Below are 144,179 nucleotides of genomic sequence, written 5' to 3'. Positions count from 1 at the left end.
TTCCGATGCCTCTGTTCTGGGGGACATAGCCCAGATTGGTTGGGTGAACCACGTTAAATCTGTGTGTTATGATTTTGTGTTTTTTAATGTGCTGTGTATGTTTTGTTTAAGTTAATTTCCGTTGCGCATTGTTTAGTCTAACAAACATCTCAATTTTGACCCCAAAATATGATATGTAATAATTATGCATTATTATGTGAATTGTCTTATGTGATAAAATCTAAAATCAAGCCGAGAGGGTTGAGATTTAATGATATTATGTTGTAAATATATAAAATGCAATGTAAATATTCAAAATATAAAGCTCATGGCCCAACTAGTGAATACATCAAACTTTGATGTGGTCCATATACTTTCCTTGATATGCCCATAAATATGCTATCATAAATGTGTCAAAACAAAAAACAAAAAGGAAAATATATAAAACAAAAAGGAAAATATATAATAAAATTATTGTTATTACCTACAAATCACTCATAAAACTAGTGATTATTGGAATTGTCATCAAAATAACATATTAAAGTGCTATCACCCACATATTAAAGTGCTATTACATAGCTATATGCCACCACTTTTCACTGAGCAACCAAATCTATGCAAAAAAAGATTTTAAAGCATTCATACAACCTACCAATTATATCTCTACATGATTCACATGGATTTTTATTTAATAGTTGTGTGGATCCTCAAAAAGCAAACTTGTGTACATGTCTAACTATGAATTAATGAAGAATCATGTGAGAGGTACTCCTAAGGTGCCCAACCAAGCTGTGAGGGAGTGCCAAATCTCCTCACACATGGATTTTTTCTTAAATACAGAATTTAAGAAAATTATTTATAAGAACTTAGTTGATTTGTGTTAGATTTCGTTTTTATTGAAATTTGGTTTAAAATTTAAGAAGAATTAAGAGTGGAGCTTAGTTGATCGAGTTTCACATAATTTGAGTGATACTCTCTCACAATTGAGTAGATTTTTTTTTCATAATTGATTTTGACATAATGTTGATAACAATATACCACATTTTATATAACACCTCGCTAAACTTAACTTTTATATCTATATATAAAATTTTGTTCGTTTATAGAATTGGATATATATAAGTTTGTGTGTTTATAGAATTGAATACTTATTTTAAAAATAGAATACAAGCAATATTAGAAAACTAAAATTTATTTTACATATTTAAAAAATGTATATATAATTTAGAATATTATAAATGATATTGGTTTGGAAATTAAAATTTATTTTACATATTTAAAAAATTATATATAATTTAGAATATTATAAATGATATTTGTTTGGAATTTGTTTAAGTGATAAAATTTATCATAAATTAGTATTTAATTGTGTTGAAAGGTTTTTTTTATAGTTAGATATTAGGGAGATATTGTCATTTAACATTATTTTTAAAAATAATAAAATAATGTTTATATTAACAAATTAAAAAATAGTAATAATCAAAAAATCAATATTAACTATAAATAAAATGCTTCAATTTTCACCTTAATTTTACGTGGAAAAACAAGTAATTGAAAGTATATTTTATTTTACTTTTTAAAATAAGAGAGATATGTAATTCTTTTACTATTTAATACATTTAATATGGAGTTGACAATAGCATGTAAAAAATAATATTACCTGAAAAAAAATAAAGTAATTTAAATATTAAATTTCTTAATATATATTATATTTGCAATATATTAATAACAAAAAAAATTATATGGGCTATAAATTAAATATTTCAATATACATGTTGAGTAAAAGATTTTAACATCAAATATATAAAAAGAGAAAAATCAAAAGAGTTCTTATTCCATTAATAGGTTACTGAAGGTATGAAGGAGATTTGTAATTCTTTCAATGTTTAATATGAGTTGATATTTAACATTTTAAAATATATTAATAATAAAAATAATTCAACATCTCTCTCTTTCTCTCTCTTAGAGAGAGATTATATATGTTCTTTAATATTAACATTTTAATGTGGAGTATGTGAAAAAAATTCTTACAATTAAAACATTTTATCACTATGTTACCCAAAATTAGCATAGAGCCACCTTAACTCCAAATCTACTAAGAGTTTAGAAGAATCAAAATTCTTTAGATGCAATTTTTTTCTCAAATTTTACACTCAAAAAAAATTTGCATCCAGAAAAATTTAATCCCACTCAACAATTCATAAATCCAAATTTAAAATGATCTATGCTCATTAATATTAAAAATAATTATGAATTACAAATATTTAATTATTCATTAATATTATTGAAAAATTCATTAATAAATCTTTAAAAACATAAGTTTTAAAAGTAAATACACCATCAAAATAATATTTTTAATACATTCCATCAATCCATCTCTTTCGGACTTTATTTCTATTTTCCTTAATACGTGCGGAATCCGGATAAACATCAATGGCATTAAAACATACTTTATCTTTTTCTATTATTGTGTATAAACATTAAAAGCATTAAATCTGTAAAGTATTTTTGATAGCAAAAAAAAAAAAAAAGTTGTTTTTATTCTGATTTTTTAAAAGTTTAATTTCTCTAAAAATTGATAAGAATGTTTTGAAATATAAATTTGATGAGTAATTCTTGCACAATGCAAGTGCTTTACGGATTTTTCAGGGTGTTGAATCCATATATACAATCAAAAAACCAATTTAAATAACACAAATCAAAATTTTACCTCAAAATTTTTCGGGCACCAGAAAATCTAAAAAATCCCATTAAAAACGACTAAAAAATATAGAAAAACATATATTATAATTAATTAAATTAAATGCCGTCCTCTCCAGAGAAACTTGTTCAGTTATACGGAGATTCCTCACTTTTCCCACCATTTTTCAGTTAATGCGTTCAATTATTACAAATTTGTAAATAGTATTTTGCCTTCAGATGTGTTGCCTTTTACCAACATTAGGAATGTGTGAGCATAGAATGTTAAGTTGTACTCCTTACGGCAGTTGTCTATAATGAGACTTTTTGGAAGCCTTTCTGGTGGGTTTTTTCGGTCAAAATCCGGCAGCAATTTATTGGAATAGCTAGTTTGATAGCTAGTTTCTGCACAATCAAAGCGTCCCAGGGGTTTTTCAGGGTGCTGAATCCAAATCTGCAGTTAAAAAACCATTTTAGCTGCAACAAATCAAGATTTAACCTCAATTTTTTCCGCCGGATTCCGTCACCGGAATCTCCAAAAAATCACAATATAAACAACTCCCTCCTTACGAGTAACATATCTCATATAATGTTAAGATGTACTCGTAATAATGCCCTGTAAACTTCACAGTTTTTAATACTACAAAGTTTGGAGTGCTGGTATAATGTCAAATACTTGGTGGACGAGTGTATGTTCTTCCTCTTTGAAGTTAACAATATCTGTGGAGTTATCACTTTATTAATGTGCGCGTAGTGTATGCCATTTGTTTGATTTAACCAAATATATTATTGGATGAGTGACATGTATTACTTTGCTAATTAATATATTGATAATTTCACATATATGGTTTGTCTTTGTTTTGAAGGATGAAAAGTAGTTTCATCCTAATATGTTCTAAGTAATTTGTGTAATTATTAAATAAATGTAATGTAATATGTATCTAGATAGTGTCCATAGGTAAAAGATAAATAGATAAAGATATTATGGATGTATTTTTTTTGGAGTATAATGGTAGATTATGATAATTAAAATTAGATTTATAATGTTAAGATTTAAATTAGTTTAGATTTATCTTAATTTTGGATTTATCAAGTGTGGAGAGGGATCAAATTTCTTTTTACTGTAAAAGAGGTTTGCATCTCAAGAGATTTGATCCATGTAAGTGGTTAGATGGATCTGGGGTGGTTTAATTCCCCCCTTTAAATAAGCTATGTTCCACATAAATACCACAGGTCATTTTTTTTTTGTTGGACTAAGTTAAAAGGTTTACATTACATTACATTAATCTTTTTATATTTGTTTTATTCTATTTATGTAATTTGACTGAGTCAAAATGTTAAACATTGCATTGCAGCATCTCTACCATATTGGGCCGGAGAGTGCCTCTGGGCACAATGATTGATTTGGTTGATTTAATTTTATTTGGTCCCAATGATAGTTTTCAACACTAACTTTATTTTCAATCATTTGCTTATTTATCTTGTGATTTTAACCAAGTTTGTTATATATCTTATTAGATTCTCTCAATTATTGATTCTCTATCTATAATACACACATTTGGTTTTTTTTAATATGTGTGAATATGATACTTATTGTACAAGAAAGTGTTGCTTAGTTTTTACTACCGCGTTCCAATATTACTAGGCATAACCTTTTTCCCATGATTTATTTGATTGTTTTTGCTTTCTAATTTCACATCTTAACCTATGTGAGTTGGATTTTAGTTGTGTTATTAATTGTTTTTCACACCATGGGATGTTAAGCTTAGGTAGTTTTGCACTTTCATCTTATTCTATTTATAAGTTGTTTATGTAGTATATGTTCCAATATTACTAGGCACAATTTTTTTTCCATGATTTATTTGATTGTTTTCATTTTCTAATTTCACATCTTAACCTATGTGAGTTGACTTTTAGTTGTGTTATTACTTTTTTTTCACACCATGGGATGTTAAGCTTAAGTAGTTTTGCACTTTCATCTTCTTCTATTTGTAAGTTGTTTATGTAGTACTAATGTTTTCTTTTTGTGTGTGCACCCTTTTTCCCCTTCTTATATCATTCCTACACATCACTTCTTGATCTCACTTTCTCTAGGGCACCTTTCGTCTTCTCTATCCTTCTCTTTCAACCATTTTGTACACTATCAATTTTATGTTGTCTTCCTCCTTTCTAATCCATATTTGTTTATTTTAACTTGATTTTCTCATAATCGGCCAGTGTATGTTTGTAGGAATTTACAGGCCCGGTAAGTTCCTCAGCAAGAACACCAAAAGGACACCGCTCACAACCAGATCACAGATCAATACACCAGTATTTTTGACGTGGTTAAAACCCTCAAAGAGGGAAACAGTCCACGGCCTGAGCCAACACGGCCACTTCAGGCAATTTATTAATCAAAGAATGAAAATTTACATAAGCTTCTCTCATGCATGGATTACCCTACAAATGACCCTCCATGCGCTTTAAATAGAATTCATGGACCAATCGGGTGTCAAGCCACGGATCAAGTGTCGGTAATACCGAGGAGAGAATGAACCGTCGGATCACTACATATCGTGACCGTCGGATTGTAAGTTACAAAATGTACAACGGTAAAGAAACACACTTTACCTAACTCTATACCTAACTCTATACTAGACCAAGTTGTACTTAACTATTTCCTATGTGTCGGAATATCCTAACATCCCCCCTTAAGAACAACTTGGGATAGGATTGAAGGATTTACAAATATGACACAATAGGAGAAGGAAGGAGGCACTAGAGCCTATCGCCCCTTAGTGACAACTTCCTGAACTCCAACCATAAATCGAAGTTTAGTGAACTTCGCCTCTGTGAGAGCCTTTGTGAAGATGTCTGCAACTTGATCATCTGTTGAACAATATTGCACTTCAAGAACATGGTCGTGAATGAGCTTTCCGATGAAGTGCATGTGCAGTTCAATGTGTTTGTTGCGCTGATGTTGAACTGGATCTTTGCATAGCTGAATGGCACTTTGATTATCACACCAAAGTGTAGTCGAATGCTGCTGCTGAAAGCCAAATTCTGACAGGATCTGACGAAGCCACAAGGCTTCCTTACTAGCTTCTACGGCACCACGATACTCTGCTTCTGCTGATGAAAGAGAAATGGCACCCTGTTTCTTGCAAGCCCATGTAATAGGTCCTGAACCAAGAGTGAACACATAACCGGCAGTAGACTTCCGATCATCAGGGTCACCAGCCCAATCGGAATCAGTGAAACCAACCAATAGAGGAAATGCTTTGGCACTGTAATGAATCCCAAACTGAACTGTACCTCAAACATAATGAAGTATTCTTTTACCTGCTTTCCAATGACTTTCACGGGGGTTTTGCATGAACCGAGCAACAAGGCCAACAGCAAAGGAAAGGTCAGGACGAGTATGGGTTAGATACAAAAGTTTTCCTACAAGTTGACGGTATAAGGTAGCATCAACTTCAGGAGAAGTACAAGTGACTGAGAGTTTGACTCCAGACTGAAAGGGAGAAGGGGCTGGCTTACAGTCTTCCATGTGAAAATGACGTAGAATATCACAAGCATACTTGGACTGGGAAAGGGAAATACCCTCCTTGGATTGCAAGACTTGAAGACTGAGAAAATAGTGTAAGTGTCCTAAGTCTATCATTTCAAATTTCCTTTTGAGGCTAGACTTCACATGGTTTATAAGGTTGGGATCACTACCAGTAAGGATAAGATCATCAACATAAAGAACAAGGATAATAAGAGAGTTGCCCACTTTCTTGGTGTAGACAGTATTGTCAGAATGACACCTAGAAAAGCCAGATTCTAAAAGAAAGCTATCCATTTTGGCATACCAAGCCCGAGGAGCTTGCTTGAGACCATAAAGGGATTTCTTAAGTCGACAAACAAGGCTGGTGTCTGTTTGTATGAAGCCAATGGGTTTTTCCATATAGATTTCTTCATGCAAGTCCCCATGCAAGAAGGCAGATTTAAAATCCATCTGATGGACTTCCCATTTGAAAGAGGCAGCAAGGGAAAGAACAAGGCGGATAGAGTTCATTTTGGCAATAGGGGAGAAGGTTTCAGTGTAGTCAATGCCTTCAACCTGTGAAAAGCCCTTAGCAACAAGACGAGCTTTATGTTTATCAACTTTCCCATCTGGTCCATACTTGGTTTTGTAAACCCATTTGCATCTAACAAGTTTTCGTCCCTTTGGTAAAGGAACAAGATCCCATGTATCATTTGCCAATAATGAATGATATTCTTCATTCATAGCTACTTCCCAATCTGGATGGCCTGAAGCTTCTGCAAAGGTGTCAGGATCATAATTTACTGGAGCTTGAGCCAGTAAAGAAGAGGCTCTCTCGAACTGAGAACGTGTGCGTCGCTGATCTGTAGGATCACCAGCAAGATCACCTGCTGCATCTCGAGTAGCACGAACCCATTTGGAAGCTCAGGAGCTGAAGGAGGATCCTGAGATGGTGGGGGAGGATTGTCATCCTCACTTTCATCATCTGAAGAAGAAATGTTTTCAAAGGTAGAAGAGATAGGGAGAGGTGGCACATCCGCCGGACTAGGCTCGCAGGCCGATATATTTTCATCAAATTTTACATCTCTTCTAATGATAACAATTTTGGACTTAAATGGAATAATTCTATAGCCTTTGACATCTTCAGAATATCCAACAAAAGTACATTTTTCACTCTTAGGTTCTAAAGCTTTATGCTTTTCATCTGGAATATGGGCCCACGCTTCACTTCCAAAAACACGAAAGTGACTTACATCTGGTTTGATTGAGCTCCATGCTTCTTCTGGAGTGATATTCTTTAAAGCCTTAGTAGGAGTGCGATTTATTATGTAATTTTCACAGTTAATTGCTTCTGCCCAAAAACTAAGACCAAGTCCTTTAGATTGTAGCATACAATTAGCCATTTCCTTTAAGGTGCAATTCTTCCTTTCAGCTACACCATTTTGTTGTGGAGTATATGGAACAGTATGTTGCATTTGATTTCCATTCTCAGTGCAATAGTTGATGAATGTGTTTTTAACATATTCTCCGCCATTATCAGATCTTAACTTAAGAATTTGATGTCCAGATTGTTTTTCAACAAAGGCCTTGAAGGCCAAAAAGGTGTTAAATACTTCACTCTTGAGTTTTAAGAAGTATACCCAAGTGCGTCTGGAGAAATCATCAATGAAAGTTAAGAAATACTTGCAACCAGAGAATGACACAACTGGAAGTGGACCACATAAATCACTATGCACAAGCTGTAAAGGGGCTGAGGCGTGCCAAGAGGCACGTTTTTCAAAACTGTCCCGATGATGTTTTCCGAGTACACATCCGGAACAAACACCATCTCTACAAGATACCATAGGAAGACCTGTCACCATATTTTATTTACATAGATGCTGAAGGGAGCGATAGTTTAAGTGACCAAATCGCTCATGCCAAAGTTTGCTCACTTCATCGTTATGAGCAACAAATACTGAAGGAAGATTTGATGACCCAAAGTTGTGAAACTTATACAACCTTGTAGAATCATCAGCAATGTCAGTAGCCAAAATCTGTTTAGGATCTTTTAAGTCCTTGATTACAACATCATGAGGTGAAAATTCAACGATTTTACCTTCACCTGAATGAGTTATCTGATATACAGATAGAAGGTTGCAGGATAAGGTTGGAACACATAATACGTCATTAAACTGACCATTGTCTAGATGAACAGTTCCAGTCCCTACAACATTAAGAGATCTATCATCACCAACATATATATTTTTGGTGTTACAATCATTTAAAGAAGAAAACATGGCTTTGTTTTTGGCCATGTGATAAGAAGCTCCAGAATCAATGAGCCACTCATGAGAATGAGAAGAAGAAGATACATTTAATGCATAGCCAGACCGAGATGCTTGACAACCACATGCAGAAAGTGCCATTCCTGAAGATGAAGTTGAAGTTGAAGATTGCCCCAAATGGATGTTATGCTTCTTCATTGCTGCTTCCAAGGCTTCCATCTTTTTAAAGCATTTTGATTCTAAGTGGCCATCTCGATTACAAAAATTGCAATGTCTATCAGTCTTCTTCCCTTTGTTTTTATTTGTCTTATCATTTTGTTGAAATGATTTTTCATTTTGGGGCTGAAATTGCTTAGGACCCTTGTTTGGTTTAGGACCATTCTTTTTAGGATATGACTTCTTAGGATTCTTTGAATTTGGTTGCTGCTGGGCGGCTAACGCTTTCTTGGAAGAGTTTCCAAGATTAAGAAGACCAAGGTGTAAGAGTTTTTCTTGTTCTCTTATTAAAGAATCACAAAAAGAGTCAAAGGAAGGGGGCTTGTAGTCTTTTCCTTGAGAAATGAAGGCTTCTCTTGTAGAATGGAAGGTGGAAACAAATACAGAGTAGGCTGGTCCCAACTTAGTAAGGATGGAATAAATAAGGTTACTATCTTCTTTCTTAACCTTAACACTTTCCAAGAGATATCTAAGGGTCTTGAACTTGGACAAGAAATCTTCAATGCAAGAAAAATTATTAGGGTCCAATGTAAGAAACTCATTTTCAAGTTGATGGGCTCTAATTTCATTTTTAATCCCAAAAACTTTAGTGATTTGTTCCAATGCTTCATTAGGAGTATCAAGTTCTGCAATATGGAATCTAAGATCAGGAGAGATAGACATCCCTATCAAACCACGTGCTTGATCTTGTCTATTTTCCCATTTAGCAACCTTATCTTCATCCTTCAGTTTCTTCTCTTGGCCTGTGGCTATTCTGTAGAGACCTTTACTTCTAAGTAAATCCTCAATGTAGGACAACCATTGGAAGTAGTTGGTGCTCTCAAGGGTAACTTGGTATTGACTTTCCATTTCAACAGAAACTGAAGCTAAAGATGCTGAAAGTAAGTGTTCCAATGGATAGATCTCGAAAAATTAGGCTGGTTTAAAAAAAACGGCTCTGAAAAAGGCTTCCGGATGAAGAAGTTATGGCTTTTTGAAAAAAAAGTTGTTGAAGTTGCCGACGAAGTGCGGGAATGTGCGGAAATGAAAAAATCTGCCCCCACAAAATGGAGACTTGAACCCAAGACCTCTACTCTCTTAAAATAGCTTTGAACCAATTGATCTATACAAAAAATTTGAGAGAGAGAGAGAGAAGAGAGAGAGGGGGGGGGGCTTTGGGTTGCGTGCTTGCTTTGAGAAAGCTCATTTTCCCTACAAAAAAAAAAACACAAAACCCAACACGGACATGCAAAGAAAACGAACCTTATGGCTCAAAGTTAGCTTTAGCCGAAAAACTAAATATTTTCAAAAATGAACCTTGCGGCTCAAAGTTAGCTTTGGCCAGAAACTAAATATTTTCCTCAATGTTTCTGATTTTCCGAGATCACCCTAAGGCGTAGGGAAAAGAGCATATGCATGAGAAAAATCCTTCCTTTCTGTTTCTGATTTGCCTAGATCGCACAGAGTCGCAGGGCAAAGAGCATACGCAGAAATGAAAGGTATAGATCCGGTAATAAAAAGGCTAAATAAACTAAAACCGAAATAAACAGAGAGAAAATAACAGTAAACTACAAATAAACACTGTATACCTCCAGATCTTAAAAATGACGCAGCTAGGGCTACCGGAAACCTTTTCGCGTGAAACGAAAGGGGTTCCTCACTGGAACAGATGCTCCGAACACAACAGAGCAGTCCTCTCAGACCGAAAGCAGTCAGAAACAACAGATCTAGGAAATGACAGTCGGATGCAGTTCTACCGGCTTCAGATTTGGATCACCAACAGATGCGACCCTCAAATAGCTCTGATACCATGTAGGAATTTACAGGGTAAGTTCCTCAGAAAGAACACCAAAAGGACACCGCTCACAAGCAGATCACAGATCAATACACCAGTATTTTTGACATGGTTAAAACCCTCAAAGAGGGAAACAGTCCACGGCCTGAGCCAACGCGGCCACTTCAGACAATTTATTAATCAAAGAATGAAAATTTACATAAGCTTCTCTCATGCATGGATTACCCTACAAATGACCCTCCATGCGCTTTAAATAGAATTCATGGACCAATCGGGTGTCAAGCCACGGATCAAGTGTCGGTAATACCGAGGAGAGAATGAACCGTCGGATCACTACATATCGTGACCGTCGGATTGTAAGTTACAAAATGTACAACGGTAAAGAAACACACTTTACCTAACTCTATACCTAACTCTATACTAGACCAAGTTGTACTTAACTATTTCCTATGTGTCGGAATATCCTAACAATGTTGACACCTCAATACTCCCCAACCCTAGGGGATTAAATGTTGTCTTCCTGCTTTCTAATTCATATTTGTTTATTTTAACTTGATTTTTCCCATAATCAGTCATTGATTTTTTTTTTCTTTATACATAATTAGTTTTCTTAGTTCTTCCAAATTTATTCAATGTATCTTAACACCTCAATACTCCCCAACCCTAGGGATTGAGTACCCTACTCCCCCCAAAGTGTGATCATTTGAAAAGGAACCCCAAGGGTGCCTGCTACTGACATACTTGAGCTCTTTTGCCCACACATGATCTTCACTCATCTAGGGACAACCTACTCATGTTCTCATTCAAACACTTGCGCCTAACTCAACCATGAGGTGCCCAATGTCTTCCTCACCTCTTAAATGGTAGAATGTAACTAATTGATGATGTACCATGATTGTATTGGTATAATTGGATAGTGTAATTTATGGCTTTTAGTGGGTGGTGATAATGATGCTTACCAAAGTAGGACCAAACATCACTTCATGATTTTATAATTTATTATTTGTCTCATTATACTTTGTGAGGACACAATTTTCTCATAGAAGTGTGCCATCTCTTATGGTTTGGTTGTGCTCTACATGACCTACTAAGGTAGTGCTCCATTTCTGATCCACATATAACACTCTGTATCTCATCCCCTTCATCTACATTCTATTCATAAAAAAAAAGTTGTAACCCTTCATTTTTGGGTTTTCAAGTCCATGATTAAAAGGTATATATGAAAATGAAAACATAAATGAATTAAAAACCTAATTGAATAAAATGATATCCGGTCGTTTTCTACAAAATATCTAAAGGGGAAAATAGGTGAAATTCAACGTAAAAAAAATGAACCTTGAGCCAATTCCACCTCATTATGAGCTTCCCCCAAATATTTAAATAAAAGGGATTTTCGAGATGAATTGATGATTGAATAAATGGAAATCAGTTCCAAGTTATCTCTTAAAAGGATATTGAAAAGGAAGTCCTAGCCCTAAAATATAGACATTGAAACATTAAAATACCTATGCATTTAGTGATCTTGAGTGTCATACCATGAAGGATCCCCCTTTCACTACCTACCCATAAGTATTTACCATATAGCATAACTTTGTCTAACCTCCTAGAAAACCTATTTTGTCCTAAGAGTTGCTTACATGTATATGGGTTTATGATTGTCTCTCATAGTATACTTAGGTAAACTCATAAATTAACCTTTATTGTCTTTTGTCCTTGGGGAATATTAAGTTTGCATCACCAAAGGATAGGTTTACATCCACCTTTCTAAAGGAAGACTCAAATGTTAAATTGCAAAGAAGAATGCCACATTAACCATTTACCTTGGACACTTTGGCTTAAATCACTAACATTGAAGGAGATTGTCGAAGAAATTTTACAAAGTTTGAGAATTTGACCTAGCATTGAGTCATACACATCACTATTGAATCCATGATTTTAGGAAGGAAACACTAATAAAACCCCATCTGTTTTGTAATGTAAACCCATTTCAAAGGATATTTTTTATTGTTGTATTGTAAATATCCTCTAGTTGAGAATTTCGAGGGTGATGTATTCATTATTGTAATATTCTTCACAGTTTTGAGCAACTTGTTTAAGTGCTCATGGTTATGAGTCAATATTATGTAATTCATGTAGCAATGTGAACTCCATTATATATAAGGAGGTACTCTCCTCATTCGCAAGAGAATAATGAAGAGCTCATAAGGGAATTGCAAGCAACGATGTTTTTGTTTAATTATAAATATTTTTTTTCAACCATAGATTAGGTCTTTTTTACAAGTTTGTTGGAGGACAGAGCTATAATTACGGTTGAAGAAGGGAATCTTTCTTCACTGCAAGGACATTCAAAGTGGGGATTTCACTTGTTTCTCCTTTGACAGTCTAAGGAAATGGTAGTATTGGATTGAGGTCACATCTAAGGACTCTTTCCTCTTGTCTTGCACCTCCTTTGAGATCACCCAATTACACTTGATTTGATCATAAACAATACCAATCTCCCAACAAAATCCTAACAACCCTATCCTCCTTGGGTAATGTTTGAAGGGAAATCATCCTAATGTCATAAAAATAACCCTATCCTAAACCCTAAAATCACTCTCAAAAGAGAAGAGACCCCATAACCCTAGGAACTAGTTTCTCTAATCTCCTACCCCATTTATAACATCTCTTTCTCTCTTATTAGTATTTTCATTATGATCTAGGGTTTTGAATTCCTTATATATATAATAGATCACTAGAGCTTAGATCTAAATCATAAGTTCTAAAATTAATGATCACATTTCAATCAGTATTATATTTTTTTATTTAAGAGTCTTGTCATTATATAATGCATCTTATAACTTAATTCATTTGAGTGTTAGTCTTAAGTCTTAACAGTAATGATCACATTTGAATTAATATTAGATTATTTTATTTAAGAGCCATGTTATTGTTAAATATATCTTTTACCTTAATTCATTTCAATGTTAATTGAGATAAGAGGCTCATTCTACAGCCCAGTATGAGGTAGATGTATAATTTCGTCCATGCTCAACCTCAAGTTGACACATGTCTCTTATATATATATATATATATATATATATATATATATATATATATATATATATATATAATTTAAATAAAAAGATGAAAACAAAGATCCATGTTTTACTCTCACTCTCAACAATAAATAAAGTATTTCAATTTCTATATGAAATATCATAATTTTATATCAACTTTATAAAGAATAAAGTAATGAAAAACAACTTATATTTTTTCTTTTGAGTATGAGAAAGTTGTAAAAAAAATATTCCACTACATGACTTAAATAAACTTTTTAAAAATGAGTAAATGAATAAAGTTTTTAAATATGCGTGTTGACTAATTTATTTCAATCTCAAATTGATGAATATGTATATGGGGAAAGGGGTAAATGAAAACAAATTTGAGTATTAATCATAATAAAATATTTTAATGAGAAGTGATTAAAAGTAAAAAAAAAATCAACTAGGAGGAGATATGTAATTCATTTATTTCATTTTATTTGTAGCATTTAAAATATATTTATTAATAATAAAAAAATTAATGTGAAGCATAAATAAAATATTTTAATATGGAAGGTTAATTAATATTAAAGTATATTTAAAAATATTTTAATAACAAAAAATCATTTTAATGCAACAATATAATACATAAATAAAATATTTTAGGTAAAATATTTAAATGTGTATATGTTATATAGGATTAAAGAAAACTATGTATGGATTATATAAAATAATTAAAAAAATTTATGGTAAAATAATTTTAAGTAGTGTCCCTATTTTACATGGTGACTTTTTTGTGTATATATTTTGGTCATTTTTTTTTGGAAATTGTGTTCAAATTGCAAGTTTAAGGTATGCAGTGTACATCATCCAAGCTTCCAAGTAAGTTTTCATACATTCAATCAATTTTATAAATTCAAAAATACAATTTAAACAATGAAAAATTACACATGATATATATATTACAAATCTAATTATATTTTGTAAAGTGTAAACTTTTTATTAGATTTTTTCTCTAAAAATAAATTTAAAACTCTTGTTTAATCTGTATTTAAAATAAACCTATGCTTATTATTATTATTTCATTTGAATGTTAATTATTGTTATAATATTCATAATATTGACTCTACATATTCTATTTATCGATGTACTTATTTTTTTAAAATCATCTGTGTGAAAACCCGAACTAGCAAGGTCAAGCCTCTATTGTATTAACTGATTGATTTCAATGCATGCCTTGATGACTCATCTGAAGGGTCGTTCGTTTAATTATCAATTATCCCTAACAAATCCTAGAGCCTTTCTAAGGGTTGAGTTGTGCTTGAGGCACATAGAACTTGTCTAATGTCTCACCATCATTAAAATGTCATTCATATCAAGCACTTGAGATTCTAATATATCCTGAAAATTATCATCATAAGTCTAAGGTTGAGCTAGGGTTTGGAAGCAACCTTCCTCAAGATCACAGTCCTTATCCATCACTACAGTGCACAAAAACACCCTATCGAAATTTAATTGTCTCTCGTCAAGAGCATCACTAGATTTTGGTTCATTGGTGCCCACCATGCCAATCTTTTAGTTTCCCATAATCGTGGCTGCACGACATCAGGGCCAAGCTTCTGACTATTGGATCGTTTCCTTGATCGACTTATTACCCCCAATGACTCAAGGGTTGACTCTTGGTTTTTATTTCGAAATATTTTATGGAATCGAACTCCTAGGGCACAAAACCCTAGTCTTGTCATTCTTGCATTTTCCTTAGTCCACCTTGGGCATTCCCCGGCCTCATCATGCACGCCTCTTCGGTCCATTTCCAATCACAAATTTTTAATTGCAACGTACACATCATGGATTGGTGAGGGTTTTTTCCCATTGTGGTCTCTCTCACTGCCTTAACAGCGAGACCATCCTTAGTTGCACTCGCCACCGAATTAAGAATTCTGATAAGCATTGCATCATCAGACTATCCTTAATTGTACTAGCCTCTTAAGCAATGTATCATTATAGCTAGATTGGTTTACCTAAACTTAACTTAATTGTAAATTTTGGGAATATTACTCATTTTTCCATTTCTTTTCATCAAATTTCTAAATATTTCGAAAATCTACAATCAAATAAAAATAATAAAAATAATGAGAAAATGTTCATTTTGCCATCAAATTGGCAGAATGGTCGTTCAATGATCATAGCTTTTCTTGAGATCACTATGGACTCATGGTTTCGATCCCTAATTACGATAAAAATAATGCCCTTCAAATCACCCCAAGGACAAGTTGGTAGTGATAATACTTATGATAGTCAGGTCTTCTCCTATGTGTATTGTAGTTTGTTTCATCAACATTATGGCTTGGGATTATTGTGATTGTCTCTCATTTGTCATGACATGAGTTACAACCCTTTCCTATTGTTTCTATCTCTCAAATAAAGCTTGTCATTGTGAAAGTAATTTTAGTATTCCATAATTGGTTGGAAATTGGAATACTATTTCATTCCATATATTAGTCCACATGTGTGGATTTTATTGTTAATAATATTGATTGCACTTATGCCTCTAACTTTCTTTGTGATGCGTGAGAGGAATATAACATTACTTATACACTAAGCCTATTTCACATGTATGTATTTCCTCATTAGGTCTTTGATTTTTATTACTCGGGGATTTTCCATTTAGGTTTAGGAATATTTTCTTTAACCTTAAAGTGAGATGCAAGATCATCAAGGTGAAGGTGAGAATGAGTGGCTTGTGTAGTTCTTCTTTGGCTCTAGCTAATAAGACCAAGCTTTCCCTATACAGAGAGTTTGAGGAGCAACACCCTCCTTTATTTTTTTATTCAACTTACCATTATCTTACCTATATGATGTGCATTAAAGTTGGCAAGTGATCGTTCAGTGTAATATTCCAAACTTGAACCCAGAATACGATATGTAATAATCATGTATTATTGTATGAATTATCTTATATGATGGGGATCAAGCCCTATGGGTTGAGATATAATGGTACAATGTTGTAAATGTATGAAATGCAATGTAAATATTCAAAATATGAAGCTCAAGCCCAACACCTAACTAGTGAATGCATAAAAGTTTGATGTGGTTGGTATACTTTCCCTAATATATCCATAGATATGTCAAAACATGTAAAAATAAAACATATACGACAATTATTGTTATTACCTAAAAATCACTCATGGAGCTAATTATTTTTGGAATTATGATCAAAACCACATATTAAAGTGTTATTACATAGCTATCTGCAACCACTTTTGACTAATCAACCAAAACTATGCAAAAAATGATTTTAAAGAATTCATGCAACCTAGAAATTCCATTTTTGCAAGATTCACGTGGAATTTTCTTTAATAGTTTTGTGGATCCTTAAAAAGAAAAATTTCATACAATTCTAGTGAAATTAATGAATAATCATGTCAGATGCACTCATGAGTTGGCTAACCAAGTTAGGTTCGAGCTTCATTTCCATTACTGTTGAACTTTTGGGAGTGCCAAATCTCCTCACACATGTGGAACCAAAACAAAAATTTGATCTATTCACATTGTAAACCAGTCTTTATGAAGCTTGAACTATTCCTATATGAAGAGGCCATGGGAAAAAATTTGAAGCAAGAGAAGAAAAGCAAAGTTATAATATTGGGATGACCATTGAAGTCCCTTTTTCTTTGAGATATCATTTTTAATGATCATAACTACAAACTAGGTGTTTGGTTTCTTCATTTGCACGCTTTTTGGTTTAGAGAGAGGAGGAGACCTAAGAAAGCACAAGAGAACCCTCCCAATAAGGATAGGAGAGGGATAATTTATTTAACCTCATCCTTTGCAGTGTATCTCCAAGACCACAGTCTTGTCCATTGTTAATAATAGAGTAAAACATTACTTCTATATCTTATTTCTTTTTTGTTTTGCTTATTTCTTGTTTCTCATATTCTTGTTCCTTTATTTTCTAAGCTACAATTTTATTTCTCTAAGGGACTAACTCTAATAATTAGTTTTTTGTAATATAGTAGTCTAAACAAGGATGTGTTTCTCCACCCAAGTGACAAAAATAACCAAATAGATTGCCCACTTCACCAATTTTATTAATTATAGTTCTCCTTCCTTAGTTGTTTGGAACTTCCTCTCTCACATTCTCTATCTTATAAGTGATCAAACTAGCGTACTTACAACACAAAGCCACTACTTCAACTTTCTATTTGAGTGGGAGTCTTTCTCCCATCATATTGAAGACCTACTCAACCATAAAAAAAATCACTACATAAATAGGCCATGTCACTCACTAGTGATATATGCATGATTATTTACACACTACCTACACAAATCCTCTTTCTTTGTAATTTTTTATTTTTTTATTTTATTTTTTTTCCATTTTTAGTTCTAGTAGGTGATAAGTCTAAATTTCATGCACTATGTGGCCTACAATATCAAGCTTTCATAAAATTCTTCCAACTTAGTTAGAAAACCTAAATTGGTATGGGGTTAGAAAGAGTCAAGCTTATTTTCCTTACCATGTGTGTGGCTATTTGAAAGCACATAAATTTGTAGCTATATTTTTATCAGTAACCATTCTCATTTTTGGGACTAAAACTAAACCTTTGTTATCTTAGTATGCTCTCTACCTTACATGTCAAGTGATCTTGGTAGAAAGGTGTGAAGGTCCCTTGATCTCCCTTGATAAATGCAAAAAAATAGTTAGGTATTTAATTAGTTGGAAAGTAATGCACCCATGCATGTGCACTTGATTTTTATTTTTCAATGTTGCAACATACATCTAGAGCTTAATTAGGAGAAAGGAATAGACCATGTGACATTCTATAACGTCCTTAGTGAAAATTCCATGTAATAATAGTAAATAAAGGCAAAATAATAACCACGATTGAGGGGACACTTATTCCAAGCTAAATGTTGGGAAAAACATCCTACAGTGGGTGTTCATTTGGTTTATTATGGCTAAGGAAATTGACAAAGGAAATGACAAAGGATTTGGAAAGGAAAAATGGCATTTTTGGCACATTTATTTATGAAAATAATGGAAATTAGGAGAAAAGTAAGGTGAAAGGTCATAGGTTGTATGTGAGGAGGAAATTGAAGGAAAATAATGAAAAATGAAGGAAATAGAGGCCTAATTGATAAAAAGGCTTCTAAGGATCAGTTGGTACCTTTTGTTATATTAGTTTTCGAGCTCTCTCTCTCTCTCTCTCTCTCTTACTCTTGGACACTTAGAGCTTTCTTGGATCACTTTGGCATTGGATCAAGAAAGGAAAAGAAGGCAAGAGGAAGGAAGGAGCAAGCAAGGAAGAGTAGGATCAAGCAACTACAACAATATTCTTTGTAGGTATCGATTTGCATGTGTGTTTTCCTTACTAGATTTGGAATGCATGGTATTGCATGTGTTGGCATTATGATACAAGTGTCGTCCTTGATGGAAACTCACTCACAGGTCAATTCAGTTTTGGTAAAAGGAAACTCATAGTACAACAGGTATATTCAGAGGTAACAGGGTAGTGGTACAGCAGAACAAGAAGATGGAACTAAGGTTTACTGATCAGAATAAAGAAGGTAAAGGAAAACATTTATGAAAAGAAATTTAAGAAGTATACACATGTCCAATTAGTCAAAACAACGTATACACACTGCCCATAGAACAAAAAGAGCGTATACGTATACACGCACTCCCACAGGAAGAAAAGCACATACATGTTGGAAAACCAAGGTTTTGGTCCGAGTTATTTGGTCCAAGGTATTTGGTTCGAGGTATTGACCCTAGGTATTTGGTCCAAGGTATTGGTCCTAAGTGGTTTTGGTTCGAGGTATTGACAAAGGATCTAACTATATATGGAGGAAAAGATCATTAGGATAATGTGAGCAAGCAATGAATATCTGATGAAGAATGAGATTAAAAGTAAATATGCATGTTATGGGTTTCTGGTGCTTTGCTTGATCTGAACTAAGGATCAACCTTGGTAGTTGATGAGGGATGAGACCTAATGATGGATTGGGATCATAAGACATTAAATGAATTATTATTATGTGGTCTGATCATAGATAGTCTAGATCTGAATACTAACACGTGTTATTTTGTAAATGTTATGATCTAGGTATGACTAAAGTCTGGAATAGATGTGAAGTTTTTAAGTTAGTATTTGCAGATCTATACACTGGTTCACTTTGGTAAAAGAGCATATACATGCTGTTAGGCACATCGAAGTAGCGTATACATTATGAAATATGATGTTTGAAGTTGCAGTTGGTTCTGGTTGTTGATGCAAATTTGATATAAAGGGTGAATGAATACCATGGGTGGATGTCACTTACAATACCATGGGTGGATAAATACCATGGGTAGATGCCACTTACAATACCATGGCTAAATTACATGGTTGGATGAATACCATGGGTTGATGCCATTTTCCATTTGGATCAAGAGTTCTGGGTTCTACTTTGTGTTCTAGTGACTGTGTTCTGGTGACAGTGGTCTGAATGTTCAGATTGATGTATTGTGATTTGCTTCAGTGATGATGGGTTTTCAATGATTGATTCAGTTGTGGTTGATTCAGAGATTGATGATTGAGTTTCAGTGATTGGTTGATGCAGATGTATTTGATGGTTGTATTGTAGTGGTGATTGATTTTAAGCTTCAATGTTGTTGATGGGTCTAATACGAAAATTTGATGAAACATGGCCTTCAAATTGTGGTGTTGTGTTCCAAGAGTATCCAGTTTGAAAATTTATGAAACATGGTCCTTAGAGGAAGAGAGAAGGTTGTAGCCTTCTGTAGGCCGGCGCCTACGTACTGGTAAACATATCGACCAGTACAAGAGCTAGGGGGTTGGAGCTCCCTTCCAGTAGCAACTGTAAAACGAGTGAAGGTTGGAGCCTTCTGTAGGCTGGCACCTACGTACTAGTAAATGGATCAGCTAGTACAAGATCCAGGGGGTTGGAGCTCCCTTCCAGTAGCAGTTGGAAAACGAGTGAAGGTTGGAGCCTTCTGTAGGTTGGCGCCTATGTACTAGTAAACGGATCGACCAGTACAAACACTAGGGGGTTGTAGCTCCCTTCCAGTAGAAGCTGGAGAACGACTGAAGGTTGTAGCCTTCTGCAGGTGGGTGCTTGCGTACTGGTATGAGTCTGCACTAGTACAAGCTTGTAAATAGGTTTTTCTTATATTAAAAGAAGACAACAACAGGTGGTTTTTGTCCCGCATTAGATTTCCACCTTAAATATTGGTGTTCATGTGTGTTTCTTATGTGTGATGGTTTGTTCTGTTATTATTGCACATGGTTACTATTTATATGGTTAATGAAGTACTGATGCACTGATTAAATGATCTGGAATTGATCCAAGACAAAACAATTAAGGTATTACAGACTCATGTGCATGGATGTGGCTATGTTATTTTATGCAACGGATCGATAAGATTGTGAAATACACAGACACTGAAGTAGTTAGAGAAAACACAATAGACAAAACGTATAAACACAACAAGTTTAATAAGGAGTTCACCCAACATTCCTGGGCTATGTCTTCTAGTCCAACCTTTAGTGGTGGCCTCTCTATTATGTTTTCAAGAAAAGTTTTTACAACAGTGAGCTCAATTTGAGTCTCACCCAATAGATATAAATCAATATGACTGTACTTGGATCCCCCAAGTCTCTGGAGTACACAGACTCTCCTTACTGAGACTTGACCTCTATTGGTCATAGCAGTATGAGCCCAATTTGAGACTCATACATGACAGACATATACAGAGGAGTTCACTTGAACCTCTCAAGCATTCTCTAGAGTACACAAACTCTCTCTAACTCTCTCTGGCTCTGTCTGGCTCGATGCTGCTTTTTGCTTCTACAGGTCAGCTCGACTCCTTCTTTCTTCTCTTAGCTTTCTGTGTCTAACTAACTCACCAGCTGCTTCCTTCTTTCTCTGTCAGCTTGTGGCTTTAAAGTCAATCTACTTTCTAACTGTTCGTTTCTGCTTCCAGGCTTTCTGGTTCCCTTGCCTCTGTCCGTTTGAATCCCTCTGTTTTGTGTAATCATCACTGTATAACACCTCACAGGGAAGTGGCCACCTATTTCATAACAAACTGAGTGTCAGTTCTCTTGGAAATGTTTGAACGATCGCTATTTCCATTTGCTCCAAGATAGCCCACGAAACATGAATCTTTGCCAACTCATCGTCCATGTCGGACTTCAAATCCCATGTGATCTTACTCTATAATCCTCTCAAATCCAGTCATTTGTCGAGATGCATCTCCGCCGTTGATCTGGGGCCCCCAAATCCTACGGTTGTTTTGCATATCAGGCAGTTAAGTAGCTCAATGGTTACTCGTTTGATGTGCGCGGTTCTCTCTCTTCCATTGGACGCATGTCACTCGTTGTGTGGCATCAGGTGGGACTTGGTTGAAACCGCTTACTGCCTCGAAGCCCTTCCGATATCCTGCTGATTTTGGGGGACCCCGCTTCTGACGGAATGAGCACGATATCCGTTATGTTTTATAACTTTTCAGGTCCAAGTTGCTCGAGGCTTTTCCTTCTTTGAGGGGTGTTACACAGTAATTTGTCACTGCCTTCATCCCAGTCTTCCTACTGTGTCATGAGTCCAATTCATTCATGCTCATGCTCTCTGATGTTGCCAAATGACCCACTTTGCCAAAGTTTCTGCATTCGTGACTGTTGTCAAAATAAATGCACTGATGAGCACTCCAAAACAGATCATACGGGCTGCCATTGCGGAAGTACATGTGATTCCCATGATGGTCGGATTTCAAGAGACAGCGCGACTGTTTCTTATATTTAATCGCGATGACATGACCTTCTCCGTTATGCACTAGTGATGTCAGCGCTTCAGTACAGTTATGTACCCGCGATGATCTAGTCTGGGCGAGCTTGTTCTAACAGCCGGCCTTCCAGATGACTCCAGACCTGGTTGTTGGCCTTGTATATGTCGCCCTTCCTTCTCTGGCATGTCTGTTTCGTCATTTGAGCCACCTTCCTTGGATATAAGCTCATCTTCCCACCATTCATGGAGACTCCTTCTCCTATTTAAGCCTCCACCATTGCTATGAGCTGCTAGTTTGGAATTCTTAGTCTTTGGAGTGTTGTTGATAGTGTTGTGAGCTTGATAGGTAGCTGGTGTGACAAGTGTGGGATTGTTAGAGAACTTAAGGAAGGTTGTGAAGTGTTTTGATCTTGTGTGAACCTGTGAGCGAGAGAGTTTTGTTTTGGGAGATCTATCTTCAAGGGTGAATGCTTGAGGAACTTGCTGGCTGAACCCTCTTGAGAAGGATTTGGTGTCAGAACTATGGTTGTATTCTTCTTTGTTTATCAATAATATACGACTATCATTATGGTTCCACTCTTATTGTCTTTATAATGGTGATTGAGTTATATCCTTTCTGACTGATATATAGTTGCATCTATTGGATTTTATGCTTGTGTTTGTATCGTTCTTTGCATGTGCAGGTGTTGGTTCACGAGGATCGTGGGGATTGTGACCAGCTGGAGTAAAGGAATGGGAGCGACGACTCTTCTACAAGTACTAGCGTTGGAATCCAGGTAGGCCCTCATCATCGGTCTTTAATTTGCAATTAGGAACCTGTGTGTTAGCGTTGTTTCATTGTTGCTAGACCCCATTTGGGCTAGTAGGGATCGCCTCTGTCCGCAGAGGGGATAAACCGCTTACTGCCTCGAAGCCCTTCCGATATCCTGCCGGTTTTGGGGGACCCCGCCTTTGACAGAATCAGCACAACATCCGTTATGTTTTATAACTTTTCGGGTCCATGTTGCTCGAGGCTTTTCCTTCTTTGAGGGGTTTTCCCGGAAATATGCAATTAGCGACTTGTCGCTAATCGCATATCAGAAACCACCCCCATTTCTCAAAAAGACCTCCCATTTTGCCAATTCGTGATAGTGCGCGTTACCATGGGCCAATGGTCTGCGTGCTTGACCGAGGGTCCTCATTGCTCCGCGCTATTCACAAATTACAACTGTTTCGAGGATATTTCTGATAGCTCGTTCTTTGTAAGACTTTGAAACTTTGGCATGAATTTTATAGAGTTCATGAAAACTTAAAGAGTGTTTTAGGATCCAATTCGAATCACGACCTTCCCACTGAAAAAGCTTTTGGACCACCAAAAGTTGGATTTTAGGCATCAATCAAGTGAGGGTATAGATTCCTTGCTACCAATTTCTATTCATTTCGCACTGCTTGGTTTTGAACCTTTGAGCCCAATCCTAAGGTACTCAACATCCCCTTTGTGCGTAGTTCTCACCTTCCTGTCTAGAACTGTATCTTCGTACAATTCATTAAGATATTCAGGCAACAGATCATCAATAGAAGGTAATTGACTCTGCTCTTCGAGATCTTCAATCAATGAAGGTTCAAATAGTCTCAAGCTGTTTGCATTAACAACTGAGTAGATATGCATGTAAGCTGGCAAATCAAGGCGAAAAAAATTCTCACCAATTTTCTCAAGTATCTTGAAAGGTCCATACCTTATTGGCTTCAGTTTCTTACCTTCACCTTGAATTTTGTCTTTGCTGATATACAGCCAGATTTGATCACCAACTTGGAAACTATGCTCAATCCGATGCTTATCATGCCTTGCCTTGTACTTGGCTTGGCTCTTTTCTAGCTGTTCCTGTACTGCCTGGTGAATCTCTTGGATTTGTTCAATGAACTTGGTTGCCTTGTCCACATCACTGTGTCCATCAACCACTATGTCTTTACCAAAGACAAAATCCAAGGGAGACCTTGGTGTGAAACCAAAACAGGTCTCGAAAGGAGATCTCTGTGTAGAAGAATGTTTAGCTCGGTTGTAAGCATGCTACACATAACATAAATATTCATCCCAAAGCTTGGGATGCTTGCTGCAATAGCCTCTGAGCAACTGGATTACTGTCCTGTTGACCACTTCTGTTTGGCCATCTGTTTGCGGATGAAAAGTTGTGCTCTTCTTCAGTCTGGTGTCCATGAATTCCCACAAACTGAACCAAAATTTCCCGATAAATCGAGAGTCTCGATCAGATATAATGGAAGTGGGTAATCTAGAATGAACCTATACATGCTGAAAGAACAAATTTTCAGTTTGTTCAGAGGTAATCTGTTTGTTACAAGGTATTAAAATACACATTTTGCTGAAACTATCGACAATAACATATAAATAGTCATGACCTTTTCTAGATTTAGGCAGTCCCCCAACAAAGTCCATGCAAACACTTTCCCAAGGATGAGAAGGAACTGGTAGTGGAGTGTAAAATTCTAGTTTTCTATTGCTGGGCTTGCTTTTAGCACACATAGTACATCCTCTTACATATCTAGAAACTGTCTCATTCATTTTTGGCCAATAACAAAATATTTGCAGCTATGCAACCATTTTACTTACACCAAAGTGACCTTATATTAGAGAAGTGTGTGCTTCTCGAATTATCTTTACTCTTTCAGTTTGTGGAATGCATAACTTTCCAAAATGATACAAGAGTTGGTCCTTAACATGATAATCCAATTCTTCTACTTGTTTGCCGTGACTTAAAGTTGCATATACATCTTTAAAATCTATATCTTGAGCATACTATTTAATGTAGCTTTCATGCAATATTGAATGATGCTTAAGTATAGTAGATGCATTTATGATTGGTTTGGACAACATATCTGCAACTTTATTGTGTATTCCATTTTTATATCTGATGTGTTAGTTCCAATCTTCGCAGCCTGCCACCAGGGATCAACATGAGCTCTTACTATGTCTAGTTTTGTTAGATGTTTTGCACATGATGTTCAGCACAAAACATGTCACAAGTGTGTTCATCAGAAGAAGCTCAGAAAAATATTTCCAACAGTATATCATACTCCCATAACTAGCTCCCATAATAGAAGATATGATCGAAATGAATGAGTGATTCTTGGTTATGCATGTTTTGAGGTCAGTTGCTGCACATAATGACAAGTCTAGTACAAAATCAGTTTCTGAAATAACGGTAAGGAATTTTTCAAAAGTGAAAGAGGTTTTTGTTCATCACATTCCAAATAACAAAAAAGTCCTTCAGTTTATTCATAGGTTCTACTATGTGGGAGATATACAGTAATATTTGGAGCTTACACTAAAACAAAGAAAAAATTTCATATTTTTTATTGTTTTAGTAATTTTAGTGCAGGGCCATTTTACAATAGATAGAAAGTAATTTTGAGAAACCCAAAGAGTATTTTGTTAAGAAAGAGCCATATAACAAAAAAATCTTTCATTTTATTCACATGTGTCATGGATTGGGATATGTGACTGGATCTTTACAGCCCATTTTCACAGATTTAAATTTTTAATGATTTTCTGTTTTAGAGATGATTTTGTGGAATAGATTGCGAGAAACTGGAAATGCATTTCCAAAATTTGAGAGAGGTTTTTCTCTAACATGACCTTATATACAAAAACCTCTTTAATTTTTGTAACAAGTGCTATGGTTTAGGAGATACGATTTCATCGTCAACATCTATTTTCAGAAATTCAGCCCAAGTTTAATGTAACTGATTCTATTTTGAAGAAAATGGTTGAGCTCAATCCCTTAGTACAAGGATGAAAAAATGTATATATTTTATGAATTTCATAGTGTAGGGGTTGTATTTTGGTAGAATGTTGGACTTTTGAGAAATCCTTGAGCTTCATTGTACATTCATATCAACATTTTGGCTAAGGAATTTAGACCAAAGTTTGCAGCACTCTTTGGGATCCATGTGGAAATTTTTCTTGGTACAGTGCTTTCTTTTGTAATTGTGAATTTTCTTATGTGTTATGTATTCCATTATCTATCTTGTTTCTTCTTAACTAAACAAACAAGAGTGTAAGTAGAATCCATTGAAATTGCAGTGCTCTACTTGAGGTTTGCTTTAGTTTTTTGATGTTTTCAGCTGTTTGGAGAGGATCCATGGTTTCTCTTGCCCTCTTCAACTCCTCACCTATCTAATCCCTCCATCTCATTCAAATTGAAGTGCCAAAAACAATTGCCTACCTTGCCCCATTGAGATCTTTGCAAGATTGAACCTTAATCCTCGCACCCAAAATCAACCTTTCCATCTGAGCCAACAAAAACATCATTTTATTCAATCAAACTTTATCACACATATACCTAGCCTAAGATCAGTATTTCTATCAGTCATCTCAAGCCCTCATCGATTATAATTTGCTGAGATTGACTCGGAGAGAGCCCTCTCCCGACCTGGTAGGGCTAGCTACCAGGTTAAGCATGGTTTGATGTTGGCCCTGGATCCTACCTTCCTCAGCCTAAGGTAGATTTAGGCTCTAACATAGTGGCGACCATACTGGGGAAGAAAATTTTATTTGTTTGTTAGTTTTCTTTGTTTTATAGACTATAGACGGAGCCTGAAGTTAGCCAGGTAGCCTTCGATGCTTTTGCTTTGCATTAGCGCAAGTAGATAAAAGTTGCTTCAGTCAATCTCCAGTCTAGTTTATAAACTGAACATCTGACTTGCAAATTGCCCCAGTAAAATTTTGTAATCAAGTTCATATCTGATTGTTGATGGTGGTCAAAAGTTAGACACATATGAAGGCTGAAATCATCTACCTGGCGACACCACTGTTTGAAGTCCCAAGTTTCAAAGTATTGATGGTGGCTCCACTGGCTAAGTGGACTCAAATGTTGCTTCTATTTGTTCAAGGTATTCATGTATTGATTTTTCTAATCTTCCTAGTTTTCCTAATCAATTACCAAAGGATGCATACATTTTGAGTAATGGCCCTAAATTCAATGGGGAAGATCAGAATTTGACTCTAGAACATATAGAAAATTTTAAAACATTTGTGGACATTCTTAGAGTTAAAAAGGAAGATGTCTTCATCAGATTGTTCTTTGATTCATTTCAAGGCAAATGTAGAAAATGGATTGAAGGTTTTCCTATTAGATCTATTAAGTCCTTTGCAGATTTTTGGCATATCTTTCTTGAAACATGGATGGAGAAAGAGGAAGAATTCAAAATAAAGGTGCCCTCTATTCAAGGTTTTAGAGAATGGGAAGATATGTGCACGGATGATGAGGTAGATGAAAACTTTGTTTCATCTCTTTCTTCTTATTTGAAATCCTATCGATGCAGCCATGAAGTTAAGCTCAATTTTTTACAAGAGTTTGCCATCAAAATTGAAGGAGATCTAACTGAATTGGAGACCCAAATACAGTCCCAGGATCTGGATTGTGGAGTCCCATTCTTTGGGGACCTTTTTTCAGCAGAAGGAACAGAAGGTAAGGCTACCCGTGGATATTTGCATTGATAGTTTGCAGCTGGAAGCATGTATTGAGGAGTTGGGGCAGAAAACAGAGTTTGGTTTCTTTGATCCTATTGTAGTGTACATGGAATTTTTTTTTCAGTTTGAATGATAGATTAGATTGCCTTTTACACAACCAAATTCATTATGTGCATGTATGGCTACTGGCCTTTCCAGTTGTGTCCTGGTTCGAGCACTTCCAAGCAGCATCCTTGTCATAGCTACTTGATTGGTTGATATGGCATTACAACATTACTTGATCTATAAATTTTGCAGCAAAGTGGGTTATATTTGTACATAAATAAGTTTCCTGAGGCAGCATTTTAGTTTCCGGTATTTGTTTATGTACATGTTGTAATATGTATATGTTTTTGGATTGGTATGAGTTGTTTTGGGTTTGCAGTTGTTTGATTATCCATGCCCAATGGAAGAGTCATTGTCTTCTTTCCAGAGATTTTTAGTTCTTGGCACCTCTAAGGAGCTGCCCTCCCCAATGGAGCTGGTGTTAGTTCCAGTCTTCGCAGCCTGTCACCAGGGATCAACATGAGCTCTTACTATGTCTGGTTTTGTTAGATGTTTTGCACATGATGTTCAGGACAAAACATGTCACAAGTGTGTCCATCAGAAGAAGCTCGGAAAAATATTTCCAACGGTATATCACACTCCTGTAACCCGCTCCCGGATTAGAAGATATGATCGAAATGAATGAGTGATTCTTGGTTATGCATGTTCTGAGGTCAGTTGGTAAACATAATGACAAGTTTAGTACAAAATCAGTTTCTGAAATAATGGTAAGGAATTTTTTAAAAGTGAAAGAGGTTTTTGTTCATCACATGCCAAATAACAAAAACCTCCTTGAGTTTATGCACAGGTGCTACTATGTGGGAGATATACAATGATATTTGGAGCTTACATTAAAACAAAGCAAAATTTTCATATTTTTTACTGTTTTAGTAATTTTAGTGCGGGGCCATTTTACAACAGATTGAAAGTAATTTTGAGAAACCAAAAGAGGATTTTGTTAAGCATGAGCCATATAACAAAAAATCTTTAATTTTATTCACAGGTGTCATGGATTGGGATATGTGACTGGATCTTTACAACTCATTTTCACAGATTTAAATTTTTAATGATTTTCTGTTTTAGAAATGATTTTGTGGAACAGATTGCGAGCAGCTGGAAACGAATTTCCGAAATTAGAGAGAGTTTTTTTCTCCAAAATGACCTTATATAAAAAAACCTCTTTCAGTTTTGTAACAGGTGCTATGGTTTAGGAGATACGAGTTCATATTCAACACCTATTTTCAGAAATTCGGCCCAAGTTTAATGTAACTGATTCTATTTTGAAGAAAATGGTTGAGCTCAATCCCTTAGTAAAAGGATGAAAAAATGTATATATTTTATGAATTTCATAGTGTAGGGGTTGGATTTTGGTAGAAGTTTTGACTTTTGAGAAAGCCTTGAGCTTCATTGTACATTCGTATCAGCATTTTGGCTAAGGAATTTAGACCATGGTTTGTAGCACTCTTTGGGATCCATGTGGCAATTTGTCTTGGTACAGTGCTTTCTTTTGTAATTGTGAATTTTCTTATGTGTTATGTATGCCATTCTCTATCTTTTTTCTCCTTAACTAAATAAACAAGAGTGTAAGTAGAATCCATTGAAATTGCAGTGCTCTACTTGAGGTTTGCTTTAGTTTTTTGATGTTTTCAGCTGTTTGGAGAGGATCCATGGTTGCTCTTGCCCTCTTCAACTCCTCACCTATCTAATCCCTCCATATCATTCACATTTAAGTGCCAAAAACAATTACCTACCTTGCCCCATTGACATCTCTACAAGACTGAACCTCAATCCCCGCACCCAAAATCGACCTTTCCATCTGAGCCAACAAAAACATCATTTTATTCAATCAAACTTTATCACACATATACCTAGCCTAAGATTAGTATTTATATCAGTTATCTCAAGCCCTCATCGATTATAATTTGCTGAGATTGACCCGGAGAGAGCTCTCTCCCAACCTGGTAGGGCTAGCTACCAGGTTAAGTGTGGTTTGATGTTGGCCTTGGATGCTACCTTTCTCAACCTAAGGTAAATCTAGGCACTAACATGATGACAAGATGAAACTGTTGTAGAAAACCCATCCACCTATAGTGTCTTGATTGTTTCAACTTAGTTAATAATGTTTCCACTTTTTCACACTCTGTACTAATGCATACAATTCCTTATCATATGTGGGATAATTAACTACTGCAGAATTAAATGTCTCAGCATGATAACATATGGGTTTATCGTGTTGCATCAACACTACTCCCATGGCATAGTCACTAGCATCTGTTTCAATCTCAAATGGTCTTTGAAGATTGGGTAGTGCTAGTGCTGGTGTTGTACTAATCTTTTCTTTCAAGGTGTCAAAGGCTTTTTGCTGTTTGCCTCCCCACTGAAACACCTTGTTCAATCCTATTAAAGCATGTAAGGGAACTGCGATCAAGGAAAAGTTAGAAATAAACTTTCTCCAATACTGTGCTGCTCCTAACAAGCTTTTAACTTCTGTAGCAGATTTGGGTTTAGGCTAGTTTACAATGACTGTAATCTTAGAGGGATCTATCTTCAATTCACCACCCCCTACAATATGACCCAAATAATTCAAAGATGTTTTGCCAAATTCAAATTTTGAGAGCTTAACATAAAGATTTTCTCTTTTCAAAACATCTAGAGTTTGCTTTACATGCTTCGAATGTTCTTCCCATGTTTTACTAAATGTAAGAATGTCATCCAAATATACAATGACAAAATCATCAATAAAAGGTCTAAGTACATCATTCATTACTCATGAAAGTAGCAGGAGAATTAGTTAAGCCAAAATGCATAACCAACCACTCATACAATGCCTGCTTTGTTTTGAAGCAGTCTTCCATGCATCTTGCTCTGCAACTCTGACCTGATGATAGCCACTATGCAAGTCCAACTTGGAAAAATAAACAGCTTCTTTCAACTGATCTAATAGATCATTTATGCGAGGAAGGGGATAACGATTTTTTATTGTTATCTTATTCAGTGCTCAGTAATCAATGCACATTCTCCATGAGCCATATTTCTTTCTAACCAAGACAATTGGAGACCCACATGGCGATGTGCTAGGTATTATGAACCCTTTTTCGAGTAGCTCCTGTACCTGCTTCTTGATTTCTGCATTCTCTAAAGCGGACAACCTATACATTCTGATGTTAGGCAATGGAGCATCTTGCTGCAAATTAATATCATGTACTATTTCCTTTTGGGGTGGCAGACTTTTAGGTTCTTGAAATAGTATATCATATTCTAAAACAACTTTTTCTAAATTAGCTTGCTCTTTAGCATTACAGCCCTCAAATATACTAGTTTTATCAGGTTTCTTTTCCTTTGCAACCATCAGTAAAAATTGTTTGCATGAATTTACAATTCTTTTCATCTGCCCTGATTTTATGAGAGTATAATTATTCTTGAGTTTATGAGCTCTTACAATATATTCGATTCCATCTTTAATGAGTTGATACTTGTTTTAAGCTCTATAGAAAATAGCTTTCCTATCATACAAGTAAGGACTTCCTAAAACAATTCCACATATATCCAAGGGAACAATATCTAACTCAACCTCATCTACAAATGCTGACCCAAAAGAAACCTAAGTTTACATTATCTAGTCACTTGTAGCTTTGCTTTATCACATAACCAACCTAATGGATATGGCTTCTTGTGAGGTGTAGTTAGTAATCCCAACTTCTTTACAATTGCTCCAGAAATTAAATTTACTAGTGAGCCACTATCAAACAAGTATCAATCTTTTGATGCTTGGAAATAACTCTAAATGAAAAAGCTCATGCCTTTTCCTCTCATTTTCTTCATTATCAGTATATTGTGTAGAATTACTAGTAGATGCTTCAGAATTTTTACCTTTAATACCCATGGCTGCGATCGTTGTTTCATCTCCTGAGTTTGACCCCAAATATTTTTTAATAGCTGCAACAGTCTTCTTCTTCTTGCCATCATACTTCTTGGGTTTTAGCTTCGGATACAGAATCCAGCAATGTTCATCATCATGCCCATCCTTCTTACAGTGAGTGCATGAAGATTTGGTCTTTTTTACAGAATTTGTCTTCCTCTCTTTCCATTTATGTTTTCTCTTTTCTTGCTTGCAGTGGGTTTTAATCCCCCAACTTCTGGGTTCATATTCTTGCCTCTAGCCTCTAGATGTGTAGCCTGAACAGATACATCATTTATGCTAGTGGGATTAAACATGAGAATGGTGTGCTTTAAATAACTGTGTAGACCACCTATATACTTCAGCAAAGTTTTAGGTGAGTCTAAAGAAATTCCTAGAATCAAAGCTCTTTTTCTTAATTCTTGAGTGTAGCCTTGTACACTTTGCCCTTTTAATTGGCGAAGATCTTGCCATCTCATCATGGCCTGCTACATATAAGCTAGTGGATAGAATTGATTTTTAATTGCAGAAACAAATGCACTCCAGACAGAAATAATTTTACCATGCTTCTTCATGTCAGCTTATGTCCTGCCTTCCCACCATACCAAGGCAGTGCCTCCAAGGCATAGGCTGGCTAGCTGAATCTTACTTTTATCTGAATCAATGCTCTACACCTTGCAATACACATCAATCTGTCTAATCCAATTATCCAACTTCTCTACATTCAATTCTCCATCATATATCGGCAAATCAAATTTAACATCTAATTTAATCAAAGATGTTTTCTTTTTATTTTCAGGGCTACTAGGAGGTGCAGGAAACTTCTATTCTTTCTTTTTGCTTTTAGAGTGGCCATGGAGGAGAGATTATTTTTCTCCTTTATCTTATTTGGAGTTTGATGAATCTTCATCTCTACCTTTCTTAAATTCTCTATACATTTCTTCTACCATGGATTTCATTGTCAAGAAACTGTCCATGAACTGGGAGTCTAATTCCAAGGGACTTTCTTCTGACATTTTCCTCTTAGGATAGACTCTTCCAATTTTAGGGTTAGCTTCAACCAATTCTCCTTCTCCTAATTTAAGCTTTGATCTAGTTAGCATTCAACAACAAAATCCAGCACAAGCTTGTCTAACCTTAGTAACCTAGAACTTTGATACCACTTGATTTGGAATTGATCCAAGACAAAACAATTAAGGTATTACAGACTCATGTGCATGGATGTGCCTATGTTATTTTATGCAACGGATCGATAAGATTATGAAATACACAGACACTGAAGTAGTTATAGAAAACACAATAGACAAAACGTATAAACACAAGTTTAATAAGGAGTTCACCCAACACTCCTGGGCTACGTCTCCTGGTCCAGCCTTCAGTGGTGGCCTCTCTATTATGTTTTCAAGCAGAGTTTTTACAATAGTGAGCTCAATTTGAGTCTCACCCAACAGATATAAATCAACAAGACTGTACTTGTATCCCCCAAGTCTCTGGAGTACATAGACTCTCCTTACTGAGACTCGACCTCTATTGGTCACAGCAGTATGAGCCCAATTTGAGTCTCATACATGATAGGCATATACAAAGGAGTTCGCTTGAACCTCACTCCTTCTCTGGAGTACACAGACTCTCTCTAACTCTCTCTGGCTTTTTCTGGCTCGATGCTGCCTTTTGCTTCTGTAGGTCAGCTCATCTCCTTCTTTCTGCTCTTAGCTTTCTGCGTCTAACTAACTCTCCAATTGCTTCCTTCTTTCTTTGTCAACTTGTGGCTTTAAAGCCAATCTGCTTTCTGACTATTCGTTTCCGCTTCCTGGCTTTCTGGTTCCCCTGACTCTGTCTGTTTGAATCCCTCTGTTCTGCGTAATCATCACTGTGTAATGCATCATAGGGAGGTGGCCACCTATTTTGTAACAAACTGAGTGTCAGTTCTCTTGGAATGTTTGAACGACTGTTATTTCTATTTGCTCCAAGATTTCCCTCGAAACACGAATCTTTGCCAACTCATCGTCCATGTCGAACTTCAAATCCCATGTGATCTTGCTCTATAATCCTGTCAAATCCGGTCATTTATCAGGTTGTGTCTCTGCCATTGATCTGGGGCCCCCAAATCCTACGTTTGTCGTGCATATCGGGCGGTTAAGTAGCTCGATGGTTACTCATCCGATGTGCGCAGTTTTCTCTCTCTTTCGCTGGATGCGTGTCACTCGCTGTGTGGCATCAGGTGGGACTTTGTTGAAACTGCTTACCGCCTCGAATCCCTTCCGATATCTTGCCGGTTTTGGGGGACCCCGCCTCTTACGGAATCAACACGATATTCGTTATGTTTTATAACTTTTCGGGTCCGGGTCGCTCGGGGCTTTTCCTTCTTTGAGGGGTTTGCTTGGCGATATGCGATTAGAGACTTATCAGAAACCACTCTTGTTTTTCCAATTCATGACAGCATGCATTACCATGGGCCAATGGTCTACGCGCTTGACCGAGGGTCCTCGTTGCTCTGCACTGTTCACAAATTACAACTTTTTTGAGGTTATTTCTGATAGCTCGTTCTTTGTAAGGCTTTGAAACTTTTGCATGAATTTTACAGAGTTCATGAAAACTTAGAGAGTGTTTTATGATCCAATTCAGATCATTAAAGATCAACATATGATGAATTAACTGAATGATAAGTTTGTTGGATATACACTGGTTACCTTAAATATAGTTGCGTGTACACGCAAGTAACCTTCATTGAAGTAGCGTATATAAATCAGAGTATGAAGAGAAAAAGTTATTGATTTGACTAATATTGATTCACCCCCCCTCTCAGTATTATTTCCAACAATTGGTATCAGAGCCAGGTCCTTTGGCAGAAGCTTGATCGCTTGAAGGAGATCCGTAGAAACAATGGGAAAGAAGCTAAAGAAGAAAGCACCTAAAAGAAAAGAAGACATCTCAAAGAAATAGTGACATCAGAAGAGACAATTGGCCATTAGGTGGAAGCAAGTATTCAGATTCAGAATCACCTCATATTGAAGATGAACAAGTAAATGAAGTGTCAGGTACAAAGTTTTGGTCTTCTAGTGATACTTTTCTTTGTTCATGCAATATTGAAGATATTGGAAGTGATCGTGAAAGAAACATAGAGGAAGAAGTTAAAAGAATCATAGATAAAATCAAAGATCAACAAGATATATTTAAAAAAAGCGAGTGTGCCTTAAAAGAAGAAGTTACTAGATTAAAAGCTCAGATGGAGGAAGGAAATAAAGTAAGGAAGTAGTACAAGGAAAAGGAAGATCAATGTCAAAATCTACAATATGAAGTGACATCATTAAGGAATGAAGTAAATGAAAAGTGTACAACCATCAAGAGACTTAAAGATAGATCTAGTTACTATGAAAATATTGAAGCTAAGATCTTCTCTCTAAAAGAAGATCTTGAAAATAAGCTGAATGAAAATGGAGAAGTTATTAGAAACAAGGCAAGACTTGTTTGCAAAGGGTATGCCCAACAAGAAGGTATAGATTTTGAAGAAACTTTTGCACCTGTTGCCAGAATTGAAGCCATAAGGATGTTTCTTGCTCTTTCTAGTTTTCGAAAATTCAAAGTATATCAAATGGATGTAAAATCAACCTTTCTTAATGGATATTTAGAAGAAGAAGTTTATATTGAACAACTAGAAGGATTTATTCTTGGAAATGATGCAAAACTTGTATACAAACTCAAAAAGGCTCTCTATCATCTGAAACAAGCTCCAAGGGATTGGTATTACCACCTTGACAAATATCTACAACAACAAGGCCTTACAAAAGGTTCTGCAAATAAAAATTTATACACAAAGATTGAAAATGATAAATTGCTAATTATTGTTGTTTATGTTGATGATATCATTTTTTGTAGCAATGAAGAATCTATGAGTCATAATTTTGCTTCAGTAATGCAACAAGAATTTGAAATGTCCTTACTTGGTGAAATTACTTATTTTCATGGTCTACAAGTTCAGCAAACAGAAGATGGCATCTTTCTTTCACAAACCAAATATCTCAAGCAGATCTTGAAAAAGTACAAAATGGAAGATTCTAAACCAGTATGTACTCCAATGGTAATAGGATGCAGTCTCAGCTCTAATGATGAATCACTAGCAGGAAACCAACCAACTTACAGATCTATGATTGGAAGTTTTCTTTATCTAACAGGTACCAGACCTGACATAATGCATGCAGTAAGAATTGTTGGAAGGTTCCAAGAAAATCCAAAGGAATCACATCTCCAGGCAGTCAAAAGAATTTTCAAATATCTTCAAGGAACTCAGGACTTTGGACTATGGTATCCTAAAGATACAAACCTTACTCTTCATGCATATACAGATGCAGATTGGGTAGGAAGTGTTGATGATTGAAAGAGCACTAGTGGTGGTGCATTCTATATGGGTTCCCGGTTAGTATCTTGGTTCAACAAGAAACAAAGTTCGATTGCTTTATCTACAACTGAAGCATAATATGTGGTTGCTGCATCTTGCTGCACACAACTACTTTGGATGATGCAAACTTTGCAAGACATTTAGATCACATATACTCCACCCATATCCATTCTATGTGATAATACAAGTGCCATCAGCATTTCAAAAAATCAAGTCATGCACTCCAAGACCAAGCACATACCCATCAAGTACCATTTTCTATGAGAACAAGTGCTTGAACAAAAGTTCAAATTGGAGTATGTTCCCTCCAAAGAATAGGTTGTTGATATATTCACTAAACCACTACCCAAAGAAACATTTGAATATCTCAGACAAAAGCTAGGAGTAGTTGCTGCATCATCCTACTGTTAAATCCAGTTTTTCAGAGGAAGGGTATTATACGTGGGTTTCATGAAGTATAGTCACATATACACGCAGGTTGTTGTGACTGAAGAAGCGTATATGTTTTTCTAACAGGAAAACCAGTGGGTTAGACTCTGATATCGGTGCTCTATCTGATTTTGATAATTACAGTCTGACGATATGCTTTGTTCATTAATTTTTATCTGAATGACAAAGATGCCTTGATGAATGACTTGTTAACAATGCACAGGTAGCACAAGTTTAGGGGGAGCTTTAGCCTTCACATGCATTCTACATTGTTGGAATTATGGGTGCTAATTCCAGCTATGGCTTCAGATATTTATACCATTTGTTTCTTAAGTCATTTAAAAGTCTAGGGTGTGATATGATTTTTCATACATTTGAATGAGTCCTATTGGACAAATGATGTAATTTGCATCCCCACTTTGCATGGGATGGATGATGTAATATTTATTGTATTTCTGTCATGTATAAATAATTGGTATCCCCACTTGGTTGGGTGGATGAGTCAAATTTTGTATATTCCCATTTGATTTGGAGATTGATTTATGTATGAGTCATTGGTGATAGGAAGGTCAAACTCACATAGTTGAGTTATAGAGTCATGTTATTATTTTGGAAATTTTTTTGTAGACTTTGCATGTGCTCAGGGGGAGCATGGACGGTTAGTGCATCACAACATGTACAATGATATTAGAACATGTACAAAGAGGGAGTTTAATCAGAGAATTCAGCATGTGCCTAGGGAGAGCATGATCATATTCAGTTGTTCAGATATGAAGGGTATCCTAGTTTTTCCTTTGCCCTTGATGTCAAAGGGGGAGAGAATTTTGGTGTTGCTTAATAGTTTCTACAAATTACAGTAATCAAGACCATCATGGTTGCCATCAAGTCCAAAGGGGGAGATTGTTGGCATTATGATACAAGTGTTGTCCTTGATGGCAACTCACTCACAGGTCAATTCAGTTTTGGTAAAAGGCAACTCACAATACAACAGGTATATTTAGAGGTAACAGGGTAGTGGTATAGTAGAACAGGAAGATGGAACTAAGGTATACTGATCAAAATAAAGAAGGTAAAGAAAAAGGTTGATGAAAATCATTTAAGAAGTATACGCAGGTCCACTTAGTCAAAACATCGTATACACGCTGGTCCAGAGAACAAAAAGAGCGTATACGTATACATGCACTCCCACAGGAAGAAAAGAACGCACATGTTGGAAAACCAATGTTTTAGTCTGAGGTATTTGGTCCAAGGTATTTGGTTTGAAGTATTGACCCTAGGTATTTGGTCCAAGGTATTGGTCGTAAGTGGTTGGTCCAAGGTATTGACAAAGGATCTAACTATCTAAGGAGGAAAAGATCATTAAGATAATGTGAGCAAGCAATGAATATCTAATGAAAAGTGAGATCAAAAACAAATATGCATGTTATGGGTTTTTGGTGCTTTTCTTGATTTGAACTAAGGATGAACCGTAGTGGTTGATGATGGATGAGACCTAATGATGGATTAGGATCATAAGACTTGAAATGAATTATTATTATGTGGTCTGATCATGGATAGTCTAGATCTAAATACTGATGCATGTGTTATTTTGTAAATGTTATGATTTGGGTATGACTAAAGTCTAGAATAGTTGTGAAGTTTTTAAGTTAGTATTTGCAGATCTGTATGTTGGTTCGCTTTAGTAAAAACACGTATACACGCTGGTTAGGCACATCGAAGTAGCATATACATTATGAAATATGATGTTTGAAGTTGCAGTTGGTTTTGGTTGTTGATGCAGAGTTCTGCGTTCTACTTTGTGTTCTGGTGACTGTGGTTTGAATGTTCAGGTTGATTGATTATGATTTGCTTCAGTGATGATGGGTTTTCAATGATTGATTCAGTTGTGGTTGATTTAGAGATTGATGATTGAGTTTCAGTGATTGGTTGATGCAGATGTATTTGATGGTTGTATTACAGTGGTGATTGATTCTAAGCTTCAATGTTTTTGATGGGTCCAGTATGAAATTTTGATAAAACGTGGCCTTTAGATTGTGGTGTTGTGTTCTAGGAGTATCCAGTCTGAAAATTTATGAAACGTGGTCCTTGGAGGAAGAGAGAAGGTTGTAGCCTTCTATAGGCTGGCGCTTGCATACTGGTAAACATATCAGCTAGTGCAAGAGCAAGGGGGTTGGAGATCCCTTCCAGTAGTAGTGGGAAAACGAGTGAAGGTTGGAGCCTTCTGTAGGCTGGCGCCTACGTACTAGTAAATGGATCGGCTAGTACAAGAGCCAGGGAGTTGGATCTCCCTTCCAGTAGCAGTTGGAAAACGAGTGAAAGTTGGAGCCTTCTATAGGTTGGCACTTACATACTAGTAAACGGATTGGCTAGTACAAACGTTAGGGGGTTGTAGCTCCCTTCTAGTAGAAGCTGGAGAACGAGTGAAGGTTGTAGCTTTCTGTAGGTGGGTGCTTGTGTACTGGTATGAGTCTGCACTTGTACAAGATTGTAAACAGTTTTTTCTTATATTAAAAGAAGACAACAACAAGTGGTTTTTGTCTCGCATTGGGTTTCCACCTTAAATATTGGTGTTCATGTGTGTTTCTTATGTGTCATGAGTTGTTTTTTTATTACTGCACATGGTTACTGTTTATATGGTTAATGAAGTACTTATGCACTAATTAAAGATCAACATATGATGAATTAACTGAATGACAAGTTTGCTGGATATACGCTGGTTGCCTTAAATACAGTTGTGTGTACACGCGAGTTACCTTCATTGAAGTAGCGCATATAAATCAGAGTATGAAAAGAAAAAGTTATTGATTTGACTAATACTGATTCACCCCCCTCTTAGTATTATTTCCAACATCATGTGGTCCTTTTGCTATTACGGCATGGGTTTTTCTAGGTGTGACAGTTTTTTTGGCCTAGTCTTGCCATATCTGGATAGTCGTGGTGTGATGGGGTTCTCATGTTTTGGTTGAGTTGGATTTTCGGATGGATTCGAAGCTGAGTGAAGTGGATCTTTGAATGATAGAACACATGGCCTAGTAACCCCTAAACTGGAAAATGGATTGCAGTAAAGCCAGGTTTTTTGTTGCCTCAATGAGCCTAGGAATCCACTTCGGTGAATGGTCGGATTTATGGTAAATCGAAGAGGTGGATTTCTCTCCATTGGGCCTTGTAATATTGAGTTGGGATATGCGGTAAATCTTGGAGAGTGGGTCTTGGTTTAGGGAATAGTGATCTGATGTGGATTGTGGTAAGCCTGAGAGACTAGGAGACAAGAAAATTCCTCACGGTGTAGGTGGAGAAATCCGGTGGCATCGATACTTGTTTTGGCAAAGTGATCTGGTGGAGATCATGTTAAATCTTGTTATTACATGTTCATTATATTGGCCTAGTGATCTAGATAGATTACGGTAAAGACTGGTTTCTATTGATGAGGGTGAGAGGGTTTAACCTCGGGATTCCCTGGTTGGCTCTTTTGGTTTGAGTCCCACATTCATGCTTGGAATATGGCACGAGGGTGAATGGATGAAGAAAGATATGGCTCAACTATTCTATGGTTGGGTGGAACGTGGTAGTCCCATCCCGGGCTTGGATTTTGCATCATCAATATGAGGTTATTTCTCCTTGTATTTCTATGAGTATTATATTGGTTTATATGTGGATCAAATGGTTGTGATTTCCTTGGTATTTTTGTTTCTATTATGCTGGTTATGTATATGTTTTATGACAATGTCTATGCATGGATCTCATCATGTTTTTACTTGTAAATGAATGAACAATGTATCTATGACCTAATAGATGATAATACAACAAATGATATAAAGGAAAAGTGCTTCTTAGCGATTCTCAGATAAGTATGATACCCCTATGCTTAAATCTGTTGTTTACACCTGTAGATTACATATTTGTGATATGTTTGATAAAATGTTTGTCATGGCTAGTAGGGGTCCCGTTAAGGGCTTGTTAAAATATTTGCATTTGCATCATCATTTCCTTGTTAGCTTTTTGTTATGAAGGTGTCATTCAATTCTTGGCAGTGACCTCGACTCTGGGCCTAAAAAAGTGACTCAAATCTCGGGGACGCTGGCACAACACTGAGAAAAATAGTCCCTGGATGCTGGCATGCCTTGTCATGAGAGCGTCCAGAGCCTCCAAGACACTGTCAGGCCCATATATTATAGCACCATTTACCACTCTTGGTATATGTGATGCTTTATTTATGGCCTAGGGCAACCCCTCCTTCCAGACTTGGTCCAAATATATAAAAAATAGTGTTTTATTCCATGTACGCTACTTTGACCTGAGCTAAAAGCATGTACACATGGGTTAGTCAATACCCAACCCACGTATATGTATTAAAACACTTATAAAATTAAATTTCCTTAATTTTGGGCAAAGTTCATGGGTTTTACCTATTGATTACCTCCTATTTCTCGTGGCCCAACTATTTCCCAACTAAAAATCTAATTGGGAGAGGTATAAATAGACCTCTATGGGAAAGCCTTAAGGAGGAGAAGAGATAGAGTTATTATACTGAGATTATCCCTGACTGAGTCTGACGAATCCCTGTGCCTCATGCACTTCCCCAAGCTTTAGGAAACCCTTGTTTCCTTGATTAGAGATATCCTTCCTCTTTCTTGAGATATCATGGTGTTGGTGATGGAAGAAGATTGTTGAAGGCTAGGATAGGACGAATCTGGAGGACGGTTCCGCTTGGAGCCAAAGAAAGACTCGGGCGAATTCTCTCCATGTTATTTATAGCTTACTCCAACAAAATAAATGTTGTCTTGTTTCTAAAATTAACTATGTCTATGCATCAAATTATGTTTTAATTCATATATGAATGTCATTTTGATGTATTATCAATCATTTGTTTATATGATATAAAGTCAATTTCGTGAATATGCTTTACTTATATACTACTATGTATGTTCAAATTGAATGATTTTTAGGTTTGAAGAACATCGGGAGTTGCAGAGGGTTTGAACCCTGCGGGACCTACTCGAACGAAGGAAATCCAGGTACGGTCACTCTTACGTAGTTTGATAATATAAGCATCTTGCCTAAGCTATTTGAGTATTTCTTGTTGTAGTTTGCTTCTTCTCTATTGGGGTTCTAACCCAAAGCCCTAGGGTGCTTTCACCCAAAACACCATAACATAGGAGCGTTCAAGGGTCAAGTAGTCTAAAACCTTAGCGGGACCTATTATCACCCCAAGAAACTCTCCTAGGTTGTATCTCAGAGATGCTTGGGAACATTACAAACTCAACAAAAATGTTGGAAAATGGTGGATGAATGAAAGAAATGCTGCATATTCAAGCTAGATAACCACTTCCACTATGCTTAACCCCAGACATGGGTGAACACCCCCAGACTACAAGGCTTTATATAACCAATTACTCACAGTTTAAGGAAAATGTGATGATGGAGAATACTGATCACACCAACAGATGCATAGGACCCTGTGATGGCCAGCTGCAACCAGTTTGTTGGGTGTGGAGCTTGATTATCTTCTATATTCAAAGGTATCGCCACATTGGACCCCAGTTCGAAATGGGGGCGGCAACACCGCCCGTAAAATATTCGCTGCAGGGGGGGTCTAGGGGGGGCGACAGCTCCCCCGAAGCTAAAAATAGCTGTAAAATTGCCTTGTAAAAGTATAGTAATTTATAGTCAATCTGGGCCGTTCATTAGGCGGATGATCTGACGGTAGAACTTACGTTTAGTTTAGGGTTTTTTTCCCTAGAAGGCAACCCCTCTCTTTGTATGAGGGAATTGTATTTGAGGCTGTGTGATAGATGTGTATTTAGTGAGCTGGAAATAGAGAGGTGAGACTATGAGAGAAAACAAAGGATATTACAGCGGATCTGCTGTAGGTTGTGTCTCTTCATTTTGCTGGATAATAGAAAGGAAGGACTGGCTGTTCAGGGTGGACGTAGCCAAAACTAGGTGAACCACGTATATCTGTGTCTCTCTTGTTTTATGCGCTTTCTGTGTTTATATTTCTGCAATATTTATGTGTTCCATTGCTCCATAATATATAATTTTCTAACAACTGGTATCAGAGCTGAAGGTCTATTTGGCTGATAAACTCATAGGAAAGAAGGGTTCCTGGTTCGAGTGGGAGCAATGGCGGAAGATGGTAAGTTTAGGTTCGAGAAATTTAACGGCCAAAACTTCTCGTTGTGGAAGATGTAGATGGAAGATTATCTCTATCAAAAAGATCTATACCTACCATTGGGCGGAAAAACAAAGATGCCGACGGGTATGAAAGACAAAGAATGGAACCTTCTCGATAGAAAGGCACTCGGAACAATATGGTTGTGCCTTGTTGCGTCAGTCGCCTTCAACATTTCGAAGGAAACCACGACAGAGCGTTTGATGCAGACGTTGTCGAAATTATATGACAAACCCTCAGCCTCAAACAAGGTATTTCTTATGAAACGGTTATTTAATATGAATATATCGGAAGGTGGATCTGTTGCAAACCATTTAAATGATTTTAATACAGTTACAAGTCAGTTAAGCTCTGTAGGGGTAAACTTTGATGATGAAGTTAGAGCTCTGTTATTCTTGTGCTCATTACTAGAAAGTTGGAATGGTTTGGTAATGGCCATTAGTAACTCCGATTCTGGATCTAGTACTTTAACGTTTGATGATGTTGTGGGTGCTATCCTTAGCGAGGAAATGCGACGGAAAAGCTCCGGTGAGACATCGGGAAATGCTTTGAGTGCAGAGTCTAGAGGAAGAAAAATAGAAAGAGGAAAGAGCTCAGGATATCGCAGTAAATCAAGGAAAGGCAGATCCAAGTCCAGATCAGGGATAGTGTGCTGGAAGTGTGAAAGAAAGGACACCTAAAGAAAGACTGTAGGTCTCGAAAGGGAAAAGAAGGAGATGCACAGCAAGAAAACAATCATGAAGCAAATGTGACAGGTGAGGTGTTACAAGATGATTTGATTCTTTCTTTCGAAAATATTACTGATTATTTTGGACAAGTTCGTTTGGGTGATGATAAACCCTGTAAAATCATTGGAATGGGTAAGGTTATTGTAAAACAGCAGAATGGAAACCAATGGCTATTAAAGGAGGTAAGGCATGTTCGAGATCTAGAGAAAAATCTGATTTCAACAGGGTAGTTAGGCGGTGAAGGTTATGTGACAACTTTCACAGATAAAGCTTGGAAGGTCACCAAAGGAGCCCTGGTAATAGCAAAAGGCGAAAAGGTTGGTACATTGTATTTATGCAATGGTATTTCTAACTCTGTTAATGCTTTAACTTCTAAAGGAGCAGATGCAACATTATGGCATCATAGGCTCGGACACGAGTGAAAAGGGGATGAAGATTCTTCACTCAAGGAATTTTTTTCCGGGTTTGAAGAATGTTGATTTGGACTTCTGTGAGAATTGCATTTATGGAAAACAGAAGAGAGTCAGATTTCTCTGAGTTGGGAAAGAAAAGAAGAATGAAAAATTAGAGCTTGTGCATATAGATGTATGGGGACCTGCTCAGGTATCATCTCTCGGTGGCTCTCATTATTATGTTACTTTTATTGATGATGCAACTAGAAAAACTTGGATTTATTGTATTAAGAATAAATCTGATGTATTTGATACTTTCAAGAAATGGAAAGCTTTGGTTGAGATTGAGACAGGAAAGAAATTGAAGTGTCTTAGATCAGACAATGGAGGTGAATATTGCAGCAAAGAGTTTGATAGGTACTGTTCATAGCATGGAATTCGCAGAGAGAAGACAGTTCCAAGAACACCACAAGAAAATGTTGTGTCAGAAAGGATGAACAGAACAATCATGGAGCATGCAAGGTGCATGAGATTGCATGCAAGATTGCCTTTATAGTTTTGGGCAGATGCTGTAGATACTGTTGTTTATCTAATAAACAGAGGGCCTTCAAGTTCCTTGGATGGTGGTGTTCCAGAGGAAGAATGGACAGGTAAAAAGGTAAACTACTCTATTTTAAAGCCTTTTGGTTGTGAGGCCTTTGTCCATATTGATAAAGAAAATAGAACAAAGCTTGAGGCAAAGTCAAAGAAATGTACCTTTATTGGATATGGTGTTAATGATTTTGGTTATTGTTTATATGATTACGAAAATCACAAAATAATTAGGAGCAGAGATGTAATATTCAATGAAAAGGTCTTGTATAAGAATCAGTTGCAGGAAAAGAAACAGGAAAAGGAAAACAAGGAATACGTAGTTCTTGATGAAATCACTGAAAAAGTAAAGGTGCCTGAAAATAATAATAATCAACAACCACAACAACAGCAACCACCACAACAACAACAGGTACCCCAAACACATGAAAGTGGTGTTAGAAGATCTACCAGGATAAGTAGACCCCCTGAACGATACTCTCCTTCATTATATTATTTATTGTTGACTGATTCTGGTGAACCCGAATGTTATGAAGAAGAAATGCAGATTGAAAGCAGGAAGAAGTGGGAGGTAGCCATGGATGAAGATATGGACTCCTTAATGCATAACCAAACTTGGGATTTAGTCAGGTTGCTTGTAGGAAAAACTAAATTGAAGAATAAATGGGTTTACAGGCTGAAGGAAGAAGATGGAGGAAAACAGAGGTATAAAGCTAGACTTGTGGTGAACGGGTTTGCACAGAAGAAAGGTATTGATTTTGATGAAATATTTTCTCCTGTTGTTAAAATGACTTCAATCAGAACTATTTTAAGTCTTATAGCAGCTGAAGATTTTCATCTTGAGAAGTTAGATGTAAAGACAACCTTTCTCCATGGGGATTTGGAGGAAGAGATATATATGCAGCAGCCACAAGGATATGAGGTGAAAGGGAAGGAGAAACTAGTGTGCAGGTTGAAGAAGAGCTTGTATGGCTTAAAACAGGCTCCAAGGTAGTGGTATCTAAAATTTGACAAGTTTATGTCTGAACAAGGTTATACTAGATGTCACTCTGATCATTGTGTTTATTTGAAAAAGCAAAATGATGGCAGCTATATTATATTGTTATTGTATGTAGATGACATGCTTGTTGCAGGGTCTAACATGCAGGAAATAAATGTGCTCAAAAGAAAATTGGCAAATTGATTTGCAATGAAGGATTTGGGAGCTGCAAAACAAATCCTTGGTATGAGAATAACTAGAGACAAGAAAAATCGTAAATTAACATTGTCTCAGAATGAGTACATACAGAAGGTGTTGAAAAGATTTAACATGCACAATGCAAAACCAGTTAGTACACCTTTTGCTAGCCATTTCAAACTTAGCAAGGAAATGTGCCCAAAGACCCAAGAAGACATGGATTATATGTCTAAAGTTCCATATGCATCAGCAGTTGGAAGCTTAATGTATGCAATGGTCTGCACAAGGCTTGATATTGCACATGCAGTGGGAGTTGTAAGCAGGTACATGAACAATCCAAGAAAGGAACATTGGATGGCAGTGAAATGGATTCTCAGATATTTGAAAGGTACCACAAATCAAGCATTATGCTTTGGTGGTTCAAACATCTCCCTACAAGGATATGTTGATGCAGATATGGTAGGTGACAGAGATAACAGGAGGAGCACTACAGGATATGTATTTACTATTGGAGGAACAACTGTCAGTTGGGTTTCAAAAATCCAAAGTGTTGTTGCACTTTCAACAACAGAAGCAGAGTATGTTGTTGCTACAGAGGCTAGTAAAGAAATGATTTGGTTACAATGGTTTATGCGTGAATTGGGTAAGGAGCATGATATGGGCATGCTATACAGTGATAGCCAAAGTGCCATTCCTCTTGCAAAGAACTCAGCATTTCATTCCAAGACTAAACACATACAACTCAAGTACCATTTCATACGATCAGTGTTGGAAGATGGAGACTTGAATCTGGAAAAGATACACACTAGCCAGAATCCTGCAGATATGCTAACAAAAGTTGTAACCAGGGAGAAATTGAGAATATGCTCAGTTTCAATTGGTCTTCAAGGATGATGATGAAGATGAGAAATAGCCAGGTCCAAAGATGAGTCATTGTCCAGCAAATGGAGCAGCGGTGGAGTTGCTACAATCAGTCTCCAAGTGGAAGATTGTTGGGTGTGGAGCCTAATTATCTTCTATATTCAAAGGTATTGCCACATTGGACCCCAGTTCGAAATGGGGGCGGCAACGCCACCCGTAAAATATTCGTTGCAGGGGGGGTCCAGGGGGGGGCGGCAGTGCCCCCGAAGCTAAAAACAGCTGTAAAACTGCCTTGTAAAAGTATAGTAATTTCTAGTCAATCCGGGCCGTTCATTAGGTGGATGATCTGACGGTAGAACTTATGTTTAGTTTAGGGTTTTTTGCCCTAGAAGGCAACCCCTCTCTTTGTATGAGGGAATTGTATTTGAGGCTGTGTGATAGATGTGTATTTAGTGAGCGGGAAATAGAGAGGTGAGGCTGTGAGAGAAAACAGAGGATATTACAGTGGATCTGTTGTAGGTTGTGTCTCTTCATTTTACTGGATAATAGAAAGGAAGGACTGGCTGTTCGGGGTGGACGTAGCCCAAACTGGGTGAACCACGTATATCTGTGTCTCTCTTGTTTTATGCGCTTTCTGTGTTTATATTTCTGCAATATTTATGTGTTCCATTGCTCCATATTATATAATTTTCTAACACAGTTAAAGGTCTGTAAATCTATTTCCTAATGCATAGACAGGATGACAGCTCTCTGGCATTAAAACAACAGAAACCTGCATACACATTCAATAATACTAACTAGATTCTAACACAGAGGTGGTATGACAGGCCCTCTAATGCTAAACATCAACAACACATGAATAAATGCATAACAGGCACAGCCTGGAACAAATAAGAAGTGGAAAGAGAGCAATTGACAACAAAAGAAGCTTGCATTAGCTGAAAATGAAGACCAGAAGCTGCAGGTATCATAGTAGTTACAGTCTCCAGAAGTTGACGTTTACATCAAAATAACATTCATCAACCTTATTACAGTCTGTTTCTGGGTATATATGGAGGTTGATTACAAAATTTCTCTACATAACCTATGCGTGGAGGGGTCATAACGGACCACCAACCACATTTACAATTAGATATGGGTCTTTGTTGCACACTGTGTGTTTTAATGAACAAAATCGGCCTTTCTGGTACTCTGATGTCCTTCTTGAGCAGGCGGAGTACCGTATGGGACAAAAACTCCATAACTGGTAAATGAATTCGACTGCTCGAGGCAATACTCTCCTTCCCTGGCCGTGCTATTATTTAAATGTAGGTAGTTGAAGAGTAATGGCGCGGGGCACCAGATTCTCGCCTCCTTCTTCCTTGGGAAACATGGTAGAGGTCGGGGCACCAAGACTGTGTGGCGGATACATGGGCGCGAAGGTAAGGCAACACTGGCCGTTGGATGAAGTAAACGGATGACGGAGATCAACTTGGAGTGGCTATCAGAAGACATATGCGGATGGAAGAGTGTGGGCCGTTAGATCATGTAATCGAACGGTGGAGGACGGCTTACGGAGGCTAACAGAAGGTAGGGGAGCAGGGAGATCGCGGACCGTCGGATCGCGAGATGGACGATCAGACGGTGGATGGGCTCGGAAGCTGCGGGGAAATTAACGGGCGAGATTCGTATGAGATGAGCGGTAAGCGGTTTCCCCGCACTGCTCACAGGTGGTGGGTGGTTTTCATGTGCGGAGGAGAGATCAAGTAAAATACTGTCGCGTGGCGGATGGTGTTAGATTCGGTATTTTTATCCCTCTGTCAGAGATCAAATCCTCTTGTTGCATTTCACATTAGGTGTCTCGCCCAGTCATTTGCATTCCATTAGGTGCATAGATCATCTGACGATAGTGGCATTCCTACAATTTCCCTCATGTTATCTACCCGCTGACTCATGTTTGTTCATTTAAAAACATATATAGTTTCCCTTTTATCTCAAAAATTTCAAAGGTTGTCTTTAGGGTTTCATGGTCAATTAGGTCCAGGGTTTCATTAAGGTTTCGTAAAAAAATGTGTTAAAGTGTCCAATAATTACCAGCAGGCCATGAGGAGGTTGCAACATCAATAAATTTCATCACCAAGTGTCCGAAAATGTGTTTTTCCTCAAAACTCTATTTTGAGGAAAAAACAGAGTATTTAGTTTTATTGTAAAAAATCATGAAAATTTTGTTTCCCTCATTGTAAATTTCTTCATCTGCACCCTAGTTTCTTTCCTTAGCCCAAAAGCTCCAACACCTGCAAAAAAAGCAAAGCTTAGGTCATTAAGTTCATCACAAAGTGAAAAAGCAGTGAAAAAAGTCCAAAAAATAGGTTGAATTAAAGTTATTTGCAAAACATTATGAAAGTGGGTTTTGGCAAAATTAAATTTGAAAAGCCCATGTACAAAACATGTCTCCAAGTGTTTGAAGTTCATTTCTATTCCAAGAGCAAAGAGGAAGCAACGCAAATTGATTTTTGTGAGCAAGTGAGGATATTTGGTAAAAATCGTTGTAAGTTGAAGGTGCGACGCACTGGGCAGGAGGCGCAGCACACTCATCCGGCGCGGCGCATTGGGCCTCAGGACCCAGTGTAAAATAACACGGGTGCGATGCATACAGAGGACGTGGTGCATTGGGCCTCAGGACCCAGTGTAAAATAACACAGGTGCGATAAGTCAGGTGCCCTCACAGGTAAAATAACAGTGTAAGAGCCTGAAAATTCCCAGAACTCTCCCAAATTGCCAAAAATCGCATAGATTTGCCAAGTAGAGCCTCCATCATTGTGTTTCATCCAATTTTATACTTATATTATGGTGCTTGATGAATGTTAATGGTTTAAAAAAAAAAACATCAAACCCTACGATTTGAAATTCCAAGAAACTTGCTGCCTAGGGTTTGATTAACCATTTTGCTACCAAGTCTATCATCCCTCCATCACTTCTTTATCCTATTTTTCCCTTGATTTCATTGTTCCCTAAAGTTCCCCTACCCCCTAAATTTATTAATCCCCTATCCCAAGTTTCCTTTCCTAAAATGCTAAATGTAAAACCCCAAACCCAAATCCTATACAAAAACTCCCATAACATCCCATATTTCCCTAACTAAATCTATCCCAACAGTCCCTAATTTCCCATTATTTTTCCCTCTCTTTACAGTCCCTTGTTTCACTATTTTCCGTTGGTGGCAGAGGTCAAACAATCATCAAAGGCAGTCCAACACAGTTTGACACATCAGCACCTATTTCTCCAAGGCAATTTGTTTACCAGCAGCTATGGCATCTGATCCTTCATATGATTATGAAGAAGAGACCCAAAGTGACTCATCAGTCATGTTATGAATTTTGTGAGAAGGTTGCTAATTTGTAGTTTCATCATGAGTTGTCCCGCTTATTTGTGTTGCATTTACATGGTGATAAATCCACTCTTGCTGGTGTCACTTTCACATTAACACCGGAAACCATTTCATTGGCAACCGGCATACCAAACATTGGAGAACCATGGAACAAGAGGCAGAAAATTGACTGGCAGCACTATGAACCTTACATCAAACCTGGTTTTTTGAGACCGCTCAAGAGAGTGTTTCCTTTTCGGTTCCTCAAGGGTGAGTATGCTCCTTTAATGAAACTAATCATGAAGTATTTCACCTGTGAGGGCTGGTTCTCCCGCTTGTATGCTTATCACATCAGGTTGCTGATGCATTTTACTCGGGTACGTATGATGAACATTCCTTATTTCATATGCTGAAACATAGAGAATATGACCACTCTTGTGCAACACAAGACCCCTCAGCAGTAGTTCAACAGTATTTAGCTTGGTTTACAAGGCATCACTTGGGAGGAATTCATCTCTCGTGAGTTTTCAGAGCTTCACAGGGACCTTCAGAGGTTGGGCATGAGACAGGTGGACCTTCTTATTAGCATGAGGGCCATGAGACCGCTAGTGTGCCGATGTTCATCTCCTATCAGAGGGGTACTAGATAGTTGTTTGCAGTAGCAAAGAGAGTGTTATCTCCACCCGGGGTGGAAGGGGCCTCGCTTCCTTCATCAGCACAACAGATTCAGGACTAAGGCAAGAGGCCTCTATAGGAGGAAGGACCATCAGGTGAGTGAGAGACTGATTTCATCCTCATTGAGGGTGATGATACTGACATGGGCCCACAAAGTGTAAACCTTAGAGAGATCATCAAGGAGCAGCAGGCAAACATTGATACCTTGTCCACCAACTTGGATAGAGCCCAATGGACTATAAAATACCTGGAGTAGAGGAACAAATAGCTTGAGGATTAGCAGGTGATGATGGAGTTACAAAACATTCGGCAAAACCCCTAAGCTGTTCGAAGGAGGAGGGTGGAGTTCACTTCCTTAGAGCAAGAGATCAATGACGATAGGGAGTCATGGCTTGAAAGAGTCAATATCCATTTGGAGAGGAAGCTAGAGAAGGTGATAAATAAGAAGAATATGCTTAGGAACTTGTCATATCATTACTTGTCTCGGAACTTGGTGTGCCAAGCGAGAATCAAGAATTTGAAAGCAAAGTTGAGGAGAGCATCAAGGAGGATAAAAGAGGATGAAGGACTTCAGATCTTGGCTGAGGCTTCCTTGGCCCATCACAACACTTGATAGAGAAGACTCAGCCCAAATTTCAAGAAATTTGGAGCAATTTTTGCATTTTTGCAAATTTTTGGCACAAAAAACAAGGTTTTCTGCCCTATGCGCTGCGCCACGTGGCGCTCGCTTTTGATAGAGGCCTCCAAATCTCAAAAACTCAACATTTTTGGATTTTTCATGCAAAATTACACTTTTCTACCTATGGCCAAGAAATTTGGGCATGTTTTGAGCCCTCAAAAGGTCAAAAAACACTCAAAAAATGACCTCACTGCCCCTATTTTGACACACAGGAAGAATTGTTGGGAGAATAGACTTTTGGGGGGGCAAATGGAGGCAAAATTGAAAAGTTACACTTGGGTTGTAAAGTAGACAGGTAGACCTTTCCAGCAAGCACACCTGGAGCTCATTTGGGCATTGGTAATGCCTCCAAAAGTGGGTCCAAATAGGCACTATGCATAGAGAATCAGGCGCGGCGCATAGAGGAAAAATTGCTAGTTTGACCAAGTTTTGCTCTGTTTTTCACCTAGCTTCACCTAGTTTGACTTTTTCACTTTCCTAATGGTAAATTTATGATGTAATGTGATGAATATTGATGGATTATGATGTAGATATGTTGGATTTTCACTTGTAGAGGTAGATTCATCAGTTTAGAGATTGTTTGAAACTGAATGAATCAGTTCCCTTGTTTCTAGAGGCATGTTGTTATGTTGCCTAGTTTCTAGTTCTCATTTTAGAATCAGTTGGATCAGCCCCTAAACTTATGAGCTTGACCCCTAGAGGCAAGGATGAGATATGTTTGTCTATATTATGTTATTTTTTAGTCATTAGCATGGTTGGACTCTTGAGAAAGCCTTGAGATTCATTGTACATTCATTTTCAGTATTTTGGCTAAGGAATTAGGACCAGGATTTGCAGCACTATTTGGGATTCATGTGGCAATTTGTCTTGGTACAGTGCTGAACAACATGTGGACAGAATGACTGATTTCTTCGATCTTCATGAGATTGATGCAGAAAATGTAACCATGAGACTTTTTGTACAAACATTTGGTGGTGAAGTAAGGAAATGGTTTAGGGCCTTGCTGGCTGCAAGCGTCACTACATTGGCCAATCTATAGAGACAATTCTCAGACCGCTGGGAAGTGAAGAAAAATCCCATTCAGATTCTTTCCGAGTATGAGCACATCAAACGAAATGCTGGAGAGTCTGTTCAAGATTACTGTATGAGATTCAATTCAGTCTAAAATGCAATCCTTGATCATATAAAGCCACCCATGAGGCTAGCCTTGATTAAGTTTCCGGATGGTTTTGATGCTAATATGGATTACCAATTAAGAGAAAGATAATCGGCTACTTTGGAAGACATGCAGAAGATTGCGGTCAGCGTTGAAGCAAATATGCTGGCCAAGAGAGCTAGAGCAAGAGATGAAAAGAAAGTCAAAATTAAAGAAGAGTCTTCCTTGTGAGATCAAGTGCTTCGAAGGGTGGAATAGATGCTTGATAGACTGAAGCTCGACAAGTCTAAACCACAGATCAGAAATCCTAACTTACGTGGCCAACAGTAGCCCTAATACAAGATCAAACAAAGAGAGCAACGAGCCCAAGATCAAGCAGCGCGGTAGCAAGTGCAGACACCTCTACAACAGAATGTTGTACTTGGTCCAGAATCAGAAGAGGAGGAGAATGTGATTGGAGAAGAAAATCATTTCTTTATGCCCGATGACATGCCAATTTACATCACTGAAGATAAGGAGTACTCCGAGAATCCAGCTGAACGTGGGGATAAAAATTTTATTTTGGCAAATGAGACAGTTCTTGAGGAAGAGTCTGATGATTACCAAAGAGGATACATGAATGCTTTATCAGCTCATTAGTGGCAATATTCACTTCGAAATAGAGATGTGCCTGTATATCCAATTCAGAAATGGAAGGAGGCAGCAGCGTCAAAGAATGATCCTCCTAATGTGCAGAAAAAGGGAAAAGAGACAGCTGATCCTAGCAGCAACAAAATGACATCACCAAGTGAAAGACCGAATCAGCCAAATGTGTCAAAGGAGAAAATGGAAAAGAAGGATGTTCTAGCGAAAGAGGTAGACAAAGTTTCAGTTTTTAACTTAGAAAATGAAATTGCTAAGTTAAAAATATCCATTCCTTTGATCGAGCTGATGAAGAACAACAATTATAAAATTCAGGTGTCTAAAATTTTGAGTTTAGATCCATAATCAGACATGGTAAATGTGGAGGATGATAGTCCCGAGCTGATCTTTGGGCCAGCTTTGGAAGGTCAGTTCCAAGATAGTGATGTTGCTCCTTTCTATATCAGTCTCAAGGTGCATGACTTTATTTTACATAATGCTATGTTTGATTCCGGAGCTTCTCATAATCTTATGCCAAAAGCCATCATGGAGAAATTGGGATTGGACATCACTAGGAAATATAATGACCTTTACTCTTTCGATTCCGGTAGAGTAAGGTGCATTGGGCTTATCAAGGATTTGGTGGTCAGTTTGGATCAAATTCCGGCTAAAAATGTTTTGATGGATGTGGTGGTGGTAGATATACCTCCTAGATTTGGCATGCTTATTTCCAGATCTTGGGGAGCAAAGATTAAAGAGACAATGCAACTTGATTTCTCCTATGCTACGATTCCCGTGTTCGGTCAGATGAGGAAACTATACTGGGAGCAAAAAATGAAGCACATGATCACTAGCAAGGATAAACTGGTAAATCATCCGATCAACTATGTACATACTGATCTAGAGTCATTTGTTTTGTATTCAAATAGTTTTAATGATGTAAATAGTCAACTAGTGGAAGTAGAAGACATTCCTGAGATTACTGAAAATTTTAGAGAAGTATTCAGACAAGAGCGGCAAAGAATTGATGGCATCGCTGAAAAATCAGCGGTCCGACAACAGCGGCATATTGATGGACAACAAGGTAAAGAAAAAGAGTTTCAGCATTTGGAAGAGGATGAAATAGGCCTATGGAGTATGGAATTTGATGGTGCTGTAGGAAGGGAAGGTGCTGGAATTGGTATTTGGATATGCAGCCCGGTTTTCGCCCCAAACAAAGTGCCAAGTAATGTAAGGGTCTGCTCTTATAAATTAGCTTTTGACAGTTCAAACAATGAGACTGAATATGAAGCTTTGATTGCTGGTTTGAAAGTTCTTAGAAAATTAAATGCTAAGAGGATTTCAGTGTATGGCGACTCTGAGTTAGTTATCAAACAAGTGAAAGGTGAGTACCAAGCGAAGCATCCCCGAATGCGGGCCTACCGTAATGCGGTGTTGGATATCTTGAAAGTATTTTCTGATTACACTATGACTTGTGTGCCCTGTGCTCAGAATGTCATTGCATATTCACTTGCAACAACAGAAAGCAATTTGAAGATTCCTATGAACTCAAACAATAAGTTCGAGATTCATGTGAAGCATCACCTGGTTGTGCCCGACAATCAAAGGTATTGGCAAGTGTTCCAAGATGATGATGAGATCAATGAATTTCTGCAAAATAAAGGTAAATTCAAGGACATTTCTATTGATATGGAATATGATGATGGTGATGAGAATATGGAAGTCAATTAGATGGAAGTTTTGCAGCTCAAAGACAACATCATTCCTAAAGGTCTAATACCTTTAGAGGAGCTCATCGATCAAGACGATGTGGCTAAAAAACCGACCTTGCTGCCAACAAAAAAAAGGAGTTGAATATGTGAACATTGGATCAGCTAAACATCCCAAGATGGTGAAATTATCGAAGGCGCTGCCCCCACAGGTAAAGGAAAAATATATCAGTTTTTTATCCTCTTTTACTGATGTATTCACTTGGGATTATTCAGATTTGAAGGCATATGAAACAAGCATAATTTAGCATGTGATCCCGATCAAGCAAAATCAACAACCTTTTCACCAAAAGCTAGGAAGAATAAATCCAAAGCTGTTGCCCTCAATCGAAAAGGAGGTGAATAGGTTGTATAAGGCTGGTATCATAGTCCCTATCAAATTTTCAGATTGGATTTCAAACTTGGTTCCCGTTCACAAGAAGACAGGTGAGATTCGGTTATGCATTGATTTTAGAAATCTGAACAAAGTTTCCTTGAAAGACAATTATCCATTGCCCAAGTTGGATCACATACTTCAGTGAGTAGTTGGAGCATCACGGAAGTCGCTACTTGATGGTTATTCAGGTTATAACCAAATTTTGGTCCATGAAGATGATCGTGACAAAACAACATTCACTACTCTGTGGGGAACTTTTCATTATGCAAAGATGCTGTTTGGATTGAAAAATGCTGGTGCAACCTTTCAGCAGGTGATGGATATAGCGTTTGCCAATGAAAAAGATGTTTTTCTAGTTGTTTATCTTGATGACTTAACAATTTTCTCTAATACAGATGAAGAGCACCTCTATCATTTGAAGATCGTTTTTCAGTGTTGTAGGAAGTATGGCATCTCACTCAATCCAAAGAAAAGCTTGTTTGCCATGGATGAAGGCAAGCGTCTCAGGCATATTATCTTAAAGGAGGGCATTCGCATCGATCCAGCTCGGGTGGAGGCCATTCAAAAAATTGATTTCCCACGAAGTAAGAAATAAATTCAATCCTTCAATGGTAAGATCAATTTCTTACGTCGCTTTGTGCCCAATCTTGCAGAACACTTAAGAGAAATCACAAACATGTTGAAAAAGGATAGTGTAGTAAGGTGGACCGAGGAAGCAGTTAAGTCTCTTAATTTGGTGAAATTAGCTCTTTCTTCAGCTCCGGTTTTGATAAGCCTGGACTATACTCAGGATTTTATTTTGTTTTCCTTTGCCTCGGATCATACTATGGCGGCAGTTTTGATGCAAAAGAGAGACCAGCTCGAGAAACCAATTGCATTCTTCAGCAGGACCATAAGGGATGTGGCATTGAAGTATAATATTATTGAAAAACATGCCCTTGCATTGGTTAAAGTATTAAAAGATTTTCAGGTTTATATTTTGCATTCTCACATCCTTGCTTATGTTCCTAATGCCGTTGTCAAAGATTTCCTATTGCAAATAGATCCGGAGGGAAGGAGAGGCAAATGGATTGCTGCCTTGCTGGAATATGATGTGGAAATCAAACTGACAAAGCTCATTAAAGGACAGGGGCTGGAAAAACTTATGGCTAAGTCAAATCTTCATTCCTTGGACATTAATCTAATTGCTGCTATGTCCGAGGAAGATGAAGAAAATCTACCCACTCAGGTATCAGAAATTTTCCTCCTTTCTCCTTGGTATTCAGACATTGTTTATGTGCTTCAAAATCTGTCATCACCTCCCGGAATGGCCAAGAACAAAAGTAGGACATTGAAGTTGAAGGCTGCAAATTTTTTTATCATGAATGGAGCACTTTATTGGAAAGATCCCAGTGGTGTCCTGCTAAATTGTTTGGTAGAAGAAGAGGAAAAACAAGTTAAGGAAGATTTTCACAAGGGAGATTGCGGAGGCCATGTTTTCTAGAAGACAACAACCAATAAAATCTTGAGAGCGGGCTATTATTGGCCAAGTCTATTTGCTGATGTGTACAAGACAGTGGCCAGCTGTCACGAATGTCAAATTTTTCAAGGTAAGTGGAAGTTGCAGCCTTTACCACTCAAGCCCATTGAAGTAAGCGCTCCCTTTCAGCAGTGGGGCTTGGATTTTATTGGTGAGATTCATCCTTCTTCTTCAACACAACATAAGTGTTGGCATTTTGGCTCAGGTATGGCGCTATGATACAGGTGTTGTCCTTGATGGCAACTCTCTTTCAGTCTACATAATGAAGAAGAAATCTCATATACGCAGGTTAATTAAGTCAGAGTTGCGTATACACGCTGGTGATATGCATACTAAGTCGCGTATACGCAGGAGAGCTATATAATAAGTCGCGTATACACGCAGATGCATGAACAGAAAAATGCGTATATGTCGGGAAGTTTCCTTTTGGTCCATGGTAGTTAGTCCTCGGTACTTGTGCCCATGTCTTTGGACCAAAGTACCTCGATAGTCGTGTAGATCTCTAGTTTTGAAGTTGATGGTTTTGGATTTCTATGGTTTTGGCTCTTGGTATTGAGCAAGGCCTAAGGCTATATAAGGAGAAGAATATCATTAGGCAAAATCATCTTTTGAGAAGGCTTGAATATCTGAAAAAGGAAAGAGATCTGACATGCAGGTTCTGGGTTGCTTGATCTAAGCCAAGGAGAGATCACATCGGTTGATGGAAGACTAGATCTAAGGATAGATTGGGATCTAATGGTTTGAAATGCACTATCATGATATGGTTGATTATGCGTATTTCTAGATCTGCATACTGTCGCAATGTTATGTTCTGGGTCTAACTGATGTCTGGTACAGCTGCAAATTGAAAGAGTTTATTTTTAGATCTGTACGGAGGTTGGCTTCGGTAAAAGCGCGTGTATACGCGGGTTTTGCTCATTGAAGTAGCGTATATCTTTTGAAGCTTGATTTTGGGTCTACAGTTGGGTCTGACTGTTATTGCAGAGTTCTGTAGTCTGCTCTGTGTTCTGGTAACTGGTGATTGACAAGGTTCAGTGGTTCAGTGATTCAAAGTTTGGTTGTTTTATGCTTCAATGATCTGTTGTGAAAGGTGAATGAATTGTAGTCTTCAGATTGTAATGTTGTGCTTCAGGAATATCCAGTCTGAAAATGTATGAAAAGTGGTACCTGAAGGAAAGAAGATTGTAGGCCAGCACCTACGTACTAGTATCTTAGCTAGTACAAGAGCAAAAGGGGGTTGGAGCTCCCTTCCAAGGAAGTTTGGAGAACGAGAGAAGGTTGTAGCCTTCTGCAGGTTGTAGCCTGCGTACTGGTATAAGGCTGCACCAGTACAAAAAGATTGTAAGCTGAAGTTTTATATTAAAGAAAGATAGAGACGACTTGCAGCAGGTGGTTTTCACCCACATTGGGTTTCCACCTTATATCTTGGTGTTCATGTGTGTGGCTTTTGATCTGTTCTGTTATACTGCACCTCTTTACTGTTAATGTGGTGAATAATGTCCTGATGCACTTAACTGAAGATTAATCTAACTAAATTATAAGCTTTCTTCTTATACGCTGTTTTATTTAGTCACAGTAGCGTGTACACGCTGGTTCACTTAACTGAAGTAGCGTATATGTTTCTGAGCATTGAAAAAGTTTGATTGATCTGATAATACTGATTCACCCCCCCTCTCAGTATTATTTCCAACAATTGGTATCGGAGCAGGTCCTTCAGAGAAGCTTGATCGCTTGAAGGTAGATCATTCATCATGAGCAACTACGAGAAAGAAGCATCAATCAGGCCACCGATTTTTGATGGGACAAATTTCAATTATTGGAAGGTAAGAGTTACTGCATATCTTCAATCTCTTGGTACAGAAGTTTGGAACATTGTAGAAACAGGCTATGCTTTTCCTTCAGCTACTCCTACAGATCCAGCTGAGAAAAAGCAGTACGAAACAAATGCAAAAGCAGTCAGTACTCTATTAGGAAGTATATCCCAAACAGAATTCATGAAGGTCATGCACTTCAAATCAGCAAAAGAGATATGGGACAAAATGATCACTAGCTATGAAGGAGATGAACAGGTAAAACAAGCTAAACTTCAAACTCTCAGGATTCAATATGAGACTCTCAAGATGTATAATGATGAAAGTGTGGCTAATTATTTTCTTCGGGTAGATGAGATTGTTAATTGTATGAAAAATTTGGGTGAAGAAATAAAAGAGACTATAGTAGTTCAAAAGATTCTAAGATCATTATCCCCCAAGTTTGAATCTAAAGTATCTGCAATAGAAGAAAAGGAAAATCTCCGTGTTCTCACTATGTCTCAGCTACATGGAATTCTAACCGCTTATGAAATGAGAAAGGGAGGTCCATCAGACAGAAGGGAAGCTGCTTTTAAGGCATCAGGAAAAGAAGATTACTATGAAGCAAGCCATGTTCCAGAAGAAGAGGAAGAAGAATCAAATTTTGTCAGAAATCTTCAAAGGGGTTCTGGAAGGTTCAGAGGTAAGCTACCTTTCAAATGCTTTGCTTGTGGAAGAGTAGGTCATTATGCTGCAAAATGTCCTTATAAGGATAAAGGAAAAGAACCTGCTAGATGGAACAAGAAACAAAGTGCAAATAAGAAAAGCTACTACACCCATGAAGATAGTGATGGCTTATCAAACAGTGATGAAGATGAACAAGGTAATAAATATAAGCTGTTAATGGCATTTGAAGATGATGATTATGAGGATGCTGTAGATGTGGATAATCTCTATGATGAAATTACTAGACTCAAGAGATGCATAGAAGAAAAGAATTTGATCATTGATACTTTGCAATTTCAAATTGATGAAAAGGAAAAACATCTTGAAAAACTAGAAGGTGAAATTGTTGGTCTCAGGAAAGAAATTGAGAAAACAAAAGCTATTAATCTTAAGTTTGTCAAAGGATCTGAAACTTTGGATGAGATTATCAATGTGCAGCGGTCTCCTCTAAACAAGACAGGTTTGGGCTATAATGGAGAAACCTCTCAAGCATCCACCTCAAAAAGTTATCTTGATGCAGCAAGAAGAAATGAGCAGAAGAACAATGAAGATAATCAGGTAAAGCAGGGACGAATTACAAACAGAAACTATCAGGGACAATCCATCTTAAGGGTGAACAAAAGCTACAACCAGCCACAGGTAAAATCTTCTCAGTTTGGTTCAAGAATAGATGAAAATAGAAATTACAATCAGTTGGCTGGTAGATTCAATAACCGCAGAAGCTTCTTCAATGGACAATGCTTTTCTTGCCATAACTTTGGTCACAAAGCAGCTCAATGTGTTGCGTATAAAACAATCATGACTAGGGAAGCTCAAAAACAAAGAAGTATGACAGGGATTACAAAAAGGACCTATAACAACTTTTCGGTTCTTGAAAATGAAGTTGAATGTTCTATTTGCAATAATTTTGGTCATGAAGATTCTGAATGCAGGAGCAGGTTTCAGGAGAAAAAGGAACAAGCCACAAGCACCAAAACATGGAGAATAAAGGAACCTCAAACAGAAAGATGTGGGATAGCATTTTATGCAGAAGGACAGGAAAATCTATGGTACATTGACAGTGGATGTTCGAAACATATGACAGGTGATAAAGAAAAACTTGAATCTTATTCTACTTTAGAAAAGGGAAAGAAAGTTTCTTTTGGAAATGATACTCCTGCAACTATAAAAGGAAAAGGTATTGCTCCTTTGAAAGAAAAGGTCAAGGCTGGAAATGTTTTGTATGTTGATGGATTGAAGCATAATCTGCTAAGTGTCAGCCAGATGTGTGATCAAAAAACCGAGGTTATTTTCAGATCGAATGGATGTCTTGTTCGTGATCTTGATACAGGTAAAACAGTTCTCAAAGGCAAAAGAACTCCAAATAATCTGTACATATTTGAAGAAGGACAACAACAATGCTATCTTAGCAAGGATGAAGAGCACTGGTTATGGCATCGAAGGTTGGGACATCTAAGCTTCTCACAAATAAGGAAAGCATGCAAATATCAGGCAGTTCGCGATCTTCCAGACATTAAAATTCCAGACAACACCATATGCAAATCTTGTCAGTTTGGAAAGCAAACCAGAACTAACTTTCCAGAGAAGGAAGGATCAGCTAGCTTGCCTCTTGAGCTAGTCCATACAGATGTATGTGGTCCATTTAGGAAAAGGACACCTCGAGGAGAAGAATATCTGATATTATTCATTGATGATTTCTCAAGGTTTGTTTGGTTAGGGCTTATGAAGCACAAAGATGAAGCATTCGAAAAATTCAAATCCTTCAAAGCATTGGTTGAAAATGAATCAGGACACAAAATTAAGTGCCTCAGATCTGACAGAGGTGGGGAGTTCACCTCAAATGAATTTTTCGATTTCTGTGATGAACATGGGATAAGAAGAGAATTCTCTACAGCTAGAACTCCTCAGCAAAATGGGGTTGTGGAAAGAATGAACAGAACTATCCAACAAATGGCTCGTGCTATGCTCGATGAATCAGGTACTCCTGCAACCTTCTGGGGTGAAGCTGCACATGCTGCTGTTATTATTCTTAACAAAACAAATGTCCGAGTAAACAGCACTCAAACACCTCATGAGCTTTGGAGTGGTAAAACTCCTTCCGTGAAGCACTTCAAAATCTTTGGGAGCAAATGTTATATTAAGAATACTGATAAGCAACTTGGCAAACTTGAACCAAGAGCAGATGAGGGCATTCTTCTTGGTTATTCTCCGCATAGCAAAGCATACAAGTGCTACAATAAAAGACTTGGCAGAATTGTTGACAGTATTGATGTAGTGGTTGATGAGAAGGGATATATTCCTAGGCAAGTTCATCATGAAGACATTGAAGAAGATGAAGGCTACTCTCAAAGGCGGAATGATGAAGAAGAAGAACCTCAAGAAGAAGAAGAATCTCAAGAAGAACCAGAGGAGCAGACAAGAATAGAAGAGAAGACTCCATCCAGATATGTTCAAAAGAATCATCCAGAAACTCAGATTGTGGGGCAGAAAGAAGCAGGAGTACAAACAAGAAGGACACTTGCAGAAGCTTCAAGCTACTTGGCATTACTCTCCTCCACTGAACCACAAAATGTGAAAGAGGCATGCAAAGATGAATGTTGGGTCAAAGCAATGGATGAAGAACTTGAGCAAATCGAAAAGAACAACACTTGGGAATTAGTTCCTAGACCAAAAGATAAGAATGTAATAGGAACAAAATGGGTCTTCAAGAATAAATTAAATGAAAATGGAGAAGTAATTAGAAACAAGGCCAGACTTGTTTGTAAAGGGTATGCACAGCAAGAAGGAATAGATTTTGAAGAGACCTTTGCTCCTGTGGCAAGACTTGAGGCCATCCGAATGTTCCTTGCTCTCTCAAGCTTTCAAAACTTCAAGGTATTTCAAATGGACGTGAAATCAGCCTTCCTGAATGGAGACTTAGAAGAAGAAGTATATATTGAGCAGCCAGATGGCTTCATTCTTGGGAATGATCCAAACCTTGTATGCAGATTGAAAAAGGCTCTCTATGGACTCAAACAAGCTCCAAGGGCTTGGTACTATCGGTTGGACAAATATCTTCACCAACAAGGCTTTTCAAAAGGATCAGCAGATAGCAATCTCTATATAAAAGTTGAAAATAACAAATTGCTAATTCTTGTTGTTTATGTAGATGATATTATTTTTGGCAGCAATGAAGAGACTATGAGTCAAAACTTTGCCTTGGTTATGCAGAAAGAATTCGAAATGTCACTTCTTGGAGAATTGACATATTTTCTTGGATTGCAAATCCAACAAAATGAAGGAGGTATCTTCTTGTCTCAAACCAAATACCTCAAGCAGATCTTGAAGAAGTATGGCATGGAAGAGTCAAAGCCAGTATGTACACCCATGGTTACAGGATGCAGCCTCAGTGCAAATGATGAATCAGCAGCAGTTCACCAACCCACTTATAGATCCATGATTGGGAGTTTGCTTTATTTGACAGGTACTCGACCAGATATTACTCATGCAGTAGGAATGGTTGGAAGATTTCAAGCCAAACCAAAGGAAACTCATCTTCAAGCAGTCAAAAGAATCTTCAAATATCTTCAAGGGACCCAAAACTATGGCTTATGGTATCCTAGAAATACAGATCTCACTCTTCATGCTTACACAGATGCAGATTGGGCTGGAAGTGTGGATGATAGGAAAAGCACAAGTGGTGGTGCTTTCTTCATGGGTTCCAGATTAGTATCTTGGTTCAGTAAGAAACAGAGTTCGATTGCCTTATCTACAGCTGAAGCAGAATATGTGGCTGCAGCATCTTGTTGCACACAACTTCTTTGGATGATGCAAACCTTGCAGGACTTTCAAATCACTTGCACTCCACCCGTCTCTATCTTATGTGATAATACAAGTGCAATCAGCATTTCAAAGAATCCAGTCATGCACTCAAAGACCAAGCACATACCAATCAAGTACCATTTTCTTCGGGAACAAGTGCTTGAGCAGAAGGTCAAGTTGGAGTATGTTCCTTCTAAGGAACAAGTTGCTGATATTCTCACAAAACCACTGCCCAGGGAAACTTTTGAATATCTCAGACAAAAGCTGGGAGTAGTTGATGCTTCATCCTGCTGTTGAAGTTTGTTTATTCTACAAAAAGTTGGTATACGCAGGTTACGAAAGGGATATCCGCGTATATACGCAGGTTACGGAAAAGGAAGTCGCGTGTATGTTGGACGCTTGTTGCAGAAAGTATATCCGCGTACATACGCAGTTTCATGCAGGAGAAATCGCGTATATGAAGTTCTGAACAGCAAGGGAAATCTCTGGAGTCCTGAACAGCAATGGGTATGTCAGAATTCTTCAGGCACAGTTTCAGGGGGTGCAGCAGGCACAGGTTCAGGGGGAGCAGCTTAAAAGTCTCATAAAGCATTGTTGGCATTCAGATGTTTTGGTTGTTGGGTTCAGGAGAAGGAGCTCAGAAAGAAATCCTGGTTGCTGATCTAAAAAGATGTTTCTCATATGCTGCTGGTGACTTTCATAAGTCTTGGTCTAGATCTGTTGTCTCTATGTCATATCTCTTTTATGATGTCAAGGTCATGTAACGGCCTATGTTGGTTTCCCCACTATGCCTGGGATGAATGATGTAATATAATTGATTGTTTCTGATGTGTCCCCTCTTGGTAGGGAGTATGGATGTATGTATTGAGTCTTTTTGTGATAGAACGGTCCCTTATGGTGTATAAGTCTTGGTTCTTGTTGAAGAACATCTTTTGCAGATCTTGCCTACAGTCAGGGGGAGCATGTTTCAGCACAGCCAAGCAGAGGTATCAGCATGTTCTCAGGGGGAGCACAGCCCTTTGTCCTTGATGACAAAGGGGGAGAATGATTCTAAGGATCTGAAGGTTGCCATCAAGTCCAAAGGGGGAGATTGTTGGCATTTTGGCTCAGTATGGCGCTATGATACAGGTGTTGTCCTTGATGGCAACTCTCTTTCAGTCTACATAATGAAGAAGAAATCTCATATACGCAGGTTAATTAAGTCAGAGTTGCGTATACACGCTGGTGATATGCATACTAAGTCGCGTATACGCAGGAGAGCTATATAATAAGTCGCGTATACACGCAGATGCATGAACAGAAAAATGCGTATATGTCGGGAAGTTTCCTTTTGGTCCATGGTAGTTAGTCCTCGGTACTTGTGCCCATGTCTTTGGACCAAAGTACCTCGACAGTCGTGTAGATCTCTAGTTTTGAAGTTGATGGTTTTGGATTTCTATGGTTTTGGCTCTTGGTATTGAGCAAGGCCTAAGGCTATATAAGGAGAAGAATATCATTAGGCAAAATCATCTTTTGAGAAGGCTTGAATATCTGAAAAAGGAAAGAGATCTGACATGCAGGTTCTGGGTTGCTTGATCTAAGCCAAGGAGAGATCACATCGGTTGATGGAAGACTAGATCTAAGGATAGATTGGGATCTAATGGTTTGAAATGCACTATCATGATATGGTTGATTATGCGTATTTCTAGATCTGCATACTGTCGCAATGTTATGTTCTGGGTCTAACTGATGTCTGGTACAGTTGCAAATTGAAAGAGTTTATTTTTAGATCTGTACGCAGGTTGGCTTCGGTAAAAGCGCGTGTATACGCGGGTTTTGCTCATTGAAGTAGCGTATATCTTTTGAAGCTTGATTTTGGGTCTACAGTTGGGTCTGACTGTTATTGCAGAGTTCTGTAGTCTGCTCTGTGTTCTGGTAACTGGTGATTGACAGGGTTCAGTGGTTCAGTGATTCAAAGTTTGGTTGTTTTATGCTTCAATGATCTGTTATGAAAGGTGAATGAATTGTAGTCTTCAGATTGTAATGTTGTGCTTCAGGAATATCCAGTCTGAAAATGTATGAAAAGTGGTACCTGAAGGAAAGAAGATTGTAGGCCAGCACCTACGTACTAGTATCTTAGCTAGTACAAGAGCAAAAGGGGGTTGGAGCTCCCTTCCAAGGAAGTTTGGAGAACGAGAGAAGGTTGTAGCCTGCGTACTGGTATAAGGCTGCACCAGTACAAAAAGATTGTAAACTGAAGTTTTATATTAAAGAAAGATAGAGACGACTTGCAGCAGGTGGTTTTCACCCACATTGGGTTTCCACCTTATATCTTGGTGTTCATGTGTGTGGCTTTTGATCTGTTCTGTTATACTGCACCTCTTTACTGTTAATGTGGTGAATAATGTCCTGATGCACTTAACTGAAGATTAATCTAACTAAATTATAAGCTTTCTTCTTATACGCTGTTTTATTTAGTCACAGTAGCGTGTACACGCTGGTTCACTTAACTGAAGTAGCGTATATGTTTCTGAGCATTGAAAAAGTTTGATTGATCTGATAATACTGATTCACCCCCCCTCTCAGTATTATTTCCAACAATAAGTGGATCCTCACATTATTTCACCAAATGGATTGAGGCAATTCCTACAAGGCAAGTCACCGATTCAGTAATTATTTCATTTCTTGAAAACAACATTTTGTCTTGTTTTGGATGTCCAAATAAGTTGATCACTGACAATGTAGCAGCCTTTAAACCGAAAAGAATGATTGAATTTTGTCATAAGTATCAAATTACTTTGGGGCATTCGACTGCCTATTTCCCACAAGGTAATGGTTTGGTGGAATCCTCCAACAAATCTCTTGTCAATATCATCAAAAAGTTGCTAGAAACTAACAAGAAGAGTTGGCACAAAAAGCTGGTCAATGCACTTTGGGTAGACATGGTAAGTCATAAGAAATCTATCGGCATGTCTCCCTTTGAGCTTGTGTACGGTGTGGACATAGTCTTCCCGACATCTTTGGCAGTCCCGGTGGTAAAACTGTTGCAAGAAGCTGGCAGCGAGGATGATAGTTTGCAGTGGAGGATCAACCAAATGATACATTTGTAGCAAACTAGAGAAGAGGTATTTCAGCATACTTCCAGGCTGCAGGAAAGAATTAAGAGGATATATGACCGGAAAGAAAAGCCAGACATGTTTGAAATCGGAGACATCGTGTTGAAATGGGATGCAAGGAATGAAGAGAAGGGTAAGCACATCAAATTTGAAAATCTTTGGAAAGGACCGTATAAGATTGCTGCACATCGGGGCCAGAATGCTTTCCTTTTGCAAGAGCTGAATGGTGAAGACTATCCTGATGGGCCGGTCAATGGTCGGCTCCTCAAATGGTATATTGTGTGAACTGTTTTCTGTTGTCCTATTCATAATTGTATATATCGGTTTGTTTAAATTCCATTGCAAGAGTCCGCTGTTCTCATTCTTCAGCTTGGGGCCTGAGGTGAAGGCTATAAAGCTGAAGTTTGATTTCAGTTTTGGTTTGGTTTGTTAGAGTCAAGTCTTTTGGTCAATTTCAGTCTTGAAAATGAGTCAATTTGAGTCACGTTTAGTCCTGAAATTGAGTCTTTCAGTCAAGAGTTCAGTTTTGTTGTGTCGAAGTTATTGACTCCATAGCCCAATGGACGAAGGCACTGCCTACTTTCCCAGAGATCTGTAGTTCTTGGCACCTCCAAGGAGCTACCATCCCCATTGGAGCCAATGTTAGAGTCGGTATTTTCATCCCTCCGTCAGAGATCAAATCCTCTTGTTGCATTTCACATTAGGTGTCTCGCCTAGTCATTTGCATTCCATTAGGCGCATAGATCATATGACGGTAGTGGCATTCCTACAGTTTCCCTCGTGTTATCTATCTGCTAGCTCATGTTTGTTCATTTAAAAACATATATAGTTTTCCTTTTATCTCAAAAATTGCAAAAGTTGTCTTTAGGGTTTCATGGTCAATTAGGTCTAGGGTTTCATTAGGGTTTCATCAAAAAATGTGTTAAAGTGTCCAATAATTACCAGCAGGCCATGAGGAGGTTGAAACATCAATAAATTTCACCACCAAGTGTTCGAAAATGTGTTTTTCCTCAAAACTCTGTTTTGAGGAAAAAATAGAGTATTTAGTTTTTATTGTAAAAAATCATGAAAATTTTGTTTCCCTCATTGTAAATTTCTTCATCTGCACCCTGGTTTCTTTCCTTAGCCCAAAAGCTCCAACACCTGCAAAAACAAGCAAAGCTCAGGTCATTAAGTTCATCACAAAGTGAAAAAGCAGTGAAAAAGTCCAAAAACAGAGGTTGAATTAAAGTTATTTGCAAAACATTATGAAAGTGGGTTTTGGAAAAATTAAATTTGAAAAGCCCATGTATAAAACATGTTTCCAAGTGTTTGAAGTTCATTTCTATTCCAAGAGCAAAGAGGAAGCAACACAAATTGATTTTTATAAGCAAGTGAGGATATTGGGTAAAAATTGTTGTAAGTTGAAGGTGCGACGCACTGGGCAGGAGGCGCAACGCACTCATCCGAGGCGGTGCATTGGGCCTTAGGACCCAGTGTAAAATAACATGGGTACGGCGCATATGGAGGGCATGGCGCATACAGCTAAAGAGCCCGAAAATTCCCAAAACTCTCCCAAATTGCCAAAAATCGCACGGATTTTCCAGGTAGAGCCTCCATCATTGTGTTTCATCCAAGTTTGTACTTATATTATGGTGGTTGATGAATGTTAATGGTTTATAAAAAAAAAACATCAAACCCTACCATTTGAAATTCCAAGAAACTTGCTGCCTAGGGTTTGATTAACCATTTTGCTACCAAGTCTATCATCCCTCCATCACTTCCTTATCCTATTTTTCCCTTGATTTCATTGTTCCCTAAAGTTCCCCTACCCCCTAAATTTATTAATCCCCTATCCCAAGTTCCCTTTCCCAAAATCCTAAATGTAAAACCCCAAACCCTAATCCTATACAAAAACTCCCATAACATCCCATATTTCCCTAACTAAATCTATCCCAACAGTCCCTAATTTCCCATTATTTTTCCCTCTCCTTACAGTCCCTTGTTTCACTGTTTTCCCTTGGTGGCAGAGGTCAAACAATCATCAAAGGCAGTCCAACACAATTTGACACATCAACACCTATTTCTCCAAGGAAATTTGTCTACCAACAGCTATGGCATCTGATCCTTCATATGATTATGAAGAAGAGACCCAAAGTGACTCACCCACGGAGGGATATGCACCCAGGAGGCCTCATAGAGGTGGCAGATATATCAAAGAAGAACCAACCACTCTTGCCGAGTTACAGGCCTGCCCTCTTGCCATATTTTGTTTCCAGCATCAGTCATGTTATGAATTTTTCGAGAAGGTTTCTAATTTGTAGTTTCATCATGAGTTGGCCCGCTTATTTTTGTTGCATTTACATGGTGATCAAGCCACTCTTGCTGGTGTCAATTTCACATGAACACCAGAAACCATTTCATTGGCAACCGACATACTAAACATTGGAGAACCATGGAAGAAGAGGCAGAAAATTGACCGAAAACATTATGAACCTTACATCAAACCTAGTTTTTTGATACAACTCAAGAGAGTGTTTCCTTTTCAGTTCCTTAAGGATGAGTATGCTCCTTTAATGAAACTCATCATGAAGTATTTCACTTGTGAGGGCTAGTTCTGCCGCTTGTATGCTTATCACATCAGGCTGCTGATGCATTTTACTCAGGTACAGATGATGAACATTCCTTATTTCATATGCCGAAACATAGAGAATATGACCACTCTTGTGTAGCACAAGACCCCTCAGCAGTATTTCAACAGTATTTATCATTTTTCTCTCATCAAAATTGTGGTCATTCATCAGCTTGGTTTACAAGGCATCACTTGGGATGACTTCATCTCTCGTGAGTTTTTCAGAGCTTCACAGGGACCTTCAGAGGCTAGGCATGAGACAGGTGGACCTTCTTATCAGCATGAGGGCCATGAGACCGCTAGTGTGTCGGTGTTCATCTCTTATTAGAGGGGTACTAGATGGTTGTTTGTAGCAGCAAAGCGAGTGTTATCTCCACTTGGGGTGGAAAGGGCCTCGCTTCCTTCATCAGCACAGCAGGTTTAGGACCTAGGTAAGAGGCCTCTACAGGAGGAAGGACCATAAGGTGAGCGAGAGACTGATTTCATCCTCCTTGAGGGTGATGATACTGACATGGGCCCACAAAGTGCAAACCTTAGAGAGATCATCAAGGAGCAGTAGGCGGACATTGATGCCTTGTCCACCAACTTGGATAGAGCCCAATGGAATATACAGTACCTGGAGCAGAGGAACAAACATCTTGAGGATCAGCAGGTGATGATGGAGTTACAAAACATTCGGCAAAACCGCCAGGCTGCCTGAAGGAGGGTGGAGTTCACTTCCTTGGAGCAAGAGATCAATGCCGATAGGGAGTCATGGCGCGAAAGAGTCAATATCCATTTGGAGAGGAAGTTGGAGAAGGCGATAAATGAGAAGAATATGCTTAGGAACTTGTCATATCATTACTTGTCCCGGAACTTGGTGTGCCAAGTGAGAATCAAGAATTTGAAAGCAAAGTTGAGGAGAGCATCAAGGAGGAAAAAAGGGGATGAAGGACTTCAGATCTTGGTTGAGGCTTCCTTGGACCATCATAGCACACGATAAAGAAGATTCAACCCAAATTTCAAGAAATTTGGAGCAATTTTTGCATTTTTGCAAATTTTTGGCACAAAAAACAGCTTTTTCTACCCTATGCGCCGCACTACGTGGCGCTCGCTTTTGCTAGAGGCCTCCAAATCTCAAAAACTCAACATTTTTGGATTTTTCATGCAAAATTACACTTGTATACCTATGGCCAAGAAATTTGGGTAGGTTTTGAGCCCTCAAAAGGTCAGAAAACACTCAAAAAATGACCTCACTTCCCCTATTTTGACACACAAGAAGTAGTGTTGGCAGAATGGACTTTTGGGGGGGGGGGGAATGGAGGCCAAATTGAAACATTCCACTTGGGTTAGAAAGTAGATAGGAAAAAATTTCCAGCAAGCACACCTGGAGCTCATTTGGACATCGGGAAGGCCTCCAAAAGTGGGTCCAAACAGGCGCTACACATAGAGAATCAAGCGCGGCGCATAGAGGAAAAATTGCCAGTTTGACCAATTTTTGCTTTGTTTTTCGCCCAGCTTCACCTAGTTTGAATTTTTCACTTTCCTAATGGAAAATTTATGATGTAATGTGATGAATATTGATGGATTATGATGTAAATATGTTGAATTTCACTTGTAGAGGTAGATTCATTAGTTTAGAGGTTGTTTGAAACTAAATGAATCAGTTCCCTTGTTTCTAGAGGCATGCTGTTATGTTGCCTAGTTTCTAGTTCTCAGTTTAGAATCAGTTGGATCAGCCCCTAAACTTGTGAGCTCGACCCCTAGAGGCAAGGATGAGCTATGTTTTTCTATATTATGTTATTTTTTAGTCATTAGCATGGTTGGACTCTTGAGAAAGCCTTGAGCTTCATCGTACATTCATTTTCAGTATTTTGGCTAAGGAATTGAGACCAAGATTTGCAGCACTCTTTGGGATTCATGTGGCAATTTGTCTTGGTATAGTGCTTCTCCTTGTGATTGTGAATTTGTTTATGTGATTGCATTATCTATCTTATTTCTTATGAACTAAACAAACAAGAGTGTAAGTAGAATTCATTGAAAGTGCAACGCTCTACTTGAAGTTTGCTTTAGTTGTTTGATGTTTTTAGCTGTTTGAGGAGGATTCATGATTTCTCTTTCCCTCTTCAACACCTCACCTGTCTTCTCCTTCCATATCACTAAAATTTAATTGCCAAAATGATTGCCTACCTTGCCCCATCGAGATCTCTATAGAATTGAGCCTCAATCCCTGCACCCCAATATGTGTCTTTCCCTCTGAGCCAACAAATCATCATTTTATCAAATAAAACTTTCTTGCACATATACTTAGCCTAAAATCAAAAGATATTTCAGTCATCTCAAGCCCCATAGATCATCATTTGTTGAGATTGACTCGGAGAGAGCCCTCTCTTGACCTGGTAGGGCTAGCTACCAGGCTAAGCGTGGTTTGATGTTGGCCCTGGATCCTATCTTTTCAGCCTGAGGTAAATCTAGGCACTAACAGATGGGACGATGGGGAAACCACTTTCCCCATGGGTTATTACATGTGCAAGTTCCAGCGGCAGGAGGAGCATCTATCTTTGGATCACGGCGGGGAAATATCGGACGGTCCAGGAATTAAAGCATGTGCTTTTTGCTTGATGTGACAGGTAAGGGTCTCGGCGGTAGCACTTTTGCGTATGCACATAGTTATGAAGGGTTAAGACCTTAGAGCTGGGGGCCCGAGGGAAAAGGGTTTATACGGGATATATATAAAAACTTAGAAGAAAACGGAGGAAACGCATACAACGAGGGTTTAAGTAAATACGGTTTTATGTTGAATTTCGGGGTAAATCAGGGATAGCAGGGTTCATGGAAGTGTAGGGAAAAATGGAGGAGAAGAAGGAAAAACTGTTGTGAGCCCTTTGCAACCAAACCCAGCATTTCCCAACCTACTTTTATCCATCAAAATTTGGAGAGCATGGCAGAGTTAACACTGGCTCCTTCTGGGGATGAGATCCTCCCTGTGAGGTCTCAAGAACCTGCGGATCAATGCCTTTTCAGCTGAAAACAAATTAGCCAAAATTCCTAGTGTTCCATTGGTCATGGAGTCTACTGCACCTATATTAAACTGATAAAAACAAAATATTTACAACTTTTAAGGCCAAAGACCTTAAACAACATAAACCTTCAAAATCTGCCCATTAACTGGGCCATCAAAAACTGCTTCTCCTCCCATACTTTTCAGTATGAAGGTGTTGTTCCCTTGAATTTGTGAAATGATGAAAGGCCCTGTCCAGAAAACATCAAATTTCCCATGGTTTCCTTTCTTTTCCTTTAGTGCATCCCATTTCAAAACCAAGTCTCCAACCTGAAAATTATCTGATTTTGTCTTCCTGTCAAAAGCATCCTTGATCTTTTTCTGATGTGTTGCAGCCTTTTCATCCAGTTGTTCTATCATCTGATGTACTTTTGCCAAATCAATGATCCTCTTTGCCATGTCTTCTTCCTCATTCTGCTCTTCTTGAAGGAATTTTGCCACATGGAGAGTTAGTTGAATTAGGAATACAGCTTCAGTGCCATATACCAACTTGAAAGGAGAATTTCCTGTGGATATTTTGATGGTCACTCTGTTAGCCCATAGTGCATACTTGAGCTTGGAATCCCAATTCTTTTTATTGTCTTCCAGCAGATTCTTGATTATCCTTATTGAAAGGAGAATTCCCTGTGGATATTTTAATGGTCACTCTGTCAGCCCATAGTGCATACTTGAGCTTGGAATCCCAATTCTTTTTATTGTCTTCTAGCAGCTTCTTGATTATCCTTATTAGGCTTTTATTAGAGGATTCTGCTAGACCATTACCTTGAGGATAATATGAGGTGGAATGAACAAGTTTAATCCCCATTGAATCACACATTTCCACCAATTCTTTTGCCATGAAAGCTGCTGCATTATCTGTGACTAGTTTGTGTGGACAACCAAATCTGCTAAAGATATTCTCTGTCAAAAACTTGATGACCACATTATGATCAGCCTTTCTTGTAGGGATTGCTTCAATCCACTTAGTGAAATAATAAGTGGCTACTAATATCCATCTGTACTGGCCACTGGAATGTGGATTGATTTCTCCAATGAAATCCAGGCCCCACTGCTAAAAAGGTCCTTTTTCCTGAATTGGTTTTAGGGGCAGGGACTTCAATTGCTACTTTCCTTCAAATATTTGGCACCTGTCACAAGATTTAACAAAATCAAATACATCAGAAAATAAAGTGGGCCAATAGTACCCAGCTCTGAGAATTTTATGGGCTGTAGTTTTCCAATAATGGTGTCCTCCACACATGCTGGAGTGAAACTGCTACATGACTTCTATTGACTGTTCTTTGTCCAGACACCTTAAAATCACTCCAGATGGATCCCTCCAGTAGAGTAGATTTTCATTGATGCAATGTTTAGCTGCCCTAAGCTTTATAGTTCTGGCTTGACTTTGAGTAAATCCTGAAGGGATTTCTAGCTTCAGCAAGAAATTAATTATTTCAGCATACCAATCACAAGAAGCTAGATTTTCGGCCACTGACTGCTTTCTGTCCGGTTCAGCTGCTTCCTCTTCTTGTGCCTGACTATTTTCTGCAATTGTGCACAGGAAATAAATATCTAAAGATCTGCAATTTTCCTCAGCTAACAATCTGGCAAGACCCTGACCTTTGACCAACTTGGTGGGCTTTAATTCTATATTAAATTCTATCATATTTGCAATCCATTTTTCCCTTTTTCCATCAACATCAGGTTGTGTTAGGACATCTTTTATTGCAGCAGAGGGTACATATGCAATTATCTTAGAATGCAAGATATAAACTCTAAAAGCTTTCAAGGATTTAATAAGAGCATATGCCTGTTTTTCAATAATACCATACCTCAGTTCAGCATCCCTTAAGTTTTTGCTGAAAAATGCCACTGGATGCTCTAAACCTTCTTTATCTGCCTGTAATAAAACTGTTGCAATGGTGTATTCAGAGGCAAATGAAAATATATGAAACTCCTTGTTGTAATTTGGACTTATTAAAGTGGGAGCCTCCATAATATCCTTTTTAATAGCCTCAAATGATTTTCTTGCTATATCAGTCCATTTGATTTTTGCCCCTTTCTTCAACATGGAGGTAATGTGCTTCACATATTCAGCAAAATTCGGGATAAACTTGCTTACAAAGTTAATTTTTCCCAGAAAGGATTGGATATGTTTCTTTGATCTAGGGACAGACAAAGTCTGTATTGCTTTTACTCTTTCTGGATCAATCCAGACACCTGCAACAGAAATAACATGTCCTAACAGCTTGCCTTCTTCCAAAGCAAATTGTGATTTTTTGGGATTGACTAAAATTCCAAACCTCCTGCACTTCAGAAATATTTTTCTCAAATGCTGCAAATGATTTTGATGGTTGCTGGAGTATACTGTTATATCATCAAGGTAGATAAGAACAAATTTGTCCTTCTCTCCCACAAATGCTATATCCATAGCTCTCTGAAAGGTGGCTCCAGCATTCATCAATCCAAAAGGCATCTTTGCATACATAAAAGTGCCCAAAGGAGTGGTGAATGCAGTTTTCTTGATCATCTGGGTGCACATCAATCTGAGTAAAGCCTGAAAATCCATCCAAGAAAGACATTACTTTGGCTCCTGAGACCTTTTGCAGCAAATTCTCCATCTTCGGTAAGGGATAATTGTTTAAATTTCTGAAATCAACACATAGTCTGATTTCTCCACTTTTCTTCCTCACCACCACTAGATTGGCTACCCATTTTGCATATCTGAGAGGGACTATGATCTTGGCAGCTAGCAATTTTTTTATTTCTTTCTCAATTAGGGGAAGAAGCATAGGGTTTATTGGTCTCAGCTTCTGTTTGAAAGGAATGGTGTCTTTCTCCAGAGGGATTTTATGCTAAATTATGTTCTTATCATAAGTTTTCAGGTCACTATACTCCCAAGCAAACACATCAGCAAATTTCCTCATTAATTTGCAGTATTCAACACTTTGATCAACTGACAAATGAGTGGACAAATTTACATATCTAGGCTGACCTGGACTTCCTATATCATGCTTACAGACTGCAGATTGATCTTCTTTATGGGAAGCCTTGTAAGGCACATCATTTTGGTCAAACAGTCTTTCAAGAGGAATTAGACCCTTTGGAATATGATTACTAGGAAGCTGGACAATGTTATTTTTGCCAATTTTATTTCTTAGCTGGGGCTGGGGGCTTTCTTCCAAGGCTTCATTCTCTTGGTCAATTTGCATTTCAGAAAATTCATCAATGACTTCCAAGAACCTATTTATCTCATCATCATCTTCAAAAATTTCCAATGCTGGACATTATCATGCACGGATGGTCTATACTTCATTTGGGCTTCATAAACTAGTTTGGGAGGCATGGGAGGGACAAATTGACTAGCAGACACAGCAAGAGAATCAACAAGCTGATTTTGGGCTCTAGGAATATATGAAATACAGAAATAATCAAAAGAATCTCCGATTTTCCATACCTCATCTCTGTATGCTCTTAACCTTGGGTGCTTTGCTTGAAATGTTTTATTTACTTGCTGAATGATCATATCAGCATCTCCAAACACCTTTATATTCTTAATCCCTCTATCTTTTGTTGCATTAAGGCCCAACAGCAGAGCCTCATACTCTGCTATGTTATTAGTAACTTGGAAAACCATCTTAAAAGACTGTTGTATGCTTTCTTTCTCTAGAGATACTAGCACCACCCCTGCACCTGTAGTCTCCTTGGAACATGCTCCATCAAAGAACATCTCCCAAACTTGGCTTCCTTGCTCTTCTTTAGCCTGAACTTTTGGTTTCCTGAGCTGCATTGAGGCCTTCTGAGATTCTTCTATTTGGAGAATACATGCTCCAAAATCAGTGTCCACAACATATATGGGATGATTTGTAGGATTCTTCTCATCACTGATGATATATGCCAGTTGTGCTTCTCTATACAATCTCCTGCTTTCTCCTCCAAAAACTAGGACAATGGCATAAGATATATCATTTTGTAATGTCCCACCTAGTCTCTTAATCCATCCTATGGACAACAACATGCCAAACGTAGGAGGCACATCTGCTACCAAAATATCCATCATCATACTCTTCATGGGTAGCTGAGTTAGGGTAATGGCTAGATCTTTGATTAATCCTAGGCACTTCACTTTCCTTGAATCAAAAGAGAATAGATCATGATAGGGTCTGGTGATATCAAGGCCTAACTCTTCCATGACAGCTTCAGGCATTAAATTGTGGCTGGCCCCTGTGTCTAGCAGGAAATTGTGGAGGATTTTGTCATGAGTGGTCAAGGAGACATAGAAAGATGGAGAATTATTATCAGCAGGTTCAATCATAGTGCTAAGCACAATGACAGGCTTGTCATCTTGCAAACTGACAGAGTCAGTGGAGGTTTGTGTGGTTTCTAGCTAAAGGGCAGCAAGGATAGGCTTTCTAAATACTTCACTCTTCACCAACTCTACTAGAGGCACAGATATTTTCAATTTCTAAACTTCTGAATCAAAGCTGAAAGAAGAAGATAACTTATCATAACCTTTTACCTATTGAACTGGAGCTTTGAGAATGACTGGATCAGCTGTAGGTCTTCTCTGTCTGATATTCTGTGACTCTGTTTGGACAGCAGCTCTTTGGGCAGTATTTTCCTTAACATTTTTTGCATTGGACCTCAGATTATATCTTCGCTACTCCTCAGTTTTTAGGACAGCTTCTCTATCCCACCGCTGACTGTCTTGTTCTTGCAACAAAGTCTCTTGATACGCAGTCAATGTCAAAAATGCAGCACCGCCTTTATCTTCCATACAGTGAATTTCATCCTCATCTTCTTCAAATTGTTCCTCCTCCATGACTACATTTTGGAAAGGAGCTTTAACTTTTTGTTCTTCTTTTGATTCTTCACCCCTCTACATTATTTGTAACTGCTCATTTGCTCTTCTGAATGGATTGGAATTTCTTGGAGCAAATGTGTTTTACTGCCTTGTTTTCCCTGAATTCTGCTCAACCTTTAGCTTAGAAATTTCAGCAGCCAATGAATCTATCATCTTAGTCATCTTATCTAATTTAGGATCTGAAGATGAAGTAGAAGAAGTAGAAGCCTGACCTCTCTACCTCCTTCTGTCATCTTGACTTTTGAGATTTTCTGCAGCCATGATATTGGATTCCACCTCTAGTGCTGCATCCTGCATATCGGCTAGAGTGGCACATCTTCTTTCTCTTAATAACAGGTAGAAATCAGAGTCAAAAGAATTAGCATAAGTGAGTTTGGCAAAGGTGGGGGTAGGCTTTACCTCAGCTGGTATCTTACTATACATACGGTTAAATATTTTATTAAAATCAGGCAATGATTCCCCATTTTCCCTCTTCAGGTTACGAAACTTAGTATGGTAATACAACAAGTCCTTTTTGTCTCCCGAGTGCTTCAAAAATGCTTCATCTAAGGCTTCAATATCTGTTATAGATCTCTGGGGTAATTCTCTGAACCACTTCATGGCCTCTCCATCAAGGCTCTGGACACAAACTCTCATCCACACATCATTTTCACTTATATCTAAATTATCAACATAACTGTAGAAAGCTTCTAGGTGTTCTTCCACTATTACTCCCTCTGTGCTAGTGAATTTAGGCATATATTTCTGATATTCTCCCACAGGCATAGGATTCAAAGGGACAGGCAAGATTAAAGGTCCATATCTAGTAGCAACTATTCTCTCTATCTTCGTGGGTGCTTGCTGTCCTGCCATGATTGGAATATGTGGAAGAATGCTAGCAGTTTGAATGGTAGGAAGTGATGTGATGGATGGCATAGAAAAAGGGATGTTTTGGACTAAATGGGAACCTTTCTTTGGACTGAGATTCAAAGGGGAACTAATTGCATAAGGGGCTGAATTAATCTCTGAAAGAATTTCCTTATTAATAATGTTGAGTTCTAAATCTTCAAGTTGTATATCTTCAGCTACAACTTTATCTTACAGAGATGAATGAGATTTTTTAGGCTTACCTGATCCTGATACCCCTTTCTATGATGCTTTCTTCGATTTGACAGTCCTCTCAGGATCAGGCACTAGTTCAACTGGTGATTTCTGAGGATTTCTTCGAGTATGTCTCACAAACTGAGCCAGAGCTTCAATGTGGAGTTGCCAAAGGTTGGTCTTCCTCTAGTGGAGTTGCCAGATAGATGATTACAACCAGAAATGTGCCTAGACCTTGTCTATCATCAAAATATGGAACTGTGTCATTCTCCCAGGGAAGCTGAGCTTCAATTCTCCTCTCCCCGGCAACGGCGCCAATTAATGTTATCACCCCAAGAAACTCTCCTAGGTTGTATCTTAGAGATGCTCGGGAACTTTACAAACTCAACAAAAATGTTGGAAAATGGTGGATGAATGAAAGAAATGCTACATATTCAAGCCAGATGACCACTTCCACTATGCTTAACCCCAGACATGGGTGAACACCCCTAGAGTACAAGGCTTTAGACCAGCAATTACTCACAGTTTAAGGAAAATGTGATGATGGAGAATACTGATCACACCAGCAGATGCCCAGGACCCTGTGATGGCCAACTGCAACTAGTTAAAGGTCTATAAATCTATTTCCTAATGCATAGACAGGATGATAGCTCTTTGGCATTAAAACAACAGAAACCTGCATACACATTCAATAATACTAACTAGATTCTAACACAGAGGTGGGATGACAGCCCCTCTAATGCTAAACATTAACAACACATGAATAAATGCATAACAGGCACAACTTGGAACAAAGAAGAAGTGGAAAGTGAGCAATTGACAAAAAAAGAAGCTTGCATTAGCTGAAAATGAAGACCAGAAGCTGCAGGTATCACAGTAGTTACAGTGTCCAGAAGTTGAATTTTACATCAAAATAACATTCATCAACCTTATTACATTCTATTTCTGGGTGTATATGTTGGTTGATTACAAAATTGCTCTGCATAACCTATGCATGGAGGGGTCATAACGGACCACCAACCACATTTACAATTAGATATGGGTCTCTGCTGCACACTGTGTGTTTTAATGAACAAAAGTGGCCTTTCTGGTACTCTGATGTCCTTCTTGAGCAGGCGGAGTATCGTATGGGACAAAAACTCCATAACTGGTAAATGAATTTGACTGCTCGAGGTAGTACTCTCCTTCCCTGTTAGTGATGTTATTTAAATGTAGGTATTTGAAGAGTAATGGCGTGGGGCACCATATTCTCGCCTCCTTCTTCCTTGGGAAACATGGTAGAGGTTGGGGCACCATTACTATGTGGCAGATACATGGGCAGGAAGGTAAGGCAACACTGGCCATTGGATGAAGTAAACGGACGACGGAGATCAACTTGGAGTGGCTATCGGAAGACATATGTGGATGGAAGAGTGTGGATTGTTAGATCATGTAATCGAACGGTGGAGGACGGCTTACGGAGGCTTACAGAAGGTAGGGGAGAAGGGAGATCGCGGACCGTCGGATTGCGAGGTGGACGATCGGATGGTGGAAAAGCGCGGAAGTTGTGGGGAAAATAACGGGCGGGAGTCGTATGAGATGAGCGGTAAGTGGTTTCCCCGCATCGCTCACAAGAGGTGGCTAGTTTTCGTGTGTGGAGGAGCGATCAAGTAAAATATCTCCGCGTGGCAGATGGGACGGTGGGGAAACCACTTTCCCCATGGGTTATCGTGTGTGCAGTTTCTAGCGGTGGGAGGAGTGTCTATCGTTGGATCCTAGCGGGGAAAGATCGGACGGTCCAGGAATTAAACTGTGTGCTTTTTGCTTGATGTGACAGGTAAAGGTCTCAGCGGTAGCACTTTTTCATATGCGCGTAGTTATGAAGGGTTAAGACCTTAGCACCGGGGGCTCGAGGGAAAAGGGCTTATACGATATATATATAAGAACTTAGAAGAAAATGAAGGAAACACATATAGGGGGGTTTAAGTAAATACGGTTTTATGTTGAATTTCGGGGTAAAGCAGGGATAGCGGGGTTCATGGAAGTGTAGGGAAAAATGGAGAAGAAGAAAGAAAAACTATTGTGAGCCCTTTGCAACCAAAACCAACACTACCCAACTTGCTTTTATCCATCAAAAGTTGAAGAGCATGGTAGAGCTAATAGGACCCAGGGGTTGGTTACGAGAAAGGTTGGGATGCTTCTTAGGAGTCCTGTTGATGATGTGGAGGGTCTATATGATGTGTTTCCGACGATTCCATTTCCTTAAGGTCACATAGGAGGTTGAATCCAATCATAGTAGCCTCTCGTCACATGTTTACCCCGGTTGGAAAGTTACCTGGGTAGATGTGGGAGGAGGTTGTTACACATCCACATGATACAATTATTCATGCACATATGTTTTTTGTGAAAACACTTGCACATACAATCACTCACACACTAAAGGTTCCAAAGTTCATCCTTTGTTGAATATACTCTTCTCTTACATCAATAAGTGAACATGGATAATTAGAAAAACCATGGTGTCCCAAAGAATATTTCATCACACCCTTGTTAGGTAAACTTGACTTGGGAAAGAGTCAAAGTTGGTTGAGTCAATAGTAGTGGTTTTGGGCCCATGGTTTTTTGGTTTCCCCACTGCTACAGAAAGGGGTGTTTTAAGACAATATTTAAGACTATTTTTAAGTAAATTTTCTTAACTTGAGACAAAAAAAATGTGTATATTGCCCTAAATATTGTATTTAAGCTAATGCCTTAAATTATTGTCTTAATTTTTTTTCTATATAAAGACAATATAGAGCACAATTATTATTGTCTCTTAAAAAAAAAATTCATTTTTGTCTCTCAAGAGATTAAAGGTTCCAAAGTTCATCCTTTTTTGAGTATGCTCTTGCTGAGTTGGTGTTTTCAGAGGGTAAATATTGTGTTTAATTTGGGAAATTATAAATTTGGGAATTTATTTTGAATTTTCTTTCTTTAAATCATGAAGAATTGATTTTGTAAATATATTTCTATTTAGATAAATAAATTTTGAAAATTGATTTTCTCAATATATATTTAAGTTTTGAAATAAAGATAGATTTTGAAGAGAAGGGAGAGCCTTCTATTGTTGTGTAGGGACCAATACTAGTTATAGTATTGGTCCCACACATCCATTAAAAAATATTCATAAACCATCAAAAAGATGCAAATAAATAGTTTATATTAAGCTATATAAGTTATCTAATTTTGTCCAAAATAGGCCCACATATTGATTGGGAAAACAAGTGTCAAATATCAAACCTTAACATCACAAGTTGACAAGACATAATGTCCCTAGTACCTCCATCTCTGAATTACAAAAATAAGTCAAAATGAACTACAAAACATTCCATTGAATTCTATTTAGGAGTACACCTATCTCGTCAAATAGTCAACCGCTCATTTCCACTCGAGAAACACATCCCATTGCTCAGTAATACCTGCACAAGAATAGGTGAAATGTGTGTCAGCCATATGTACATGTGTGTTTAACCATTCAACCTATTGAAGACAATAAATGACAACATTCAATTCAGGAATTAGTTCAGAGGATGCAATAAATGACACCAACCCTTTAAATTCAAGTATTAAACACACCAGCCTTTTCAATTCAGGAATTAAAAACAGGAAAGCACAAGGATCAACCATGAAATATTATCAGCCATTTGATCATGTACAAATCAATCCAGACCACACATTTGAATTTGGGAGATGGAAATCCATGCCAATATTCCCTACCAATTAAATTCTATATCAAAAAACTATAAAACATCAACTCTTACTGATTTTCATTTCAAACATTCATTCTACTCATCAGCTATTGGAGACATACAATTAGAGTGTTCAGACACTGTTACATTCATTCTATTCATAAGTTGTCGGAGACATACAAACAGAGTGTGCACACACTGTTACATTCATTCTATTCATCAGTTGTTGGAGACATACAAACAGAGTGTGTGCACAATGTTACATTCATTCTATTTATCAGTTACTAGAGACATACATGTATGTTTTTGTTGAATAATGTTACCATGTTTGTTTAATAATGAATAAGGTTATTTTTGTTGAGAAACAAGGGTAAATTAAAGCCATTACATCCAATATCACTTGTTAAATAGATCACAAGATCAAGAAGCATTTATATATGAATAACAGATCCACTGATTTAGAAACCAATTTCAATGCCACTGTAACCTCAAATCTGACCCCTGCAATTCAATATCAGACTACTATAATAGCAAAGAATATCCTTTCAAAGAGAAAATTTTGATGTCAAGTAGATTCACTGTCTGGTTAGAGAAGCATTTCTAAATGAATAATAGACCCACTAGTTTAGAAATTCTCTTTTAATTATTAGAATATCAAATTATTACAATATCAAATTAAGACGAGATAACTACAAGATCGCAGGAGAAGAAATATAAGGAATTAGAGGACTAGCTATTCCAATTAGAGAAGAATTGAAATTGGATAAGTTGGATATTTTGGACCAAAAACTGATATATCACACTTCCGTTCAATTTATTTATGGACCATGTTGAGATTCTGCATATAATGGGACAACATTGAAGGCATATACTGCACCTCTAGGTGTGGAAAACCCAAACTGTAATAGTTGTGAGAACATGCTACATTAAAGTGAATTTACAAGGTAAGTTCCTCAAACAGAACACCAAAGGACACCACTCACAAACAGATCACAGATAAATACACCAGTATTTTTGACATGGTTAAAACCCCCAAAGAGGGAAACAGTCCACCGCCTGAGCCAACGTGGCTACTTCAGGCAATTTATTAATAAAAGAATGAAAATTTGCATAAGCTTCTCTCATGGACGATTAACCTACAAATGACCCTCCATGCTCTTTAAATAGAGATCATGGACTAATCGGGTGTTAAGCCATGGATCAAGTGTCGGTAATACCGAGGAGAGAATGAACCGTCGGATCACTACATATCGTGACCATCGGATTGTAAGTTACAAAATGTACATAGTAAAGAAACACACTTTACCTAACTCTATACTAGACCAAGTTATACTTAACTATTTCCTATGTGTCGGAATACCCTAACATCCCCCCTTAAGAACAACTTGGGATAGGATTGAAGGATTTACAAATATGACACAATAGGAGAAGGAAGGAGGCACTAGAGCCTATCCCCCCTTAGTGACAACTTCCTGAACTCCAACCATAAATCGAAGTTTAGTGAACTTCGCCTCTGTGAGAGCCTTTGTAAAGATGTCTGCAACTTGATCATCTGTTGAACAATATTGCACTTCAAGAACATGGTCATGGATGAGCTTTCTTATGAAGTGCATGTGCAGTTCAATGTGTTTGTTGTGCTGATGTTGGACTGGATATTTGCATAGTTGAATGGCACTTTGATTATCACACCAAAGTATAGTCAGATGTTGCTGCTGAAAGCCAAACTCTGACAGGATCTGACGAAGCCACAAGGCTTCCTTACTAGCTTCTATGGCACCATGATACTCTGCTTCTGCTGAAGAAAGAGAAATGGCACCTTGTTTCTTGCAAGCCCATGTAATAGGTCCTGAACCAAGAGTGAACACATAACCTGCAGTAGACTTCTGATCATCAGGGTCACCAGCCCAATCGGAATCAGTGAAACCAACCAATAGAGGAGCTGCTTCGGCACTGTAATGAATCCCAAACTGAATTGTACCTCGAACATAACGAAGTATTTTTTTAGCTGCTTTCCAATGACTTTCATGTGGGTTTTTCATAAACCGAGCAACAAAGCCAACAACAAAGGAAAGGTCAGGATGAGTATGGGTTAGATACAAAAATTTTCCTACAAGTTGACGGTATAAGGTAGCATCAACTTCAGGAGAAGTACAAGTGACTGAAAGTTTGACTCCAGACTGAAAGGGAGAAGGGGCTGGCTTATAGTCTTCCATGTGAGAATGGTGTAGAATATCACAGGCATACTTGGACTGGGAAAGGGAAATACCTTCCTTGGATTGCAAGACTTGAAGACCAAGAAAATAATGTAAGTGTCCTATGTCTGTAATTTCAAACTTCCTTTTAAGGCTAGACTTCACATGGTTTATAAGGTTGGGATCACTACTAGTCGGGATAAGATCATCAACATAAAGAACAAGAATGATAAGAGACTTTCCCACTTTCTTGGTGTAGACAGTATTGTTAGAATGACACCTAGAAAAGCCATTTTCTAAAAGAAATTTATCCATTTTGGCATACCAATCTCGAGGAGCGTGCTTGAGACCATAAAGGGATTTCTTAAGCTAACATACAAGGCTAGAGTTTGTTTGTATAAAGCCAATAGGTTGTTCCATATAGATTTCTTCATGCAAGTCCCCATGCAAGAAGGCAGATTTAACATCCATCTGATGGACTTACCATTTGAAAGAGGTAGCAAGGGAAAGAACAAGGTGGATAGAGTTCATTTTGGCAACAGGGGAGAAGGTTTCAACGTAGTCAATGCCTTCAACTTGTGAAAAACCTTAGCAACAAGATGAGCTTTATGTTTATCAACTTTCCCTTCTGGTCCATACTTGGTTTTGTAAAACCATTTGCATCTAACAAGTTTTCGTCCCTTTGGTAGAGGAACAAGATCCCATGTATCATTTGTCCATAATGAATGATATTCTTCATTCATAGCTGCTTCCCAATCTAGATGGCCTGAAGCTTTTGTAAAGGTTTCAGGATCATAATTCATTGAAGCTTGAGCCAGTAAAGAAGAGGCTCTATCAAACTGAGAACGTGTACGTCGCTGATTTGTAGGATCACCGGCAAGATCACCTGCTGCATCCCGAGTAGCACAGACCCATTTTGCAAGCTGAGGAGCTGAAGGAGGATCCTGAGAAGGTGGGGGAGGATTTTCATCCTCGCTTTCATCATTTGAAGAAGAAATATTTTCAAAAGTAGAAGAGATAGGGAGAGGTGGCACATCCACCGAACTAGGCTCGCAAGCTGATATATTTTCAGCAAACTTTACATCTCTTCTAATGATAAATTTTTTGGACTTAAGTGGAATAAGTCTATATCCTTTGACATCTTCAGAATATCCAACAAAAATACATTTTTCACTCTTAGGTTCTAAAGCTTTATGTTTCTCATATGGAATATGGGCCCATGCTTCACTTCCAAAAACACGAAAGTGACTTACATCTGGTTTAATTGAGCTCCATGCTTCTTCTGGAGTGATATTCTTTAAAACCTTAGTAGGAGTGCGATTTATTATGTAATTTGCATAGTTAACTGCTTCTACCCAATAATTAAGACTAAGTCCTTTAGATTGAAGCATACTGTTGGTCAGGTAAATCCCCTCTGCGGACAGAGGCGATCCCACTAGCCTATAACAGAACTAGCCACAAACAAACCACGCTGCTACGCAAGTTCCTAGTTATGCATCAAAGGTGAATCAAGAAGACTAACCTGGAGTCCAACGCTATGATTGAAGCAGAGTTGATATCCTCGCTCCCTTGCTCCAACAGATCACAAACGAAAACCTGCACATGCAAAGGAAGAGACAGATACCAACATAAAAACTACCAAGGCACAACTATATTTCAGTCAGAAAGGAAATAAATCAACACATCACCATGATAGATAATGAGATTGGAACTATAATAGCAGTCGCTTATCAATTAATAAACAGGAAAAGTTACAACCATTGTTCTGACGTCGACCCTTCTCCTGGCTGGGCGAATAACTATATGTGTCTTGCCAGGCATCTCCTCTCCGGCAGCATAACCTCTCTAGCACTCACTAGCATTCCTCCAAGAACTCAAGAACTCAACATCTAACACTCCATGACCAATAATCATCACTACTATCACTCAATCACTAAATCACTAGCATTAACACTCTCCAACACTAGCCAACACTAGCTTGTCCAATGCATAATGACAAGCTTATATAGATGAAGAAGGGAGGAGGATACGATGAATCGGGACACTTTTTGCGGATTAGCATTATCCTCAAAAGCCATAAAGATGGATAAAGCTCGACAAAAGACTGATTTTTTATCCTCAGAAAAACTCCATGTAATGAAGGAAAAAACAGTCGGACGTGCGTTAAGGCAAAAAGCACGACTAAATTTGGTTGGCGCAATTGTTGTTCTAAGGCAGAGCGCCAATGGTCGCGCCCTCTTTTGAGGATCTCCATGATTGGCACGGGTAAGATACTGTGGACTTGCGCCAATGGAAAAAGAGCACTTTTCAGGGATAATCTGCAAAAGGTGTCTTCAGGGAACATGGAGTACTTACTCAGGGGAACATAATGCAAGTGTTTTTAGCCTTTGTCACTTCTTATAACTCCTGAGATGGGTCCTCCAAGGTACGGAAAGAGGAGTAACAAGGATGGTGACAAATTACTGTGTAACAGATGCCCCCTAAAGCATGAAGTCCGAGAGGTGGAGAGGGGTGAAATGCTTTACAAGAACACACATAAGAACACATAAGAGCACATAAGAGCACATAAGAGCACATATAGTTACTGCCGCCGAGGAGCTGTATTAAGAGACATGACTGATAGTTCAATTACATGATGTACGTGGTATGGTCACAGCCATCCATAAGAGAGTACATAAATAATCTGGATCCATAGTATGGACGCAGCCATCTGGTTAGGATCAATAAACTGACTCAGGTAAGGTCGCAGCCATCCAGTGAATGAGTCAAGTATCAAGAATCACGCCTGGATTACAACAGACACAATCCAGGGTCTTGCGCTCCAACTCGACCCAAACAAGAGTACAAGTCCAAGCATGTGAATATATGAGCTGAAGTCGAACATGCATGAACATCGTCTGATTACCAGTCAATAATGGAAACTGTTAACAGACGCGAGAGGTACCACCAATAATGACAATGGCCCTCAAGGTACTATAGGTACAATCTACGGCGTGTGAATCAATGGTCTGAAGTCGAACACCCGTAGAATCATTCGATCGGAGGCCAATGATGAAAACCTCACGTCGAACACGAAGAACCTGCCATTGAGGCATGCAGGCTCCAAGGCACCGGAAAGGAGTCTCTCGATCAATTCCCTGGATAATGAGTTGAAGTCGACAGGGAGTGACCTTGATCGAAGGTGGGCCATAATGTTTCCCACATCATCGACACGAGACAGAGAGATGAAGTTGTGAATCAAGATTGTGCGAACTATCAGAGGGAGGTTGTTTTGCAGAGGTCAACTTCTCTTGAACATATCGGCGGCACATTAACGGAATTGGCAGTATTTGACATCAATGTATCAAAGGTCATGATGACGAGGCAATGAGTGAATGAGAGGTCAAATAGGGTACCCAAGTCCATGGAAGCAAGTGAAAGATATGAGATGAAATATCCCCACCCCGGACACGAAAGCAAAAAGTGCCATGTTCAAGAGTGACATACTGCCGTTACGGTAATAATTATGGTTCAAAAATTTTCTTTTCCCCCCGCCATTTCTGGCGAGTACCCCAGTTATTTTTAACAAGCTTGATGGGGATAGCATATGCTTGTGTTGTGACAAAATCCGATGTCATTAAGTTTTAACGAGTTTGACAAAGGAAGAACTCGGCGTCTTTTCATGTTTAGAGAGTTTGAAAAGACAGCAGAAAAGGAAACTCCAGGGAGGTCCTTTTTCGTAAAGTTGTGTCTCTCGGGCCTGAAAAAGTATAAAATAATACCCGAAAGAACCGCCCGATCATTACGATCGAGGAGTACTTTTCATAATTAGTGATTTTGACCTGAAAAAGTAAAAAAGCGGTCAAAACCACGTCGTTTCGTAACCACTAACGAGTTTGAAACGACAAAAACCCAGTAATCTTTTTATGTTTTAACGGTCGTCAAAAAGAACTTAAAACGACCGCCCCTTATTACCATTTAACGAGTCAAGAGGAGCGACTCGGCAATCTTTTCCTCTTTAAATGGTCAGAAAAGAGCTGAAAGCGGACCTCCATTTTTATTTTCTTTAACGAGTCAAAAAGGGAAAAATACTCGGCAATCTTTTCATATTTTACGAGTCAGAAAAGAGCATAAAGGTGACTCGTCCTGAAGGAACGAGTGGTATAAGGGATAGTAACTGGTTCCGGTAATGGTGGAACTCACTTAAAACACGTAAAGGTTAAGAGGCTGGCTAATAAAACCACTCATCGCTGCGGTTCCTCGGGAAAGGAGAAACAACCAAGTGAAAGCATATGATCGGCCAAAAAGATGGTGGCGATGGAATGAAACAACCAAGGCTCATCTAGCAGGATTTAGTGGATAAAAGGCAATCACGGGATGTAAATGGGTTCATTTTTACACAAGCTTGAACCATGGAGAACTTTGCTTGTTAAAATTTTTGTTGCATGCCCCCAGCATGATGCCCCCAGCATGATCATACAAATCGAGGTACATGCCCCCCAAGCTTCATGGCATTCACGGAGTGGATGGAATGAAGGTTTACTTGGAAAGACTCGATTTTGAAGGAGGATGCATGCCCCCCGGGCTTCAGTCACGCGCCCGGGTGAGCTGCCGTCATCAGAATGACGGGGTGGGTGCTGGGGCATTTCCTGTGGAAATAAGACCATTTAGGAATGGCAGATGACTATATGTGAAGTGTGAACCGGGGAATGAAAGTTGGTCTACAACTTTGATCGTTCTTCCTTCATGCGGAAAACACATCACTCTGAAGAGTGAGGACACAATAGCACGTATGCGATAAATATAGTCTCGTCCAAGGAGTAAATTGTAATCTAACGGACCTTGGACTACCATGAGACCCATTTGGATAGTCTTCCCTTCTAACGTGATAGGTACATTGGGAAGAATTCCTAAAGGTCGAGTGATTTCTCGATGGAAACCTATGAGGTTTCTCATCTCAGGCAGAAGCAGTGGGGAACCAAGTGCTTCCCAAGCTGTTGAAGAAAGGATACTCACAGGAGATCCCTCATCAATAATTGTACCAGCCATAACCATGCGGTAGACTTGGACTATAATTCGAAATGGTATGGCGGCTGGTAACCGAGGATTAACCAATTGATCCCAATTAAAGGAAACAACTAGGTTGCTTGGAGGTGGGATTGGATAGACAGCCGGATATGATTCTAATGGACTTTCTTCCTGGTGTGAAGGAATGAGAGGGATGCTCACTTGATCATTAACGTCTATGTCAATGAATAGAATTTGGATGGTGGGTTCTTCATTCTTGGCAGTGATAACATCATCTGAGGAGGTAACTTCTGAAGGCGAAACCGGGTCACTTGTAATCTGGACCGTTTGACTGTTGTCTGGTTTGGATTCAGATGTAGGATCATCTAGGGTTGGAAATTCTGAAAGCAAAACCGGGTCACTTGTAAGCCGGACCTTTTGACTTTCGTCTGGTTTGGATTCAGGTGTAAGAGCATCTAAGGATGGAACTTCTGTAGGCAAAACCGGGTCACTTGTAAGCTGGACCTTTCGAAAGACCGGGTCACTTGTAATCCAGAACTGTGGACTTTCGTTTGGTTTGGACTCAGGTGGTTCATCTTTGATGATCAAGTGGTGCGTAGATGATGAATATAAATCACTCGTTCCGACCAGGGACTGGTCTGGAGCAGGCGGAGCACAGATAGGTTCAGGAAGAGAAAGCTGGACTAAGGAGGAATCATGTTTGATCACTTGGTTAGTGGAAAGATGCTCTGCAGTTGTAAAAAGACGCTGATATCCAGCGGGTAGTTGGGGTAAGGGATCCGACAGACTTGCCAACAGACGGGAAGCTTCATCCATAAGTGGACAAAGGCGAAGGAGATGATTACCTTCACAAAGTCGACAAGGGAAACGAACCTTCCCTTTTCTGTTACCAACTAGTAAGGTATCGTCGATTTGCGATAGTAAGGGGCGAGTCGGGTCACGGGACCATATGTCTAGGATCCTGGGAATGCCAGGACAATCAGAAAGAAAATGGTCCCCTTTGCATAATCGATAAGGAGACCGAAGCTTCCGGGGAGGAGCAGAAGGTGGTTCCACTTCTGATAGCTTCGTGGTAGACACGACCTTTCCCTTAAGAGACTTCTTCTTTCTGGTCTTCTTCTTCTTCTTCTTAGCCACCTGGTTAGTGAAATCCAAGGTTTCACCAGGCGAAGTAGAAGATGAGGATGCAGCAATAGGCGAAGAAGGGAAGGGGTCCACCTTAGAATCAACATGGTGTTGTTCGGGTGGAGGAGGTGGTGGTGGGACAGGAGTCATCACACTTGAGACCACCGAGTTTGAAAACAACCATACGGGTAAACCAATGGTCAACCCAGGCAAAGACAATGTTGCGATATACTGAACACCAACATTTCCAACAGAAGGAAATGGGCGAGGGTACCCATCAGGAGGAACACCTTGGCCGGTGGGCACCGAAAAGGCTACCATTGAACGAGAAATAACCCTACTCAAGCTAACGCAAACAAAAATCTAATTGGGTAATATTATCGTGACCAATAAATTTTAAGACACTGAACTTAACCTTTTCATTTTTTAAGAGTCGAGAAAAGGAAAAAAGATGACTCTAGTCTCCTTCGAATATTTAATGAGCACAAAGTGACAAGACGCTCACAGGCACCTTTTCATTTAGGGAGTCCGAAAAGGATCAAAAGTGACTGCTCTGGAATTCTAGGTAGAGGGTATGCCAAACTTTTCGCAAAACCACAGAATACTTTTTAGGGTACGGGTGGTCGATCTTCGTGAATGCTGTGCACACTACATTGCGAATCATAGGGCGGCTGACACGGCTTCCTATGGATAAAGGCTTTATTCCTATAGGGGTCTCCCAATATATACTCGACGGTACGTGGGAGCACAGTCCGTATTGGCACCTATCGTTTCACCGTGGAGGAATCACCCAACCACTCGACGATAAACTACCAGGTTTAAAGACGCCGGAACACGTCTCTAACCTAGACCTCTAGAGTGTTTACGTTATGTTCCAATGCGTTGTTATGTTCATTGAGTTCATTTTAAAGTTTATCTTTGATTATGTTTCAGTTTTTTGGTCCTACCGTATGTGATATCTCAAAAACTTTTTACATGCAAACTATATGCCAAAATTAAATCATTTGATTCGATGAATTCTATCTACAGGAGGGTTGAGATCTTTTTCACAAACGAAACGATCACTTCAACAAACAACAAAGACCCTAATGCAGCTAATAACAAGAAACGAAATTTTGTCTTTTTCTTTTTAATAGCAACAAATAACAATAAATGCTAACTACTATGATGCAAGAGATTTTTTATTTTTCTTTCCTTTAAGATGGCATGATGCATGTAAACAAATTCTAAGAGATATGCACAATCCAAGTTCAGTTAATGAAATAGAACCAATTCTGAAACACTAAAATGAACCATGCAAGCAAGGAAAAACACAAAGACTAGTGAACTTCAAAGAGGCTAGAAGTGAAGTATTCAGAGTATAGAAGATCAAGCTTTAACAAAGCATTGGATAGGTGCAGAACACAACCAACAAGTTGACTGGATAATCAAGAGATCGAAACTTCCCACAGAAGGCTAGTCATGCAAAGCCCCTAGATATCCTAGGGCTGAGACGAAAATCAATAGAAATGAGCAAACAGCTGAGGGATACAGGCTAAGACCAGTCAAGCAGAGGTTCAACACAGTTCCAAAGGCTAAAAGAGATATATAAAGAGACTGAATGAGCTTTCCACTCACACATAGGCAAAATTTACAGAGCTGGCGCGACTGTTAGCCTGCAACTTGCGCTACCACAGGATTGGCGCGAGCTGCTTTTGAGCAACATGCACCAACAGGCGCGACTGTCAAAGAAATAACCGCGCCAATTAAGCTTGCCAACTAGAAAAATAAATGATACGACCTTAGGTCGGGTTGACAGTGCTCTGATGGGTCAAACAGTAAAGAATAATCTCAAAACTGACTCAGGAAGCTCATTCACTCAAGCAAGCAGAAGAAAATTAACATGCAAGACAGAAATCAAATAGTTCCTCCCCAGCGGAGTCGCCAATTTGTTGGTCAGGTAAATCCCCTCTGCGGACAGAGGCGATCCCACTAGCCTATAACAGAACTAGCCACAAACAAACCACGCTGCTACGCAAGTTCCTAGTTATGCATCAAAGGTGAATCAAGAAGACTAACCTGGAGTCCAATGCTATGATTGAAGCAGAGTTGATATCCTCGCTCCCTTGCTCCAACAGATCACAAACGAACACCTGCACATGCAAAGGAAGAGACAGATACCAACATAAAAACTACCAAGGCACAACTATATTTCAGTCAGAAAGGAAATAAATCAACACATCACCATGATAGATAATGAGATTGGTGTGGAGCACCTGGAAGGTATGCTTTTTGATAAGTAATCTAGTGGTTTTTCAAATACTATTTCTAATCTTTTCTGCATATTGAGCCTAAAAACATAAGGGTTTTGGTAAATTATGTGAAAATGGACAAACGAAGCTCAATCACTAATAATCGATGTTTTCTATGCAGAAGGACGCGGAAATAGGGGATTATCGAGTAAAAACGAGAAGCGCAAGGAAAGTAACTGCTGCCCTGTCGACAGGGAACCGGATGCGGACAAGATCAAGTAAAATTGGAGCCGAATAATCCAGGAAAAGAGCGCAGGATACCGTGACGGAGAATGCAAGAGACATGAACGATTAGCGAATCCCTCAGGATCTTCGATCCTGAGGGATCGCTGCTTTAAAGCTTATCTTTTGTATCTAGACATCTCCGTCATTTATGTTATATAAAGGTACCACGCCATCGAGCGTGGGGGAATGACTGTTATTATAATTATAAACTCAGAACGATTTTGATCACTGAGCTTTTGTAAGATCTGATTTTGTACACTTTTGTTATGCAATCAATATAAAGGATTCGGTGTTCACTTCGTTTCTGTATCTGAAGTAACTCTAAGCAGTGTACCATCGTAGCCAAGGGCCCAGCTCCGACGGTCACTTGTTGTTGTATCATACGGTGATTTGTGTGGTTTGCTTATTTCTTTCATTACAGTAATCCGATACATTTCTTATATGATAGACTATGCTTCTTAATTAATATCTGAATCTGAATAAGTTCTGTAATTCACGTCTCTGTATTACACAAACTGAATCTATTCGAATTGCATTCATTTCTACAGCAAGTTATTGGTATGAATGTTATCATTATTGGATTCATATGAAATAAGTACTTGTGAGACTTGAAGATAATATCACTTTGTTCAGAAACATAGTCGCATCATACATTGCTCTCGGATCGCTACAGTAGTATAGACCGTGTACATACTTCGGGGTTGTTGTTCCATTTGGATTTGCTGTTCCATTTGGAGTTGCTGTTCCATTTGGATTTGCTGTTCCATTTGGGTTTGCTGTTCCATTTGGGTTGCTGTTCCATTTGGGTTTGCTGTTCCATTTTATATGATTGACGTTTCCTGTTTATGATAGTTTGCTGTTCCATTTCTTTACTGCTGTTCCATTTCTTTACTGCTGTTCCATTTTAAGAATTGCTGTTCCAGTTTACTTTCGCCAATCTACCTTTATTGCTTTCGCGTGATAGCAGGCCTAAGGCTGTCATGAGCCCAGCAAGACGCTGCCTAGCTCCCTGACCTATAAGCCCATGCTTTGGTTTTCTTTCTTTATCAGTTTCTAAAGGGAAGGGTTATTGGTTCCGTACCCTTGACTGATCATTTGCCTTGTGTGATTTCATTTCCTGAATTGGTTTAGTTACAGCTTAGTGTTTGTTTCCTTTCAAGTCATTAGAACGCTATACTACCGAGCACTACTTGGACAGAACAACCTCGGATTGAGTTACTCCTTGAAAGAACAAAACGATCCCGGATTGACTTAATAATGTGGAATAATTGGTGGTGTGAGAGACCCTAGTTATAGCTCTACATTTTGGCGCCGTTGCCGGGGAAGGGGTAATAGCCATTTGTCCTTTATAGAGTAGTGCGCAAATCTGCTAGGAGGGAGTTGGATTTTAAAAACGGAAGGTAAGAACCTGCGTACGGAGCATGTAAAAGCCCTGCTCCACCGTCCGCTCTCTTAGTAGAATTGCTGGTTAAATAGGATTTAGCAGTTTAATTGGAGTGCATGACTAAGCAGAAAAAGTTAGAAAAAGATCAAAAGCCTCCATCCAAAGCTAAGGGGCCGGTGACCCTTGGACGAAAAACCTTCATAGACGAAATCTATAAGAAAGCCGACTCTCAGCCATCAGTAGGTTATAAGAAAGTCAATTCTAAACAGCCTACTAGTTCCCTTCAGGCCTCGGGATCACCATCCGAAGCCTTTGCTGAGGTGCACAGTCGAACAGAGGAGCAGGATTTTCAAGAAATTGAAAATTTGACTCCTGGATCATTGCACGAAGGGACCCAAAGTAACCTTTGTGAAGGAGAAGGAGAAACAGGGGAAGTTGAGGAACCTAGATCTCCTATTGAATTGAACCAGCCTTTGAATAGCCCGGACAAGGGAAGCGCTGTAAAAATCCTTGTTGAAGGAATTCATTCACCGCAGACAGTTGGAGCCATTATCATCCCTGATCAAGGGATTGGTGTCAAGACAATCCCTGTTAAGACTACCCCTCCTCAACCAAGGAACACTCTCTTGGAAATTCCTGAAGATTACTGCCATATATTCGATCCCATGGCGCAGAACCAGCCAAACACCCAGACCTCCACATTGCAATATCCGATAGTAGATTCTGCAGCAAATGCGCCCATGAAAGCCATCCCTCTCCAGCATATTCCCACATTTCATGGCCTCACATCAGAAGATCCGGACGCCTTCTTGTTCGAATTTGATGTATTATGTAGAGGATACGATTACACCACCGACCCCCAGAAACTGAAATTGTTCCCCTCTACATTAAAAGGGGCTGCGTTGAGATGGTTTATGGGCTTAGGTGGTGGGGTTATTAACAATTGGGATCAAATGAAAGAAGCCTTTTTAAAGAAATACCAAGATTACTGTAGATCGAGGGAATTAAAAGATGAAATCTTTCAAATGTCAGCCAGACCAAACGAAACCTTAGAAGAATATGTGGAACGTTTCCAATATAACTTGCAGAGATCCCCTTATGCATCACTACCTCTGCCAGATAACGTGTTGAAAACTGCATTAATTAGAGGTATGAGAGAGCAATGGATCGAAACGTTAAACATCATGGGGAAAGGAGACATTTATCAGGAAAATTTTGCTAATATCATTGATCTGTGTATCAGGAGCTCAAGAGGCAGCACGAGGATAAAACCAGCGGAATATGATCGCTTCCCCAGAGATAACAGAACATTAACAGAGGGAGTAACACGGGTAGAACTTGGAAATTTGCTAGAAAATTTTAAAACTGATATCCTGGGAACACTAACTACACAACTTGACATTGTGCAGGCTAAACAAAAGCAAGCCGAGGCAGAGCAGAATCTAGCCATCTTTTGCCCACGATGCAGGAAGAAACACAGCCACAAAGAATGCCCGCTGGATACAGTCCAAATATGTGCTATCTGTACCAAGGACCACCTAACCGAAAGCTGCCCTTCACTGCCTGGTTTGAAGGCAGTATACAAAGAAGCAGAAGAGGAGTCAGAACCAGCATATTTTGTTAACCAGCGTCGCCAATGGCAGCCTAGGCAACCAGGTATGTTTTCAGACCCCTCCTCTTCTTTTCAACCCCCGCAGTTCAGTACTCAGCAGCAGAACATGTGGCAAAATCAGTCCCAACCCCCATTTTCAAATTGGTCACCTCAAATGTTTCCTACTCCAAATCCTTGGATGTCCCAATTTGGTTGGCCAAACTGCCCTTATCCTCCACCATATTGGCAGAATAGTTCCTATCCTCCACAGTGGACCCCTTCCACTTCGCAAAGCTCATCCTGGCAGACAAGCTGGCCAAGACCGACATATCAGCCAGCAGGATCAATACCACTCCCTCAACCAACTCTGCCAGCTTTACCACAAAATCCCCAGTCTAATCTGAGACCGCAACTCCCAGCCCAACCCAATCCCAACCCTAATAATAGGCCAGTCCAATCTATTCAAATCATAGACACATCAGAGATTGAGTCTGACCTAAGGGAGTGCAACGATCTTCAGTTAAGATCGGGACGAATAGTAGAAACAGAGGGAGACAAAATGGTTCATATTGAAAATCAGTTACCTGTAGAACAACCCCCACAACGGGAGGATGAAAACAAAGAGCAAAACAATAAGCAAGCAAGCACATCCTCTCCTCCTTTCCCAAAACGATTAGTCATATCTCGACCTATACAACCTCCAGACTTTGACATTCTGGGAGAATTACAAAATCTGTATATAAAGATTCCATTCCTCCAAGCTATACAAGATATTCCTATATATGCGAAAACCATAAAGGAATTATGCATCAAAAAATCAAGGAGGAATACAAATACTAACCCTAGAATCCAAGTAGTTGGTACCTTATCCGACCTATTATCAGGAAAGGAGACACCTATCAAATATGAAGATCCCGGGAACCCAATTGTGACCGTTCAAATCTATGGCCAAACCCTGACTAACGCTCTAGTCGACCTGGGAGCTGCAATCAACATTTTGACAACCTCCACCTGCCAAAAGCTTGGCATTACGTCAGTAGAACCTACCTCTACTCTGTTAGAATTGGCAGATCGATCTGTAGTTCGACCAGAAGGTACTCTGAATGATGTCATGGTTTCCGTAGATTCATGGGAGTATCCCACAGATTTCCTGGTAATTAATCCTAAAACCCGACTAGATGGACATCCGTTAATCCTAGGCAGACCCTGGCTTGCTACTGCCGATGCCTACATTGGCTGCCGGCAGGGAAACATGACTATAGCTAAAGGACCCGATGTCAAAAATTTAATTCTGTACCCTCCAGCTCAGCCAAGCCTGCCAATGATTAAAACTAACCCTTATCCTGTATCATATCTCGCTAACAATATTAGATCTCCATTAACTATACAGAAGGCGTTAGATTTCAAAGATCAAACAGAAGACGACGCCATTAACAATTTTATTAGTCAAACTGAAGCTAGAAAACATATGCAGTGTCTTGTGATAGAGGCAGCATTTGACAATGAGCTAGAAGAAGATCCCTTAAAAGATCCGCATGATCAGACAATACCAGTAACTGTTGTTGCTAATACTAAAGTAGTGGAAATTGAACCTGGTAAAACTCTGAATATTAACGCCAATCTTACACCAGATCAAGAGATAAAACTTGTTAATCTGTTACAAAAATACAAAGATGCATTTGCGTGGGATTACCCCGACATGAAGGGGATTGATCCTCAATTATGCACCCATCACATCTATATAGAGAAAGACGCAAGACCTGTCCGTCAGCCACAAAGGAGACTCAACCCGCACCTAAAAGAGATAGTGAAAGATGAACTTCAGAAGCTCTTAGATGTTAACTTTATTTACCCTATCTCTGACAGTAAATGGGTCTCTCCCCTTGTGGTGGTACCAAAGAAAAACGGAAAATGGAGGATCTGTGTCGATTACAGGGAGTTAAACAAGGCTACACAAAAGGATCACTTCCCCCTCCCATTTATAGATCAAGTATTGGACACGTTAGCAGGGAAGAAATTTTTCTCCTTTTTGGATGGCTTCAGTGGATATAACCAAATCCAAGTTGCCCCTGAAGACCAGGATAAAACTACCTTTACGTGCCCTTGGGGAACGTTTTCCTATCGTGTATTACCCTTTGGCCTATGTAACGCCCCTACTACATTTCAAAGGGCTATTCTCAGTATTTTTGCAGATCTAATAAACGATGGACTTGAGGTGTATATGGACGACTTCACACCGTATGGGGATGAATTTGATCCAGCTCTGGATACCCTGGAAAAATTTCTACAACGCTGCATTGCTACCAGACTCTGCCTGAGCCACGAGAAGTGCTACACGATGATGACGGAAGGGCTCATTCTAGGGCACTACATTTCAGCAGCTGGCATCCAGGTAGACCCTGCTAAAATTCAGATTCTTTTGCTCATCCCTACCCGCACTACTCAAACAGAGGTACGTAGTTTCCTTGGATTTTCTGGATATTACAGACGCTTTATAGAACATTATTCACGAATTGCAGCACCTCTATATGCTCTGACAGGTAATGTGGATTTTTTGTGGACAGATAAATGCGACCAAGATTTTAAAGAATTGAAAAAGTTGCTGTCAATAGCTCCAGTCCTTCGAGGACCAAACTGGAATCTGCCATTCCAGATCTCATCGGATGCCTCGGATACAGCAATCAGTGCAGTCCTAGGACAAGAAGAGGATAAGAAGCCATACACTATTTACTATATTAGCAAAAATTTATCCTCTGCCGAACTCAATTATACTGTTACTGAAAAGGAATTTCTGGTTGTAATTCATGCTGTTAATAAATTTAGGCATTATATTACAGGTTACCCTGTTGTGTTATATACAGATCATTCTGCTATTAAATATCTAGCAAACAAACCTGTCACGAATGCTAGAGTAACTCGATGGTTGATCCTGTTGCAGGAGTTTGACATCACAATTAAGGATCGACCCGGCAAGGAGAACCCTGTAGCCGACTTCCTCTCAAGAATACCCAAATCAAGCGAAGCAGCAGCCGTGGAAGATCAATTCCCTGACGAACATCTGTTTGCCATTGCCGTTCGCACACCTTGGTATGCTGACGTCGCCAATTACCTTGCAGTGGGTAAGTTACCAAAACACCTAACCCCTCAGGAACGAAAACAAATTGTTCAAAAAAGCACACGATTTTCGTGGATTGGAGACCATTTATTCCATACAGGGGCAGACATGCAAATCAGAAGGTGTATTCGAGAGGATGAGATCCTAGACATCTTAAAGGCTTGTCACAGTGGACCATGCGAGGGGCACTTTGCCGACAAGAGAACAGCACATAAGATACTACAGGCAGGGTACTATTGGCCTACAATCTTTAAGGACGCGAAAAAATTTGTGCAGGCCTGTGATAGCTGCCAGCGAGCAGGAAAGCCTGGTCAAGCTGATGAAATGCCTCTGAGACCACAACTGGTTATTGAGCCATTTGAACGATGGGCTCTCGATTTCGTCGGGCCCATTAATCCACCATCAAACCAAAGGACATACATCCTGGTAGCAACAGACTATGTTACTAAATGGGTTGAGGCTGAATCATTAGAGAGGGCTACAGAAGATTCGGTAATACAATTTTTGTTCCATTTGTTTGTACGTTATGGACTTCCAAGAGAAGTGATTACAGATGGTGGACCACAATTTGTTGGAAACAAACTAGCCACAACACTTAACAATTATCATATCCAACATAAGATTACTACCCCCTACCATCCGCAGGCAAATGGACAAGTAGAAAACAGTAACAAGATAATTGAGTCAATCTTAACGAAGACCATCGCATCACACAGGCGTGATTGGGCTGCTCGGCTACCTGAAGCACTCTGGGCTTATAGAACCACATGGAGAAGTACGACAGGCTATTCACCTTATCAATTGGTGTTTGGGAAACAACCAATCTTTCCTATCAAATTCGAGATCCAAACACTACGAACTGCACAAGAGGTTGGCCTAGATCTAAATGAGGCACAGATCAATCGACTATGACAAATCAACGAATTGGATGAGATTAGGCTCTCTGCATTACAAAACACAGCATTAATCCAACAGCAGCGAGCTAAGTGGCACGATGCACTTATAAAGAATAAAGTCTTCCATGAAGGAGACTGGGCTCTGTTATACGATTCTCGATTCCAGGACTTCCCGGGGAAACTCCAGACTCGCTGGCTAGGACCATATGAGATCCAGAAGGTGCACGACAATGGGACCCTCACTCTGATCACGATTGACGGTTCTGGACATACGTTCAAAGTAAATGGCCACCGAGTTCGTCTCTATCGAAGACCCCTTACTCGGGAATCCTTTTGTCAACAGCTTTAGCAAGATACTGATTTGGAGATCCTAGGAGAGGAAGTGAAATCTTCCTCACCCATAACTTAAGCAATTTGTTTCTCATAATTTGTACATAACATCCTGTATATATGTTCTTTTCATCTTTGTTTTGTAGTATTTTGGTTACCTTATTTTGCACAACACTCGTTTGATTTTGTTGTTCCTTTTCAAAAGGAACAGCACTCGTTTGATTTTGTTGTTCCTTTTCAAAAGGAACATCACTCGTTTGATTTTGCTGTTCCTTTTTAAAAGGAACAGCACTCGTGTGATTCTGCTGTTCCTTTTCAAAAGGAACAGCACTTTTGGTGTTTTGCTGTTCCTTTGCAAAAAGGAACAGCACTTGTTGTTTTGCTGTTCCTTTTCGAAAAGGAACAACACTTTTTATTTTGCTGTTCCTTTGCGAAAAGGAACAACACTTTTGCGTTTTGGAATTTTTGCTGTTCCTTTGCGAAAAGGAACAACACTTTTGTGTTTTGGAATTTTTGCTGTTCCTTTGCGAAAAGGAACAACACGTTTGTGTTTTGGAATTTTTGCTGTTCCCTTGCGAAAAGGAACAGCACTTTGATGTTTTGGAATTTTTGCTGTTCCTTTGGAAAAAGGAACAGCACTTTTTGTTCTGCTGTCCAGCACTTTTTGTTCTGCTGTCCCTTTGCGAAAAGGAACAACACTTTTTGGCTTTGTTGTTCCTTTGCGAAAAGGAACAGCCCGTGTGGATTGTTGCTGTTCCTTTGCGAAAAGGAACAGCCCGTGTGGATTTTTGCTGTTCCTTTGCGAAAAGGAACAGCACGTGTGGATTTTTGCTGTTCCTTTGCGAAAAGGAACAGCACTCTTTGTGCTTTGCTGTTCCTTTGCGAAAAGGAACAGCACTCGCATATTTCTTTTTTCAAGATGCAGAATTTGGTTTTTCTTTTCCGCAAGAGGAGTCATTCGCATGTTTCGCTCAGAGAAGACACCATCAGAACCTTTCTGCTTCTATTTGGACGTTTTGCGATTATGCTCTCCTAAATCCTTTAGATATAGCAATGACATTATGCAATGAACATAAAAGCATGTTATTCCGAAACCTGCATATCATAAATCGCTATTGTTTTAAACAGTCAGCAGATATAAGAAGACAAGAGGAAGGACATTAACTTTCGTCTTTACTGTCATTATCTTGTTCCCGAACCATGGTTTGGTAATTTTTATCATGTCGATTTCCCTAAAAACTTTCTTGATCATTACTGAGGAATATGAGCAAACAATTTATATCTATCTGTTGGGATTGTAAGACTTCTTCCACCATTCCCTGCTCTTAAGGAGTGCGGAACCACCCTTATGTGTAATCGAACAAAGAAAAAAGAAGTGTGCTGCAAAAGAAAAATAAAAGAAAGAAAAAATATATAAAAACAAGATATGAAATTGTCAAATGCAGGATAGGGGGTCTCATTCAGAGCCAGCCTACCATGATCATAAGGATGGAAGCGAAGTGGCATTCCCATTACGGCCACCACACCAGGGATATGGTCCAAAGTTAAAATAACAAGCAAACCTTGGAACAGGAGGTCTCATCACGAGCCGGCCTGACCATGTTTCGTGCCTACCTTGTGAATGGCATTATGGCTATCTGGTCACCAAGCCAGCATAATGGCCTGCATTTTGACAAAGCACTCTTCAGTAGATACACAAAGGATAATGGTTCCGGAGGGTGAGATAAATAACTTTGCCAAGGTTATGAACACCTGTTGGCAGCAGAGCTCTGTTAATGGCATTGGAGTCGTAATATTTACACCAACAGGTATGATATTAAGTCTGTTTGTCTTTTACTTCCTTCGCATGTATCATATGTCACACCCTGATATAATTATCGCATGAGCATTATCACCAATCATGGCAATGGAATTGACAATGACTACTGGAGACTTGGTACAGTTGACAGACGTCCAACCCTCGGTTCCTCATTATATCACACTGGCTTATCTTAAAAGCGATCCATTTTTCTGCCTCGGTTTCGGTACTTCATTGTCCTTTTACAACATGGCATAATTTCCACCTGCTGTACTTTATGATTTGACTCCCGACTGGCTGCTGCTCCTCTCTTTGACGGCTGGGGGCAGCCTATCAGATCGCGGGGGGGGAGGTGACCTCATTACTCCAATAGGTTACGTGGCTGCACATCATTCGGGCAAAATAATAACACGATTTAACGGTATGATGATTTCATTCTACGGACTGCCACCCACGGTCTTTCTCTTTGCTGCATGCTCTGCGAAAATCCTTCCTAAAAATAGCATCGAGTACCCTCTCTGTTCGGTAAATACCGCGGACAGTTGCTGTGTCATTCCCGAGTTCATTCCTGAGAGTAAGCTATGGGCGGGAAAACAATCCGAAGTGAACCGCACAAGCTGATCGCGTCTGATGCTGCCCGCGAAATTCTGGAAAATGCAGGATGGTTGAATTACTTCAACCGCTTGCAAGAATCGAATGAGGCTGTAGCGTTGGAATTCCTGCAAAATCTGCAGAAAAACCACTCTATAGTCGGAGGGAAGCGGATAGAAGTCATGGAGGATATCATTGCAGAAACCTCAGGATTACCAGCTGTTGGACCCAGATGGGAGCTGAAGAAGGAAAGACTGCAGAAAGCAATGGAAATTTTCCAAAGCGAAGGCCAAAGTCTGACAGTCAAAGGAAAAGGAGTTCTGTCGACGACACTGGGGGAACCCTGGACCGAGCTGGCGAAAATAGTGCAGAGCTATATCACCTGCGAGGGGAGAAAAGATGTGGTAAGGGCTCGTCACTTAAAACTTCTAGCTGTTTTGAAGGGAAAATGCTCTATAAATCTCCCTGCCTTTTTAAATTCATTATTACATGATGCGGACCGAAGTTTGAAGAAAGCTCAGCACACAGAGACGGTTGTTAGCCACCACGGACTGATTCGGCTAATAATAAGCCACAGTCTTGCCCAACAGCAAGACACTTGGGAGGAATTAGTTGAAACAGTCAAAGTGGGACTGGCTTTACCTCGAACCTCCAGCACACTGGAACGTTCAGAAGAACACAAGGAGCCAGCAGCAGAAAAGCATGCTGTTTCAAAACGAAAGCAGTCCTCTAGCACGCCGGAACAATCAGAGAAACGTAAGAAGTCGGCGGCAGAAAAACATGCTGTGTCGAAACGGGAGCGATCCTCCGATACGCCGGAACGACCAGAGGAACCTAGAGAACCTGTTAGAACTCCCAACCTGCCTGAAAGACCCAGGAAGTCAGCTCGATTGGTTCGAATAAGGGGAAGGTTGGAAAAGATTCAGAAAGCTGCGACCCAACCAATCGAAATCGAGGACGAACCTTCGGAAGAGGAAGGTGAATTACCCGAAGGAAATGCTGAGCAATTAGAGGCTGGAACTAACCACCCATAAGAAGGAATTGAGGAAGAAAATGCACAATCCATGGGTAGCCCATTGCAAGACCATCCAGGAGAAGAGGAATTGGCAGCAGTTCTGGCCAATATGGGAGAATACGGCCAAGCCTCCAGTCCAGGAGGCATCCTTGACGGTCTCGCAGAAGAAGAGTTACCTGAAGAAGGGCATGCAGAAGAAGCAGGGGAAGAAAACCTACCCGGTAAAGAAGCAGAAGACATCAATTCGGGACAATCTGTCCCCAGGGCACCGGAATATGTTCCGGGAGAGGAAGAAGAAGTAAAATTAAAGGCCAAACCCTCTGCCGAGGCTAGGGAAATTGCAAAATTGAAGAAGAAGCACCAGAGGATGCTGGGCACGATAGCCAGACTTCGGCAACAAATCAGAATGTTGAAAGCCAGTCTGAGAATACAAAAAACTGCAAGGCAAAAGAAAAGGACCACGGCAGCGAGGACCCCGAGGGTTAGGGTTCGTTTTGAAGGACGAAACCCCATCAGGAGACCTACTGTTGAGGAACAGTCCGCTGTTCCGAATGCCAATGAGGAACAGGGTGCTGTTCCAATAGAAACTGCTGTTCCATTTGGCCCGGAGGAACGAATGGACATTCCAATGGAACAGCAAGAGGCTCCGGTGGTAGGAAGACCACACCAACCCTTTGTTCGCATAAAAAAGGAGACGGATAGCAAAGAGGTTCAAACGGAAACACCCCCCTCGGGTGTAATTCGGGTCCTAAATTCCAAGCAACGCAATAGGAAGGTCCAGGTTAAACTTCCAGCTTCTACGGCTCTGTGGAAGAAAGACCCAAAGACCAGGACCTTGCATAAAATGATGAAGGAAGCCCAGCAGGAGGCCGAGCAGTTACGAGAACAGACGGTCCCCAACGAAAGATACGAGGAGCTCCAACAGCAACTTCGAAACATCAGTCAGTCTGAGAGCCAGGCCTTTGAAGGATGGCTGAAGGAGCAGGAAAAGGTTGCTAAGGTAACTCGTCGACTAGATAGTGTTGTTAAGCAGATGGACACCTTGTGTTCCTTGTATATTGATGTTTTGACTTGTAGAGCCCCTGCTAAAAATTATGCTTTGTTTTTGCTTGAACGTTATTTGAGATTAAAAATAAAAGTTGTTAGGGCAGGAGCACCCATCCATATCAACACTGTTAATGATTTTATAGATTGCTGCAAGCACTATGGAGTTAAAGTTCAAATATTGTTATGTGAATTCTACTTGCACAATCTTGTCTTAGACCAGGAAACTGATTTGAATCCTGGCCCTTTCGTTGGCGATATACAATTTCAAGCCTTTATCTCATTTGGGGTGAATCAGTTAAAATGGTTTAAAGCTTACAACATCTTTCAGAGGCAAGAAAATAGCTTAGACCTTTGGGTACGAGCTGAACCTAGGGACCCAACAGCATTATGGAGAGAGCATAGGAGTATGATGAGGATCCCAGGTGTCATGAAGATATTAGGTCCCATGCATGGAGACTTGATCCGAAATGGTCTGGAGTATTTCCTGACTATTAAAGACCAGGCCTTCCATGCTGCAAAGTTTCGATACCGAACCTCTAACCCAAACATCCAGCTCAGAGAACCCTTTAACTTTGAGAATTTTGAATTGGTTGTCAGTCGATTGAGTCTCTATGGGGAACGGATTCTGCGAGCAAGCCCATTCTGGTTAGGGTATCGGTTTCGCAGCCCAATTGTTTGGCATCCTGCACCTGGATATCAGGCTCTATATGAGATGCCTGCAGATCAGTTAGACCAGTTCTTTGACCATCTAGTTGCTAATCATGGTTGTCGGCCTCTTCGAGAGATCCCTTCTCCGGCCTACTCTCTCACAGCCCTGCATGTCAATTACAACGTTTTCATGAGGACATGAAACAGGGTAAGCAGGGGGGTGTGTGGAGCACCTGGAAGGTATGCTTTTTGATAAGTAATCTAGTGGTTTTTCAAATACTATTTCTAATCTTTTCTGCATATTGAGCCTAAAAACATAAGGGTTTTGGTAAATTATGTGAAAATGGACAAACGAAGCTCAATCACTAATAATCGATGTTTTCTATGCAGAAGGACGCGGAAATAGGGGATTATTGAGTAAAAACGAGAAGCGCAAGGAAAGTAACTGCTGCCCTGTCGACAGGGAACCGGATGCGGACAAGATCAAGTAAAATTGGAGCCGAATAATCCAGGAAAAGAGCGCAGGATACCGTGACGGAGAACGCAAGAGACCTGAACGATTAGCGAATCCCTCAGGATCTTCGATCCTGAGGGATCGCTGCTTTAAAGCTTATCTTTTGTATCTAGACATCTCCGTCATTTATGTTATATAAAGGTACCACGCCATCGAGCGTGGGGGAATGACTGTTATTATAATTATAAACTCAGAACGATTTTGATCACTGAGCTTTTGTAAGATCTGATTTTGTACACTTTTGTTATGCAATCAATATAAAGGATTCGGTGTTCACTTCGTTTCTGTATCTGAAGTAACTCTAAGCAGTGTACCATCGTAGCCAAGGGCCCAGCTCCGACGGTCACTTGCTGTTGTATCATACGGTGATTTGTGTGGTTTGCTTATTTCTTTCATTACAGTAATCCGATACATTTCTTATATGATAGACTATGCTTCTTAATTAATATCTGAATCTGAATAAGTTCTGTAATTCACGTCTCTGTATTACACAAACTGAATCTATTCGAATTGCATTCATTTCTACAACAAGTTATTGGTATGAATGTTATCATTATTGGATTCATATGAAATAAGTACTTGTGAGACTTGAAGATAATATCACTTTGTTCAGAAACATAGTCGCATCATACATTGCTCTCGGATCGCTACAGTAGTATAGACCATGTACATACTTCGGGGTTGCTGTTCCATTTGGATTTGCTGTTCCATTTGGAGTTGCTGTTCCATTTGGATTTGCTGTTCCATTTGGGTTTGCTGTTCCATTTGGGTTGCTGTTCCATTTGGGTTTGCTGTTCCATTTTATATGATTGACGTTTCCTGTTTATGATAGTTTGTTGTTCCATTTCTTTACTGCTGTTCCATTTCTTTACTGCTGTTCCATTTTAAGAATTGTTGTTCCAGTTTACTTTCGCCATTCTACCTTTATTGCTTTCGCGTGATAGCAGGCCTAAGGCTGTCGTGAGCCCAGCAAGACGCTACCTAGCTCCCTGACCTATAAGCCCATGCTTTGGTTTTCTTTCTTTATCAGTTTCTAAAGGGAAGGGTTATTGGTTCCGTACCCTTGACTGATCATTTGCCTTGTGTGATTTCATTTCCTGAATTGGTTTAGTTACAGCTTAGTGTTTGTTTCCTTTCAAGTCATTAGAACGCTATACTACCGAGCACTACTTGGACAGAACAGCCTCGGATTGAGTTACTCCTTGAAAGAACAAAACGATCCCGGATTGACTTAATAATGTGGAATAATTGGTGGTGTGAGAGACCCTAGTTATAGCTCTACAATTGGAACTATAATAGCAGTCGCTTATCAATTAATAAACAGGAAAAGTTACAACCATTGTTCTGACGTCGACCCTTCTCCTGGCTGGGCGAATAACTATATGTGTCTTGCCATGCATCTCCTCTCCGGCAGCATAACCTCTCTAGCACTCACTAGCATTCCTCCAAGAACTCAAGAACTCAACATCTAACACTCCATGACCAATAATCATCACTACTATCACTCAATCACTAAATCACTAGCACTAACACTCTCCAACACTAGCCAACACTAGCTTGTCCAATGCATAATGACAAGTTTATATAGATGAAGAAGGGAGGAGGATACGATGAACCGGGACACTTTTTGCGGATTAGCATTATCCTCAAAATCCATAAAGATGGATAAAGCTCGACAAAAGACTGATTTTTTATCCTTAGAAAAGCTCCATGTAATGAAGGAAAAAACAGTCGGACGTGCGTTAAGGCAAAAATCATGACTAAATTTGGTTGGCGCGACTGTTGTTCTAAGGCAGAGCGCCAATGGTCGCGCCCTCTTTTGAGGATCTCCATGATTGGCGCGGGTAAGATACTGTGGACTTGCACCAATGGAAAAAGAGCACTTTTCAGGGATAATCTGCAGAAGGTGTCTTCAGGGAACATGGAGTACTTACTCAGGGGAACATAATGCAAGTGTTTTTAGCCTTTTTCACTTCTTATAACTCCCGAGATGGGTCCTCCAAGGTACGGAAAGAGGAGTAACAGGGATGGTGACAAATTACTGTGTAACACATACAATTAGCCATTTCCTTTAAGGTGTGATTCTTCCTTTTCAGCTACACCATTTTGTTGTGGAGTATATGGAACAGTATGTTGCATTTGAATTCCATTCTCAGTGAAAAAGTTGATGAATTTGTTGTTAACATATTCTCTGCCATTATCAGATCTTAGCTTAAGAATTTGATGTCCAAATTGTTTTTCAACAAAGGCCTTAAAGGCCAAGAACATGTTAAAACTTCACTCTTGAGTTTTAAGAAGTATACCCAAGTGCGTCTGGAGAAATCATCAAGGAAAGTTAAGAAATACTTGTAGCCAGAGAATGAAACAACTGGAAGTGGACCACATAAATCACTATGCACGAGCTGTAAAGGGGCTGAGGCGTGCCAAGAGGCACGTTTTTCAAAACTGTCCCGATGATGTTTTCCGAGTACCCATCCAGAACAAACACCATCTCTGCAAGATACCATTGGAAGACCTATCACCATATTTTCTTTACATAGATTCTGAAGAGAGCGATAGTTTAAGTGACCAAATCGCTCATGCCAAAGTTTTCTCACTTCATCATTATGAGCAACAAATACCGAGGGAAGATTTGATGACCCAAAGTTGTGAAACTTATACAACCTTGTAGAATCATTAGCAATGCCAGTAGCTAAAATCTGTCTAGGATCTCTTAGGTCCTTAATTACAACATCATGAGGTGAAAATTCAACGATTTTACCTTCACCTGAATGAGTTATCTGATATACACATAGATGGTTGCAGGATAAGGTTGGAACACATAATACATCATTAAATTGACCATTGTCTATATGAACAGTTCTAGTCCCTACAACACTAAGAGATCTATCATCACCAACATATATATTTTTGGTGTTACAATCATTTAAAGAAGAAAACATGGCTTTGTTTTTGGCCATGTGATAAGAAGCTCTAGAATCAATGCGCCACTCATGAGAATGAGAAGAAGAAGATACATTTAGTGCGTAGCCAGACTGAGATGCTTGACAACCACATGCAGAAAGTGCCATTCCTGAAGATGAAGTTGAAGTTGAAGAGTGCTCCAAATGGATATTATGCTTCTTCATTGTTGCTTCCAAGGCTTCCATCTTCTTAAAGACTTTGGATTCTAAGTGGCCATCTCGATTACAAAAGTTGCAATGTCTATCAGTCTTCTTCCCTTTGTTTTTATTTGTCTTATCATTTTGTTGAAATGATTTTTCATTTTGAGGCTGAAATTGCTTAGGACCCTTGTTTGGTTTAGGACCATTGCTTTTAGGATAGAACTTCTTAGGATTCTTTGAATTTGGTTGCTGCTGAGTGGCTAATGCTTTCTTAGAAGAGTTTCCAAGATGAAGAAGACCAAGGTGTAAGAGTTTTTCTTGTTCTCTTATTAAAGAATCACAAAAGGAATCAAAGGAAGGGGACTTGTAGGCTTGTCCTTGAGAAATGAAGGCTTCTCTTGTAGAATGGAAGGTGGAAACAAACACAGAATAGGCTGGTCCCAACTTAGTAAGAATGGAGTAGATAAGGCTACTATCTTCTTTCTTAACCTTAACACCTTCCAAGAGAATTCTAAGGGTCTTGAACTTGGACAAAAAGTCTTCAATGCAAGAAAAATTATTGGGGTCCAATGTAAGCAACTCATTTTCAAGTTGATGGGCTTTAAGTTCATTTTTAATTCCAAAAACTTTAGTGATCTATTTCATTGCTTCTTTAGGAGTATCAAGTTCTGCAATATGGAATCTAAGATCTGGAGAAATAGAGATCCCTATCAAGCCACGTGCTTGATCTTGCCTATTTTCCCATTTAGCTGCCTTATCTTCATCTTTCAGTTTGGTTTCTTGGCCTGAGGCTATTCTATAGAGACCTTTACTTCTAACTAAATCCACAATGTAGGACCACCATTGAAAGTAGTTGGTGTTGTCAAGAATAACTTGGCATGGACTTTCCATTTTAATAGAAACTGAAGCTATAGATGTTGAAACTAAGTGTTCCAGTGGAAAGATCTCAAAAAATTAGGTTGGCTCAAAAAAACGGCTCTGAAAATGGCTTCCGGATGAAGAAGTTATGGCTTTTTGAAGAAAATTTGATGAAGATGCCGACGACGTGCGGGAATGTGCGGAAATGAAAAATCTGCCCCTGTTATCAGGAAATCTAGTGTCTATGCACAGTTGCTAGTCCCACTAAGGCTGGTAGCTACCTTAGAAACAAACAAACTAAAACTACTTTCGTTTTCCTTTATGAGAAATAGATAAGAGGGGAATAAAGGAGACCAACCTCTTTCTTGCGCTTGGTTCCTTGCTTGATTCCTCTCCCTTCTGATAGATCTTTGCCACTCACTTCCTCGTCTACCCAGCTTCAAAGAGCACCTGTAGAATCAAAGCAGCATAACACTATCCAAGAACATAGATCTATTATCATAAACAATATAGGGCCAGATATATATTGACCACACAAATGCATATATCATCAATCATACAAGAATGTGGAGGATAACTTGAATAGCTTTATTAATAATCAAGAATAGCAAAGAGGATTACAACCAATTGTTCTGACCTAGCATCATCCTCTCAGCAAGAAAGCCCTTCTTCACCTCATGAAAAGCTTATATCACCCAACACTATGATGTTGCACCAAGAAACTAGCAGCACTTACAAGATACAAAATTCCAGCCCCCGAATCTCTGGGATGAGGGATCCATATATAGATGTTTGCAAGGGGGGTGAGTCAAATTTTGAGTTTTGATTAGTGTCCTCTCTCTGATAGTTCTTGAATCTAGTTGGAGATTCATGATCTCTTACTCATTCCTGGGAGAATGCAGAGAGGCAAGTGTCACAGGAGAAGTTTCTGGAAGATTCCATGATCCTCCACCTTGCAGATTGACCCTGCCATTTGTCCACTCTCGCCCATCGCACCCAATAGAAGGGCTTTTCAAGATGCATTTCACCTCTCGTGTGTATTTAGGTGGGATGCAGCGCACTTTGACCATGGAGCAGGTGAGATGGTCCAATTTTGACCAGTTCTGAGCAGTTTTTCATGGAGAACTTCTAGGAGAAGATGTAATCAGTGGACCTTGTTATTTTAGAGTTTGGAACAACACTTTTAGGGACTTAAGAGCCCTTGGTTTATGGACATTTATGATTGGGGTTGCAGTGCCCACAAATTTCTATAACAGTTTCCCCCTAAAGCATGAGGTTGTTAATCTGTTGATGTCGGGTGAAATGCTTTATCATGAGGATTTGAAGTTTTTTCAAGCTGGAAGGGGACCTGTAATAAGATACAATAAAATACATTATCTTCATAATATTTTCATGATCTAGCTGAGGTGGGCATTTCCATGCTCAGCTTTATAAATTCATTTTCATGTACATAAGAGAAATAATCGTCTGAGTGTAGACTGATGATTCTGGTAGAGCCATCATCCCTTAGGTTGGATGATTATCTGTGCAGTAATGATGTACATTTGATGTCTTTATTTTCCTGAATATATATCGTAGCCCAGATGGATGAAACTAGATCTGGGGTCTTCAATCTCGTTCGATCTTCACTCAAAGTACAAGTCGATCCATGTGAGAGATGTTCTAGAGTTGAACATGGAAAGACATCGCCTGATTACCAGCCAATGATGTGAGTTGTTAATAGGCGCGAGAGGAATCACCGATAATGATGATGACCCTCAAGGTACTGTAGTACAATTCACGTGGTGTGAATAAGGGACTTGGCGTCGAACACCACGCAAAATCTTTTGGTCAAAGGCCATTGATGTAAACCTATCGCCGGAAGTGAGAAACTTGCCATTGAGGCATGCAAGCTTCAAAGTACTGAAAGGGTTGTTCCTAGATCGACTTCTTGGATAATGAGCTGATGTCGACAAGAAGCAATCCGTCATAGGAGGGCCTTAGTGAATCCCACACCAATGAAACGGAACGGAGAAAATGATTTTAATGGAGGTGAAAACGATCTGGTGATATAAGGTTCAGGGTGGCCGTCATGAAAGAATGGAGCATAAATGTATTGCAGTGGGTGAGACACAGGTGAATTCTATGAGCGACTTCTCTTGAACATATCGACGACACTGACATGATGGATTGGTAGCGTTAACCCCAAATATGGATGGTGTGATGGACCCATGGTGATATGACCAGTGAACGGAACAACCCAACCCGACTCGGATGCGGAGTGAAAGTGTCATGTTCAAGAGCGACTTGCTACCAATAAAGTTTCTTCAAGTTTTCTTCCCAATTTTTCCCCAGTCATTGCTGACCAGTACCTCTTTATTTTTTTCAAGCTTGAGGAGGATAACATATGCTTGTTCTATAATTTTCCCTTCGGGAAAACCCATCGCTATGTTTTAACGAGCCTAGCGATAGTGAAACTCTTTCTTGTCTATATGGACAAGTTTGTCGCTATTCGGTTTTAACGAGTTTAATGACAAGGATAACTCGGTCCTTTTCAATTTTAGAGAGTCTGAAAAAGGGACGTAAAGAAAAGTCCAATAATCCATTTTCTTCATATAATCCCTTGAGTCCGAAAAAGTATAAAACAATACAAGAGGGATGAATTTTCGGTACTTTTAACGAGCCGAACAAAACAAGCGCTCGATCTTTTTGTGTAATAATCCCTCAAGTCCAAAAAGATTAAAATATAAAGGAGGGATAGCACTTCTGGTCCCTTTAACGAGCTGGAGAGTCCAATGGCTCGACAATCCTTTCATATTTTACGAGTCAGTTGAAAAGAGCTTAAAGGAGACTCGTTTTTTGAGGAATGTGTGATAAATTCGAGTAGCAGCTGATTCCAGGTAAGGTTTGGAATTTTCCAATCACGGCAGTGTCACAAGGATGGATAACAGGATCACTCTTCGCAGTTGTTCCTCAAAAAGGGTAAACAATCAAATGGTGGTGAATGATCGGCCAACACAGAGTGGAGGTGATGATGAGAACACGACCAAGGTTTCAAAGGCTGATGAGAATACATTCACGATGGTTATTTACCGGAAATTGGTTCATTTTTTAATGAGCTTGAACTTTAGGGGAACATTTGCTCATTGCTTATGTTTATTTTTTAACGAGCTTGAATTCCGCGTTAAAACTGCTTGATCTAGTCATATAATCAGGATGTCTCATATAAAAACGACATTTTTTCAAAGCTTTTCCCCACATCCTTTCTTTATGCAAGTTAGGAAACGACCAATCCTACGAGTTTAAAGGGTTAGAGGACCTACAAATTTAAAAAAATAAATGGTCGCTCTTCACTTGCATGCCAAAAGGTTTGCATGCTCCCAGGTATAATGAAGTAGAGTTTCCAGGTTACCCCTCAATTTGCAAAAAAAAATTTGTTTTATCGGGAAAGGCCTACCTTTTCAAGGTTACCCCTCAATTTGCAGACAAAACATTTGTTCTATCTGGAAAGGCCTACCTTCTAACAGAGGTATCTTATTCTGGTCTAACCCCATTTTCTTAAATGGACGGGTGTGTCAACCAGTCATATATCCTTCGCGGAAACCTACCCTATACCCAGGGTTTTCCTGTCGAAACAGGCAAGGGTGCATGCCCCCTGGGTTTCATTCATATCCTTTGAATCAGTTGCGCTCATCAGGAGGACGGACTGGGGATTGATGAGACATTCCTTGCGTGAAAAGACCATTCAGGGTTGGCGTATGACTATTTTCTATGTGTGAACCGGGGAATGAAAGCTGGTCTATGAGCTTGACCACTCTTCCTTCATGCGGAAAACACATTACTCTAAAGAGTGAGGAGACAATGGCTCCCATGCAATAAATATAGTCTCATCCAAGGAGTAGATTATAATCCAGGGGTCCTTGTACTACCATTACGTTCATGTGAACGGTTTTCCTTCTCAATGTTATCAGTACATTGGGAAGGATCCCTAATGGTCGACTGGTTCCTTTGTCAAAGCCTGTTATATTTCTCATCTCAAGCAAAAGCAATGGTGAACCAAGCACTTTCCAAGCAGTTGAGGAAAGGATACTCACAGAAGCCCCTTCATCTATGATGGTACAGGCCATGACCATTTTATATATTTGAGCAATGATTCGAAATGGTACACTAGCTGGTAAACGGGGTCTGCCTAGTAGATTCCAATAGAAGGAAAAAACCAGGTTGCTTGGAGGTGGGACCGAATAGACGGCCGGATATGACTCTGACGAACTTCCTTCCTATGGTAAAGGAACGGGTAGACTACCCCCATGTTCATTGGAGTCTGTGCTTATGAAGAGAATTTGAACAGTGTCGTTCTTGTTCTCTTCGGTGACTGTATCATTTGAAGATGGATCCTCTGAAGGCAAGACCGGGTCAACTGCCGCCTCGACCTTTTGACTTTCATTTGGTGTGGATTCAGATGGTTTATCTTCAATGATAGACGCTTCGGCCGACCACAAGGGCGTGTCAGCCAGATTTTCAACTAGTGACGAACTCGGAAAGAGCTTCTTATGTCCAGGAGGAAGCCATAACGGTGAAACTGGACGGTCGTCCAAAACTCTTTTAGCCTCGTCTAACAAGGGACAACGGTGGACAGCGTGATCGCCTTCACATAGTTTATGAGGAAATTTACATCTTCCTTTTTGTCCAGGGGCTTCACTTTCACTAGTTGATGGTGTGCTTTCAACATGATCGTCAGAGGTTGATGACACCAGATTGTGCAACCAAGGAGACCAGTCCCTTAAGATCCGAGGGATGCAAGGACAATCTTGATGATAGTAGTCTCCTTTGCAAATGACACATGGCGATTTAGGCCTAGATGGTTCAGTGTGTGGATTTTCGCTAGACGATGCTTGGTTGCCCTTTTTGCCTATGGCTCCTTCTTCTTCTTCTCTTACTTCTTCTTCTCGGTTACTTGATTTTTGGCTTTACCAGCTTCATCAAGCGAAGAGGAAGGAGGAGAGGAAGAATTGGACGAAGTAGAAGGTTGGGGGGTAACTCTGGTATCGTTTAGTTGCTGACTTGATTTTTCAGGAATCACGGTGTTATGAATGACAGAGGTTGAGAAGAGCCATACGGGCAAGCCGATTGTCAATCCTGGAAGTGACAATGTGGCCATATGGGGCGCACCAACATCTCCTCAAGAGGATAAAGGACTAGGATTTCCCCCAAGGGGAACTCCTTGGTCGGTGTCCATTTTTCTCAACCTAAGACCAATGTAGGAAAGGTGATATTTATTCCGATTAAAATAAATTTTAGACACTTTGAAACAACTTGTTTTTTCAACTTTTAAGAGTCGAGAAAAAACAAAATATGACTCTAGTCGCCTTTGATTTTTAATGAGCCTAAAGTGACAAGTGCTCAGATGGACCTTTTCCTTTAAGGAGTCTGAAAAGGAACGAAAGTGACTGCTCTGGAAATCTAGACAGAGGGATTACCAAACCAATCGCAAAACTACGGAATACTTTTTACGGTACGACAATCAATCTTCCCGAATGTTGTGTTCAGTGCATTGCGATCGATAGGGCGGCAGACACGGCTTCCTATGGATAAATGATAAAGCCTATTGTGGTCTCCCAATATATACTCGACGGTACGTGGGAGCACAAGTCCGTACTGGCACTTATCGTCTCAAAGTGGAGGAATCACCCAACCAACAATGAAAACAACAGTTACCAGGCTTTACGATGCCGGAATACGTCTCTAGCCTAGACTTCTAAATGTTGTGTGTTAGGTTCCAAAGCGTTTTTAGATTCATTAAATTTATTTTAAAGTTGATCTTGCTTAAGAAATTTTCCTTTCAGGTTCACCGCGTGATGTAGATGTACAGTTCCTAAAATGCAATCTAAGATGATTAACAATCGTTTAATCTTCTTTTTGCAATGAAAATCCTAGCTATTAAGGAAAGAGATGATATTCTTTCAACATAGAGCAAAGAGCACACACTATATGCATTGTCCTAAATCAAACCAACAAACAGTCTAAATGCAAATGCACATGCATGTATTTGTTTTCAGCCTTCTTAATGTGTGAATGATAAAAAGAAAGCTAAGCGCAAATCTGAATTATTTTTCAAAGCGACATTACTGACAAGTTTCTTTTCAAGACAAAATGAAGACAATGACAACACTTTGCGATTTGGAATTGAAAACTTGCTTTCGACACTCGAAAAACTACTAATTCAAATCAAATACAAGAGTAACAGTATAATCGACTATCAAGAACAATCGGATTCTCTTCTATGACTGAAAACGGCACTTGCGACAATTTCAAATCAAGAAACGACAGTTCAATTACGCTACTTCTTTGTAAAAGAGAACTGAAAATGGCTCAAAATACATAAAAGCATTTACAGTTCTTTGCACAATGGAGGTGGAATAATGGCAAGGAAGGGGGTTTCAACAGAGGTGTACTGACTACAGGCAGCAAAACTCCTGAATAGAGCTGAAAAGAGTGAACACAGAAACCAAAATCTAAGAGCAGAAGAGGCCTTGTCTAATCAGTGCACCTGTAACATAGGGAAAAAGAGATGCAGTGCACCTAATACACTCGGGAAGTGCAATGCATCCAGAATCCAAAGAAGAGACAGTGCAATGGTCCAGGGACGAGACTTCAACTAGGTTCCGGGTCACAGTTTATAGCTCAGTTCAGGGATTTAGGCCGAGCAAGTGGTAATTAGTAAATCAATCATAGGGGTAGATCTAAAGATGTTACTAGAGCCACCACAGGGGCAATTAGAGAGCTTGTAAATCGATTGTTCAGTTCATAAACAAAACCCAGAGATAGACTCAAGCAACATTGATCTACTTTGCACTTGCATAGAAAATGCAGTTCGAAGGCTAGCTGGCTTGACTTCAGGCTCCGTCTGTAAGTTTATAAAGCAAACAAATGTGGATAAACAAACAATCTATTCGCTCCCCAGCGGAGTTTCCATTTTGTTATTGGGAAATCTAGTGTCTATGCAGAGCTGCTAGTCCCACTAAGGCTGGTAGCTACCTTAGAAACAAACAAACTAAACTACCTTCGTTTTCCTTTATGAGAAATAGATAAGAGGGGAATAAAGGAGACCAACCTCTGTCTTGCGCTTGGTTCCTTGCTTGATTCCTCTCCCTTCTAATAGATCTTTGCCACTCGCTTCCTCGTCTACCCAGCTTCAAAGAGAACCTATAGAATCAAAACAACATAACACTATCCAAGAACATAGATCTATTATCATAAACAATATAGGACCAGATATATATTGACCACACAAATGCATATATCATCAATCATACAAGAATGTGGAGGAAAAATTGAATAGCTTTATTAATAATCAAGAATAGAAAAGAGGATTACAACCAATTGTTCTGACCCAGCATCATCCTCTCAGCAAGAAAGCCCTTCTTCACCTCATGAAAAGCTCAGATCACCCAACATTATGATGTTGCACCAAGAAACTAGCAGCACTTCCTTACAAGATACAAAATTCCAGCCCCCGGATCTCTGGGATGAGGGATCCATATATAGATGTTTGCAAGGGGGGTGAGTCAGCTTTTGAGATTTGATTAGTGTCCTCTCTCTGATAGTTCTTGAATCCACTTGGAGATTCATGATCTCTTACTCATTCCTGGGAGAATGCAGAGAGGCAAGTGTCACAGAAGAAGTTTCTGGAAGATTCCATGATCCTCCACCTTGCAGATTGACCCTGCCATTTGTCCACTCTTGCCCATCACACCCCATAGAAGGGCTTTTCAAGATGCATCGCACCTCCCGTGTGTATTTAGGTGGGATGCAATGCACTTTGACCATGGAGTAGGTGAGATGGTCCAGTTTTGACCAGTTCTGAGCAGTTTTTCATGGAGAACTTCTAGTAGAAGATGTAATCAGTTGACCTTGTTCTTTTAGAGGTTGGAACAACACTTTTAGGGATTTAAGATCCCTTGGTTTATGGACATTTATGATTGGGGTTGCAGTGCCCAAAAATGTCTATAATAGCCCCCACAAAAAGGATACTTGAACTCAAGACCTCTACTCTCATAAATTAGCTTTGGACCAAGTGAGCTAGACAAAAAGTTTGAGAGAGAGAGGGGGGGCGGTTTGAAGCTTTGGGTTGCGTACTTGCTTTGAGAAAGCTCTTTTTCCCTACAAAACAAAAAACAAAAAACCCAACATGGACATACAAAAAAAAACGAACCTTGCGGCTCGAAGTTAGCTTTAGCCGAAAACTAAATATTTTCCTCAGTGTTTCTGATTTTCCGAGATCACACTAAGGCACAGGGGAAAAGAGCATACGCATGAGAAAAATACTTCCTTTTTGTTTCTAATTTTCCTAGATCGCACAGAGTCGCGGAGCAAAGAGAATACACAGAAATGAAAGGTATAGATCCGGTAATAAAAAAAGGCTAAATAAACCGAAATTGAAATAAACAGAGAGAAAATAACTGTAAACTGCAAATAAACATTGTATACCTCCAGATCTTAAAAATGACGTAGCTAGGGCTACAGGAAACCTTTTCGCATGAAATGAAAGGGGTTCCTCACTGGAAAAGATGCTCCCAACACAATAGAGTAGTCCTCTCGGTTCAAAAGTAGTTAGAAACAGTAGATCTAGGAAATGGAAGTCGGATGTAGTTCTACCGGCTTCAGATTTGGATCACCAACGGACGTGGCCCTCAAATAGCTCTGGTACCATGTAGGAATTTATAGGGTAAGTTCCTCAGACAGAAAACCAAAGGACACCGCTCACAAACAGATCAAAGATCTTTACACCAATACTTTTGATGTGGTTAAAACCCTCAAAGAGGGAAACAGTCCACAGCCTGAGCTAATGTGGCTACTTCAGGAAATTTATTAATAAAAGAATTAAAATTTACATAAGCTTCTCTCATGGACGGTTAACCTACAAATGACCCTCCATGCTCTTTAAATAGAGATCATGGACCAATCAGGTGTTAAGCCATGGATCAAGTGTCGGTAATACCGAGGAGAGAATGAACCATCGGATCACTACATATCGTGACCATCGGATTGTAAGTTACAAAATGTACATAGTAAAGAAACACACTTTACCTAACTCTATACTAGACCAAGTTATACTTAACTATTTCCTATGTGTCGGAATATCCTAACAAGTTTTAGTGTGCTATCATGCAAATCTGCATCAGTGGACATGCTTAATAAGTATATTCCATCTAGTCTTACCACCACTATGTCTCTCTGTTTGGACTGGTAATTTTCCAGTCTCAAGGGGGTCCCCTAGGTGTTGTATGCTACCAATAAACCAATAAGTCCGTAAAAAATCAAAGTTGATTGGCACATAGAAAACTCAGTGTGAGTTTTCCCCCCTAAGAAGTCAACAACAAGGATAAATTCTTACCTATATTAATTATCGTTGAGAGCATATGCCTTCAACAGGATAACAATGAGTGAAGAAGGAAAAAAATGAAAAGATATGTGCCTAAGGTGAATCTGAAATCAAAATAAGTATCAAGAAAACCAAACATCGCAACACATCTAGCAACTATTGAGCCAACAAATTCTAAGAACCAAAGAGAAGTCATAATAGAACCAAACCAAATATTATTTGAGGTTGAATTACACCATAGTGGGGGAAACATTGAAGGCATATAGTGCACCATTAGGTGTGGAAAACCAAAATCGTAATAGTTGTGAGAACGTGCTATATTATCTTCGTTAAGGCTATCAAGGTCCTACATAAACTTAAAGTGAAAGTTTCAGAGTGCTCTCATGCAAATCTACATTAGTGGACATGCCTAATAATTATAGGCCATATAGCCTTACCATGACTGTGCTTCTCTATTTGGGCTTGTAATTTTCTAGTATCAAGGGGGTCCCCTAGGTGTTGTATGATCCTAACAAACCCATAAATCTGTAAAGAACCAAAGTTGATTGGAACACAGAAAACTCAGTGTGAGTTGTTGCCCCTAAGCGTCAAGAACAAAGATAATTTCTTACCTATATTAATGATCGTTGAGATTAGATGCCTCCAACAGTATAACAATGAGTGAAGAATGAACAAACTGAAAAGATATGTGCCTGAGGTGAATCTGAAATCAAAATAAGTATCAAGAAAACCAAACATTGCAACACATCTAACAACTATTGAGCCAATAGATTCTAAGAACCAGACATAAGATGTAATAGAACCAGACAAAATATTATTTGAGGTTGAATTACACCACAATGGGGGCAATATTGAAGGCATATAGTGCACCATTAGGTGTGGAAAACCCAAACTGTAATAGTCGTGAGAACATGCTATATTTTCTCCATTAAGGTCTGTCAAGGTCCTGCATAAAATTAATGTGAAGGTTTCAGAGTGCTATCATGCAAATATGCATCAATGGACCTGCCTAATAATTATAGGCCATCTAGCCTTACCATGACTATGCCTCTCTGTTTGGACTGGTAATTTTCCAGTCTCAAGTGGGTCCCCTAGGTGTTGTATGCTGCCAACAAAACAATAAGTATGTAAAGAATTAAAGTTGATTGGCACACATAAAACTCAGTGTGAGCTTTCACCCCTAGGCAGCCAACAACAAGGATAAATTCCTACCTATATTAATGATTGTTGAGATCAGATGCCTCTAATAGTATAACATAGAGTGAAGAAGGACAAAATTGAAAAGATATGTGCCTGAGATGATTCTGAAATCAAAATAAGTATCAATCAAACCAAACATTGCAACACATCTAACAAATATTGAGCCAATAGATTCTAAGAACCAAAGATAAGGAATAATAGAACCAAACTAGATATTATTTGAGGTTTAATTACACTACAGTGGGGGCAACATTGAAGGCATATAGTGCACCATTAGGTGTGTAAAACCCAAACTGTAATAGTCGTGATAGTTTAGTTATAATAATTAGGATAGAGTAAGAACAAGAACAAGAACAAGAAGGAAAGCAACCTCTTACCTATATTTGACTTAGGTTTTGACTTGCAAGAAAAAAAGAACCGAAACTAATAATTTGAAAGGGAATAAATACATAAAGAGACTACAACTAAGAACCCTTGCATAAAAACATGCAAGAATGGCAAGAACAAAATGAGTGCCAAAAACAATGATTTGAGGACACAAAAAGTTAGTTGGGTTGAAGAAACTATGTTATGTCAAAGTTGTTACAAAAAAGAAAATGAATAGCTCTTCCTGATGTTGGGAGCGGGATCCCCCAAGGGCAGTTTTGGGGCTAGAAGCCCATGTTTAAGTCAATTTTTGTAATATAATTGTAAAGACTTCGCATTTTGTGGTCACGGAGCATGAATGTATTATGGGTCAAAAAGGGTAGTATGCCCTTAGTTTTGTAAAGTAAAGTTGGTTGTAAGAGAGCTACCCATGGTCCACGGACCATGGGAGTGTATAAAAAGAGCTAAGCTATAAGTAGTTTAAGGAGATAGAAGATGGCAGTTCATGTAATAGAGCGATAGCTCTGAAGAAGAATTCAAAGTCTTGGGTCGTAGCATAGGTAGAGGCTTTGTAGCTGAGTGCGTAGAGACCTAGGGTAGAAGTTCGCAAATGAGTGCGCGGACCCCTGCAGCTGTGTGCGCAGGGCAAACATAAATTGTAACACTTGGAAGATATTAATAAAAGGAGATATTTTGCAATTTCTGAGTCTTTGTTCTGTTGATGCTTTTGGCTATTTTATGTATGGATTTCCTTTATTATGCTTCTATGATGCATGAATGAATGCAATTACATTGAATAATTGAATGCAATTATGAATATCTACTTACGTGGTGTTAACTTTAAGTATTTGATGAGATAAGCAAATCACTTAGACTAATTAGGGAATCTACATGACACGCTGCCATAGCAGCGTGAAAGTACCTAAGTAGCAGGTTAGGGTTGCGCGAAGGTCAACTGTACCATTTCGTAGTGGTACGAAAGAACGGAATAGAGGGCTCATCTTGCAAGCCCTGGAAAGAAGCAACTTGCGTGAAGGCAAGGATAGAAGGAATCAAGCAACATCACAACCATCTCAGGGTGCAAACACTTTGTTCTAGCATCCCCCCATACTTCTTCGGGTGAGACTTCGTTCTGCGCTCCACGGGCTGATGTCAAAAGGTCCAGTAGTGTAGGGATTTGTTTGGCTAATTAACGTTGAACCTGGGTCAGGCCCCCTCAAGCCAACAAATGGTTCTGTTGCTGGGACCATAATCTGCATAAGAGATGTGTGATGTCGTATCACTAGAATTCAACTAAGAAGGAGACCGGAGACTGGTTGGATAGGAAGATCCACAAATTTGTGGAGCAGAAGAAGAGAAACCTGCGACTAACAAAGGAATAGTGGTTGGACAAATACCTGTATACAGAGATCCATGAGATCTTTTTCTTCTCCTTCCCTATTGAGCTATAAGAGTGGATCGCGAAGCTAGCAGATAGCCAAGGAAGGTGGAAACTTGACGGTCCTATTATGTGGACCCTGGAGCTAGTGCGAATGTTGGAAGCATCAGAGGATAAGATCGCCCGCGCTATCAATCATTGGTTCGATCGTGTCATAGGAGGATTTGTGATTGAATTCGCGGTCGATACCTCAATCAGCTACAACGAGGCGGAGCGACGCTTTTTTAAAGGATTGTGAGGTAAGTATGTAAAATCTTTGAATACCTCGATTAAAATGCTATTGTGAAAAAAATAGGTTATGCAGCTACCTTGATGTTTGGGACTACGCGAAGTGGAAAAACTTACAAGAATGAAGGAAAAAAGGGTCCGGAGTATAGTCCATTGATTTCTCCTCCACGAGGTGATGAGGAAGAAATAGCAAAGGTTTCTCCATGAAGTTCTATTCAGTTAATAAGGCAAGGATTCGTACTAATACCACCTCCGCCCACACCACTGTCACCTCCAACTTCACTTGTACCACCTCCACCTCCACCGCAGTTCAGTATGGCAAATACAGTGAAGTTGCCTTTGTTCAAAGGCTTGGGAAATGAGGACCCAGACCAATTCTGGTTCATTGTAAGGGCTGTATGGGAAGCTCAAGGTGTTACAGATGATCATATAAAGAAGGTGACACTAGTTAGTGCTCTGCAAGATCATGTGCTAAACTGGTATATTAAATGCTCTAATGATAACCCGAATGCTAGAGTAGTAGAGATCCAGGTAGCACTGAATAGAAAATTTAGTAGGCCTAAATATGAGGTGCAGTATATTGTGGGATTCAAAGATATTGTGATGCATCCAAGTGAGACACCTTGGGAACTAGATCAGAGTTTGAGGTGTACAATCCACGAAGCCAACATGAATTTGATAGACGGAAAACATCGCGGGTGGTTTGTAGCTTTGCTAATACCACACTTAAGGAGTGCGCTATCACAGTAGAAGATAACAACTCAAGCATAGGCCTTGGAGATTTCCATGAGGCTACATGAAACCTTGATGCAAGATCCAAATCTAGGAGTTCAGCAGATCCATATGTAGCTGAAGAATATGTGCCTTGAGATGCAAAGTCTGAAGCAGGACAGGATGGTTCGACCAGAGGTGCACGAGGAGGTATGGTGCTTGAAATGAAAAAGTCAGGGTCATGACAAAGACATTGCCTGGTCTTTGCAAACCATATTGCAGGAGGAGGATCGATGCCTTTAAGGCCAAAATCTCAAGTAGGACATAGCGCGGGGCCTGCATTATGGTGCGCTATTTGTCAGGTAGCCGAAAAACATGCCACAGATAACTGTCACTTGCTACAGAAGTTTGTACAGGAAACGCAACAACTATTCTGCAACTTTTGTAGGTCAGTAGGGCATGATGAGCGTACTTTCAGGAGCTATGAACTGATGATAGATAGAACTCCCACCTATAGGGTTCAGGCCGAAATATGACCCCTTGACCAGAGCACAAGGATGGCTCAGACAGGATTTCAGGGGCGCGGATGAGGCCGAGGTGGAGGAGGACCTGGCAGAGGTTGAGGAAAGTTGATTTACTACAATTTTGGAGGACCAGGACGCTATGTCCGTGATTACACTAATCTAACACGTCCATCGTGCAAGTATTGCACACTGTTTTATCATGAAATAGAAGACTTTCCTACGCTTATAGTTAGAATACGTGACAAAGGGGTGCTACCACCTCTGTCGACTTAGAACCTGCAAATAATGAGGTTTGAGCCATACGAGGAAGATCCAAACATAAATATAGTGCTCAGAAGTGGAATCGCGATAGGACATGACAACGAGAAACAACCAAAAGACATTATATGGGTTTGCAAAGCTCCGGTGAAGGAGGTTGAGTTCGATTTGGAGCACGCACGTGAAACCTTCATGGAAGCTAAGAAGAGCTTCGTTGAGGTCTCCACCTCAGGAAGCAAGGATAAGCCTGAGTAGGAGATGGACCCCTCTATGCTCACAACTTTCCTAGAGACCTTGCGTGATAGTAAGGCTATGAAAGGGTTACAAGAGCTCATCAATAGATGTGTTGGAACCACGCTAGGTGGGCCGTGCGTAGTAGAAAATATTGGCAAGCATAAAACAATGACGAGACGGGAGATGAGACTGACCACGCAGATAGGAGAGTATGAGATGGATCAGGTTATTTTGGACCTGGGGTTAGATGCGAACATCCTACCAAAGAAGACTTGGGAATGAATGGGGAGACATGCGCTACCAATTTACCTAAGGATGGTGAATCAATAGAAGATCATCCCCATGGGGAAGCTACAGGGGTTGGCCGTGGATATTGAGGGAGCGAGCGCACTGGCTGATTTTGAAGTAATAGAGATAGTGGATGACAGCAATCCCTATCCTGCGCTCTTGGGAATTGATTGGGCAACTAATATGAACGGGGTAATCAATCTGAAGAAGCCAAAGATGATCTTTGAGAAGAAAGCGTTGCACGTAATAGTACTGTTGGGTTGTGTTATATTCTGTCCACGACTAACCAACGTAGTTAAACGGGGGGTTAGAGGGGGGTGGTAGCCCCCCTTCGTTGCGCCGATTGCGCAAGGGGGGGGTCACAGGGGGCGCGGCAGCCCCCCTGTCCGGGGGGTTTGAGGGGGGCGGGCAGCCCCCCTCTACGGGGTCCGGGGCAGCGCCCCGGGAAAATTTTTTTTGGACCCTATATTAGGTTGGGCAAACCTACCTATGGTTTTGTGCATGTTTTTCGCACATGGTATTGGACGCGATGGTTTTTCGGTCCATGGTATTGGATGCTTCGGCATGTATAAATATGTATTGTAACATTGAAAGGAATATAATGAAAAAATCAAGCTGGTAGTCCCAGTTTTGGGATCCAGGGAAAAATCTTTGTGCATATGTGTTTTATGGGTTATGCTCTCGCATTGTTTATTTTCTTTGTTTAAGAATTTGTATGCAGGTAATTTCTGTACAGGGTTAAAACCTACATTTGGTATCAGAGCTGTTTTGGCTTCAAGGGGACGCCTTTGTTGCTGAGGGGTTTCGCTCGGGTCTGTGGTAGACCCTGTTCAGTGGGAGATCTACGAGATCGATTCTGGTGGTGAAAGAAGATGGCGAGCAGTGGAAAGATCGAGATTGAGAATTTCAATGGTCAGAGTTTTGAGTTGTGGAAATTCAAGATGGAGGATCTGTTGGTGGATAAAGATCAGTGGATCGCAGTAGATCCGGGTACTAAACCATCGGGAGTGACCGATGAAGAATGGAAGAAGTTGGATCGGAAGGCAAAGAGCACAATACGATTGTGTGTCTCAGATTCAGTATTGTTGAATGTATCAGGGGAAGCTACGGCGAAGGCTTTGTGGGTCAAGTTAGGGACTTTGTACCAATCTAAGTCTCTGGTGAATAAATTGTTCCTGCGGAAAAAGCTGTATAACCTGAGGATGAAAGATGGAGACTCGGTGACAGAGCATCTGAATGCGTTTAATACTGTGGTAAGTCAGTTATTATCTGTTGATATTAAAATTTCAGATGAAGATAAGTGCATCAGTCTATTGTGTTCTCTACCAGATTCGTGGGATAGTCTGGTTATTGCAATAGGTAGCAATGCAACTGCTTTGCAGTTTGATGAAATAGTCTCAGCCTTGCTGACGGAGGAGATGAGACGGAAGAATATGGACAACCAGAATGGTGATGCCTTGTCTGTACGAGGACGGTCCCAGAACAGAAACAAAAATAAGTCATCGAGTGGGAGATCTAAATCTAGAGGGAGATCTAAATCTCCAGGAAAACCTACAAAGGTGGTGTGCTGGAAATGCGGAAAGGAAGGACACTTCAGAAGGGATTGTAAATCTAAAGCTCCTGATAAAGGAAAGGGATCTGATGATGCTCCTTCTGCAGAGGCGAAATCCACCTCAGATGAAGGTGGGGATGTGTACTTGGCTTCTTCAAGTACACATGTAGATCATGAGGCATGGTTGATTGACTCAGGTGCATCCTTTCACTTCACTCCCCATAGAGAGTGGTTCTGCGAGTATGAGAAATACGATGGTGGTGATGTCTTCTTAGGAGATGATAGGAAGGCTAGAATCATTGGTCGGGGAAAAGTAAAGTTGAAGTTGCAAGGTGGAAGGGTTAGAACACTTCTGGGTGTTCTACATATTCCTGCATTGGCCAGAAATCTGATTTCTGTAAGCAAGTTGGATGATGTAGGTGTAAAGACGGTGTTCGAGAAAGATACCAGCAAGATGGTTCGAGGAGCACTGATATTGATGCGGGGAGTTAGGACTGGAACTCTGTACAAACTGCAAGGTAGCACTGTTGTTGATGGGTGCAATAGTTCTATGGTTCCTGAAAATGGAGTAGAAAATCTAGTGGTCTCTGGAGAGAAGACCATGTTGTGGCATCAAAGGCTTGGACATATTGGAGAGAAGGGCCTTCGAGTACTTCATAGTAAAGGTATGGTAGAAGGTATGAATGATAGCTCTCTGGATTTTGATTTCTGTGAAAATTGTGTGTATGGGAAGCAGAATCGAGTGAGTTTCCCCTCTGGTGGTAAGAGGACGAAACAGATATTAGAGCTTGTGCATAGTGATGTGTTTGGACCTGTGAAGGTTCCATCACTGGGTAAGTCTGTGTACTATGTATCATTCATAGATGACTTCTCAAGGAATACATGGATATATTTCCTTAAGAAGAAATCTGAAGTCTTTGACAGGTTTAAAGAATTTAAGGCTCTGGTGGAAAATCAGACAGAGAAGAAGATAAAGGTGCTGAGGACAGATAATGGTGGAGAATTTTGCAGCAAGGAATTTGAAGAATTTTGTAAGAAGTGTGGTATAGCACGACAGAAGACTACTCCATATACACCTCAGCAAAATGGAGTCGTAGAAAGAATGAACAAGACGTTGATGGAAAGGGCAAGAAGCACGCTCAGTGGTGCCGGGTTAGGACAGGAATTCTGGGCACAGGCGGTGGATACTGCACGTTACCTGATCAACAGATCACCCTCATCAGCGTTGGAGGATAAGACTCCACAAGAAGTATGGACTGGTAAGAAACCCTCTCTTTCACATCTGAGGGTATTTGGATGTGATGCATATGTACATGTTCCAAAGGAGAAACGAACCAAGTTGGATAGTAAATCTGAAAAGTGCATCTTTATTGGGTATAAGGATGGTTTAAAGGGTTATAAGCTTTGGAACCCAGTCACACGGAAGGTTGTGTACAGCCGAGATGTGGTGTTCAGAGAGGTAAAAGATGTTATTCAATCTGAAGTCCAACCAAAGGAACCTGAGAAGATAGAGTTTGAGCCAAAGGAGGAAGAATCAGACTCTGCAGCAGAGGAGGAATCAGAAGATGAAGAGCCACAAACTCCGGCTGTGAGAAGATCAGGTCGAGAAAGAAGGCAGCCAGAAAGGTATAATCCATCTGCTTTCAGTTCAAATTTTGCTTTGTCTGTTACTGATGATGATCCCAGAACTGTGAAGGAAGCAGTGGATTCAGAGGATGGAAAACTCTGGAAAGAGGCCATGGTTGATGAAATGGCATCTTTGCACAAAAATGAGGCTTGGAATCTGGTAGAGTTGCCAGCTGGAAGGAAACCCATTGGCAGCAAATGGGTGTTCAAGAAGAAGACTAATGCAGAAGGAAAGGTGGAGAAATACAAAGCTCGGTTGGTAGCAAAAGGTTATTCCCAGGTGCCAGGAATTGATTTTGGTGATATTTTTTCTCCTGTTGCCAAGGTAGCTTCTATTAGATTACTTTTATCTGTTGCTGCTGCTTTTGATTTTGAGGTAGAACAGATGGATGTGAAGACAGCATTTCTTCACGGGGATTTGGAAGAGGAAATCTACATGAGGCAACCTGAAGGCTTTGTGGTGAAGGGTAAGAAAGAACTGGTATGCAAGTTAAAGAAGTCTCTGTATGGGTTAAAACAGTCACCAAGGATGTGGTATCAGAAATTTGATACATTTATACGGGGACTTGGCTTCACCAGAAGTAAAGCAGATCATTGTGTGTATTTTAAATTAATTGGTGACCGTGTTATTTATCTGGTCCTGTATGTGGATGATATGTTGCTGGTTGGAAATGACAAAGAAATTATCCAGGATTTGAAGACCCAATTGTCCTCCAAATTTGACATGAAAGATCTTGGTGCTGCAAACTATATTTTGGGCATGGAAATTAAAAGAGATCGGGCAAAGAGGAAGCTCTGGTTAAACCAGAGGAAGTATGTCAAGACAATACTGCAGAGGTTTAATATGCAGGATAGTAAACCGGTGAAGGTTCCTATTCCTGTAGGTGTGAGGTTATCTTCTGAACAGTGTCCCAAGACACAAGAAGAGGAAGAGGACATGTCCCGTGTTCCATATGCAAGTGCAGTCGGTAGCCTGATGTATGCAATGGTCTGTACTAGACCAGACATTGCACATGCAGTGGGAGTATTGAGCAGGTTTATGTCAAAACCTGGGAAGGAGCACTGGACAGCAGTGAAGCGGGTTTTCAGGTATTTGCGTGGCACTAGTGATTATGGTTTGTGCTACCAAGGAAGACCAGGATTAGACAGAGTGTTGGATATTCATGGTTTTGTTGATGCAGACTGGGCTGGAGATCTAGATCAGAGAAGATCTACAAGTGGGTATGTGTTTAACCTATTTGGAGGTGCAGTCAGTTGGATGAGTAAGAAACAATCTGTAGTGGCACTATCAACTACAGAGGCAGAATACATGGCAGCCACTCATGCAAGCAAGGAAGCAGTTTGGTTGCAGAGATTGTGTTCAAGTATGGGGTTAGTACAGGGAGCTATAAGAATAGACTGTGACAGCCAAAGTGCAATTTTCTTGGCAAAGAACCCTGCTTATCATTCAAAGACAAAGCACATTGATGTTCAGTATCACTTTGTGAGGGATATGATAGAAGACAAAAAGGTGTTGCTGGTAAAGGTGGACACTTTGAAGAATACTGCAGATGCATTGACAAAATCTATGAGCTCTGAGAAGTTCTCTTGGTGTAGGGAAACAATGGGTGTTTCAGGGCTGGAAAAATGACTAAGCTCTCCTGTGGAAAGAAAACAACAAGTGGGAGATTGTTGGGTTGTGTTATATTCTTTCCACGACTAACCTACGTAGTTAAACGGGGGGTTAGAGGGGGGCGGGAGCCCCCCTTCGTTGCGCCGATTGCGCAGCGGGGGGGTCACAGGGGGGGCGGCAGCCCCCCCTGTCCGGGGGGTTTGAGGGGGGCGGGTAGCCCCCCTCTACGGGGTCTGGGGCAGCGCCTCGGGAAAATTTTTTTGGACCCTATATTAGGTTGGGCGAACCTACCTATGGTTTTGTGCATGTTTTTCGCACATGGTATTGGACGCGATGGTTTTTCGGTCCATGGTATTGGATGCTTCGGCATGTATAAATATGTATTGTAACATTGAAAGGAATATAATGAAAAAATCAAGCTGGTAGTCCCAGTTTTGGGATCCAGGGAAAAATCTCTGTGCATATGTGTTTTATGGGTTATGCTCTCGCATTGTTTATTTTCTTTGTTTAAGAATTCGTATGCAGGTAATTTCTGTACATGGTTAAAACCTACAAGTACCCCTTGATCCTGTTGAAGGATCACACTATACTGAACTAGTTCGCAATTATGAGAGTGATGACGACTTGGACTGTATCTATAAGATAACATCGCGCGACCAAGATTGGGTGAATCCCACCACGGATGGATGGATTACATGGGATCATGAGAGTTCCTTCACTTCGAGCTCTGATGAAGAAATAGAACGCTGGTAGAATCGGTTACATGAAGTAACTATGTTGAATTGCGACAAGATGACCCAATTGTTGCGCTGTGTGTTGTCAGAAGTAAGAAATTTGCCTACTTATGATGGCCTGAATGAGGTAGATATATTTTTGGATGCATTTGAAAGGGAGGTACCAGAAAAGAAGTGCTTCTAGGCATTGGACTGGGCACTGCGTGCAACGCCCGCAAGATGGTGGGTACGCACAAGGGAAGCTTTGATGATTGGCACGAATGTAGGAGAATGATGAGAACTCGCTTTGGGAAGCCGAAGATGCGAATGACAGACAAGTATCATCGGCGGGATGATACGCGCACGCGTTTGGCTAAAGTAGAGAAGAATTATTCCACCACCGAGCATGAGGGGTTATCTATGGTGTATGCACTCTAGAAGTATAGGCACTACTTGCTGGGAGGCCATTTTAAGATGTATACAGATCACTCCACACTGAAGTACCTGGTCAATAAGCCTGTGTTAGGGCGGAGAATCTACAGGTGGCTCTTATTGTTCTAGGAGTATGATTTTGAAGTGGTTGTGAAGCCTGGATGATTGAACACGAGACCAGACCATCTGTCGCGCATCGAAACAAGGGAGGAAACTACTAACTTGGAAGAAGGATTGCCTAAAGCACAACTATTTGCAGTGTGTGTTATGGATGGTCATTTTGAGGATATAATACACTCCCTAACCATAGGAACTGCAGTCGAAGGATACACTCTCCAGCAAAAGAAGGAATTAGTGGTGTGCGCAGTAGATTTCTTTGTCATTGCTGGGCATCTGTACAAAATGGGGACTGATGAGATATTGCAAATGTATGTACCTCAGTTCGAAAGAAGCAGCATCCTCATGGACACTCATGGGGGCACCGTGGGAGGACATTATGCAGGGAGAGCAACCGCACAAAAGATTCTACGCGAATGGTTGTGGTGGCCAACCCTTCATCAGGACTCAAAAGCATATTGCAAGGTGTGTGATGTATGTCAAAGAACTGGCAGGCCATCGCGGAGGGATGAGATGCCTTTGAATCGTAGATGATGTTGCAACCCTTTGGAAAGTGGGCGATAGATTTTGTAGGACCCATTCATCCACAAGGAAAGACAGAAGCAAGGTACATTATCACCACGTTGGAGTATTTGACTCGTTGGTCAAAGTGCAGCCGGTGAAGGATTGCACAGGCGCGACTGTCGCGAAGTTCCTATTTGAGCATGTACTGATGCGATTTGGATGTCCGAAGATCTTGGTGAGTGATCGTGGTACGCACTTCCTGAATGAGACAATCAACACATTAACAGAGGAATTTCAGGTATACCACAAGAAGAGCACACCTTATCACCCACAGGCTAATGGGACAGTGGAGGCATTCAACAAAGTGCTCGAAAACGCGTTGACCAAGGTTTGCAATGCTCAGCGAAGTGATTGGGACCTACGCATACCTGCAGTACTATGGGCTTATCGCATGACATGCAAGAAGTTGACTGGAAAAACCCCTTTTAGGCTTGTTTATGTTGTGGAAGTGGTAATGCCTATGGAATACATTGTACCTAGTCTGCGCATAGCAACGCTCACAGGAATGATGGATCATGAAGCCCTGGACGAGAGGCTCGCACAACTGGATGAATTGGAGGAAGAAATATTTTTGGTTGGATTTCACCAGCAGGTCCAAAAGTAGTGCGAAAAGGCATGGCATGATCAACACATCAAGCTATGCACATTTAAGGTAAATGACCTGGTTTTGTTATATGATAGTAAGTTTGATAAATTTCCAAGGAAGTTCATGATGCATTGGTTAGGGCTTTATGTTATTAAGGAGATTACTGACAGAGGAGTGGTACAGCTGGTCAAATTAAATGGAGAACCCTTCCCAGGAAAGGTGAATGGTAGTCGCTTGAAGCCATACATCGGCAGTTCAGCCATGTGACTAAATGAAGGTAGCATAGTCTTAGCGCTCCAGACAACTGAAAGGAGGTGCGGGACTATAAAATACACGACCCGGGTTGGGGAGCTGCATGATTGGAAGATGGTACAAAGCAAGGATGTGGCACTGGGTTGGCGACAGTGCGGAGGGCACTGCACTACCCAGGGAGAAATTGTGTAGGTCGGCCGAAAAGTGACCATTAAAGTCATTGTTCATGAAAAGACGACAAAAGTGAGGCCAAATGGAGTGGGTGACCAGCATTTAAGATGAAATTTATGGCTTAGATCCTTGAAAATTTTCCACCAATCTAGTATTAATGAACTGATTTTGGGGGGAACGTTCAGATTTGAATTAAAAATGCACTATAAATTACAAGTAGTTGCATAGCGAAAAACACTTGGCATTTTGAGTATTCAGCTGTTGAGCTCTCAAGCACCTATGAATCATGAGAAATACGAGCCTCTGATAGTTTCTGGGGTATTTTCCACTTTTCCAGTAGACACACAAGAATTCTTGCGGAAGATCATGTCAGTGCCTTGAAGGGAGTTGGACTGAACCTGGCAGTGCTTCCGCACAAAGCACTCCACCTCTTGCAGGATGGAGTAATTGAAAGTTGAGGGCCTATGAGCACCACACCCTCCAGGTGAAAAACAAACAGAGGATAAACAATGAACAAATGGCCCTAAAGGGAAATGTTGCCATCGCCGCTGAGGATGAGGTGACCAACCAGAGAAAGAAGATCATGCAGGTCATGGAGGAGGCATGCAAATGGTCCTAGAGTTGGCCATTTCGGAGGAGGAGCCAATGGAGGTCCGCATCCACAAATTGTCCACAGGGTTGCGCGACAATCAGGTAGAGATGGAACGGGTTTAGTTGGAGCTGAACCTAAAGATTACAGAGCTCTAGTTGAGGGACCAACCTTCAACACCGCTAGAGGTAAAGGAACAGTAGGTGGCCGCTATCACAGAAGCAGTCATGGCGGTGGAGAGTGCAGTAGCAGACTGCACATAGTTGTTCGAGCAATTTTTTGAGGTCCTAACCAACTTGCAAGAGGACCAAAACATCCAAAGGCTAGAGACGGAAGCATGTGAATTCCAATAGCGCTATGATGAAGTTAAGGGAACAACGTGAACTGTTGCGCTGACACAGAGGTTAGCCAAGCTACAGGAAGCCAAGCAGCTGAAGGAACAGGTGGACGTAGTGCTACACAAGGAAGCAGTGCTGAAGGCATCACTAAAGCCCTGGCTGGAGGAAGCTTACGTAGTCACAGGTGTTAGTGTCAGTCTTTACAGCCTTCCTCCAGTGATCAAATGTGCTCTTACATAGTGATTTTGAAGTGTCAAGGTCAAATTTTGTCATTTCAGTGAGTCTTCAAGCAAAATTTGGTCACTAGTCATTAGGTCTAGGGTTTGCCCAAATGTCAGTCTATGTCACTATCCAGCTGAGTCTATCATCATTCATAGGGTTTTCATTATCATGTCAGTGTCTAATGGGTCATTTGATACCTTGTTCATGCTTCAGTTGCGCCCAGGCAAGGTCATTTCCCTCTCTTAGGGTTTTGAAGGCAGTTTCTCTTGGGCGGACAAATCATCGGCAAAACTTGTTTCCTGATGTTCATACACCTTCCCCTATCCTTAATGTACCTTATCAAACACTTCCCAACACTCAGATCCCCCAAATTCCTCATTTTTGCACAAACCCTAGTTTCTAGCTACAACCTGGCAATTTTCTAGGTTGGGCCTGTGTTTCACTCTTTTGAACCCCTTCCTCTCACTCAATCTCTGAGATTCCACTTTCCCCTGCTTCCTAACATCCCTCCCTACTCCCAAAAATTTTCTCAAGAATTTAGAAGCCCCTTATCCCCTTCATTTCGCTCCATTTCGACAAAATTCCTTGTTTCACACATCGGGGCAAGTTTCACTAAAATGATGGTTCTGAGCAATCAAAGATGAATTTTGCAAAACGGATAGAGTTTTTTGTCCAAAACATGCCAAGGAAGAGAAAACTCCTTCACATTTTGCACAGGTGTCATGGTTTGAGAGAAATGTCAAGAATACCGTTGCCTCAGGAGAATCAAAGGCACCTCTGAAGTGACCTTGGGAAAATCAATTTTTCTCCTAGCTTGGTTGACCAAATGACTTGCTTGATGGGTAAAATGATAACTAGACACAAATATATTTCCAATGAGCTATCATGAGCTCAATTTGGGGTTGAGGAAGGTATTCAAAAGTTGACTGCAACAACACTCTTCCTTGAGGCAGCCTCATTGGGCATTTTTTGACCAGTCTTGGGAGATTTGATTTTTGACAGGTCAAATCAACTCCAAATTGAAAAATTCTACTTGGGTTGGAAAGTAGACTCAAATAAATTTCCAACGAGCTATCCTGCGCCTGATTCTGACACCGGGAAGGCCCTCAAACAAGGCTGTGAATGTGCGCGACCACTCAGGAGGTGCGCGACCACTCAGAGGCTCTCCTGCAGTGTTAAATTACAACGTGCGCGACCACTCAGGAGGTGCGCGACCACTCAGGCTGTAAGTGCCAAAATCACCTCCAACTCACTCAAAATCTCCTTCAAACTTGCAAATTGGGTTGAGGTAGGCTCTCTACAAATTGTTTTGTTGGTTGATGGTGGTTGTGGATCCTCATGCTTGTGATTATACCTCCAAGAATGCAAGGAAAGAAGACATTGGTAGCTGCTTGTTCATGTAGGCATAATGCTAGGGTTTGATGTTTTTTCAAGGTGTTGATTCCCATATATTCCCTCCATTGTTTCCCATTAAATTCACAATTGTTATGATATGTTTCTATCTTATCTCATTTGCAATAAATACTAAATCTCCTATCCCAAATTCCTAAACTCTATCCCTTCCCTAAAATCCCTGTTCAATTAAGATCCCTTTTCCCTTATGACAAGATGTAAAAGAAGCCTTGTTCCTCTATGACTAAATGTACATAAAATCCTTTGAAAAAATAGTGTTTACCTTATGATGTACATTGAAAAACAAAAACTCAAAAGAGCAAGCTATCTATGCTGTCCTATACTCCCGTTGCAAATGCATGTCCTTTCCCTTGATGACTATCATACATATTTTCCCTAATAAAGTATTTCTTTGCAAATGATTTCCTAATGATGGAAGATGAGATGATATGTGTTACATTTTGTGAATTATCCCTTAAAAATCCCTGTTTTTATATGTTTCCCTTTCCTAATGAAAAATCCCCTCCCCTAACATTTCCTTCATGATTTTGTTCCCCTTGAAAACAACATACAACTCAGTATTTTTGCAGGCAAAGACAGCAGGTCACTTTGTCCACTTTGCTCCTAAACCATGTCAGACACCGAAACCTGTGAGCAAAGTGATGACCATTCATCTTCTACAGAGGTTGAGGTACAGAGGATGACAAAGAGCTTGATGAACTATGGAGAATTCGTAGCAACCGAGACTTGAACCGTAGGAGGCCGGGTGACTTGTGGCCTAGGGACTAGGAATCAAGGCTCATCAGTTCAAATGTACACTTGCAGCAGCTGTTAGAGAAAGCCAACCGAGACAAAAGGTTGCTCAGACACATGAAGGATCATTATTGGGCAAGAATGCATGTTTGCAAAGCAAGGATGAAGATCCTTCAACGGCGGTTGAACGAGGCTCTTTCGAGGAAGAAGAAGGCCAACCCACTCCGTATCTTGGCTGAGGCATCACTCACTCACCATGATACTCATTAGTATCCTCCCAGCAGCAAACACAAGAAATTTTGAGGATTTTGAGGCATTTTTGGCATTTTTTAGCATTTTACAGGTTTTGGTCATTTGAGTGGTCTCACCCCCCGCGCGACCACTCATGGGGACAGCTCAGATTGAGGAAAACTCTACATATTTGGATTTTTCATGACAAAATACACTTGGATATGGATGGGTTTCAAATTTTATGGAGATTTGGGCCTCCAAAAGCTCAAAATACATGCAAATTTTGACTTTCTGCCCCTTTTTTGAGTTGCAGAAAGCTGCCTTGGGAGAAATAATTTTTGAGGGGTCACATCAACTCCAAATTTATAAATTCCACTTGGGTTGGAAAGTAGACTCCCAGACCTTTCCAACGAGCTATCTTGCACCGGATTTGGACACCGTGAAGGCCTTCAAACAGAGCTGCAAAGGGGCGCGACTACTCAGGATCAGGGGCGCGACCACTCAGGGAAAATTGCCAGATTTGACCATTTCGGCCAGCAAAACACTGTTTTTACTCTTGGATGACTTTTGGGCATGTAAATAAGAAACTTTGGTGTAATTTTCATGGCACATGGATGCATTTACTCTCCTTTAACCCTTCTAGAAGTTTCCTTGATGTAAATAGTGAATATTAAATGCATGGATGGGTTACCTAAGTTTTAGAGGCAAGTTGTTTTGACTGCCTATTATCTAGTTCTTAGTTTAGAATTAGTTCAAACTGCTCCTAGGAAGCTGAGCTCGACCCCTAGAGGTGGGGAAAGGAGTTAGATCAGCTATATGATGCCTTCTCATCCTCATTTTGATGGTTGGACTCTTGAGGGAGAAGCTCTATTGTATATTTTACTTGTATCTCTGCAATTTGAGGAAAAGGAAGGCCAGGGTTTTGCAGACATCATTGTGGATTCTTGTGGATTATTGTGTTGATGGTGTGTTTCCTACTTGTCATTGTAAGTGTGTTTATGTGTTCCATCTCTTATTCTATTGCTGCTAATTAAACAAAAGAAGTGATAAAGTTTGAATTCATGCATGCCATGCTCAGCTTTCAATTTTGTTTAATATTTATGTTTTCCACTGTCTAAATAGGATTCAAAGTCATTGTTTGCCCTCTTTAGCTCCCTCTCTTTCTTCCTTGATCATCCATCTCAGCTTAAGGCATCAGCACAAACTCCTTCCTTGCCCCAAAGACCCACCTGCAAAAACTGAGCTCAATCCCCACACCCTGAATTGCACTCCCTCCAATTGCCACCAAAAACCCCAAAAACTTTAAATCAACCCTCCTTATCAGTTTACTAGCCTAATATCAGTGTTCCTAATTGGGTCAGCTCATCCTATTGAAAGATCTACCGAGTTTGACCGGAGAGAGCCTTCTCATACCCCGTAGGGCTAGCTACGAGGTGAAATGGTTTGATGTTGCCTTGAAGGTTTACCTTCCTCAGCCTAGGGTGAAATCTAAAGCTCTAACATAGTGGCGACCATACTGGGGAGAAAAAACTTGTTGTGGGTTGATGTGTTTGTTTCATAAGTCTTAGACGGAGCCTGAAGTTACGCCAGGTAGCCTTCGAAAACGCTCTTGTTTTACATCAGCGTAAGTAGATAAACGCTGCTTCAGTCAATCTCTGTGAGCTTGTGAATATAGCACTTCATTTGCATTTTACCCCAGTACATGTATCAAGTTCAGATCTGATTGTTGATGGTGAACAGCGATCAGACACTTGAAAGGCTAAAATCATTCACTTGGCGACTCTAAATCAGTTTTGAAGATCAGATCCAAAGACTCCACTGGAGGATGATCCCGACCAGCAGAAACATGAAAGGAGAATATGGCAAGATCAGGTACTCAAGTTGGAATTTCATCCAGGACATTTTGTTCTTTGTTGTAAATTATTTCTTCTCTTTTCCCGAGAATGTCAAGACTGTTTTGCAAAGCATATTGTATTTGAGAAGAGATCCTCGGCCTACAGTTAATTCTTTTCCTTCGAAGATTGTGAATACCAAATATTTGCATGCTTTTGAGCTTGATCAAGATCCTTTTTCCGAATTTTGTGATGAACCCCAAGCGACCAAGTCCGATTATATACCTGCTGTACATACCCATACACCTTGTAAAATTCCAGATCGGTATAAGCCTCTTGTTTTACCTTCTGTTCTTCATGCTTTCCCCAAAAACTATGATCTATACTTGCCGATGTTTGATGGTGAATGTAAGAATGTCAACGCTGAGCAACATGTCCAGAATTTTGAGAATTTTCTAGATCTTTTTGAAGTTGATGAAGAAGATGTCAGTATTAGGCTTTTTGCTCTTTCTTTGCAAGCTGAAGTAAAGAGTTGGTTCAAAGCCCTGCCTGATGCAAGCATTTCAGATTTCCAGCAGTTTGTCAAAGTTTTTCTCGACAGGTGGATGATTGGTCAAAACCTTTTCTTGATTGTAGAAGAGTATAACCAGTTGAAAAGACTGCCAGGTGAGACAGTACAACAGTTTTCGGCCAGATTTAATCAAGTTTATTATTCGATGCCGGCTGATATAAGACCTTCTCCTAGATCTGCTCTCTTACACTATTCGGGTGCCTTTGATCCGGAGATGGAGTTTCAGCTGAGAGAAAGGAATATTGCAACACTTCACGAGATGCAAAACAGTGCAGTAAGTGTAGAGGCTCATCTGTTGATCCGAAGGGCAAGGATGAAGGAAGAAGAGATGAAAAACATAGATCCGGCCGAATCTCTAGAGGTAAAGCTTGACGTTTTGGTAAGTGCAGTAGAAGAGATGATGGACAAGATCACCGCAAGAAATGCTTATGATGTTCAAGCTCATGGCTCGCTGATTGAAGAAGAACAAGTTGCTGATCCAAAACATTTTGTTTCCCATCCTAGTTGTCATAGCACTCATAGTGATTGTTTTGTAGATCATCTAGGAGAAGAAAGAACTGTTGATATGACCTGCATGCTTGATGACGTGTTTTATACTGATGATTTGCCTCAGTTTGATGAGTATGATGATGATTATGTTCTCCAAACAGAAGCTAATCTTGCAGACAAATCAGCAGCTCGTTTGTGGGAGGAAGAAGTTCATTTTCAGCAGCTCGAATACAATGATCAACCATCATATATCAGCTATGACAGTGACGAGGAAAGTGCAGCAAATTTTGAAGTAAGTGAAGGATCTTTGCCTTTTTGTTTTGATTCATGTCAGTTCATCAAAGATAACTACCATGCAATCAGAAATCAAATGTCAACAAGTCTTGATTTAGATCATCTTGAGGGCAATGAAAATTTTGTTCAAGACTTCTCATATTCAGATTTGCAACCCCCGAAAGCCATTGATTGTCAAATTGCAGCTGATTTAATGATTCAGGGTGACTCTGTACCATTTTGTTTTGAATCAATTCAGTTTTTGAAGGGTAGATTGCATAGTAAATCATTTAATGTTGAGGATGAGACAGATAACAAAATGCTTGAGCAGCCTGTAGCATCAGATTTGCAGCCACCAAATGAAATTGAAGGGCAGATTACAGATGAAGGTATAGCAGCCGAAATACATGATTTGATGATGCAGGAAGATTCTATACCCTTTTGTTTCGAAGCATTTCAGTTTATAAGGCAGAATCTTCGTAAAATCTCTCAAGAAAAAGATGAACAACTAGAAGGATGTCATACATCTTCAATGGATACATTGCAGCAGTCTTTTCAAGTTTTTCATGATCCCATAGCTGATGTGTTGGATGAGTTTTGCAGTCAAAATCTTTCTCCATTGACTACATGTGAGCTTGAAAAATGTGCTGATATGAATTTGATCTGGCAGCCAGTTTCTTCGTCATTTTCAGCAGGGGTCTCGTCACAAGGCTCAGATCAAAGTTTGCATGCATGGTATGAGGAAAAGAGAAGTACTCCATTGTATGAGCTAAGTTCCAATGTGCTTGAATTTCAAGATCCTTATGCAGTGTTTTTGGAGGCGGATAGAGAGTTCATATCATTCAACGGATCTATTTCTAAGTTGCCATCAGAGTTGCCTTTCAGTAGTTCTCTCTTGTTGTTCATAAGTGAGCACTTGTGGAGAATTCAAACAGCAGACGGAATACTTACTTGGTTGCATTGGTTGTTTCATTTCACTTGATCAGGTGATGAATGAAACTGTTAGAGTAGGTTGTGATGAATAAGCTCCACTTTGAGCATCATTTTCAGTTTGTCGGTTGTGTTCAAGTATCGAGTCAGTTTTTAGTTGAGTCATGAGTCCTTTATGAGTCAATTTTTAGTCTTGTGGTTAAGTTAGTTTGTGTCAGTTTTCAGTCATGCACTTCAGCTTGAGTTTTTGACTCCATTGCCCAATGATTATAAAGCACTGGTCTGCTCTCCCAGAGGTCTAAGGTTCTTGGCACCTCCAAGGAGCTACCATCCCCATTGGAGCCAATGTTAGTGTCAGTCTTTACAGCCTTCCTCCAGTGATCAAATGTGCTCTTACATAGTGATTTTGAAGTGTCAAGGTCAAATTTTGTCATTTCAGTGAGTCTTCAAGCAAAATTTGGTCACTAGTCATTAGGTCTAGGGTTTGCCCAAATGTCAGTCTATGTCACTATCCAGCTGAGTTTATCATCATTCATAGGGTTTTCATTATCATGTCAGTGTCTAATGGGTCATTTGATACCTTGTTCATGCTTCAGTTGCGCCCAGGCAAGGTCATTTCCCTCTCTTAGGGTTTTGAAGGCAGTTTCTCTTGGGCGGACAAATCATCGGCAAAACTTGTTTCCTGATGTTCATACACCTTCCCCTATCCTTAATGTACCTTATCAAACACTTCCCAACACTCAGATCCCCCAAATTCCTCATTTTTGCACAAACCCTAGTTTCTAGCTACAACCTGGCAATTTTCTAGGTTGGGCCTGTGTTTCACTCTTTTGAACCCCTTCCTCTCACTCAATCTCTGAGATTCCACTTTCCCCTACTTCCTAACGTCCCTCCCTACTCCCAAAAATTTTCTCAAGAATTTAGAAGCCCCTTATCCCCTTCATTTCGCTCCATTTCGACAAAATTCCTTGTTTCACACATCGGGGCAAGTTTCACTAAAATGATGGTTCTGAGCAATCAAAGATGAATTTTGAAAAACTGATAGAATTTTTTGTCCAAAACATGCCAAGGAAGAGAAACCTCCTTCACTTTTTGCACAGGTGTCATGGTTTGAGAGAAATGTCAAGAATACCGTTGCCTCAGGAGAATCAAAGGCACCTCTGAAGTGACCTTGGGAAAATCAAGTTTTCTCCTAGCTTGGTTGACCAAATGACTTGCTTGATGGGTAAAATGATAACTAGACACAAATATATTTCCAATGAGCTATCATGAGCTCAATTTGGGGTTGAGGAAGGTATTCAAAAGTTGACTGCAACAACACTCTTCCTTGAGGCAGCCTCATTGGGCACTTTTTGACCAGCCTTGGGAGATTTGATTTTTGACAGGTCCAATCAACACCAAATTGAAAAATTCCACTTGGGTTGGAAAGTAGACTCAAATACCTTTCCAACAAGCTATCCTGCGCCTGATTCCGACACCAGGAAGGCCCTCAAACAAGGCTGTGAATGTGCACGACCACTCAGGAGGTGCGCGACCACTCAGAGGCTCTCCTGCAGTGTTAAATTACAACGTGCGCGACCACTCAGGAGGTGCGCGACCACTCAGGCTGTAAGTGCCAAAATCACCTCCAACTCACTCAAAATCTCCTTCAAACTTGCAAATTGGGTTGAGTTAGGCTCTCTACAAATTGTTTTGTTGGTTGATGGTGGTTGTGGATCCTCATGCTTGTGATTATACCTCCAAGAATGCAAGGAAAGAAGACATTGGTAGCTTCTTGTTCATGTAGGCATAATGCTAGGGTTTGATGTTTTTTCAAGGTGTTGATTCCCATCTATTCCCTCCATTGTTTCCCATTAAATTCACAATTGTTATGATATGTTTCTATCTTATCTCATTTGCAATAAATACTAAATCTCCTATCCCAAATTCCTAAACTCTATCCCTTCCCTAAAATCCCTGTTCAATTAAGATCCCTTTTCCCTTACGACAAGATGTAAAAGAAGCCTTGTTCCCCTATGACTAAATGTACATAAAATCCTTTGAAAAAACAGTGTTTACCTTATTATGTACATTGAAAAACAAAAACTCAAAAGAGCAAGCTATCTATGCTGTCCTATACTCCCGTTGCAAATGCATGTCCTTTCCCTTGATGACTATCATACATATTTTCCCTAATAAAGTATTTCTTTGCAAATGATTTCCTAATGATGGAAGATGAGATGATATGTGTTACATTTTGTGAATTATCCCTTAAAAATCCCTGTTTTTATATGTTTCCCTTTCCTAATGAAAAATCCCCTCCCCTAACATTTCCTTCATGATTTTGTTCCCCTTGAAAACAACATACAACTCAGTATTTTTGCAGGCAAAGACAGCAGGTCACTTTGTCCACTTTGCTCCTAAACCATGTCAGACACCGAAACTTGTGAGCAAAGTGATGACCATTCATCTTCTACAGAGGTTGAGGTACAGAGGATGACAAAGAGCTTGATGAACTATGGAGAATTCGTAGCAACCGAGACTTGAACCGTAGGAGGCCGGGTGACTTGTGGCCTAGGGACCGGGAATCAAGGCTCATCAGTTCAAATGTACACTTGCAGCAGCTGTTGGAGAAAGCCAACCGAGACAAAAGGTTGCTCAGACACATGAAGGATCATTATTGGGCAAGAATGCATGTTTGCAAAGCAAGGATGAAGATCCTTCAACGGCAGTTGAACGAGGCTCTTTCGAGGAAGAAGAAGGCCAACCCACTCTGTATCTTGGCTGAGGCATCACTCACTCACCATGATACTCATTAGTATCCTCCCAGCAGCAAACACAAGAAATTTTGAGGATTTTGAGGCATTTTTGGCATTTTTAAGCATTTTACAGGTTTTGGTCATTTGAGTGGTCTGACCCCCCGCGCGACCACTCATGGGGACAGCTCAGATTGAGGAAAACTCTACATATTTGGATTTTTCATGACAAAATACACTTGTATATGGATGGGTTTCAAATTTTATGGAGATTTGGGCCTCCAAAAGCTCAAAATACATGCAAATTTTGACTTTCTGCCCCTTTTTTGAGTTGCAGAAAGCTGCCTTGGGAGAAATGATTTTTGAGGGGTCAAATCAACTCCAAATTCAGAAATTCCACTTGGGTTGGAAAGTAGACTCCCAGACCTTTCCAACGAGCTATCTTGCACCTGATTTGGACACAGGGAAGGCCTTCAAACAGAGCTACAAAGGGGCGCGACCACTCAGGATCAGGGGCGCGACCACTCAGGGAAAATTGCCAGATTTGACCATTTCGGCCAGCAAAACACTGTTTTTACTCTTGGATGACTTTTGGGCATGTAAATAAGAAAATTTGGTGTAATTTTCATGGCACATGGATGCATTTACTCTCCTTTAACCCTTCTAGAATTTTCCTTGATGTAAATAGTGAATATTAAATGCATGGATGGGTTACCTAAGTTTTAGAGGCAAGTTGTTTTGACTGCCTATTATCTAGTTCTTAGTTTAGAATTAGTTCAAACTGCTCCTAGGAAGCTGAGCTCGACCCCTAGAGGTGGGGAAAGGAGTTAGATCAGCTATATGATGCCTTCTCATCCTCATTTTGATGGTTGGACTCTTGAGGGAGAAGCTCTATTGTATATTTTACTTGTATCTCTGCAATTTGAGGAAAAGGAAGGCCAGGGTTTTGCAGACATCATTGTGGATTCTTGTGGATTATTGTGTTGATGGTGTGTTTCCTACTTGTCATTGTAAGTGTGTTTATGTGTTCCATCTCTTATTCTATCGCTGCTAATTAAACAAAAGAAGTGATAAAGTTTGAATTCATGCATGCCATGCCCAGCTTTCAATTTTGTTTAATATTTATGTTTTCCACTGTCTAAAGAGGATTCAAAGTCATTGTTTGCCCTCTTTAGCTCCCTCTCTTTCTTCCTTGATCATCCATCTCAGCTTAAGGCATCAGCACAAACTCCTTCCTTGCCCCAAAGACCCACCTGCAAAAACTAAGCTCAATCCCCACACCCTGAATTGCACTCCCTCCAATTGCCACCAAAAACCCCAAAAACTTTAAATCAACCCTCCTTATCAGTTTACTAGCCTAATATCAGTGTTCCTAATTGGGTCAGCTCATCCTATTGAACGATCTACCGAGTTTGACTGGAGAGAGCCTTCTCATACCCCGTAGGGCTAGCTACGAGGTGAAATGGTTTGATGTTGCCTTGAAGGTTTACCTTCCTCGGCCTAGGGTGAAATCTCAAGCTCTAACAACAGGAAACATTGAAGGCTAGATTACGACTCTGCAAGTGACAGAACAAAATATTTAGGCTAACAGTGTTAGAGTAGTAACCGAGAAGATAGTTGAAGATGCGAAGCAGGCAGCAGCTCAGTGCATGACCGAAGTTGCGGTCATTCGGGTCGAGCTGGATAGGCTTCGCACAAAGATCTCCTCACCTACTGAGTGACTTGAGGATGAGTCATGATGTTTATGTTGGCGGCCTATTGGGAGTGGGATCCCCCAAGGGTAGTTTTGGGGTTAAAAGACCATGTTTAAGTCAATTTTTGTAATATAATTGTAAAGACTCTACATTTTATGGTCACGGAGCGCGAAGGTATTATGGGTCAAAAAGGGTATTCCACCCTTATTTTTGTAAAGTAAAGTCGATTGTAAGAGACCTACCCATGGTTCACAGACCATGGGATTGTATAGGAAGAGCTAAACTCTAAGTAGTTTAAGGAGATAGAAGATGGCAGATAATGTAATAGAGTGATAGCTCTAAAGAAGAAGTCTAAGTCTTAGGTCGTAGCATAGGTAGAGGCTGTGTACCTGAGTGTGTAGAGGCCTAGGGAAGAAGTTCGCAGATGAGTGCGTAGACCCCTGCAGCTGTGTGCGCAGGGTGGACAGAAGTTGTAACACTTGGAAGATATTAATAAAAGGAGATATTTTGCAATTTTTGTGTCTTTGTTTTGTTGATGCATTTGGAAATTTTATGTATGAATTTCCTTTATTATGCTTCTATGATGTGTGAATGAATGAAATTACATTGAATAATTGAACACAATTACGAATATTTGCTTATGCGGTGTTAACTTTAAGTATTTGATGAGATAAGCAAATCACTTAGACTAATAAGGGAATCTACACGGCACGTTGCCGTAGTAGTGCGAAAGTACCTGAGCAGCAGGTTAGGGTTGCATGAAGGTCGACTATACCCTTTCGCGGTGGTACAGAAGAACGAAATAGAGGGCTCATCTTGCAGGCCCTAGAAAGAAGAAATATGCGCAAAGGTAGGGATATAAGGAATCAAACAACATCAAAACCATCTTAGGGTGTGGAAACTTGGT

This window comes from Pinus tabuliformis, chromosome 9, assembly GCF_031772625.1.
Source record: "Pinus tabuliformis cultivar Carrire ecotype Pingquan chromosome 9, CPIR1, whole genome shotgun sequence".
Lineage (NCBI taxonomy): Eukaryota > Viridiplantae > Streptophyta > Pinopsida > Pinales > Pinaceae > Pinus > Pinus tabuliformis.
Note: the sequence above shows the minus strand (reverse complement) of the source record.